The 144,179-nt window shown below is 35.6% G+C and overlaps 2 protein-coding genes across 2 annotated transcripts; both read right to left on the reverse strand.

Moving 5' to 3' along the window:
• Positions 1 to 46,135: 46,135 nt before the first annotated feature.
• LOC149575205 (uncharacterized) lies at positions 46,136 to 106,747 on the reverse strand. The gene is made up of 3 exons (XM_089812185.1): positions 106,623 to 106,747; positions 96,952 to 97,548; positions 46,136 to 46,370 (listed from the first exon to the last, which is right to left on the reverse strand). Exons 2-3 carry the CDS (start codon positions 97,182 to 97,184, stop codon positions 46,139 to 46,141), a joined length of 465 nt encoding a protein of 154 aa, XP_089668311.1. The 5' UTR covers positions 97,185 to 97,548; positions 106,623 to 106,747; the 3' UTR covers positions 46,136 to 46,138.
• LOC149575206 (uncharacterized) lies at positions 75,993 to 76,593 on the reverse strand. The gene is made up of 2 exons (XM_089812184.1): positions 76,435 to 76,593; positions 75,993 to 76,312 (listed from the first exon to the last, which is right to left on the reverse strand). Exons 1-2 carry the CDS (start codon positions 76,575 to 76,577, stop codon positions 76,060 to 76,062), a joined length of 396 nt encoding a protein of 131 aa, XP_089668310.1. The 5' UTR covers positions 76,578 to 76,593; the 3' UTR covers positions 75,993 to 76,059.
• Positions 106,748 to 144,179: the final 37,432 nt, after the last annotated feature.

Here is a 144,179-nt window from a genome sequence, read left to right on the forward strand (position 1 = left end):
TAGATTCCTGGAGGACGGTTTAAGTCAAAAAGAGGAGCAAATCTAGCATCCGTTGTGCTCTATATTAATGAGAATTCAAGGGAATAGTTAATGCTTTGGCATGTTGTAACAGACTATCCTTCATGAGGAAGTCATAAATTTAGGATTTTTTTATTTCCTTCTCTTTAAATAAGACCCTATTTGTATTTGAAAGGTCAAGAGGGAAGATAGGAGAATAATAGAAGGATAGATTGCTAGTTATCTAGTTTTTTTCCAAATCTGTGTACCACTTCATGTTTGAATGAATATATGATTTTACTGAGTTCTTACACTTTTATCTGAGCTTATCTTTCCTTCATTCTTTCATGGGGGCCCACACAAAAGGTGGAGTTTATTTTAGTCATTAGGAGTTATTCAGTTTCAGAAGTTATTTAGCTTCCTAAGTTAAGTGTAAAATTGGTGTTCCTGCAACCACTGGAAATAGAACCAGTTACTATTTTTGCAGCAATGGGTGCATAGATGAATGATTAAGTAGTTAGGATCTCTTTCTAAGCATTTAGTAATTGTCTTTTCTATTGGTAAAATAAATTTTCTCAATAGTATTTTCATTCAAAGTAGTAGTGGCTTTTAGTGGGAATTAGAGCATATACTTTGCAGACATCATCTCAAGTTCACGCTCTCGGATTGACATTTAATGGAGACCAAAATAGTACTTTGGTAGTGAAGGATGTCTAATCTTGTAGCTAAAAGGGTATTATATTGGCTAGACAACTAATGCAAATTGTTTTTTTTGGCCCATCTTGAACTTTGGATGTGTTTTTTGTGCATGCAATATTATGTAATTTGTCTATAATTTTCCTCTTGGGATGAAGGTTGTAGCTGATCATTTAATTCTTGGAAAATGTTGAAATTTCATGAGTAATTAATGTAAATGTCTCTTTTACATAGCACATCAAGCTCATTAATGTTAAAATTATGTGAGGTAGCCATTTGGAATAATAACTCCCATTCATATAACTCTGATTGATGTTGATTATGGAGGTCATCATTGTCACTATCATCTGTTCGCTATGTCATGGACATGTTTTGAGCTTGATTAATGTGCCAAGGTGAGTAATTGGTTGACTTTAGTGATTTCCAATATATTCTATAATGCCAATGTTTATTGTGATATGTCGAAATGCTTTGTATAGTAAGACTTCAATCAAGAAAAATGTTTCAAAGCTATCATTGCTTTTGTCTAGAATGTTTTTGAATAGAGGTTAGACATTGACAATTTTTTTTGTTTTCCTCTATTGTCATTTGATTTTTCATATGTTTTAATGAGTAAATTTGGGATATTTGAATGAGTGACAAAGAATCTAGTTCAAGAGGTTGTTTAGCTTAAGAGTGGATATAAGTAGTGCTCAATTCTTCTTCATTGTTTGAATTTTTGATTCAATGTAGGATTTTTTCCTAACATTCAAAGAGTTAAAGTTTTGACTACGAATTACAAGGGGCAATTTTTGTAGCATATGGCATGTCTCTTGTGCACCAATATCACAATTTGTAATCAATCCCATCATGAAATTTTTGATATGCAATTAAATCATTGTCATTGGATTCATTTGTATAAGCTTTGAAAAAAAAATGATAGCATATATCTCTTATTTTTTATTGATCTTTGATGGAGTTCTTCATTCCCATCACTTTAAATTGATATCTCATTTATGCCAAGGTTGATTAATGAATATCCCTAATTTCTTGTATAATCTGCTCTCAAATGCTTCCATTGAGTACAGGAGAGGAATGCTTCATTCTATTTCATATCATTGTTTAATTAAGCTTTTAGTAGAGATTTTTGTAAGACATATTTCTCTCATGTCCTAAAAGGATCTTTTAGTTTGTAGGATATTTGAGCCATAAATCCAAAATGTTGACGTGTAGGGACAAATTTTAATTAAGGAGACTAACCCTAAGTTCATCAGATAACCACACACACCTCAAAAGGATGGAGTCCAAGGAAATATATTCTTTCATACCAACCCACAAAGATGTCAAATCTAATTAGGTTAATACAATCCAAGGGATAAAATAGAATCAACAAAAGCCAAGATCTAATGATTATGAAGGTAAGAAAAAAAATACCAATCATTCTTGAGATTTAAACTAGTAGCTTCTAGATCTATGCAAGATATACAATGTATGTTGGAAATCTAATAGGGAAAGTAAGATGCTAAGAGAGTGGGTGGGAGGGGGTGAATTAGGATATTTAAAACTTTCACCACTACGAACATGAATCACATTCACACTTAATTCACCACATACATCTTTGCCTTAACTTTAAACTTTAGCATGCAACATCTTATATCAACATGTAATATCAGATCTAACATCTAATACCATGAATAATACGCATAATAAATGATCAACACATGACACCAGATATGGTAATGTAGAAACCCTCCAAGGTGAAGGTAAAACTAGGGTGGGGATGACACCCACAAAATCTTCACTATTACAAAAATAAAGTGTGCCTATTAGGGCTACAAAGTTTGATCACTTATGATGATCTAGCTTGTAAGGGGTTTTTCCTATTAAGAGCTTACATGACTATTAAGTCTACTTTGATTAAAGGATTTTACATCACAATAAAGTGAGTACTTTGTTAGGAGATTTATAATAGGCCTGTTAGGACCACTGTGTGAAGAAATTCACCTGATTCACTAGATCAAATGAAATCAGTAACATGATCTTTCAGTCTGCACTTAATTGTTGATGAAATATCTTCTCTTTTGTTGAGCTATCATTTTGCAGGATGCTTAATGACAGGAATCATTTCGAATGCCTCTCTTGAAAAGTTGATTTGGGATCAACTCCAGGGTTCAGGGTGATTTTGTGACCTACTAGAATTTGCTTGATTGAAGATAAATGTATTTGTTCATAGGGAGGCCTTTGCTGGTTCAAACCAATTTCAGATAAGATAACAATCTACTTGCCATTTCAAAATTAACCACAAAAAGAAATATGTTTTTGGTATTTTCTATTTTTAAATGAATATAATCTAGCAATGCAACTATATGAATTCCTAATTGAACCACAGGTAAGTAAAGAAAATAACAAAGATAAGGTAACAAGAAGTTCAAGAAAATGACTTGAAAAGTAAATCCCTAATAGACATAAGCTACAAAAACAACATATCTGTGAGTTAAGCATTTGAAAAGATCGATAGGTAACCAATGAAAATAGGAAGAATGCTTCCTTAATTCCACTTATGCAATCATTGATGAAAATTTAGTAACCGTAAGATGTTTCCCTTTTCATCATATCACAAGGCCATGGAAAGTGTGCTCATGCGAAACAAAAAGCTACATATGAACAATAGGGTGATCTCTTCTCGAACTAAGTACATCAATAGAATTTGTAAACTCATAGAAAACACCAGAATTAAAAGATCATTCAATCAAAATAATGTAATAAAACTATTGGCTCCATTACATTCCATGAACATACATTCACAAAATATAACACACTCAGGCAAGAATAACTACACTTCGAATGAGAGCACCAATAGCATATATTATTGCATCAAAATAATAGCCTAGAATACATAATACATTCCTAAATTTATAAGAATCTTCTCCTCAATTTGTGTTGAAAATGAGAGATCTATTTATGGAAACATATGATTCTAAACTAATAAAACAAATCTATTTATGTACAAACTAACTCTCTAACTAGTGCTAAGTAGGACACCATCCTTATTTATATCATTAAATAGATACATGAGCCTTTACATGTCTTAAAAAAAATAAAGCATGAGAAAATAAGAAGAAGAAAGGCATTAGATGATCTAGGAGTCTTTGGAGGTGCCAAAAATAGAACCTTAATGTTCACTGGATGTTTGTAGGAGTTAAACTACTGTTAGAATGCATTTTCGGTGCATGAAAAGTTCTAAATTTAGAACTAGTAGTTAACTATCAATGCACATCTAACATCTTCAAAAACTTTTAGTGTATCTCAGAAGAAGTACACCTCAAAAGAGGTACACCTAGCACACCTATGCACCTTGGAAGCTTGCAAGATGGTCAATTTGCCAAAAAATCAAAATTCTCAATTTTGAAAATGATTTTTGGGTTTTTCTCAAATGAAGTCTGGGAGTACTCTAGTGTACTTATTTTTCCCTTTTTTGATGATTTATACCCTCTTTATATCCAAACATTTTCATATATTTGAACTCCTTCTACTTCTTCTACCTGAAATTCCAAGGCACTCATGTTGAATCTTGTCATTAATAGTTGCATAAGATGAGAAACTTATTTTGGTTCATGTGTCCAACCTCTGTATCTTTGATCTTTAGTGCAAATTGCCCAATACTTCTTAGTCAGAGATGGTCAGAGACCAGGTGATCTAGATTATCCAAAATGATCAAATGTTTGAAAATTTTCATATATATTTTTTAACAGGATTTTCTAAGAATTTTTAATTGGCTTTTTTAGAGGCCTTTTGCTCAAAATTTCAAATTGAAACTTTCATCAGTCCCTAAAAATGGGTAGCAAAAGCCCCCCTATTTTAGGGACTGAAATTAGATTTTAATTCTTCTTTCCAATTGTGTAAATGGTTTTGAATTCTGAGCTCTAGGTCAAAAGTTATGACCTTGACAAGTTGAGAATGCCTTTTGATCTACACAAAGAAGGAAACATTACTTATCTCATGTTAGAAGACCCAAACGAGGACTCCCTAGGACTAAAATTGACAAAATTGGGTCAAAACCAATCAAAATAGATATTTTCCCCCAATAAGCTAGTTTTTGCACACCAACACACCTAGCGCACCTTGGAAGGTGCACTAGGGTGTTAATTTGCATCACAAAATTTGACAAAGTGTATAGTCATGCACTAGCGCACATGCCCATCTTGACAAGGTGTGCATGGTGCACATGTGCACAACTGTGTAGATGTTCATCTATGCACTTTGTGCAAGTGAGAAAGGGGCATGGGGGTGCACACCCTTTGGAGGTGCACATCTATGCATGAGCAAGGTGCACATCTCCAAAGGAGTAAAGTGTGCACTTACACATATAGTGCACCGGTGGACCATAGATGGGTGCACATCTACACTAGGTGTGCTAGTGCGCCCTTTAGCACTAAAAATCACCCTTTAGCACTCAAATTCTCTAGTTTTGACCTCTAGGTTTCTTAGTTAGAGGACTAGGGCTTGACCTAGACTCTAGGTGGAGTTCCCAAAATGACCCAGGCCCTAGACTAGGGGTCTGGGAGACAAAAAGTTTACTAGGGTTTTCCCATTTCTAGGGGTAATGGGGTGTGTATTCTAAAACCACAACATATTTCCAATATTCAATCACCTCAACATGACAATTCATTCCTTTTTCTACTTGACCTTTCTATTTTTTTGATTGGCTAATCATATAACATAGGGATCAATGATCTACAATTACAGGTATAATTACCTCTATCATTGACTCCTTGATCATATAAACACACTTCCAACTTGACAAAATGGTTTACATTTGAGTTTGTGCCATTCCAAACTCAAAAACATCAAACTATGTTACTCGGCTCATATAGCTTTTGGCACTTGGCTCTACTTGTTCTAACATGTTGTCCCTCGGCATGAACTACACTCGACTATAGCCAATCTTACCTCTTAGATGATTCGGTGCATGTTGCCTCCTAAATTACTCAACATCTACTGAAATGCCTAGTGATTCTTATATGTGTTCAACAACTATCTATGCCTCAACACCAACTGAAATTCTTCACTTTTCTACTAAATAACTTGGCTTGTATAGTGGCTTAGTTGTAGTGATGACCGTCCAACATTGCCTTGTTAAGGATTAAGTGTTTTGCACTAACTGACGATACTATGATTATATTTAGAGTCAACAATATCTCCCGTTGGCATTAGTGGCAAAAATACTTATGATTATAAAAAATGCTCATAAATTTCAAAAATTCAAAATATAACTCCCCCATTTGGATATAATCCATACCTTGGTTTAGTAACTATATACATGATTTTATTCCTCGGTATACAAAGTTTTGCTCTTCTTCTAATCTGATATCTATATATTTCCCCTTATTCTTGTCCTTATTTCCTTTGTATAGTAAGATGGGGTTTGGGAATTAATCCATAATTAGTCAAAATGGTTTATGCCATTGCAAGATGAGATCTATTGTGGTATCTAAATTATTCTTTATTTTCTCAAGAATATGGCACTCAATTTCTAATCTTATTTCTAAATCTACCATAGTGTTTGCAATGGATAAATTCTAATTGCTTTGAATCAAATCCTTGGTAGTTTTCAGGTGTCTATGTGTGACCTCCAAATGATGTGTCAACAAAGATTGAACTGTTATGATTGTTGCCTTGATTTTTCCTTCTTCCTGTAGCAACTTAGGTTGCTTGCCTTGCAAAAATCTCAATTTAGAAAAATGAATTGAACTTGAACTTGTATTCAACCTCAGTGTGTCTCCACTCTATTGTAAATTAACATCAATCTTATCCATATGATCTCTTATTTCTTTTGTAAATGAAAGAATATAGCATAGTTTCATTAATTATGTATTTACATTTTGTAAAATCTTTTCAAAATCATTTACAAGCGAAGAAAGTTCAACCTGTCTAATTGCAATCTCCATTTCAACTTTCTCCATTACCTTATTCTCAAACTTTATCTCTAACCTTTGCATAAGATTTTCTCTTGTATAAATATCAAGGTCATTCAAGTTTTCCACAATCTAAACCATCTATTCAATGATTAGGGTATATTCATTCAGACTCTCAACATTAATAATTTCAAGAAATATCTCCTTAATCTCATGTAGTACCTAATTTTGCTGATATTTTCTCCTCATTTTCTCTTTTTTGGTCTTCCTTGCAAACAACTTGGTCAATGTTTTCAAGTGATCTGGAGTCAAAATTTATGTATCCCAATTGGGGATCCAAATCACTTTGTTTATCCTCTTCCCCTTTGAATCTAGGGTGTTGGAGCTTTCCATAGTCAACTACATAATTTAGTTTGTATACTTATGCTTTGTCTAGGTGTCTCTATGGTTTTTATATACTCCACAATTATTGCTTGATTTTCAACAATAGTAGTCACTTGCTTCTCAGGTGTATCCTCCTTTTCCTTTTCATCATGTCTAGTGAGCTCACCAATAGAACTTGGTTGTCTAGCCTCCTTTTCTCCCTCAATCTGAGTCCTAAGGAACTTGATCTCTCACTTGTAGTGGACTGGTCCACTTGATCATTCTAGCTCTTTTCATTCTTCTCCTCAATGGTAACATTTCCCTCACTAGTATCATTGTTTTGTTTTGTCATTTGGACATTTGTTTCTTAATTGATTGACACATCTTGTTGCTCAGCCTAACCTTCCCCTTGGCCTTGTTCTTGACTGACTTTGAAAATGGGAACTGTGGGAATAATAGGTATAGTTTGTACTTGTTGTGTGGACTCTTGTGCACCAATCTTTGGATAGTATTTTACTTGCATAATTATAGGATTGGGGCCCAACAACTTATCATGAGCTGGCATTGATACTGACTTGGTCCATATAGGGTCTTTACTTTCCTTCTTTTTCTCAGTTGTGACAATCTTGCACTACCTCTAATATTTTCACATACATCATCAATTTTCTTAGGATTCTTGTGCACAACCACTCTAAATTGGCTTGTATCTTCAAATTATGTTTTGTCCTCCTCATCATCTTCTCTTTCAACTATAAGTCTTCTTCTCGGCTTCTTTACTATTTCACTTGTCTTGAACCCTTCAAAATTAACCTTCCTCTTGTTAGAAATGCTTTTGAATAACTGATTCACCCCCGCCCTCTTAGTTATTCTAAAGAATTTCTAACAATTGTTATCAAAGCCATCTACTGATTTAGTTTCAAAGTACTAGAAGTAGGAAGATCAAGATGTCCAAGAGAGAAGTTCCCAAGCTTAAGAAAGATAATTTTGTTGCATGGTAGAGTCTGATGAAATTGCACCTTGGATCAATAGGTGACTATGCACAAATCTCAATTGGAATAAAGCATGTGAATCTCGTAGGACCTCTTATTGTAGATGATTTGAACAAAAAGAAGGAGCACAATCAAGCAATGTTGGAAATTGCCTCTGCACTCAATTATGCAGAATATGATGACATCAAGGATTGTGACACTATTCAAGATGTGGAAAGCCCTATTAGATATCTATGGAGGAGATCAAAATGTCCAGAGAGAAAAAAGAGAAAGCTTAAGAGGAAAGTTTGATGACATGAAAATGGAGGAAGGTGAAAATATTGCTCAATATGCTTAAAGAATGAAACAAGTGGTAAGTGAAATAAGAAGTCTAGGTGGGCAACTGGAAGAAGAAATTGTCATCAGAAAATACTTAACAACTCTACTCCCTATCTATGCTATTAGACTTTCAACCATACAAAAACTAAGGTGTGTACAAGTAAACACACTAACCTTTAAAGGAATAGTGGGAAGACTTATTGCATTTGAATTGTCCAATTTTGATAACTACATACCTGAGAACCTTGAATCTTCTTTCAAGGCCAAGATGACAATAAAAGACACCGAGGAGGAAACATCAAGAAAAAAAAGAAAAAAATGAAAACATACATCCAGTGATAGCAACACAGATGACGAAGATGTGGAACAGTTACAAGCACTACTGGCTAGGAGATTCCATAGAGGCAAAAGCAAATTCAAAGGTAAGCTCCCTATCATATGTTTCAATTGCAATGAAGTAGGTCATATTATTGCAAGATGTACACAAAAGAAGAACTACAAAGAAGGAAACAAGTATAGGAACAAAAGAGAAGATGATAGCAAAGACTACAAGGAGAAAGGAAAAAGACACTACATTGTTGAAGAAAATTCTAATGAGAATGATGATGAAGTAGTCTATGTAGCCATGAAGGATGAATCAAATGAAGATGAAGATGAAGCAACAACATTGGTTATTTGTGTGAACAAGAATGACAAATGGATGATTGATAGTGGATGCTCACATCACATGACAGGAGATAAAAGTAAGTTCATTACCTTTACTCAATATGATGGGAATAGTGTTAGATTTGGTAATGATGCTCCATGTCAAATCAATGGGAAAGGATCTATTAAGCTCACAAAGAAAATTTAATGTGATAATGCATACTATGTTGAAGGATTGAACTACAACTTGTTGATTTTATCACAGTTAGGCAATGTAGGTTGCAAAGTAGAATTTGGAAACAAAACTACCAAGATCTATGACATTGATGGAAACCTAATAGGAAAAAGTGAACAAACTAGGAGTAATTTGTGTTACTTAGATATGGAAGATGTAACATGTCTTGTTGTTAGACTTGATGATGTGTGCTTGTGGCATAAAAGGTTGTGTCATGTCAACTTTGATAATCTAATCAACATCAACAAAAAGAACAAAGTTAGAGGGTTGCCTAAGTTGAAGAAACCTAAAAACACAATGTGCAAACAATGCCAACTAGGAAAGATGACTAAGTCTAGTTTCAAAAGAAAAGCATACACTTCTAATGAAGTACTAAAGTTAGTCCATATATACTTATGTGGTCCAATAGAAGTGCAAAGCTACCTAGGAGATAGATACATAATGCTATTAGTAGATGACTATTCTAGGATGATGACTACTATGTTTTTAAAGCAAAAATATGATGCATTTCAAATGTTTAAGTGGTATTTTTCCAAAGTTAAGAAGGAAACAAGAAAGAACCTGAAACGTCTAAGGTTAGACAGAGGAGGTGAGTTCACATCAAAAGAATTTGGAATATTTTGCAATGACAAAGGCATCAAAAGGTAGACATTAGCACCAAGAACTCCACCATAGAATGGTATTGCTGAGAGAAGGAATAAGGTAGTGATTGACTGTGCTAGAACCTTGATGATGGAGAAAAATGTTACACTAAAGAATTGGAGAGAAGCTGTAAGTACTACAGTCTACACACTGAATAGAGTTCAAGTCAAGAAAGGTATAAATACAATACCTTTTGAATTGTGGTATGGTCATTCACCTAATGTAAGACATTTCAAGTATTTGGTTGTAAATGCTATATTCTAAAAGATACTAGAAATGGAAAGTTTGATACAAAAAGTGATGAAGGCATATTCTTTGGATACTCCACTAGAAGTAAGGAATATAAGTGTTTGAATACTAACACTAACAAAATTCTAGAGAGTGCAAATGTAAATTTTGATGAGTCCAAGCAATTAGAAGATTATAGATCCTTTGTGTACTTCTATGAAGGAATGAGTGTTGAAGACAATGTTGCAAATCAAGTTGGGAATCAATAACAAATAGTATCTGCCCAATCTTAGCTAGTGAATGCCTAGCTGCATTTAGAAGCCAAGCTACAAAATGTAGCAAATGCACATTCTGATTCTTAAAATAGTATACATGAAAGGAATGATGAAGTTCTAGAGGAGGAAGAACAAAATGACTTTGAAGCTAAAGTATCAAACATGGCAAGAAGGATAGAACCAAGATTAGCCAATTATGTGAGAAAACATCACCCTACAGATCAAATCATAGTGACAAAGATGCCAGACCAATGACAAAGAATAGAATCAAGAATGAATCATGTCTGTTGAGCAAGGTTAAACCCAAAATAGTGAAAGATGCACTACAAGATGATGACTGGTATAAAGCCATGGAAGAAGAGATAGCTCAGATTGTGAAGAACAAAACATGGTCTCTAGTTCTGAGACCAACTGTTAAGAATGTAATTGGTACCAAATGGGTGTTTAGAAACAAACTTGATGAGAATGGTGAGATAACAAGAAACAAAGCCAAACTAGTTTGCAAAGGCTATGCACAAGAAGAAGGACTCGATTATGGGGAAACATTTTCTCCTATTGCAAGAATGGAAGGAGTTAGAACATTACTTGCATATGTTGCATACAAAGGTTTCAAAGTGTACCAAATGGATGTGAAGTCTTCTTTTCTGAATGGTATACTAGAAGAGGAAGTTTACATAGAACAGCTAGAGGGATTTTTTGATGAGAAGAACAAGGATATGGTTTGCAAACTGCACAAAGCACTTTATGGATTGAAGCAAGCACCTAGAGCATGGTATGAGAGGTTGAATAAATATCTTGTGAAGATAGGATTTGAGAGAACAGATGACAACAACAACTTGTACATTAAAGCTAAAGAAGGTAAAGATATTTTAATTTCAAAAATCTTTGTTGATGATATAATATTTGGAGGAAAAGATGTTCTATGCAAAAATTCTGTTGATCAAATGAAGCATGAATTTGAGATGTCAATGTTTGGAGAGATCAAATTTTTTGTTGGATTAATAGTACATCAATTGAAACATGGCATATTTGTGACCCAATCAAAATACATCAAGGAGGTACTCAAAAAATTTGGGTCGGAAGACTCAAAACTAGTGAGCACACCAATTATAACTGGACATAAGTTATCCAAGAATGATGAGTCTGCTGAAGTAAATTAGACATTGTAGAGGTCAATGATTGAAAAGTTGCAATATGTTGTACATAGTAGACCAGAAATTGCATTAGCTGTTGGAATAGTGGCAAGATTTTTTGCAAATGCAAGAGAAAATCACATAATGGCAGTAAAGAGAATACTAAGATACCTAAAAGGAAATGATGACTTTGGTTTGTACTACAAGAGGAGTGAAAAGTTTAAACTAAGAGCCTACACTGATGCAAATTGGGTAGGTAACATTTATTATAGAAAAAGCACCAGTGGAGGAACACTTTTCTTGGGAAAAAGGTTGATTACATGGACCAGCAAAAAGCAAAGTTGCACCTCACAGTCCACTGTTGAAGCTGAATATGTGACATCTACTATAAATTGCACCAATATTGTATGGATCAAACATTTTCTGCAAGGTATGAAGGAAGAGGTAACTAAGCTTGTGGAACCCTATTGTGATAATAAAAGTGCTATTAACATATCAAAGAACCCTGTAATGCATGCAAAAACCAAGCACATTGCAATCAAGTATCACTATGTAAGAGAGTTGGTGGAAAACAAACAAGTGAAGATGGAATATGTTAGCACAAAGGAACAGATTGTTGATATCTTCACAAAAGCACTACCTAAATATTCTTTTGAGTATCTTGGAGGTAAATTAGGGTTGATACCCCTAGCAAAGGCTACTTGAAGCAAAAGCAAGAATACCCTGCATCAAATGAGTTGATTGTTGAATATTTTACATATTGATGCAGAGGATGTTTACCTTGGGATTTATGCCTAAAGTAGTAGAAGTGCTAAAGTTCCAAAACAATCACAAGAAAGGTGATAGAGGGAGAAATTAAATGAACTTGTAAGAGTTGCATTTGCATACCAAGATGCTAATATGTCTTTGGAATTGTTGTCAAAGAGGGAGAAGATGTTTGAAATTGATCAACAAGAGAAGGATCAAGATTGAGAAATAGTAGAAAATTGATCAAATGAAGATAGAGAGAGAAATTGATAGATATAATCAAAGGTTGATTAGAACAATAGAAGATGAGCAATACAAAGGGAGAAAGACAAAGAATAAGGATACAACAACAAAGAGGGAGAAGTAGAAATGAAGCAATCAGAAAGATGTGAAGTTACAGTTTACTTTTTGGCATTTGACTTACTATTCCAACCAAGTTAGTTTGTGGTTGAATAGTTTAGTCTAATGGTTGATCAGTTTTGTTTGCCATCACTGCCAAAGAGGGAGATTGTTGGAAATCTGATTGAAAAGCTCATTGTTGAAGATCAAAGAGGGAGATTGTTGTTAAAAGAATGTTTTCAATCATTGTTTTGTCATTGATGTCAAACCTACTACTTGTAGGAATGACATTTTCTTATAAGATCCAAGTACTATCACTTGGTTGATTGATGCAGAGGATTTGATCAACAAGATGTAATAAGAGCACCTAAGGGAAAAGGTTGAGTTATGATGTTGTAATGAAGTGCAAGGATCAGTTAAGACAATGGTTAAATGATGTATTGATAATAAAATCAAAGATATAAAGGTTGGTCACAATTAGAAACATTAGAGGAAGAAGTTGTAACAAAGTTGACTGCAAAGCTTAAACTAAGATCATTAGTGGGTGTCGAGCAAGTTAGTTGAAGCCGAGAAAATTCTCAATTGGAGCCAAATAATAGAAAACTCTAGTGTGTGCCGAGTGATCTTCATGTGCTGAGTGAAGATTAAGTGTTGAGCATCAAAAAATTCTTATTTGGTGCGGAGTGATCTTCAGGTGTCGAGCATCAAGAAAAATATAGTATGTGTCGAGCACTAGTATTTCAATAGTGCTGAGTTGCTACATTATTTTAAATGATGAAGATTTTCCAAATCTGAGCCACCAAAGTGGTTACCTTGAATTTTTTGAACAAGTTGGAAGATAAGGATGATGACCTATTGGCACAAAAATCTATGCAAACCATTTTTTAGCAAATTCTAAGTGATTATTCAAGAAGTTTCTAGAGTAAATAAAATATGGGTTAGATGCAATGAATCCTACCTAATCCATACGAATTAAAATTAAAGAATGGAAGAATTGAGTAGGAAAAAGAACTCCAAGACTTCTATTTAAGAATTCATAGACCAAGAAGCAAAGAGCTGCTGATACTATTGTTGTTGAAGACCCAAATCTGCAAAGTAGTTAGAAGGGTGTCAAGGAGAAGACATCTAGGAGAAGGAAGAATAGAGCACAGAGATTGTGCTTCGATGAGTGGTCAAGAAGAAATGATTGCACTGGTACATTGAGTAAGGAGACTCAAGGAGACTAAGCTTGAAAGGAGGGCAAGCTGTCAGAGTTGTAGAGATTGAAGGCCAAGCAAGAGTAAGAGCTTAAAAGTGATCTAAGATTTGTAAGATAAGTTGTATGTTGTAGTTAGGTCAAAGATTTTCTAATACTCTTTAGCAATTGTATTAGATCTAAAAATCCTATGGACTTAGGTTGGTTTAATAACCATTTATAAATCCTTTAACAGGGTAGCATTCCAAGTGAATGTACTAAAGTCCTTTAACTAGGCCCACTTCTAACAGGGTGGTTAAATCCTCCAACAAGGTCACATTTAACATTGGGTTGTAAGCCTTTAACAAGAAAGACCTTTCATAGGACATCACTTTAGAAGAGTGAGAATTGAGTAGCATGTTACTGGTGGTTTTTCTCAAATTGAGTTTCCACATAAATCACTATGTTATGTGTTGATTTCTTATGTGTTATGCTTGCATGTTGATTTACAATAACTTGCTGATTAGAAAAGTTAAAGCTTGGATGAATAAATGATTGAATGGGCTCACTATACTTAGTGAAAAGTTTGTATAGGATATTTCGACCTTGAATAACTAATTCACCACCCCCCCCCCCCCCCCATCTCAGTTATTCTAAAGCATTTCTAACACCTCTTTCTTGCACTCCTTCCTTCAAGAGGTTTTATCTCTTTTATTAGTCCCTTCTTTTGTGGCTTGACAACTGTAGTAGAAGTTTTCTTAGTTCATTATCTTGTCACACTCTATGTTTCAGGGGTAGCCTTAGACTCATTCTTCTTGCCTTTTCTTATCTATGGCTTGACCACAACTATCTCTTTTCCTTTTTCCTCACACTCTTCTTATTCTTGACCTCCTTCTTTTACATCTCCTTTTTCTTCTTCTTCATCACTGGACATGTCGTATCCTATTCCTTCAATGATCTATAGGGATGCCTCCTACTCAACACCTTCACCCAAAATTCTTTCTAGATTCTTGATCATCCCTTTTATCTTCCTATTCAACTTAGGAACCTTTGTTTCCATCATGATCTTAGCCTTTGTAGTTTCATATGTTCCAAATGGATTGACTTCTTTATCTATTCGTTCATCTAAAAATGTTGTGATTGCTGCAATTGCTTCATCAATTTTGATTTAATATCCTAGTTTCTATAGCCATGTAATTCTAGGTATGTCCACTTGGATTTAGATATGATCTCTATCTACCAAAAAAAAAATGCTTTCATAGTATTTATCAACCAAAAACTTAGGATCCTAGATGTTTCCTTCATATTATGCTTGGATTCATCGAAGTCTCAAAATCATCTCCCAACCAATTGATAAATTGATTGATTTATTTGGTGAATGACTTCTTCTTACTCCAAGTTACATTTCCTTTAGCAGGGAAATCATTTTGCACGTAGAAAAATATTCAATCAACAAAGAACCAAACATACGCATAGTATTCTTATCCTTCCTGATACTCTTTAAATTTTCTTCCAATTGTTGCAATTGAAGCTCAACTAGGGTGTATAAATGTCCTTTCTTCACAATTTTCAAAGCAACATCAACCAAAATGCATGGAACACTATCTAATCTTCTGGATTGATAGGACTTGTGGGTAAAAGAACAAACATATGTCACTCTTTTGTAAAGGAAAAGGCTAACAAAAGTATAATTGTTCACCTTCAATGACATAAAACTAGTATTATTAGTTAGAATTTAAAAATGAAGTAAACTAATTAAATGTGTAGAAATGGATGTTCAGGATTAAATTTTTTAATTATTGGATAAGTGCAAGAAGTTGGGTCTCACTTTTGGGCAAAAAGTGGAAGTGTTTTTCCTATTTTTGAATTTCCTATAAACTGATGTCAAAATTGATGCATTTAGAGATTGAATATATAAAAACTTTAGAAATGAAAATTGTAGTGTTCAAAATCCACTTTTTGAATATGTAATTAATTTTTGTACCCATATAATAGATTTTTTTTTGGTATGGATCTTTGAAAACCACTTTTTAAAACGTCTATTTTAGGACCATACCATACTTGTGTAGGAACACCACAATTTGATTTAGTCCTATATTTTCTCTTTATAATGATTCAAATTTCATCTCACCTGAAATGAATAGTTCTCATCTCCCACCACATTTTTTAGAACAAATCTATTCTAACAAGAAGAAGAGTTAAACATTCTAAAAGAGGAATTCCTCTTCTAGAATGCCATATAATTTTAATTTTTTTTAATGTGATTTAATATTTTTTTCTTTCTCAAACGTGTCTTAAAATATGTGTTTGTAGAATTTTTTAATTACAATTTACTATATCTAATTAAAACACTATTGACTCTATATAAGAATATTCTTGATTTTGAGCTCTATAAAATTCTTTATATATATTAATAAAAAAAATCATAAAAATGGTAAGACTTATTGCAACATCAGTTTTCTGAAATAATTTTATTTCTTTAGTAATTGGATAGAAACTAGTATAAAACATGCATTTAATAGATATTTCTAATTGGAAAGGTGGCAGATAATATATAACTTAGTTATAATGAATTTATCTAGATCATATGTTTTAAGAAAATATATTTTAAGATAGAAATACTCAAATTCAGACATTTTGATAAGTCATCCTGAAAGGTGACACGACTTTGTACTTTTACCCTTGTGAGCTATTACCCTCATAGCAAAGTTTGTCTCGACGTCTTGAATAGTAGAGATTTTCATACCACACTTATTCCACATGGCCAATGTATTAGCCTCAATCACATATTTTCTTTGGCATCTGATGTTGTTTAATTTATCAATGGTAGGGTAACCAGTCACTTGGTGTATAATCTTCTTTGTGATTTCCACTAGTCCACCCTCAAGCCATAGCTTTATTTCATGTACACAACTTAAGAAAATATTTATTCACTCAAATTTAATTTTTTTTGGGAAATCTAGGGCATGCGTTAGTCTGGCCTCGATAACATGTTTGTTTTCATCCTTTAACTTCCAATCAATGCATAACCTATCATATGAATTCCTTAACTAAAAAATAACCTATCTCACAAATCTTACATGTGTAACATGACCTAACATGATGAATCAATATGAGATGGATAACATGGTACCTAATGCATCACCCTTCAATGTAATATGAGGATAAGCTTTGAACTTTGGTGGTTTTATAGCTTCATTACAAATGTATTGCATATCACAACCTTCAATATCTTTCCCTTCTCGATTGTAGGACTTGATGTAATTTTTGCATTTGGGGTTTCAAAATTGAACTCTACTTCTCTCAGTGATAACTTAGCTTTCAAATCTCTGTAATTATCAATGACACACTATAGAATCCTCACATAAATCACTTAGCTTTGCTCTCAAATTGCTCTAACTCTTCTTTGCACTAGAATCTCAAATGCAAGGTATTCAAAATGTTCAAAAAAGTTCATTATAAGGGTCAAAATTTGATTTTTTATGGCCTCTTAAATGCTTCATACATATAGTGGGTGTATGACATCTATCTTTGCCTTCACTACAAAACTCAAAAAACAAACTTTGCACTTCCTTTAACTCATCTGGTACCACAACTCAATCCATACTAACAATCACACTTGGTCACTTAACACTTTTATCCTTCAATACTAACACTTGGCCATCTCTAACTTATCAATTTAGTTCTACACATTACTTGGTTCTAGCTTCAAATTTTTCCTTATAAAACTAACAATATGTAGATTTGGACTTTTTCACTTACAATGTTAGGAACTAAGGTAAGATTTAGCAAATTAGAATATAGTTCCATATATATCATTTTCCTTAGATTTAGGTGGGGGAATCGCCTAATCCATTGGATTGGGTGATCACAACTTCGTCGTTTCCACTTTTTTCTCTTTTTGTTTTCTTTTTCCATGTTTTATTCATCTGGCTTGTCACTTCTTTACCATTAACCTTTGTCTTTCCATTGTTCTCTTTATTATTTGTTACTGGTGCTTAGTTCATGTAGTTTCTACATAGGTGACTAACATTCTGACAATTAAAATATACTTGAGCAAAATTCCTCCAATTTCCTAATCTTCCTCAAAGATGTATCCTGGCACACTTTTTTGCAATGTTTCCATATTTTCCACAAAATTGACAATTGACTCAAGTATTGTAATCCTAATTTAGAGTATTTCCTTTCCTAGTTTCTTTATATTGACCTTTAGGTGTCAAGTTCTTCTTTTCTTTAGATCTACAGTCTTGTGCCTTATGACCATACTTCTAACATGTGTAACAATAGCCTTCAAATTTAGATGTAGCTTGTCTCTTACTGGTCTTTGATCTACATTCATGTGTTTGATGTCCATGCTTGTTACAATTGAAACAATTACCATTGAATTTAAGCTTAGGATTAGACTTACCAATTTTTTCGTTGCAAATATTTGGTGTATGACCTAGTTTTCCATAGTGATAGTAGGTAGGCTTCTTGTTCTTATCATTTCTTTACTCTTCATAATTTGATGACTCTCCTTGCTTGGTAGATGATATGAACTCAATATAACCTAGCCCAAAAGTGTCATGAGGTCTTCTTTGTAATTTTATCTATTCATCAAGTAGTCTTATGGCCTCCTTGGGTTTGTTCATTCTCTCAATGATTTGATTATCCCCTCTCAGTTCATTTTTTAGTTGATTATTCTCAAATATCATATTTGCAATTTCTTCCACCTTCCTATAGATCTCATGATTGGTACTTAATAATTGATTGACCATGTCAAATTGATTGTGATTTGGCCTATGTACCTCATTAATTCTCTCATCAAGACTTGTAGTCACTTGTCTTTTATCTTCTTCAACCATTACCTTATATTCTTCAACATTTTTCTTTTGTTCAGTAACTTCACATAGTCTTACTAACTATATTTCATGTTCTCTTTTTAGTGCTCTTACCTCTTAATCCAAAATGTTATTCTTATCCAATGGATCTTCTATTGTTACATCAGTTTTACTAAATCTACCTTCATCACTTAGGTCCTCAATGCTTTCTTTTATGTATTATGTGTGATTTTTCTGAATTGTCACCTCCTTCCTTCTCTTTAGAGATTTCTTCAGTTCCTCCTATGTAGCCTTGAGTTTCTCAAATGAAAGCTGAAAATCAATCTTTTGATTCTCAATAACCTTTCCCAACTTGTAGGCTTCCATCTCCAAGATCTTTGACTCTCCAGTAGTTAGAATTTCTTCCTTAGAGAACTTAGCTTTGATACCAATTGTTGGAAATATAATAGGGAAAGTAAGATGCTAAGGAGGGGGGTGGGGGGGAGGAGGTGAATTGGGATCTATAATGCTTTCACCACTACAACATGAATCAAATTCATACTTAATTTACTACATACATCTCTTCCTTAACTTTAAACTTTAACATTCAACATCTTATATCAGCATTTCATATCAGATCTAACATCTAATAACATGAATAACATTTATAAGAAATCACCAACACATGACACTAGATATGGGAATCCAAAAACCCTCCAAGGTAAAGGTAAAACTATAGTGGGGATACACCCATGAAATCTTCACTACTACAGCAATAAAGTGTGCCTATTAGGGTTACAAAGTTTGATCACTTATGATGATCTACCCTATGTGGGGTATGCCATGATAAGACCTTAACAAAATGTTAAGTCTACCTTGATTAAAGGACTTTACATCATAATAAAGTGAGTACTCTATTAGGAGATTTATAGTAGGTCTGCTAGGACTACTCTATTAAGAGATTTATCTGATTCACTGGTTAAAATGAAATTAGTACCATGATCCTTCAGTCTACACTTAATTACTGATGATAGATCCTCTTTCCAATAAGCCATCACCTCAATGTGACAAATATACTTTATCTCCTCTTTGCACCACTCAACCATCTTTGTCCTTCAACCTCTATAATACTTTCAACTATACAATCCTTTCTCTTACAACTTTAACAATACCTCAATAACCTAATAACTCAAAATTAGGTCTTAAACTCTCCTTAAATAGAAATATGATGAAGCTTCTAGATCTTGATCAATGATCACAATTTATTTCTTTTATCGCTTGACCTTTCCATTTTTTGATTGTCTAGTCACATAACAAAGGGATTAATGATCCACAATTATATGTATAATTACATCTATCATTGAATCCTCAATCATATAAACACACTTCCAACTTGAAAAAATGGTTTACATATGAGTTTGTGCCATTCCAAACTCAAATACATCAAATTGTGTTACTTAGTTCATATATCTTTTGACACTCATTTTTTCTTATTCTAACATGTTGTCCCTCAGTATGAACTACACTTGACTATAACTGATTTTACCTTTTGGATTACTCAGCACATCTTTCCTTCTAAATCACTTGATAACTACTGAAATATTCAGCGAAACTTATGTGCACTTGGAAAATATATATACCTTGACACCAACTAAACTTCTTCACTTTAGTACTGAATAGCTTGGCCTGTATAGTGGCTCAATCAAAGTGATGACTGACCAACATTTGCATAGTTGATGATTAAGTGTTTTTCACTAACTAATAATATTACGATTGCCTTTAGTATCAAGAAAGTAAACTAGACCAAATGCTTATGTGAAATGCTAAATTGACAAAGAGAAATAAAGCTACTTATCTTGAGATTTTGAACCTTGATTTTTGTGTGTTATGTTGATATTGAGAGTGAATAGAAAATGATCAGAAGCCTAAAACTATGAGGGAGACAAAACCCATAAATCTTTTAGTGATCTGTTATGCGTGAAATGGATCTTTAGGGTTGAAATGGATCATCAAGGGTGTAGTGTGCCCCTAATGAATGATGTGCAATGTTGGTTCTAATTTCATTATTTTGATAGATGATGAAAAAGATACTATGATCCACAATTGATTTTTCCTTTCAAGATATGATAACATCTAAATTTTGGGATGTTAGATGGCTTTGTAGGGGTCTTCAATAGTCAACCCAATGTTTTGGTGATTCCCACCTCCATGGATAGCTGATTTGAAAATGTAATGTGTGTGATTCTCATGTATGAGCTTTATATGTGCAAATGAAAGGATCCAAATCCTTAGATATGAACCCTAGAATAAAGAAACATGTTTGAATGTGGATGAAATAACTATGCCTAGATCTAAGGATAACCTAGAAAGCATACAAATCCCCTGAGATTTGTATTTGCTACTCTATGATTGAATCTTGATGCTTAAATAGTAGAATGAGAAGAGGAAGATGAAGAACTCTCTTGCTACAAGGAATGTTTCCAAGCCTCTTTGTTTGCACCTTGGAAATTTGCTAAGACAAATTGGGATGTCCACAATGGCTAGTCTACATAAGAAATCCTTGGCAGATCTTTCTTGAACCTAAGTATTCTTGCTTTCTTGATAGTCCACATACATCATCTATATGTTCCAAATGAAGTAATTGATGGTTTTTATATAGAATTTAGATTTAATTTCCTCTTGTAGGCTGACTGGGCTCAAAACCTAACTTTCGACCAAACCTTGAGAAGTAAGTAACTATCAAGACCCAAAATGGGACCATATAAAGGGTACATTGTGCCCCTAATTGTCCCATCATGAGCATACTCCACCCCTACTTGGTCAAGAGTGAGATATTCCCATGATAATTAGGTGTAAAAACCCCTAAGATTGACTTGGAATGCCATAATAGGTCCCAAAATCTAGAAATTAGATCCAGATTCTAAGGAAATCTTATTTCAATGTGGAAAGGAGTTATGTTGATTGAAGTGAAAGGAAAGGGGATGACTTAGATAAATATATTCTACCTCAATTTATGTGTTGCAGAATAGGAATACCAAGGAGGACTTATAAGGTCCTATCTCCCATTTAAGAGGAGGATGGGTCAGAGATTTAAATGCAAATTTATCATTAAATTACATTGGATAGGTGCTAAATGATCATAAATTGAAGTGATTCCAATTTAGGATGGTATAGTTGGCACTAGAGGGTAACCACTCACTCATAAACATAGAGTTTCTAAACCAAAAGTTGAGTCCTCTGCATCTAAACCCTTTAAACTCAAGCCTCTAAGTCCACTTCTAACACCCCTCACTCTAATAATATTCCCCTTTTTGAAAGAATGAAGAGAGCCATAATGAAAAACCCATCTTTTGAAGTTAGAACTTCTAGCCATAAAGGGAAGGATAAAATGTGTAGAGAAACCCCATAAATAAACACTCCCACATCTACCCAAAAAATTGATAAATGAAAGGAGCATAAAATAATTTCTACTCCTATAGCCACTATATAAATAAAGAAGAAATTAACTTCTATCTTTCTAATAAGAAGTACTAGGCTTCAACATTAGCTAAGCCAAGAGTGACCCACTATGCATATAGAGTCCAATCCTTTAGAATCTACTTCATGTAGCCACCCTTCATCAACAATATTTCTTATTCCGTCTATCTCAAGTTAGGAGATTGGAAATCCTTGCCTCACATTCTATTAATTCATTACAAGAGGAAAGAGAGCAACCTGGGAGTGAAGATACCTTTTTAGGGTTAGGACTTGGGATTTGGTAGCTATCACAACACAAGTATAAGATGAACTAATAGGTGAATAATAGAGGGATGAAAGAGATAAATTTTAGGAAGAATTAATGGAACAACTTGAAAATGAAACTACAAAAGGAGTATCAACCATAGTAGAAAAACAATTACCTACTGAGAAACAAATGGTTTTTGGCAAAGAATCAATGAGATAAACACAATAGGCTATAGAGGAAGGAATCTAGGAGATGCCAGAAGTTATAATAATAGAAATTTTTATTGAGATAGAAGTAATAATTTGGAACAAACTCAATAAAAAATGTAGGAAGAAACAATAGAAAAAATATAGGAAGTATTTTAGGGGAAATTTCCAAAAAAGCCTCTATAGGAGGGGGAAGTATTGATTGAAGATGAAAATTTTATGCAAGAGGAGTCGAGAGACACATGAAATGGTCTTGAGAATAATAAAATATTAAATGAGGAACAACCTCTTCTTGTGGTACAAGAACCTTAAGTGCCACTTGATAGATAACCACCTATTGCTAAACTGGTGCATGTGGTCCCTAAACTTCCCAAGGAAGCATGGACTAAATGATAATATTGTTGAGGCTGATATGTGACTTGAGAATGTTGGTGGATTTGAAGCAATTCAGGAAGAAGATGTAGTAGTCTCTGGGGCACAAGTAGAAACACATGGCTAGGAAGAAATATAGGAAGGAGAAAAGAGAGATAATATCATAATCTCTCTTCATGTAACTAGCTTTATTAGTTGTAGGGATGGAGTGTGATACAGAGATGGTTGATCAAAAAAAATCATAAAATATGTAGATTAGGAAACTAAAGAAGGAAAGCAACAATAAAGATGTGGAAATTTCTAATCTCAAAGACAAGCTTGATCAGGTAATCAAGTTAGTTTCATAAATACTTGAATGTATATCACCATCTCTAGTATATGCAATGTACCATAAAGAGTTTTATTTAAATTTTCAAATGATAAGGTTATCGCAACAGAAAAATCCCTCATTGAAAACTCATTATGAGTTTTATGAAACATATTGAGATTCAACTGATCACATTAAACAATTACTTTTTGAATTTTACCTACATAACCTTTTTGTTGCACAAGATACTAAATGGAATCTCCTATGTTATGTAGGTGATGTCCATATTAGTGCTTTGATCTCATGGATCCAAAATGACATCACTAAAGGCAAGGAATTTGATACTTTAAATACGCAAAGGCCACCAATCATCTTCTAGTTAGGAATGAATTATTGAAAGAGTAGAGGATATATTTTAATTGGAAAAAATTATGGGCTAATTAGTCGGCCAAACCACACATAGAACCTCTTAGAAGGCAAGTATTTGATTAGTACCATATGATTGTAAATTTAAACCTTCATTGTTTTTAGTTCAAAGCAAAGCTTAGTGGGAAGACATGAAAATATGTCTACAAAGGAAAGAGTCTCATTCTCCTAGTAACCTTCAAGCTACGACTAGAAGAGTCAAGAGATATATAAGGAACGGTTTGGAAATAAATGAGAATTGGCTTCAACTAGTGATACAACCTGATTTGTACAATGCTAAGGATGATGCTAGTATGAGGTTAGTAGGGTCAGGGATGGGTTAGAATAATGTTTCTACCATAGTTATGCTCTTTGGTGAGGTTTAAGAAGCATTGGGGCTCATTTAGTTAAGTTATCCAAAAACTTGCCAAAAGATTTAAAAGTTGCATTGTGCAACTTTGCAACTTTTAAAAACTGCTTGGACAACATTGTCCAAGTGCTGCAAATAGATGAAAAGGAGCCCTAAGTGGTAATTAAATGCCTAACCACCATACATAAGATAATACTTGATAGATTGTTGGGTTGGACACGCATTGTATGGAGAGAAGTTTTGAATATTTGCATTGTAAGTGATTTTTGAGCATTTTCTGTGTATTTTCCATGATAGTGGGTAGTTAGAGGATTAAAGTTGGTACTATAACACCTGTTGTGAGTAGCTTAGATTTTTTCTTGATTATGTGTGGTATTAGTTAGGAATTTTGTGCATATTTTCTTTCCTTTAGTAAATATTCTTGTTTTGGCCCTGTGACTGGTTCTACCCAGGCAGTTGGGAAAGATGGGGTTCTAACTCACTTTCCCACCATCCATTCTGAATGGCCTCTTGGTAATAGTGACTAGACTCCATGTACATACATTTTAAATAATATTGTGCCCTCAAATGCATGGAATCTATTTTTAATACCTTTCCCTAGGTGAGCATGTGGTGAGTTCAGTTAAGGAAGACCAAATTGCAAGCAACATAACTTGTAGAGGTGAATAGATAGAGTCAAAATTCATTTAGGAAATTAAAAATAGGATTCTTTCCAAGATCTGGTCAACAGAGAGAGGTCATACGAATCCATTTTTTATCCTAAATCTTTCTAACTTGTAGAGAAACTAGTAAGAACCTAAAAACCCTTAATTTCACTCAATTTGAATTGAGGTACTATATGGAAGCCCCAAAAATACTTGAGAGGTTAAAATATGATCCAATAATCCTAATAAAAATTATAGGTTTTTTTTGTAAGGATTGGGATAAAATCCCTATTTTCTCGGAGTAGGAGGCCTAATTGAGGCTAGTAGCCTTTCAGGCCCATTCATAAAGAAATTTGATGAAATGAGATGAAAAGTTGAACCAAGTGGGACTCTTAACACCCCTAGTTGGTTGAATTGAAGTAATTTGAGATACCTCCACACCTTTACAAGGCTAAGTTCAAGATTTGGAGGTTAAAGAGCCTATAAGGAGGTTTAAGGGCTATGGTTAGTGGAGTGAGAATGCATCAAGTTTTGATTTGATTGGTGAGTCTTTCTTGGTAGTTGGGTTGGATAGAAAGACCAAGGGATCCTTAGAAAATAAAGGTCCTATAGGTGACAAGTGGTGTGGTGAAGAAACCCTAGAAGTCTTCCAAGAAGACTAAGAGCATGAACTTGTGATTTGTTCATCCAACCTCCCTGTCAGTCTCATTTTAGTGAAGGGTATCATGTACATGCAATTTTATACCATTAAAGATTTTTTGAGCTTTATTTTTTAATATGTTACATTCATAAGAAACTACCTAAGGGGGCCCAATTAGGGAGTTTCCTTTCTTTCAATTCGACCAACTAGATTAACTGTTCCTCTTTTTTGGTTCTTATTTTATTAGCATATTAATGTGAATGTTCATGTAGTAGACAAACCTATAAAGTTTTTTTGTGTTCCTACAACCACTTGGGGTAGGATTTTCTATCCCTACAACTAAGATTTATTTATATTACAGTAGTAGGATTAGAATTTCTTTCCAAATCATTTTAATTTAGGCAAGATAATCCTTAGGATAGATTCCATGTCCAACTAGGGTGTTTAGTGCATATAAAGTGTTGTTCCATTTCAACTTAGACATCCCTAGGTCAAGATAATAAAACAATATTCTAGAAGAGAATGTAGCTGTCAACACTAATACTAATCCTTGAGTAGAGGAATAATCAGTTCCTAGTCAACATCCTAGTCTACCATGTTGACCCAAAAGACTCTTGTCCATTTATCTTATGTGATCTTCTTCCACTGTGCTCATAGTTCTACTACCTTTAGGGGATTAGGTTGAATTTAATGCAATTATAATTGATATCTAGAAGCTATCAAATTCACATGAGTTACTTAGTGGATCACTTATATTCTCTGTGTTTTTTCATGTGCTCCATCACCCTTGATTTTTTCCTTACTTGAAAGTATAATGTTTTGGTAGCTCATACTTATCTTTTGGATGGTTGTATACTAGCATAAAACTATTTCTCCTAGGAAGTCATATGAAATCCTATTAATGTAGGGCATCCAATATACTATTTGTTACACTTTATGCACACAACACAACAAAATCTTGCGCATAATTTTTTAACTTGCTTGGAAAAATGTATATTTTTCTTGCAATCTCTTCTTGGTAAATTTCATTACAATAATGCTTTGTTTGGTTTTTCTTTGCACCAAACTTTCTACATGGCTCATAGTAAACTTAGTCTTACTAGGCTAGAATAGTCATACTTTCTTCTCCATTTCTATTTACCTATTGCTCCTTTTTCTTGTTAGAAGAATCATAAGATCCTAAGTCATTTGGGGGCTTCTTGATTCTTGTCTCTTTAATACATTGAAAAAAAATGATTCTCCTTTATTGAAAGTATGAATGGAAGTTCATACTCACAGGAAAGAGGGGCTAAATGTAGCATCGTAAATTGTATGCACACACAATTTCATGCTCACCTAGGTCTTAGTTTAGTGTTTTTTCCCTCCCATACAAAATTATCCTTGATTATTCTTACACTGACTCAATTGGAAAACAATCTTATTGAACCAAATCAAATGTCTCACTATTGATATTCTTCTCTTCTATTGATTTCACTATTTATGATCATAGTTTTGCTACCTTTAAATATGAAAAAAATGTATTAAGTTGCAATGTTCGCACTTAAACATGAGTTTGATTTATAACCCTCAAATTGATGCCTAAATTACTAAGCTTTCCATAGGAATAATTACCCTAGTCTTCTATCACTTTAAAATGCACTATCATATACAACTAGTCTATCATATCCATTTACACACATGCTTATATTTTTCTTAATAATTCACTTATTATGACACTTGTCTATGAACCTATATGTGATGAGTTATTTGTCACAGAGATGTTTTTTCATAAACACATCGCTTTACAATTTGAAATTAAGAAAAAAGAGACATATTTTGTTAGAGATAAACAGACATGAGAGATGGGGGTGTGAGACATTAGGTAAATATAGAGGATAATTGGGGGGAAGATGTTATGAGAGAGAGAGAGAGAGAGAGAGAGAGAGAGAGATATATTATAGTTGGAGAGATGTATGTATATATTTAGGAGACTAAGAGACATGAGGCTAAGATATATATGGTAAATCTAGGTAGAAGCAATGGTTAGAAGGGGAGGGAGATGGAATAAATTTAGAAGGGGGAGTAGGGAGATATGATGTAAATGAAGAAAGAGGTTAATTAGGGCCTAATATTTATAAAATAAAGGGTTATTGTGATATTGGTTTGTGTAGTTTTTTCATCAAAATTCATTGATCTATGTTTTATGAATAATGATTTACAAGAACTTCTCTTATAAAAATGAATGAATAGGTGATGCCTACAGAGGTAAAACATTGGGGAAAGAATTTTAGAAGTCATCCATTCCACTAATACTGGCCCATATCAAGTGTGCCTAACCACAAAGTTTGTTTCAAGGTTAAGCCCATTTTTATTTCGATCTAATTTGCAAGAAAGAAAAATGGGTTTATCCTTGGAGAAAACTATATAGTTATACATAGGTTAGCTTGAGTAGCATTAAGATGGGTGACCCAATAATTCCTCGTGCTTCACCTCTGTGAACATCACTTGGATGCAATAAATGCTAAATGTTATATTCATTTTCATGAATAATATATTCTTATAAAATACTACACATGAAACATAGATTATTGAATTTGATTCAAAAACTACACAGTTAAATCTTAATAACAATATTACTATTCACACATTCTAGAAAAAATTTCATACTCGTCTAAAATGCCACTACAAAAGACCCATTCCTCTTTAAAATATTTTAAATTATATATTTAGTTGGAACATGTTGCAGCCCAAAGAAAATTTAATGTAAGTTGAAACACTTCATGTTACCCACATGGTGAAATTTCAAAATAGTGAGATTTACTCACCATTGTACTTCGCATCCACAATACCCATCTTCACAAGTTTAGATGATTTTGTAGGCTGCACCATCTCTGAGAAAGTGTGAGAGTGCAACACAAAATCCATCTGATTGTTTTGTATGAAATCTAAAACCACAACCTTTATTCCTGATTCACAGTAAATCTTAGGGTCAATGCATTTGATCTACACAAGATAATAGTTTAAACAACCTCATCTTCTTCAATGAAGAAGCATTAAAGAAAAAGATATTCCTACTCACTGGTTAGAGATAGTTTATACTTAATCGAATGACTTTAATAATACATACTAATAGTTCATTTTTACATTAAAAATGTGCTTAAATAAAAAAGTTGACTAACTTTTTAAAAAGTTGATTAACCATTTTAAAGCTTAATCTGTTGTATTGTTGAAGGACAGATTATATCTAATGGAATGGTTTAAACAACACAATATAAAAGCTACACCATGTCATGCCTTGAGGTTTCTCAATGGAAGAATCTTTTAATTAGGAATCTTTTTTCTATAAAGAGGATTTCTTTCTTTCTTTCCCTCGACCCAAAGTTAAATTTTGATTGTAAAATTAGGACTTCAAATTCATACAAAAATAATGTTATTGACACTTTTCTACCAAGTATGGTTCACAAGATTGGGATTTTTTCTTTTAGTCCTAATGGAAAGATTGGAAATCATATTACCACACACTAAATTTCACAATTACAACCTTGCTAGGGGTGTTCCTTTTTCTCTTTTTATTTATTTGCACCTTATATTTTAAACCAAAAATAATTGTTAAATTCTTTTTGAGCTATTGGCACTATAGGTTTCAAGCAATTTGGTCCATACTACCTCAGTGAGGGAAGTCTGACATGATCAATTTTGAAGAATTTAGAAGAGATAATATAGAGATTACAATAACTTAGGGGACTTATTTTATCTACATTAATCCACCTTCTGATAACAATCACTGAAATTAACAAAAGTCACATCATTCTTTATAATTTTTAGAACCTTCTCATTAAATCCAATTTTGACGAGAATAGCAAATAGGAAATCATGTCTAACCTTATTATAGGCTTTAGATATATCTAGTTTAAGGGTCATACCTAGTTTTTTAGTTTTATCCATAGAATGTATCACCTTGTGGGTAGTTATGATAATGTCAAGAATCTGTCTCCTAGGAACAAAGCCATTTTGATGAAGACTAATGAATTTGTCCAGGAGGGGTTTGAAGGGATTCACCATAACTTTAGCAAAGATCTTGTAGATAGTGTTACAAAGACTAATAGGTCTAAAGTCCTCCATCCTTCGGGGGTCCTCAGTCTTAGGGATGAGAAAAATGAAGGTTTGATTGAGTTCCTTCAATAGCTTCCCTATTTTGAAAAAGTCCCCAACATCATGAATAACATCATACTTAACAATGTCCTAGAATTCTTGGAAGAAGGTAGGGAGGAACTCATCGAGGCTGGGGCCTTTGTACAATTTCATACTGAAGAGAACCCCTCTAATTTATTCCTCTTTGATGTTAAACATAATCCCCTCATTCATTTAGTTAGTAATCACTAGTTGAAATGTTCATAGGATATCAATCTATAGGTTACTGTCAACTTGAGCCAATGGGGGTTATACATTTCCTAGAAATAGGAGTTGGCTCTTTCTTCTATTTGGTCCATTTCAGTGACCTCCTAGTTATTATCATCCTCTAACATGTTTATAGTGTTTTACTTTTTTCTCCTTGAGGCAGATCTATGGAAGAATGCCATATTTTTGTCTCCCTCCTCTAACCATTGGACCCTAGATCTCTATTTCCAAAAGACTTCCTCCTTATTCAGGAAGGAGTTCCATTTTTATCGACACTCCCTCTCCTCCTATTGTTGCACCACCTAAGTTCCACTTTGTGTGATTTGATTTTGGAACTCAACCAACTTATTTTCTGTATCCTTCTTTTCTTTGGTTAAGCTCCCAAATGATGATTTCTACCAATTCTTAACCTCGTTGTGAATTATCTCTAGTTTTTTGGAAATTTAGAACATGATCGTACCTTCCACTGGGTCATTCTACCAATGTGCAATCCACTCTTTAAAATCATTATGCAAGTGCCACATAATCTCATATCTAAAAGGCCTCCATTTGGTTAAATTTTATGTCTAGGAGAAAAGTAGCATGGAATGGTCTAATATGGTCCTAGGTAAACCTTTAGGTTATTATGTTGAAGAATGTTCCATCTAGCAGAGATGAGGGCACTGTCAAGCCTGACCTGGATCAAGTATTTCCCAAGTCTATTGTTAGACCAGGTGAATGCTAAACCCTAGAGATCAATATCTATCAGATCATTTCTTCTTAGAAAGTCCTCCAGATCCTACATACTATCCAAGGAATCCTCCTGTCCCCCATCTTCTCTAAGGGGCGCAAAGGGGTGTTCAAATCCCCCATAATTAAGATATTTCCTAGTCTTATGGACTCAACCATAGTGGTGGCCTCATCCCAAACATCAAGCCTACCATTATGGGTATTAGGGGCATAAAATTTTAAAATAATCTAGCTAACAATTTGGTTGGTGAATTTGGTGGCAAAAAAAAAGGTGCGGGCAGAGATAACCACTCCTAATGCCTTATCAAGATTCCACATCATGGAAATCCATCTAGAAGCACCATTAGCCTCACAATAAGTGTATTGAGCACTTGGCCAAACCTAACTAGCCACCCCTAAGAAGATAACAATGTGATAGTATGTAATTGTTTTCTTATTTCTAGAATAATGAGCATAAGGGGGTTCTTATTTGGTGAAATGAGAATCCATCCCAATTTGAAGCTCTCACTACCCAAATATAATGTGAAAAATTTTAGCACTAAAATAATTAAATAAAATAAATTTTCTCTTGTTGTGGTGTCCACAACACACACCCCATTCCTCACTAGGAATGGGGACCCCCTACTTTTTTTAACTCCCAAACTCACAATTCGAGAGTTGAGAGAACAAATTAGTATTAGTGTCAGAAATATTAGAGTCAAAAAAAAATTTATAAATTAAAATAAATAAAATATTAAAAATACCCAAAGGGGATTTTCTTTTTCTTATGCTTATTTTAATTTAATAGTTTTTACATTTTATCTTTGAACTAATAACAATTTTTCTTGTGTCGTGCAGGTAATCAAATGGTGTCCACATTTGGAGTAGTACCCAAGCCTATAGTCTTCAAGTTCCAAGGCGTACCATCCAAATCAAAATTTCACAATGATTATGCTGAGATCTGAGATACTGACCTGGGACACACTAACTTAGGGGAATTCTTGAAAACTATAATAAAACAACCAAGAGATCAGATCTAGTTTCGTCCTTGATAAGTTCTAGGTTGGTGAATGTAGCATCACATCCCATATCAGTGCAATCAGCAGAACTAGTAATGACATTGGTGCAACATTTTGTTTCTAAAGAGAGAGTGGTGAAAAGTGTGATAGGAGAAGTGGTCCTTGATTTTTGACCTGACAAGATTGAGAGGGTCTTCCATCTCCCAAGAGTGGATCAATTCATTAGACTCTCCTACGAATCAGCAGAGAGATGGTACAAGGAACATATGAAGCAGGTGATGGATATCATCCAATCATCTTATCTCATTGAGGGGCCTCCTCAAGGAAGGATAACAGGCAAAGTGGATATGACTCGAGGATATGTGAAGGAGGATATTGGTTACTCCATCATCCTTTTGAGTAGAGTCATGGGTTTATCTATAGCAAGCCACCTCCATACCTTCATGATCAACTTCATTGAAACCATCAAAACATCAAAGATACCATTGGACTGGGCCACCACACTTAGTAAAAACTTGTGTGAGCAATTGAGGATGGTAAAGGATAAGAAGAAGTTTTATATGACGTCCTACATAGTATACTTTCTTGTAGAGAGAGCAACAGACTACCTTGGGTTGTATAGAAGAGGTAGTATGTAGGATCCCAATGCCTGGCCTTACATAGTCTACCCTCAACTGGTGAAGAAGAAACTATCTGCTCAAAGCAAGGAATATAGAATCGTGAATGATGTGTTCATTTTTGTGATCATTCAATTCATTGAAGGAGATTATGAAAAGAGGCTATCTAATGAAGCAAAAGCACAGATAACAAATCTCAGGGCCTATTTCATTTAGTTTAAGACATTCACATCCCTGCGGGTAGGTGGTGCCACTATCAATCCCAAGAAGCTCCCCAAATATCTAAGTGACAAACTAGTGCTACTGGAGATTTCTCGGTAAATTGAATCAGCATATGAGAGGGTGAAAAGACATATAAGACCTTGTTGGACATGGCCTCTCATCATTGGACCATACTAGGTAAAGTGGAAGCAAGACATTTTGACTTTTGAGTGGGAATGGGAGAATTATCCCCTTGAGGAGTACAATTCCCCTAGGATACATTTTGATAATGTCAGGAAGGTGGAGAGTATGGCAGGTAAAGAGTTTCATCATGAAGATGCTATTAAAGATCATTGGATGAATGCAACAAATGACTACAATATCCTCATATGAGATTATTGTAGGATGACTTTGTACCTGGAAGAGAAGACCCTCAATCTCAATATTCCAGAGGAAATAAGCCAACAAGATTATAAGGAGCTATTGGACCCCCTATTCAACTTAGACAAAATCAGAGAAAGACCCATTATGAATGCAGAAGTTGACAAGGAGGAGGGTGATGATATCGATCATCAAGCAAGACATGTGATTAGAATGACGAAGGAATGGATCAAGCAGCCTTTTCCACTTGATCCCATACCTGAGATTGTAGTCTTGCATGCTCAAGCAGCCTTTTCCACATGATCCCATACCAGAACAAAGGGCAACCGATGAAGTGTCAAAGGAGGGACAAATAGTCAATTTTTCTCAATCACCTAACCAAGACACTGAGGTGCAGGCTATCGGGTCCATTAAGATCAAGAAAATAGAAGGAGAGCCCTCATAGATAGAAACAACTTCGAGGAAGAGCAATAAGGGGCAAGAAGTTGTAGAACATACTCCCTCATCTTCAATAAGAAGACCTCCAGCTAAACACACTCCAAGGTGGCTACAAAAGGAAGTGATAAGAAGTGCCAGACCTATATTCTAAGCTTCAGAGGATGACATTTATGAGATTGTGGAAATTTTGAATAAACCTGAGTCCCCGTCATGTGAGGCAATACCATTGGCATTTGTTACAGTTGCACAGAATAGCCTAAAATTGTTTGCACAAGCAGTTGTTCCTCCTGGGGATACAAACGTAGAAAGCCTTGGTCCTAAGGATTATGAATTGAAAAATGTTTTGTTGCGAAAACCCACACAAGATGCATCCCAATTAATGGTGACCATGGGAATTAAGGAAATTATGAAGAACATGGGGGAGGATGAGATGGAAATCCAAGCACTTCGAAGGCAGGTTGAGATCCTAAAGGGATATTTGGCCGAAGTCATTGGTCCTCTTGATCCTAAGTGCCCTGAGGAGACCTTGAATATTGTTCTTAGAGAAGGGGGAGTAGTCCACATGGATCCATGTTTGAGCGCCTGTTAGCAATGGTGGGAAAGTTTTGAAGAGAAAGGAGTCATGATTATCACAGAAAACTTGAAGATGTTGCATGTTACTCAAGAAAATGTGAATAAAATGGTGGCAATTTTGAAGTAGGACTTCAGCATTTTTGATGAAGTATAGGCCTAGAGCAAAGATTTACAAACTCTACAAGCCATAAAGGGGCAAAGGTACCGAGTGTTGATTGATGTATATACGGGAGATGAATTAGATATTATTGATGACTAGATAGAAAAGATACTAGATAGCAATAAAGTAATGGAAACATTACATGATGAAATTCATCAACTCAACGATCAAGCTCGAGAGAAAATTTTGGAAGTAGAGAGGCACTATAGTGATGCATGTTTGGATATTTTTGAAGATGAGGAACGCGAGAGATTGCTACCTATAGATGTATTCAAGAATTTTAAGAAGATTTTTGTGGAAGTTGATGATGAGGAGGACATCCGACAGGCCTTCAAAATTGAGGAAGCATTGTTGGAATTGGATACCAAACTTGGGGATTTTGCTGATACTCGAATTAAGGTAGACAATTACAGACAAAAGGTCAAGGACAAATATGAGGCTTTAGATTTTCCGGATGTGGCCAAAATCAATGAGATTATAGAGAAATTCAAGGGCAAACATCCAAATATACCTTCGGGATGAAGAAGAACAAAACCCAGATGCCAGAATTTCAGTTTTGACACTTAGTGAAATTTTGAGATTTTTTCACCCAGTCGAGGTTCGCAGCTCCACAGCTCCATAGCTATCTAGGTCTGCAGGTCTGTAGCTTCACAAATACGCAAGTTAGCAACTTTGCAGCTCTGCAATTCTAGAGCTATACCGATAGTTAACTGTTAGTTCCAAAAATGGAGCTTTCCATGCATCAAAAATGCATTCTGACAGCAATTTAGCTCCAACTAATGCTTTGTGAAGGATCAACTTCTAATTTTGGCATCTCCAGACACTTCCACTTCAACTCGGAGCTTTTGCATGCTTTTCTCTCATAATTTCTTTGGTTTTTAACATGTAATGGCTCATGCATCCAATTAACAAATATAAAATGGATGAAGTCCTACTAAGCACCAGTTAGATAGGTAGTTTGTATATAATTAGTTTGTTTTATTAGTTTAGAAGCATCTTATTGCATGAATATATCTCTCACTCTCAACACAAATTGAGGAGACGATTTCTTATAAATACCCTATTGTAATATGTATTCAAGGCCGCTGTTATTATTGTTAGGAATAAGGTGTCTCAACCTTGTATAATTCCTATTCTTATTATTTGTTTTGTAAAATGTATTTCTTGCAAATAACGTTGATGTGTCGACATCTTGAATTGTGTGTAAGGAGATCATGACTAAAACGGTTCTAAAGGGGTGGGGTTGTTTTACCGAAAGGTTTTTCCCCACCGGCAAATTCTTGTGTTATGTGTTCCTTTTTCTGTCTATTTTCTGTATGCATGGTTGGCTGCAATATTGTTGTTTACATGATATTGAATCTGTAAGTGTAGAAGATTTTAATAGGATTTGCATCATATTTTCCTTATGAGATTAGTGTAGGAAGCTGTTTCCGCACCTAAGTTTCCTTACAATTATGCAATAAAATTATGCTTTTGGTGCTAGCATTCAGAGTGTAGTTATTCTTGCCTGAATGTGTCATTGTTTTGTGGATTTTATTCATGAGATTGTGATTGAGAAAAAGGTTTATTGTGTTTTTTCTAGTTGTGCAATCTTTTAGTTTTGGTGTTTGCTATAGATATATGAATTCTGCTGACATAACGAGTTTGAGAAGAGATCACCCAATTTGTGTCTACATAGCTTTTTGTCTCGCATGAGTGCACTTTTCATGGCCTTGCAATTTGATGAAGAGTGAAACATCATTCAATTTGTTAAAGATTCTCATTGACGATTGCATCAGTGGATTCTAGGAAGCGCTACTCCTGTTTTCATTGGTTTCCTACCGATTTCTTCGAAGGTTTAACTCGCAGCATGTTGTGTTCTTTAGCTTATGTCCATTTATGAATTTCAATTTCAAGTCATTTGATTTCACATTATTTTTATTTCAGTTTCATTATTTTCTTTGCTAACCCCTTGTTACAATAGGACCTCATAGTAGCTGCATTGTTAGAGTTGCATTCATTGAAAAATAGAAAATACAAAAATATTGTTCTTTTGGTGTGATATTTTGAGACAGTAGACAGATTTACTTCGATTCTGAGATAAAAGAGTTTTAGAACCAGCAAAAGCCTCCTTGTGAACACTCACATTTATCTTCTACTAAGTGGATTTTGGTACGTCGCAAGACAAATACTGAACCTTGGAGTGGATCCTTAAAAAGATTTTCTTTTCAAGAGAGGAATTACGCAATGGATTCCTGCCATTGACCTCATGCAAAATGAATGCACAACACCTCTGTCACTATATTCACTTGAAGATGGACCAATGCATGCAATTTGGATGAATTTGAGAACTTGTGTTGGGCCAATGTAGCATCATTATTTTCTAGAGCACTTCTATAGTCCACCAACAATTGTTCATTACAATTAGCATCATGCTAACTTCAAGACTCCCCATCCCCTTGGCTATAGGCATTATACCAAGATATTGATAGTAAGAAAATGACTAAAATGTTAAAAATCATAGAAAATTATACTAGAGAAAGGTACACGTAATATAAAATTCTATTATCAATTTATTTAACATTTTGTGAGTCCTTGATTTTTACAAGAATATTTGACCTTTAGAAATAAAAAATGAATCGCTATCATAAGTATTACATTCAAATTGTATTTTATATTTTGGCCTTTCACTACCTATGTAGTCTAATATGATTTTTTTTTTTTTTTTGCAAAAATGTTTTAATAAAATCAAAGAAGAGGATAAAGTTAAAGTTTTGGGTCCATATGATGGTCATGTTTCTAGTATTGGGATTATTCACTCCTTGTCTATTTTACATGGAGAAAACTTGAATGGAACTGGAGATTCCAATGTAAACATTATAAATGTCACAAGCAATGTACTGCCTACTTATGAAGATAAAATAGGAGTTGTTCATCACAAAGGGAAAGATGGAACATTCACACAGTAGCCACTCAAGTATTTGGGGAAAATGACATAGTTGATCAATGTGTTATTTTTTAGAAAATTTTCCTCATTACTTTATATTGTTGTATTTTGTGTGTTGTTTAAATATTTCAATTATTGAGGTGAACTTGGAAGAGTTGGAAACTCTTAAATAATTTTGACACTTCTTATCATATTTAGTTGTATACTCTTTAGACAATTTTGAAATTTAATAACTTATATATATTTGCATTAATTTTTTTATCCCAAGTTACCTTTTTTTTGATGTTATTAAATCAATCTTTTAATTTTAGTGTTGTTGATGTATAATATTTTATTTTCTTTAATGTTTTAGTTCAACTCTAATATCATATTTTTGGTTGTATTTTAAAAATTATGGTAATGAATAAATTGTTCATTTCATAACTATATTTAGTACTAATTAATGGAAATGAACAAATAAATAACCAAATTAACTATCAAATAAATGACTAGTGAACTACCAAATCAAGTACCACATCAACTACTAAATATACTACCATTTTGACTACTAAGTCAACTACCATGCTACCAAATCAACTACCAATTTGACCACCAAATCAATTACCAAATATACTACCACATCAACTACCAAATATACTACCAAATTAACTGCCAACTATACTACGAAATCAACTACCAAATCAACTACCAAATATACTTCCAAATATAGTACCGAATATAATATCAAATATACCATCAAATATACTACCAAATAAACTAGTATTTAATAATAATAAACTACCAAATAAACCACCAAACAAACTACTATTTAATAAGAACCAACAACCAAATGAATGACCAAGTTAATGATTAAAATAGTTTAGTCATAAATTTGGTTTTGATATTAATGACTGACAATAAACTACCAATTGTCACGTGATCAAAATTGGTCATATATGTACATTTATTAATAGTTTATTTAGTCATATATTGTTGTTATATCTACCTTTCTTTCCAGAACCTAGTTATATTTCCACGAGAATATAAGAAAACTAGGTAGAACTTTGAATTTATTTTCTCTTAAAATACATGTGTCTATAGAAAAAATTTGATTCCTAGAAATTACCGTCAAAGAAAAATACTATAAATTTATCTCCATTAATATTTTAACCCAAGCCATGCTCATAATCACTATGAAACCCCTTGAGAATTCTACACTCCTAGACATGACATAACACATAACAAAAATAAAAACATCAATAATTTCTTGGTGAGCAAAATATTTTCTTATGAAGTGAATAAATCTTTAGGGATCATTTGGCTTTCAAATACATGATATTATTACCAATTGATCTAACCATGTAATAATAGAAAATTATAGGATATGATTCCATCAATCGTCACAAAGAAACTAGACTAAAAACCTTAGATTTTGGTCAAAGCGCTTCAAGAAAATGTAAACTTCATATTTGATGACATGTATTCAAGTAATTCTAGTTAAATCTATCATATGCATCTTATTCCATAAGCCTTATCTTCCTCTTGATATCATAAATAAGTTCTCTTAAAGTCACGAATCATAACTATATTCATAATGCCTTATTTACCTTATGCAAAACCTCCTTACTACTCTATTTGATAGAAAAAGAAGGAGATTTTTTAATCTATTGGATATAGCTAGGTGATTCCACAATAATTATTCCTAAAATTGGGATCACATTTTTTTAATCTTGAATGAAGGTGAAAATTTTATAAACCTTAATTAGGCACATAATTAAGTGCCTTAGTTTAAAGGTTAAAAATTTTGAATGGATGAAATTGAGGTAAAAGTAACGGAAAAAAAAGATTTAAATGGACTTGTACTATTTTCATTTCTTCCATAAAAACTTTCAAAAATGAAAATACATGTTTGTTTTAAAATATATATATTTTTATTCCTTTTACAAGTATTTTCTTAATATGAATCAAAAGGTTTGTCTGAAGGCTTCGTAAATAAATAATTTTGATTACATAAATGAATATTTATTTTTGAGAAAATATTTTTTGGAATCCCAAAATCTTAAGTAAAGTGGATCTCCCCAAGTTTGCTTTTGAATCTCATAAAGGTGTTTTCCTAAGCTCAATCATTGAGCTCTTGGTCCTAAACTCTTAGATTACAAACATAGAATTTTATACTAGATGAAATTCTCCAAGTTGTCCCTTAATTGTAAGGGTGACAATTCTTGATCAAAATCTTGTTAACTCTTTGGACAAGCATCCATACTTGAGCACTTCACCACACCCTAAACCTGTCTCCAAATTGAATCTATACAATTCATGTGCTCTTCAAATTTATCAACATTGACACAATTGTTTTTTTTAAATACATAAAAGAAAAGCCAAAATTCTTCTCATAGAAGTACCATCTCAAAGTGATAATTGATCTTGATAGTAGAATTTCCTCCTTCTAGTGCATACAATGTCCAAGTATGAGGCTCAAAGAGAAAATATGTAATTAAGAGGAGAATGAGAATAATTATTGAATTCTTTATCATAATATGTATCCTCTTCCATAATGAAAAAAAGATTCCTACATCTAGTTCATCAATGAGATTCTATTTAAGATGATCATTGGCCTAAGTTTACAAAACTTTATTATTTCTCCATTTTTTTGATAATAAAGACTTGTATTGTCTCTTTTGTTTTTACCTAACAACTTTTTATTACTTTGTGAATATGGTAAAGGATTTGAGCAATAACAAATCCACAAAACCGGAAGAACACTTGCATGCAAGAACCTGTCACAAAGAAGAAAAAGTAAAGAAGAGGCAAGGGTTTTGCTCTAAAAATATGAGAACTATATTATTAGACTGAAAAGATGATAGATACTTACAAAATATCAATCCTTATAGAAGGAGATCAAAAAACCTAAAAGGGAAACCCTAAGAGGTAAAAGCCATTTAATAATTACTAATTAATTATTAAATGGAAATGCAATGTGCATAAAGGGAAATCTTAAGAATGGGGTAAAGGTAATTTAATAAGTGAAATGAAATGAATCTTTTACTCTAACATGCTAAAAAAATCTCAATTTTTAAGCCAAATTTTTTTGATTTGCATGCCAAAAATTAGAAAATTGCTGCATCAAGAAATGTTCACGATCTAGAAGCAATATTATTTTGCCTCCAATTTCAATTGTGTCCAAGTTTGACAAATTTTATATAAAATTAGGGGTTTTGACGCCTTTTGATTTCAATTCTGAGGTCTATTTGGTTTCAAAGTGCTCTAAAAATGAGAGAACCCCCTATTTTCACATTAAATACCCAAAAAATGTCATATCTATTTAGTCAAAACCTCATTCTTTTTTTCTCCAAATACTGAACAGGTTACAATAGGTTAGACTCTAATACCATGAAGAATTTGAGCAATACAAATCTACAAAACCTTAATCACACTTGCATGCAATAGCTTGTCAAAGAGAAGAAAAAGAAAAGAAAAGGCAAGGGTTTTGCTCTAAAAATATGAGAACTATATTATCAAACTCAAAAGATGATAGATAATTACGAAAGATCAATCCTTATAGAAGGAGATTGAAAAACCTAAAAGGGAAACCCTAAGAGGTAAAATCCATTTAATAATTACTAAATAATTATTAAATGTAAATGCAAGGTGCATAAAGGGAAATATTAAGAAGGGATTAGAGGTAATTTAATAAATGAAATGAAATCAATCTTTTACTCTAACATATAGTTCTTTATCTAATTAAAAATATTCTTTTATATCTTGCTTCATCCTATTTTTCTCTGATGACGAGTTGAAATCATATATTTTAGAGTTTGTGAAGTGATTTGATTGAGTGTAAAAATCATGTATTATTGTATTCTAAAGGTATTTTTTTAACAGGATAACCTTGCCATCATGAAAATTTATTAGAGTGTTAACCTCTACTAGTTACCTAATAATTGATCTCAAATCTATTGTATGATTTGAGATTGTGATTCTATCTATCGTTTAGAACCTAAACAATTGAAGACTTTGCATTGAAAACTTTTTTTCTAAACAATTTATTTAAATTATCCCAAAAAATTGTAGATGATTAACTAAAATCTATATGGTAAACTCTAATTTCTCAAAGATCAATATAAATAATAGAATTTTTATCATCTATGCTATTTTAATCCATCAATTTACTTACATCTAGAAACATAAGTTTTCTTTTCCACATACTGTTTTCCTTGAATTCTTATTCATTTATTATGTTTAGATTTCTAAGTGTAATAATCAAAACAAAAACATTTGTTTAATGAAATGTCAATTTAGAAAATAATATCTATTGCCCCCTACCATATTAATCACTATTGTGTCCATTCTATCCATGAATCTGGTTACTATCCTTTGGTATGCATCATGAATAACATTCAGACAAAGCCAATGATTAATAATTTTTAATTTCATAAGATCCTTCTTTGGTATGCATCAACATTAAACTCAATCTCAAAATGGATAAAAGAACTTGTGTCTAGTAAATCCCAAACAAATATATCATGCACAATCCATGTCTTAACTCCTAATTCCCGATAAATGACTATTTCCTAGTTACAAGAATAAAAGAAATTCAAGGCCTCTTATACCACATGAAAAAGAATGATGAAATATTTATCTATATTCCAAAGTATAGAAAAAAATATATACAAGGAATAAAGAGAAACTATATAAGAGTATATGAAAAATTACATAGGAGATCATTGGAAAATTAAATACATTAGTGTAAGATTAGTCACAAATGAAACCAACAAACCAATATTAATGTATACACCACATAATGATCCTATCCCTAAAATAATCTTTAAATACCATCTTAAATTGGATGCACAACAATTTAATGAAGGTTTAGTTCAACTATTTAATGTGAGATCATCAATCTCCTTACACCTTTCCTTCTTTTTTCCCTTTTCAATCCCTTCTCCTAGGTAGAATTGGGGTATAACCTAATAGATCCTCTTTAAAGCTCCTATTTTCATGGTGTTAATATTTAGGTGTGATCTATCCTCCTATGTCATGCCTTGTCACCTTCTATCCACTTGGAATTTTCTCTCTACACTAAAATGGTTATATCTTAGACTCTATGCCTAATTTTGGGGATTCAAGACCTATTTTGGGATCCCAAAGTGATGCAAGATAATCTTGGGTCTTTGAGAAATTTTGCATCAACCAAAAAATATTTCTTATTTTCCCTAACATTCTTCTATTTGTGGAGTAGTCATTTCTTCTTTTGGTTTCAAGTTGTGCACAGTTGATATCATGTCAAGGATCTATCCTAGATCCTTGTCCTAAGTGTGCATATTCTAATGTTTCATATTTTTCAAAATCTATACCATTCTTTATAGCCTTTTTTCCTTTAGTTTTCTTCTATGCTAATGTGGCATCTTGTGTAGTTGGGAGCCAACTCCTAATCTCTCTTTGGACCTATTTCTAAGAGCACATGATCTTATGTTGTCCTTTGCTTGGGATTTGGTTTACTCTTCCAAGACTAGACCTATAATGTAATTCAAGGCCTAAATTGCAAACTTGTGGCTTAGTTGCATATAAAATAATCTTGGTTAGATGAAGGAGAGGCATACCTTAGAGATCTTAGAAAGAAGAAGATAGAAGATGTGAGCTTAGAAAATGACTTTGTAATTTTATTTCTATAAGGCCAAAATCTGGAAGGCCTCACAACTAGACATGTTTTTCTTGTATATGTGAAGTGAAATGATTACACTTGTTGAAATGCTACTTATGGCCTCTCATTCCTTGTTGATTTTTTGATTAAAGCTTTTGTAGATAACTCTTAGCAAGGGGTGTTAGGAGGTTTAATTTGGATTTTTTCCACCTTATTCAACCTATAAATTGCATAAGGTAGTATCATATAAGAGTTATTTCTTGTGGATTAGATCATCGAGAACCTTGTTTGGATTAGTTTTAGGGTGTTCGATTTGAAATATGACCTATAACTTGTAGAAGGTTATGATCTTGTAGGAACTATTGTCAAGATGGTTTGAGGTAGAGGAAACTCTAATAATGCTATAATGGACATGTTGAGGTAGATTGCAATGAGATTTGAAGTTGTTCAAATAACCAAGAGAAGAGGTGTACATATTGAAGATGTTAGTGATAATGATGAAGCAACACCTAATCTTAATCCTGAACCCAAGGTTGAACAAAATGAAGAAAGGATTTTGAGAGTTTTGTCTAAGGTGAATGCTATACCTAGACCCCTTATTGAATTTTATTTCTATGATGGGAGAATTAAGACTAATACATGCATTGGAATGGATCTTTGAGATGGAAAAGTACTTTTATTATGACGGAACTCTTGATAAAAATAAGGTAAATATAGAAGTCACAAAGTTGAAGGGTCATGCTCTACTTTGCTGCGATCATTTACAAACTGAGAGAAAAAAGAGAGGAAAATAAAATATCAAGACATGGGAAAAATTTGTTGGAAAAATGAAGAAGTCTCTCCTTGGAGATTACCAAGTTAATTTGTTGAGGAAGATGCAAAATTTGAGGCAAAAGGACATGAGTGTGAAAAAAATATACTAAGGAGTTCTACAAATTGGACATTGGATCTAAACATGTGGATGATGAAGTTGAAAAGGTAGCAAATAACTAAATGGTTTGAGGACATCAATTCGAGATGAAGTTTGCTATGTTAAGTTCGCCAGTGTGGAAGAAGCATATCAATAAACCTTGAAAGCTGAAGAAAGTTTGGTGAAGAAACATGAGTAAAGACAATGAGGTAGAGGTGGAAGATTTCAAACAAGTAGAGGCATAACCTATGGAGAAAGTAGATGATATGAAAATGAAATACAAGATAAAGGAAAGATAGAATGGAATGAAGAACCTACTAAAAAAGTGGTAGTTGCACTAGAGGTAGTTACACTGGTTATTCTGGGAATAATAATAGTGGAAAGAGAGGAAATATCTTGGTTTAAGGGCACTTGTTTCAAGTGTGGAGAAGAAGGAAATAGAGCTATTAAATGTACTAATTATAGAAAGAAGATTGGAGATAGTAGCAAAAACACCTTGGCTTGTGAAAAAGTTTCTAAAACACCTAATGAACCTCAAATTGGTGAGAACCTAATGTTAAGAAGGATCTTGTGGAATGAAAAATTTGATGAAGAATATGTTTTGAGAAAGAGTTTATTTAAAACCAAATGTAAGATCATTGGAAAATGTTACAAATTTATAATTGGGAGTGAAAGTTATGATAATTTGGCTTTTGAGGAAATAGTTAACAAGTTGCAGTTATAAAGATTGAGAGATCATAGTTAGAACCTAATGCTGAGACAGATCTTGTGGAATCAAAAATTTGATGAAGAATATGTTTTGAGAAAGAGTTTATTTAAAACAAAATGTAAGATCATTGGAAAATGTTACAAATTAATAATTGGGAGTGGAAGTTCTGATAATTTGGCTTTTGAGGAATTGGTTAACAAGTTGCAATTATAGAGATTGAGATATCATAGACCTTACCATGTTGCTTGCATTCAGAAGGAGCATAGTTTACTTGTAAGTGAGCAATGTCTTGTTAAATCCAAAATTGGGAATTATGATGATGAAGTCTTGTATGATATTATGCCTAAGGATTGTTGTTAGTTCTTTTGGGTAGACCTTATTAGTATGATAGACAAGCTTCACATGATGGTAGATTGAATTAGTATACTATTTGGGTTGATGAAAAGAAACAATTATTGTTGCCTTTGGTTGAAAAACTTAAGGAAAATCATTGTACCACAATCAGAGTATGTTTGGTTGTGTACTATCATAAAATGGATGCACTTTCCTTTCTAGGACATTTTAACTCCCTTTCCATAATGCCTTCTTTACATTATGGATATTATTGTGCCCGATCTCCTTTTCTCCTCTTTTCTTCCATTTTCTAATCTATTTCTCCTGTTTGGTTGTCTACTATCATAAAATGGATGCACTTTCCTTTCTCCTATTTGGTTGTCTACCATGGATATTCCTATACTTAGTCTCCTTTTCTCCTCTTTTCTTCCATTTTATATCATATTTCTCCTAGTATCTACCTCACCTTCATGTGGCTCCCTTACCATAATCTCCAAGACCAGGTCGACCATAGTCAGAGTATGTTTGGTTGTGTACTATCATAAAATGGATGCACTTTCCTTTCTAAGACATTTTAACTCCCTATCCATAATACCTTCTTTATACCACAAACATTCCTATGCTCAGTCTCCTTTTCTCCTCTTTTCTCCCATTTTCTATCATATTTCTCCTGGTATTTACCTCACCTTCTTATTGATCCCTTCACCTAATCTCCAAGACTAGGTTGACCTAATCTAGACTAAATCAACCTACTTGACATAGTCCTCCTAGGTTGACCTAAACCAGGACTAGGTCAACCTAGTTCCCAGTGATTTTGAGGGTCATGGACCAAAAGGCCTCAGAGGCTTAATTTGTTTTATTTTGCTCTCTCGTTGGCTCGTATTATTTTCCTACATAAGAAATCACATATAAGAAGACTTGGAGGATTAATTTTCATATCATGTAACACTCACACATCAAGGTTCATATTTTCAAGCTCTTAATCTCAAGTCCACATTTTTGCCTTTTGCATTCAAGGAGTTCAAGTATTGAAGATTTTCAAGCATTCAACTAACAAGATATCTATCAAGCATTGAAGATTCCTTTGTGAGTATTTCCTCTACAAAGTCTAGCTTATTGTTGGTCATCAAAGGAAGAGATGTACATTGAATCATTCATCTTCTTCATTTATGCACATTTATATCCATGGTACCATGATGGGATTAGTCCATTACAAAGTGTGGAGATGCCCTAAATTCCTAATTCAAGATCTATGATACATTTACATAAAAAAATCCTTATGAACAAGGGTTTCAAGCAAGGTGAAGCCTAATTATATATATTTTTTAGTCATTTATGATTAATTCCTTAACCTTGGGCTTGACCATGACAATCTTTCATAAACCTCTAATTGCAAAACCTTTCTTTTCTATGTTGATTTGCAGGCTGGCAGGGAAAAGCATTAAAGATCTAGAACCTACTTGTTATCTTGTAAGGAAACTTGCAACAAAGAATATAACCAATTCCACATAGCCCATAATAGATCTAAAATAAACATACAATTGAAATCCACATACAAGAGAATAGACAGCATACCCACAAAAATTGTGACACAAGATATACCTTGAGAAACCCCCATTAAGGGAAAAACCTAGCCTCAAAAAGCCTCCATCACAATGTATTATTGAGTAAAAACATCATTGCAATACAACCATGAAAGCCTTCAAAGCCATAGCCACAACTGAGCAATCTATGTGAACAAGCATGAACCCACACATCCCATGCCATGCTTCCAACCTTCACAAATGCTCCCTTGGCTAACCTATCAAGCCTTGTACTACTCGACTCTTTCCCTTTTTGTCTTCTTCTCACTTTCTCACAACAACAACAACTACCCTTGTGGCTGCTTATATAGTAGCAAGTCCCACAAAACCAAGAAGTGGTATTACATAAACCATGTGCTACCTAACCTATTGACCCCACATTTAATATTAGAAATTTAATTCTCTTTCCCAAATATTAAATAATTGTAACATGAAATATTATCACAATGATGCAATACAACTCATCAAGTATATCCCATGGGAATCTTTATATATTGCACGTCCATCAAGGTGCAACATTACATAATAAAATAAAATAATACAATATAACAATATTATGCAATATTGTGCAACACTCATTATATCAACAATCTCCCACTTGTTGTATACATTGCATAGGGTCAATATGTAGCCACATATATGAACATTGCCACTGGACATACATAGAAGCCACCTGAAGAGAGAGCCACCCAACTTGTCACATAAGAAGATCATAAAATCTTGTACCAACTAAAATGGAAAGTACAAAAACCTGATTCAAAGGTAATCACATGTATCCATAGTTTTCACAATATCCATAGTTGAAATAACACCAACAACAAGTGCCAAAACCATCTAACTATCCATAATTCCAAAGGTATACCAAGTGAATCTCACATCATCAATATATTTAATCTATAACTTGCAATCACAAGCCTCAAGAGTAATACCTACCATATATATACTAAGAAGCTTCCACTACAAAAGATAATGTCAAATCTATAACCAATCTACTCACATCTCAAAGAAGTGAATCCATGTAGTCTCAAGGACATCCACAACACATAAAAACCAATAATCTGCAAGTATAACTCTCATAACAAGTCTCCAACATTCTCCCAGCTCTCCATAACCAACAAAGGAAAGAGATAAAGAAATAGCCATGTCATCTCTCACATGACATACATGAGCACAAACTAGTGATAACAATCTCTAACCAATCTAAAATCCAATGTAAGCAAATCCAAACATCTAGGAAGATAACCAAGACGAGAGAAACCATACAAATAATAACCTATATCATGTCCTTCTACACACACCTCTAAATGTAAATTGTGCAAGTATGATCTTCTCCATAAAACCCCAAAAAGAAGCCTCAACAACACCCAACCCATATAGCTAATCATGGATGTAAGCCTCTCACAAGAATATTACACTCATGAACCATTCCTAATCCAAGGTATATGCCCAATATAAAACTATCTCCCAACCTCAACCAGCATAACAACATATGCAAATGGAGATAACCAATGCTAAATCATCTCTCAAATGAACCCTCCATAACTAACTCATGTACCATAGCTCAATATCCATATCCATGAAAGACAAGTATAAACATAATACACCTAAGAAAAACAATGGGCTATACCTCTTAAGTATCAAACCACCAAGTAGACCAACATTGAGGAGTGAGAATGCTCATCAAGATATCCAAGTCTCCAACCAAGACTCATCTAAGAACAATCTCCTTTCAAGTCCATATCAGGCAAATCCCCCTTAGACTTCCTGTTGAAACCAAATAACTGTCCCAACAAATACTTCTCTAATCCAAGAGAAATCAGCATCACCACTGTCTCTAAGTATCCATGAGAACTTGTAACCAATAAATACATGCCAACTCCAAATGCAACATAACAATATCATGAAGTATCTAGCTTATGATCAATGTACTCAATACCAACAAACTAAACCAAGATCAATGTCAAAGTTCAAACCATGGCCTCAAGAACATAAACATGACAACATGATCTAACCATCTCAACCAAAGAGATACCATGCTCCATATGAACATACTATAACATGTCAACACTTTAAACACATATCAAGAGTATACCATGACATAATAACGAAGCCATCCTCACACCAAGGATAACATGCCAAATGAAAGCACAAACCACACCTTACCAAAAATTCCACTAGTCCTTGAGATGCAACCATCTCCACACACCATGAAGAAAACTATCTCCACATACCATAAAGAACCATCTCTACACACCATGAAGATAACCAAGAACCCCATGAGTCCTCAAGATCTAACCATCTTCACACACCATGAAGATAAAAAGTGCACTATGCAAATGTCAAAGATGTTTGTATAGAAATAGGATCTAAGTCAAATCTCCAACATCTAAAAACACTCAACAAATATATCAATGCCAATAACTCCCACTCAACCATGGTACCAAGTCACCTATGGCATCATAAAATCCATCTCCTACATGAAAATTATCTAGGTCTACACTCACACAATCAAATTATTAGCACCAAGTGAAACCAAGATCTCCAAACCAAGAAGATATAAACCAAACTAGGAACTAATCCTACACTGTCACTCCATCACTGCCACAAGCTCCCACTAAACCATGTATTCAAGCTATCCATGAAAAAATGATTAAAAACCATCCTCTATCCATGAGAATTGACCAAGGCATCAAAAAATCAAAGAACTCACAGTGCACATCATCAGCTCCTCAAAAGAAAACCATAGAACCATGATACTCAACCAAGAAAATATATCACCATAACCAAATTAGGAATCCAAACCAATGAAAATCATGGATGTACCTATATATCCAATCATGTCAAGCCAAAATCCATGGCACCATGATCACATAAATGAACTGAGAAATTAACTCTCAAAGTGTCCAACTTGTTAGCATAAAATAGTCAGCCATAATTCTTTACTATGACTATACCTAGTAACAACATCTCATCCCGTCTACATGAAGAAAAATTAGCAAATCATGTGACTTAGGGTATAGACAACTCACCAAAACACTAATTTGAATATGCATCAATAATGAAAGATCAATGAGAAAAAACAACCCATAATCAAGCCATAAATGCAACTTGTAAGCATATACCACTTACAACACTAAACAACTTGTAGACCCAACAAGTCATCATACATATCCAAACCAAATATTGATAACTATACCATCATGAGACTAATCTAAAATATGAACTGAGTATACAATGACATCAAATCTTAAATTTTTAAACATACAATGTCATAAACTCACAATGTTACCATAGTCAATCAATATCATAAACTATTTAGATCAATATATCACCAAATAAACCATACCAAACCTACACCAAATCTAAACCAATGTGTAAAGCTCTCCAAGAGCTTTCTGTTGACTACTCAAAGTCCAAAATTTGAATCCATGTACCGAAATTATGCCCTAATCTGTGCCCAAAATAAATAACATCTAACTTTTGAGCCTTAAAACCAATAAAATTTTCAAAATCACAAAAATCAAACTTACACCAAGTTGTAGTGCTCTAAATTAGCTTTCGAATGCCTATAAGAAGTTTGAAATTTGATATCCTGAGAGAAAGTTATGGTCATTTTACTAAGATAGTCTTTTTACCATTTTCACTTCTATTTTAATCTTTTTTGTGACAAAAAATTCTAATCGGATTAAATTTGATGGCCATCACAGGTTGAAACTAAAAAAACTCTTTTACTTCCTTTTAACATGGCCAAAATACGACATATTATATATCAAAATTTATGAAAACATCGACTCAAATCCAATGGTGAGGTTGTTTTTTACCCAGAAGGTCATTTATGCAAGATCCCCTAAAAACCCTCATTTAAATGAAATATCCGAGAAAAAAAACAAGCAAAAAAACTTTTGTCCAAAAATTTCACATGCCCAAAATCTACCAATATCCCAACATAATAAAAAACTCAAAACACTCAGATCTACAAATAAAATCTCATATATCTTACCCTTTCTTTTATCCTCTCATGCATTCCCATGGATTCAATCTAGGGTTACAATAACACAACCATAACTCTAAATCCACTTGTAAGGAAACTTGCAACAAAGAATATAGCCATTTCTACATAACCCATAATAGATCTGAAATAAATATGCAATTGAAATCCACATGCAAGAGAATAAACAACATACTTACAAAAATTGTGACACAAGATATACCCTGGGAAACCCTCATTGAGGGAAAAACCTAGCCTCCAAAAGCATCCATCACCATGTATTATTTAACAAAAACACTATTGAAATACAACCATGGAAGCGTTCAAAGCCATAGCCACAACTGAACAATCTATGTGAACAAGCATGAATCCACACATCCCATAACATGCTTCCAACCTTCACAAATGCTCCCTTGGCTAACATGTCAAGCCTTGTCCTGCTCGACTCTTTCCCTTTTTGCCTTCTTCTCACTTCCTCACTACAACAACAACTACCCTTGTGGTTGCTTATATAGTAGCAAGTCCCACAAAACCACCAAGTGGTATTACATAAACCATGTGCTAAAACCATATGCTACCTAAACCACTAACCCCACTTTTAATATTGGAAGTTTAATTATTTTTCTCCAATATTAAATAATTACATAAAATATTATCACAATGATACAATACAACTCATCAAGTATATCTCATAAGAATCTTTACATGTGGTACGTCCATCTAGGTGCAACATTACATAATAAAATAAATAATATAATATAACAATATTATGCAATATGTGCAACACCTATTATATCAACAATCTTCCACTTGTTGTATACATTGCATAAGGTCAATATGTAGCCACATAAATGAACAAGGGAATAATCCCCTCCTTGCACATCCACCATCATGGATCAAAGTACATCATGTGCTCCATCCTGGTACCTTCGACAAAATCAAAGTTATCAATTATAGATTACCAAAAAATATCAACCTTGTAGAAAGGAAACTTTCCAAGCCAACCTAGACCTTTAGTGTCTATTTCCAAGGAGATTTATGGGTTATATTCCTTTCGTCATTTTATTTTGAGATCCGCAATTAGAACTTTAGAATTAGTTCAAAACTATGAGTTTTGGATCCAAAATACCTCTTCCTCTACGCATTTCAAGGTGAGTCTTCCATATTTTATTTCCTTTCATATCTTTACCTTGGATCTATATCTTAATCGGGCTAATTTTATACACATAGCATTGAAATTTACATTATTTTAGGAATGGTTCAATTTCACATTTACATCATCCTATCAAGGGCCAAAGAGAGTATTTCCTTGTATTGCATTCTTCTTTATAATTTGAATTTAGTATTAGCACCCTTCTTTCTTTAGGTTCTAGCTAATCTAATTTGGATCATAAGTGCAATCATATTTGCAAATTCTCCTGTTTCTCTCACATATCTATTTGAATGGCTCAATGGACTTTAGAATAGGGAGACCTATAGTCCTATTAAAGTGCCTTCTTTTTCCCCATGAATATTTTGGTGAACTTGACATAAACCCCATTCATTTTGGTTTTAAGTTATTTTACATCTCTTTTTATTTTGGAATTAGATTGAGTAATTTCTTTTCTTTGTGCTCTTTATTACATCTACATGGTTAGATCTCACTACGTTTTCCTTTTGTGATCTCCTCATTTATGAGATTAATCACACGAACTTTAACCTATAGCATTCATGTTAGGTGAAGCCATAGACTCATGGGCTCCTTTGATCATGAATTTCCTTTTAGGACACATGATGATACTCACAAATTTTCTCATGACCTTAATCCTATAATGGAGCATAACTCTTCTCACTAATCCCATGATGAAGATGATGCTTTAAGTGTTCCTCATTTACAAGTTGATAAGCTTTATAATGAATTCGATAAACTAAAAATATGGCTTGCTCAAGAAATCATAATCCCAATAGTGTTGCTTCTATTATAGCTCTTAAGAATCTTATGTCGTATATCTCACCTTTTTAATACACATGATAAGTCTTTGACATAATGTTCCCAAGCATTAGGATATCCTCCTCCTTCCATAACTATTGAACCTTCTATTCTAATTTCTACCACTCTTTATAGAATACCTACATATGCACCACCTCTTATCATTAGTTCTACACAGGTGTCCGCTCCTTTAAGTACTGGTCTTCCTAGCCTTTCACTTCTTGTAAGTCTTCCTTCTACTTCCATTCCTTCATTACATTCATATAATGTGGTTTCTTTTACCTATTCGAACCATTTACCCATTCCTTCTCACCCTCCACTAACATCTTTGCATATGCCTTCCACTTCTTATAACTTTCCCAATTAGTCTAGTATCACTATGCCTACTAGCATTTCTTCTGATCCTACCATTAGTATTCATGTTCAAACCTTCACTACTTTACAAAAAATTTCTCAATTAACTCAATCAAAGCACAAGATTTTTACATGTGATGTTGTCAATCCCCTTTCCTTAGATATCCTTCATGCTATTATCCCACACCATGTTGAGGTACCTCATCTTGAGACTTATAATGGTAAGGGAGATCCCTTAATTCATGTTAAAACTTTCTTGACTACATGTAGTGATTTTGGTCATGACTATAGGCTTATGGCTAAGTTGTTCTCATGTACTTTTAGGGATAGAGCCTTACAATGATATTTCTCTCTACCTTCTTATTCTATTATTTCTTTAAACTCTTGCTAATAATTTCATTTAAAGATTTCATAATAATATTGGTCCACAAATTTCATTAAGTGATTTGATGCACCGCACGAAGAAATTTAAATAGAAAATTACTAAATTTATTGGTAGATTTAAACTTTTATATGCTTAGATTTCTTATCCTGTTTGATCATGATATTCATTGTATTTTTATTTCTAATTTTCAAAAAGACATTAGGGATAATATTCTCTTTACTAAGTATACCTCATTTTTACATCTATGTGCAATGCTTCACCATTACCAGTTACAAGTGAGTCAACTTGATAGCACTACTCTAACAGCTACTATTTCTAGTTATAAGAGTGATGTCGTCAGAAATACAAACAACTCATCTAAACCCAATACTTTTATCAAAATAAAGTGTACAAATACAATTGATGATCAAGTGACTACTACATCTAGAGGTGCAACTATTTCCTTAGTATATCATCCTAATCATTAGTATACTCAATTATCTAGACCTTTGTCTAAGGTGGTGACTAAATTGATCCATGCTCAACTTCTTAACCTTCCTCCTATTTGTCCTATTGATCCTAGTAAGTCGCTACCTATGTCTTTTGACCCAAATGATTTCTTTCAATATCACCATCAACTAGGTCATGATACTCAAAAGTGTTGTGGTTTGAAGAATGCTATTTAGGAACTTATTGATTCTATGGCTATATCTATTGATGCTCAATTTAATAACACAAATAAATCTATTATAGTGCCCAATAAAAATTTGCATATTTACACTAATCCTTTACCTTCCCACTCATCGAATGTTATTAATCAACCTTCTTATTCTGATCACCATATTTATTATGATGAGAAGATGCAAGAATAAAATCAAGTTGATTTGGATCCTCAACCTCTTATTTCTTCTCCACTTGAACCTAAAAAGACACCTATTATTAGCTTTAGTCACTCTAATATGTTTAAAACACCTAATAGTCCTCTTTACATCACTACTAGAGTTTCTTATATTCCTTGTCATGGTAATTTGGTTGATCCTTCTCTACTATGAATGTTATCACTAAAGAAAATATTTTTAACAAAATATTGCATAAAGATACTTATGATTCAACTCCTATGTGGATTCAAACCTTGAATAGTTTTCTTTATCAACCTGGGGTTTCTATCACTTTACATGTTTCTCTTTTAGAGAAAGTTATTTATACTACCTTTGTTATTATTCCTACTTTCAATCAATGTCAAGTTAATCTTGGTATTCCATAGCTTTCTCCCATGCAATTCATAGCTTCTCTTATTCATAAATGCCTTAAAATTCCTCATGATGGAAACATTATTACTATTAACCATTCTCTTTATAAACCATTATGTCCTAGTTATTATGTTGAGGTTGATTTTTTAGTGGCCATCATGTCCCACAAAACAACCTACTTATCCTAATCATCACTATAAAAACTAACAAAAATATAAAATAGACAAGATCATGGAACTTAGTATTCCTAAGAGTTGTTTACATGTGCTTGTCTTGCCTACTAGTTCATATGCTCCTACTTTTGAACCTATTTTATGTTCAATATCTATTCACTTAGCTACTATATCTAAACCTATTGATGTTCCTTCTTTGAAACCTATGGTAGTTAATCTTAATCCTCTTACTATATCTTCTAAGGCTATTCATAATCAAAATTCTTGTCAGCATCAGAAGAATCATCAAGATAAAGCTAAGGCTACAGATCGTTCTCTTTGTTCTCAACCTACATCTTCATCTCAACCTTTACCTTCCTTTGATAAAGCCATGCATGCGTCTCTAGAGGAAGCTAAACAAGGTAATACTATGAATATGGATAAACATGATGATTCTATTGGTATTTTAGATTCTATTGACCTAGATATGGAAGGTATTTTTAATGATGAACATGTTAGTAGTGATGAAGAATTAATTGATATGACGAGTGATTTGCCTAACATTATTTATACATAGCTAACAATCAATTCTAGTAATGAGCATAGTGACTCCCAAATTTCTTACGTAGCACTCATTGTGATTCCTACTATAATGGATATTGTTCCTTTCATGAGTTTCTATCCTTCCCCTAGAATTTTAGACTAAGATGGGGAGGTCACACAGAACGCTTGGTGTTGTGTAAATGTCATTATTCCATACATGTATTATATACATGAACTTGGGTATATTAGAAATACATGAGTGATTTTAAGCCCTCATTCACACCAACTCAAATTTAAAAATTATCACCACTAGAATTGCTCTATAGGCTATTCAATTGGAATGATGCCCTCTTTTACAAGATTTTTGTGGTCTCATTCCCATACCGAATCCAATACAATTAGAGCTAGCTAGTTTATTTTTTGCAATGGTGGATATCTAATCCTAAAGAACAAAATTCTAAGGATTAGAAAATCTCTAGGTGCAATGCATAGTGTTTGAGTGTTTGACTACATTCATTGTTTATTAAGAAATGGTTGACTATAAACTTAATTGTTATGGCTTCAAAATGAATATAGTTTAGTTTGAGATTTGTGGAAGATAATAATAAATTGATTTATAGATGATTTATGTTGTTATATACAACACTAAATGACACAAGAAATGAGGTGCGTGGGTATGTGTAGGATCATGGTCAACCAAACTATGGCCTTAAGTGACCGTGAAAAACTAGCAAATCAGAGTTATGTCAACTTGACACATAATTTTAAAGTAGTTATGGAATTTATATTAAAAAAATTTGTAAGAAAAGATTCTATAGGAAATTGAATTTAGTTTCTAGACTACTAGGCCTTATATGGAGGAAAATTATTTGATTGTTCAAAATTTTGGATTTTAATGCAATAGTACAAAAATTTCAGGGCGAAAATAAAAAGTATGTGTATATATGACCACCTTAATCAAAATCAAATCTTAATATTTTTTAATATTATTATAGATATAAAAAGTAGACTCATGCGCCGATGTGACGCATATTTTTGAGTATTTTTATTTGAGGTAAATAATTAAATCTGAATTTTCTACAATAACTTTTTTCAGAATAAAAAAAATCCAGTGTTTGACCACCTTAATTAAAAAATATACAAAATTACTAATTATTATTTTTTTCCCCTTATACTAGGTAAAGCATAGAATGTGACACAACTGTTGGATTTTAAAAAATTTATACCGTTTGAAAGTTATATTTATTTTTCAATCAATGTGTCAATAAGCAGTTTATACACATCTTAATTAGAAATTAACTAATAAATACTTATTGAACTCATAATTTGATAGCAATTATATCGATGAAATCTTAAGTAACATCTCAAAAATCCCTTTCTCGTTTCATTGAATTTGGATGAAAAATATATTGTTAGATGGCCAGTCAAAGTCTGAATGTCAGGAAAACATGGCTCACACATGGTTTTTGAGTTGACCAAATAGTTTTGGTAAATATAAAGCCTAATCAAGTATTTGATACAAAATCGAGTACCTGAAATGTGGTAGCAAAATACAAAATTTTTAATTTTAAATAATGGGAACCAATTGTACATTTTAAACCAAAAGGCTTAAAAAAATATTTAAATATGTTTTACATTTAAGAAAATGATATTTGAATAATATTATTCTTTACTTTTATTAATGTATATTATATAATAAATTTTATTGTTATAATATTATATATGATATTAAATATGATTAGATAGTATATTAAGATCATAGTACTATATATTATTATATAGTATTCTATATTATCTATATTGTTGGTGTAAATAAGTATTTACTTATTACACTTAAGTTTACTTAGGTTAATGCATTATTTTATTATTTCTTAGGTGAGACACTTAGGAGTTTGCGTACTCTTATGATTTGTCATGTTGACAACATTGAAGTAAGCAACTCTAATTCAGCACATGGTGTCTACAACACTGGAGTTTACATAATTAACTGAGTTGTCATGTAGACAACACAATTATTTGCACTCCTAATTTAGCACATGGTGTCTATAACATTATTTTGCATGCTACACCTTTGTAGGCTTATCCTCTCATCATCGCACTTACTTTTGTGCTTAATGGAGGATAATCCATATTTAGCGGACATGTGTATGGTTGTATGACTTATCATGTTGCTGATTCCTATGCATTCTGAAAGTATTCTAGAGGCCTCTATATACAGGCACTCCTAGTGTACTTACACATTGAATGAATATCATATCGTCATTCTAATCATACTCTTTTGGTCTACTGTTGTGCTTGTGCTTAAGTTCCTTGGTCTTGGGTGAATTTTTTCCTAAGGAAAATTCTTAGATAGTATTAGAGCTCGGGGAGATTCTGCTCACATAGTCATTTGACACCATTCTTGCTTCAACACCTTGACCCAAATCTGAAGAATCCCTAGAAATTGGGAGCATCTAGAGCCAAAGTGAACCTCACCATTGCATTCAGAATGTCAATTCGGTGAAAATAGACTATAAATTCATGTATGCTAGGCTAAAGTCAATTTTGAGGTAATTTTTTTAGCAAACTGGGACCCAAAGGCCTGATTTGCAACTTGGGTTTAATCATTTATTTGATCTACAAATTTTATAATTCTCTATTGTATATACTTGATGTATGCCATAATGGGCGGGTCTTGATTACTCCATCCATCCATGCATCTTATCTTTTCATCTCTCTTTTTGGGGAAGGGTTTTTCCCATAAGGTTTTCCCTCTTTCTCTACTTTATGAGAGATTGCATTTCATTATGTACATGGGTACCTAACATGGCCTAGTAGCTGAGACCCGTCATGCATTTCATTCTAGCTTTCATAAGCTTAAGTGCATTCCCCGAAGTTGTACTTAAGGGGGGGTATTGGTGTAAATAAGTATTTACTTATTACACTTTACTTAAGTTTACTTAGGTTAATACATTATTTTATTATTTTTTAGGGGAGACACTTAAGAGCTTGTGTATTCTTATGAGTTGTCATGCTGACAATACTAGAGTAAGCAACTCTAATTCAGCACATGGTGTCTACAACATTAGAGTTTGTATAATTAACCAATTTTTCATGTAGACAACATAGTTATTTGCACTCTTAATTTAGCACATGGTGTCTACAACATTATTTTGCATGCTACACCTTTGTAGGTTGATCCTCTCATCATCACACTTACTTCTATGCTTAATGGAAGATAACCCATATTTGGTGGACATGTGCCTGGTTGTATGACTTATTGTGTTGCTAATTCCTATGCATTCTAGAAACATTCTAGAGGCCTTTGTATATAGGCACTCCTAGTGTACTTACACATTGAATGAATATCATATCGTCATTCTGATCATACTCTTTTGGTCTACTTATGTGCTTGTGCTTGAGTTCTTTGGTCTTGGGTAAATTTTTCCCTAAGGAAAATTCTTACATATATATTATTATTATATATAATATTAAAATACATTAATAAATATACTACTATTTAATATATATTTTAACATTGTATTATAAATTATTACATAGTAGTATGTATTTTATTAAATTACAATATGTCTCATGGTGTCCTAGGAACCCTAGGGGCATATGTTGTGATGATATGGGTCGAAGGGGGTCGTAGGTTACCTTCAACCCATATGATCGATTACAATATGTCCCTAGGGGTTCTAGAACCCTGAGGGACACATGTCATAATGAAATGGGTTGAAGGGGTTCGTAGGGTATCATATGATCCCTTCAACCCATATTATCAATTAGGATATGTCCCTAGGGTTCCTAGGACCTCCAGGGGCACATGTCATGATGAAATAGGTCAAAAGGGTCATAGGTTAGCCTACAACCCTCTTCAACCCATATGATCAATTATGATATGTCCCTAGGGGTCCTAAGATCCTTAAGGACACATGTTGGGATGAAATGAGTCGAAGAGGGTCATAGGTTATCCTATGACCCTCTTCGACTCATATGATCAATAACGATATGTCCCTAGGGGTTTGAGGACCCCCAAGGACACATGTCATGATGAATTGGGTTGAAGGGGGTTAGAGGTTAGCCTACAGCTCCCTTTGAACCATATGATTGATTGCGATATGTCCCTAAGGGTCTTAAGACCACTAAGAACATATATCGAGATGAAATGGTTTAAAGGGGGTTGTAGGTTATTCTACAACCCCTTTTGATCCATATGATCAATTAGGATATGTCCCTTGGGGTCCTAGGATCCCTAAGGACACATGTCATGATGAAATGGGTTGAAGGTGGTCATAGGTTAACCTATGACACTCTTCCACCCCCTTTTAGCCTAAGTTAAAAGAAGTAATGAGAACTTTCCTAAATCTTGCCTTACCTGAATTCACTCAATCATTCATTCTAGAGTGTGATGCATCCAGAGAGGGCATTGGTGTGGTATTGATACAAGATAGATGCCCTATAGCCTATGAGAGTAAGAAGCTTACACAAGTTGAGTGCCTATATTACATTTATGACAAAGAGATGTTGGCCATTGTGCATGCACTAAGCATTTTCGATAATATTTGGTGGGTGCCAAGTTTGTCATCCATACTGATCATATTATTTTGAGAAATTTTCTAGATAAAAAGGATCTCAAAAAGAGGCAAAAAAATGGGTGAGTAAAATTCATGATTTTGATTTTGACATTGAATATGTGAAGGGAAAGAATAATGTGGTTGCAGATGCTTTGTCAAGAAAACTTGCCATCTACTTACTGTCTCAAGTTTTAGCTGAATAGAAACCACACTTATTGGTAGAAAATTCCAAAAATACATTTTCATGTAAGTTAATGGATGAGGACACTTAGGATGACTAATACAAGGTGGTGGATGACATCATTTACTATAAGGACTAGATATACTTAGTGCTTGAATCCAAACTGAAGTAGAAAATCCTAAGGAAATACATGCCTCGCCCTTGGTCAAACATCCAGGATTTCTCAAAACATATAGATAGCTCAAGGAGAGGTTCTCATGGGGTAAGTGAAAAAATTTGTGGTGCCAGAGGGGGGTATAAGTGGCTACTTTTTTTTTTAAATCAATAATTTATGAACTTCGACAAGAATTTGAAGATAGTTACGCTCAAAATTTTAAGATATAACAAAAGCAAAAGTACTAGTCCTTTGAATCTAGTTTCTAAACTAGTAACTTTTTTTCAAAATGTTTTGGTTTTAGGCCTTCAAAAAAGGGGGCCACAAAAAGTAGTACTATTTTTTCAAAAAAACATAACATAGTGCAAAGTGTGCCCCCTTTAAAATTTTAAGTTTTAAAAAAAATTCTTTAATCGCTTTGGTCAATGTAAGAATTTGGCATAGGCCAGAATTCACCCAAGAACTAAAGAACTCAACACAAGCACATAGTAGACCAAAATAGACAGAGTATGATCAAAATGATGATATTCATTCAATAACTAGATTCAAGAGTACACTAGGAGTGCCTGAATATAAAGGCTTCAGGAGAGCTTCTAGAATGCATAGAAGTTAGCATCATGATATGTCATACAACCAGGCACATGTCCACCAAATATGGGTTATCCTCCATTGAGCACGAGATTAAGTGTGATGATGTGAGGATAAGCCTACAATGGTGTAGCACGCAAATCAGTGGTGTAGACAACATGTGCTAAATGAGGAGTGCAGATAATTGTGTTGTCAATATGACAACTCAGTGAATGATGCATACTCCTGTGTTGTAGACACCATGTGCATAATTAGAGTTGTGTAACTCAATAAGAGTTCACAAACTCCTAAGTGTCTCACTAAAATAATAATAAAATAATGCAAAATAATTAAATAATGCATTAACCTAAGTAAAACTTAAGTGTAATAAGTAAATACTTATTTACACCAACACCCCCCCTTAAGTGCAACTTAGGGGAATGCCCTTAAGCTTACGAAATCTAGGATGATATGCAATATGGGTCCCAACTACTAGGCCATGTTAGGTACCCATGTACATAATGATATGCAATCTCCCATAAAGCGGGGAAAGAGGGAAAACCTCATGGGAAAAACCCTCCCCCAAAAAGAGAGATAAAGAAGGATGCATGGATGGATGGAGTAATCAAGACCCCCCATTATGACATACATCTGGTATATACATAAGAGAATGATGAGAAGAGGTAGAGAGACAGGATAGGCTCCCCCCCCCCCCCAAAGAAGAATACCGAACAGTGACTGCTCCGATGAAGAAGCTGATCCAAGACTGCAGAATGGTGTTCTTCCCCTTAGGAAGAAACAATGCCAAGGGTACAAATGAGATGCCTCCACTGTGCATGGAAAGAGTCCCATGGATAAGTGATGTCTCTGAAACTTGCTCAACTGGTTGAAGAACTTGTTCCAAACAATTGTCTGTCTCTACAACTGATGAAGAACATTGTTGCAACTATTGATCATAAGTATCCACAATCACTTCAACCTATGAGGATCGATCATGTAGAGAATGAACAAGAGAGTCGGATGGAACCCTCGTGACAACTGAAGAAGGTAATTCTGCATCAAGAAGAAAAGGCAAATCATGAACACTGTCCCCCAAATCTGTCACTGAACCTGTATCTGGAAGATTAGATGTACCCTACTATGTTGGACCTATCATTGTGGCAATGTATGCATGCGGATTGAACTGATGAAGTGACCTCTCGTTGTATTTGTCGATAGAACCCCACGCATTTGAATCTGTTGAAGCGTTATCGCTGGAGTCACTATCAGTATCCACACTATATGATCTGCGAAGAGGAGTAGAGGACAAGCTGGGAGAACTTTACTCAAAGTATACATCCTTCTCCACAAAGATCTGATGTGTCTCAGGATCTAGAAGTCTATATGCCTTCACACTGTCTTCATAACCAATGAAGGTACAAGGTCGAGATGACTGTGCCTTACATCTCCTAGAAGATCTGTTTCCCATGCAAGACAACCGAAGACTTTGAAGTGTGTCACAATAGGTTTTCTGCCGCACCATGCCTCAAAAGGATTTTTTCCATCTAAGGCTAGATGAGGAGAACGATTAAGAAAGTGAGTGGCACTTGAGATTGCTTCGACTTCTAATGATTGATCTAGAGACTTGGCATGAATCATGCAACTTGCCATAGACTTAAGAGTTCTAATCCTCAATGCTACAACATCTGTCTTATGCGGACTGAATGCTGGTGGAGTCTAAAGATCAATTCCCTCATGTCTACAAAAGTCCTTAAGTCTTCTGTTCACATCCATGTTTCCATTGTCCATTAGGAGTACTTTGATGGCTTTCCTGGATTTCTGTTCTACATGAGCCTTGAAGTCTAGAAACTTGTCCAACACTTCATTCTTGTTATGAAGAAAATAGACACAAGTGAACCTTGAAAAGTCATCAACAAGAGTGAGTATGTAGTGACCCTGGCTTAATGCAAAAGGACCTGCTAATACCATGTGAACCATTTGTAGAACACCAGTTGCTCTAGAAGACTTCCCTCTTTGTAACTTCCCCTCTGGATGCATATTCACTGAATTTCTTGAACACGCACCCTTAGAAAAGTTGATTTGAGTAGACCTTTCACCATTTGGTATGTACAAAGTTGTTGAAGATAGCAATAGTCAAGATGACCATACCGCTTCTTAGATTGTGGTGACTGATCAGGAAAGTACTGTACATACTTCATAATTAGTGGGGTTTGGGGCATCACCCTAAAAAAAAAATTTGGTACTATTCGCCATTTCTAAAAATTCTTTTGGTACTATTCGCCATTCGTAGATTCGCCACTAAAGTTATGGCTAATTATAGCCAACATGTTATAACCCTAAAGCGGTTTAATACTTGTATAAAAGGGTTTAAGGTTGGGTATTTTTTTCATTATGTTGTGATGTGAAATTGGTTCTTGCGGCAGTATTGAGCTGTAAGGGATTACGAATTGTAATCAAGTTGTAATCACTGGATTGTAATAAGATCGGACTTGCTGTTTGGTGGACATAGCCTAGGGATTGGGTGAACCATGTTAAATCTTGGTGCCTTGTGTTCATTTTTGTGTGATCTATTATTTTCTGTTATCGGTTATATTTGCATGTAGTTTTTATTTTTGTCCTTGGTTTATCCTAACACCGCTCATGCCATAGTTGCATGTTTGAATTGGATTGTGATAACAAGGCCTTTGAAGAAGACTTGGGCACAAAATGAGAGAAATAGTACAACCTCTTGTGATCATTCACTTTTCCCACTGCAACCAAGGAATTATCTTTAAGACTGTGCACCTGAACTAAGTTTGGAAGGAACTCAACTCTATGTCCATCTCCGCAGTGAGTGACTTGGTAGATTGAAAGGAGATTTGAACTTAGGTTTGGAACATAGAGAACCTCTTGAAACTATCCATTTTCCATTTCCACATTTCCTTTTCCTTCAACTTCCATTTTGCTATCATTCCCCATGAAGATGTGTGGTACCTTTGAGTGATTCAATGAAGAAAAATCCTCTCTTGAAGAACCCATGTGATATGAGGCACCTGAGTCAAATATCCATTCCTTTGAAGAGTTTGAATTTTTCATGAATGCTTGTCCTTTGCCCTTTGAGTTTGAAGAAGATCCCTTCTCCTTGTAAGCATTAGGCAATGGAACATTATGTTTCTTCATGATGTTGGTTAACTCATCAATCTTTTTAAGATAACACTCATGCTCTTCATGACCCGATTTCTTGCAATAAGCACACTTCTTCTTCTCCTTATTATTGTCCCCCTTCTTGTTGGAATTCGAGGACTTGCCTTGTTGATTAGATTGTGGTGTTGTCTTTTCTGCATCCTCAAATTTGCTCTTCCATTTCTTCTTACCCTTTCCTTTATTTGAAGATTGTGCAGTTGAATGTTGAGAACCCTCATTGTTGGCCACCAATGCTTTGGACTGAGGTGTTTTGAGAATCCCCATTGATTTCAACTTCTTTTCTTCATCATCCAACACTTTTGCATATTCATCAAAAGTGACTTTCTTGTAGGCAGACCCTAAGGTAGTCTTTGAGGTGTTAAAAGAAGATACAAATGTGGAATATTTAGACGGTAGCTTGTTATGTATGAGATAGACCAGTCTGTCATCTTTGATAGAACTCCCACAATCAGTAAGCTTTGTCATTAATTCATTCACCTTAATGATGAAGTCTTGTATTGAGTCATACGATTTAGGATCTAAGGATACAAGCTCATCTTCAATCTTAAACACATCCTCTTCAGACACTTTACCATAAAGGCTTTCAAGGGTATCCCAAGCTTCCTTGGATGTAGTACATTTCTTGATTTGATACATGATTTTATCATCTACCCCCAAACATATATCACCTAGGGCTTTTCTATCCATGACTACCCAATCTGAAATTTCACTTATTGATACATTATCACCTGCTGGTTTAGAAAGAGTAGCATCTATATATTGTGAAACTCTATTATGCATTAAGTGATACAACATTTTGATTGACCACGAAGCATAGTTATGAAGAGTTAATTTAGGAAACTTAAAGTTGCCCATAATGCATAAAATGAAAGAAAATTACAGAAAAGAGAGAACACAACACCAAGAACACCCCCCTTTTCACTAAATCAACAAATCCCCCCAAAAAAGATGCTTTGGGCACTTTATCAATAGTGCAATTACAATGGGCCACTTGCCAATTTTGGCCTTCATGGAATTCTGATTTTTCTTGTTACAACCTCTTAATGGAGTACAAATTTGAAACTTTACAATGTGCTACAATACTGAAGCATTACAAAACAAAGAAAGGCCCTATTGCTGAAAGTGACAATTTTGTCCACACAAAACTACAATCTGATGCCAGATCTAGAAAGTAGACAAAAAAATATGCACTTTCAAAAAAAATAGAACCTGCTTTCGACTCCAAATGTGCCCATACAAACCGTTTAAAGTTACAAAAAGTAGGATTATCTAGGTACAGACGCCAAAAAATGCAATTTGTGAACAATTCGTGCACCAAAACTAGAAAATAGCTACACCACTGAAAAATTTAGAAAAGTTTACCCAATTTCAAAAAAAAATTGCACCTGAATTGGAGTCCGGATGTGCGAGTTATGGCCTCTTGAAGTCGGACTGCAAAATTGAAAATGAACCTGGTGAGGGGTTGCATCAGCGAAATGTGAGGTGAAATTTGACGGTCATACAGGCATCGCAGCAATTGTAAAATGCCCTATTTTGACGTCCACACGAGCGTCAAATTTAATCTTGAAAATGATGACATCAGCGAAAATATGCCCACTGGATGACGTGGTTGCTGGTGTGGCCTTCCGTACTGTACGGAATTGCACAAAACATTCCTGGGTGTCAAGTGACGTGGCGATCCAGTCGGATGATGATTGTGTTGCCCAGTCACATCTACTGATGCTGACAGGGCATACGTCAGAGGCGGACTGTGTTGCCACCGTGGAATGGTCAGGCTGTTCAAATATTGCCGCGTGGCAGCTTGCACAGGGTGTCGCCGGATTTATTCCCCGAGAAGGCGAGACTCTCTTTGTGTTGTCAGAGCTTTGTTTTCTATTGTTGATGATTTGCAGATTAATCCCACATGGGTGGGGGCGCGGAATAAGCGCTATTTAAATACAGAGTGCTGCAGAGAATAGATGTGAAGTAAGCCCGCCGGAAGTTTGGGCACTGCGCTTGGTAAGTGCTTTGCGGATGCCAGATATTGAGGTCTGGTCCAGATTTGGCTGGCTGGGTCGTAGATTTAATCAGCCCTCAGTATAAAGGGGTCCCCGCGAAGTAAATTAAATAATTTGCGGGCTTGGATGTGATGACACAGTACAGCAAAAATATTTTCTCTGACCAGAGAATAATTTCGAAAAAAATGCTTAGGAAAATAATTCTGATAAATACCTAGATAATAGTAGAGAAATAAAATAATTCAGATCTGAAAATCGAATAAAGTAGCTCCAAAAATAATCATACCCAGTTTGCAAATCCGTGCCTTTGGGTGTCGGTTTGCAAAAAAAAATTGCCTCACGATCAACTTTCACCCAACATAGGCAAGCTTATAGTCAATCTTCACCGAATCGACGCTCCAAATGCAACGGTGAGGTCAGATCTGGCTCTAGACGCTCCCAATTTTGGCGGATCCTCCGAATTTGTGTCGAAGTGCTAAAGCATAAACGGTCTTGAATGGCTATGTGATGAGAATCTCCCTTGGCTCTGATACCATGTAAGAATTTGGCTTAGGCCAGAATTCACCCAAGAACTAAAGAACTCAACACAAGCACATAGTAGACCAAAATAAATAGAGTATGATCAGAATGATGATATTCATTCAATAACTGGATTCAAGAGTACACTAGGAGTGCCTGAATATAAAGGCCTCAGGAGAGCTTCTAGAATGCATAGAAATTAGCATCATGATATGTCATACAACTAGAAACATGTCCACCAGATATGGGTTATCCTCCATTGAGCATGAGATTAAGTGCGATGATGTGAAGATAAGCCTACAATGGTGTAGCACGCAAATCAATGGTGTAGACAACATGTGCTAAATGAGGAGTGCAGATAATTGTATTATCAATATGACAACTCAGTGAATGATGCATACTCATGTGTTGTAGACACCATGTGCATAATTAGAGTTGTGTAACTCAATGAGAGTTCACAAACTCCTAAGTGTCTCACTAAAATAATAATAAAATAATGCAAAATAATTAAATAATGCATTAACCTAAGTAAAACTTAAGTAAGTGTAATAAGTAAATACTTATTTACACCAACGGTCAAAAGTTACCTAACACTGTGTAGCTTATCCTAGATTTCTTGGGTAATTTTATAATGTATAATTTTTTAAATAAATTTATATGTGGGCACATCCCAAAAATGTGAAATACCTGTGTGCCCCCCATAAGGATTATTGAAAACTAATCCAAAATTATTATTTTTTCAAAGTGTGTATAATGGACTCTAGTTTCTAAAAAACCAATTTTTTACAAAATTTGATGAACAAGCTAAAATCTACACCTCAATTAGTACGTGTTGGTTTTTGAGAGAAAAATGGCATATTTTCAAAAGAAAGTATAGTTTAAAGGCTTGAAATAATATGAATTCAATATAAATTATATGGTTATATAGCTAACACAGAGATCTACAATATCATATAACTTGATTTTATCAATAGTCAACCACAAGGAAACTTGAAGGAGAGCACAAAAGAAAAATCAATAATTTTTAGTATGCTTGCTATAAAATATGTCTCAAACCAATCTAGAGCTTCCAAACCTTTGGGTTGGACCCCCAAGAAAAATCCAAGCCTTTGGCTTGGATAGTGAAAGAGCATGGGGTAGGACGTAGAGAGAGAGAGAGAGAGAGAGAGTAAGAGAGAGTAGGGGATGGAGAGGGAGAAAGGGAGGAGAGAGAGAGAGAGAGAGAGAGAGAGAGTAGGGGATGGGGATTCAAAGAGTACATGGGATAGGACACATAGAAAGAGAGAGAAGGACATAGAGTAGGGGATGGGAGAGGGAGGGAGAGAGAGAGAGAGGAATTAGGGGATGGGGTATGAATGAGTACATAGAATAGGTTGTATAGAAAGAGAGAGATTGACATTGAGTAGGTTATAAGAGAGGGAGAGAGAGGAGGGGAGAGAGAGGGAGAGAGAGGGAGAGCGAGTAGGGGGTGGGTGTTCAAAGAGTACATGGGATAGGATGCATAGAAAGAGAGAGAGGGACATAAAGTAGGGGATGGGAGATGGATGGATATGGAGAGAGAGGAGGGGTGAGAGGAGAGAGAGAGGTGTTCAAAGAGTATATGGGATTGGATGCATAGAAAGAGAGAGAGAGAGAGAGAGAGAGAGTAGGGGATGGGAGAAGGATGGATAAGGAGAGACAGGAAGAGAGAGAGAGAGAGTTCCAAAGAGTACATGGGATTGGATGCATAGAAAGAGAGAAAGGGATTTTAGAGTAGGGGATGGGAGAAGGATGGAGAGAGAGAGAGAGAGAGAGAGAGAGAGACAGAAGGGGATGAGGGAAAGTGTATGGGATAGGATGCAACGAGAGAGAGAGAGAGAGGATAGGGTAGGGAGAGAGGGAGGAATAAATAGAGAGTAGGGGTGGTTGTTGTTTTATGTGATTTCTAAAAGCGTATGTACGCGCTATGGCTTGGGCTCCACAAGCCTTGCATGCGCACTATTGGAAATTTTGAAAAAAAAGGTGTCATATTTTTGGCACCACAACTTGGTGCATTCTCCTCATAGAAGAGACTTCAAAATGATGTTCTGTAGTACATGTGGGAATGCATAGTCTTCGAGCAAAACAAATTCGAACACACTTTACCTGTTGAGCTATTGTAACCCTTGTCGATACCAGAACAAAAGTGAGAAAGTATCTCTATGACTTCATCACTAGACTTCCTAAGGTAAATGGAAAGAATTGTATATTTGTTGTGGTTGATAGATTGATGAAGTATACACACTTCTTCACCATCTCCTCAGATTTCTAGGCCGCATAAGCAGCCAACTTATTTTTCAGAGAATTTTTTTGTCTACACGAGTTACCCGAAAACATTGTTAGTGACAAGGATGGTCAGTTTCTCAGTATTTTCTAGACATAAATATTTTGGTTGGTAGGAACAAAATTGTCACCAAGTACTAGCTAACACCCTTAGATTTAGATGGATAGACAAAAATTGTGAAGTGGTTAGAAGGCTACCTCCAAAATTACGTTTCAACACAACAACATACATGGGTCAAATGGATGCATCTAGGGGAATACTGTTGCAATACAACTTATCACATATCTATTGGGATGGCAGCCTTTAAAAGCATTGTATGATTATGAACCCCTTGCATTTATCGACATGGTCCTAGGTGACAACTGCACACCTAGGGAAAGGGACTGGCTTTAGGATGGGAAAGACATTATGAGATTCTTGAAGGAAAAATTACCAAAGGCACAAAATTAAGAAAATATCTATGCAAACAGACACCGAATCGAGAGAATTTTTGAAGTGGGAGACCTAGTCTATCTTAGGTTCCAATTGTATAGGCAATCCTCATTGAAGCAAAAAGGGAAAGAAAAATTGAAGCGACAATTTTATGGTTCTTATCATGTAACTCATTGTATCAGTGAAGTTTCCTATGAACTAGAACTTCCAAAAGGGAGTCACATCCATAATGTCTTTAATGTATCCTACTTGAAGAAAGCCACAGGACAAAACATCATAGTAGCTACAGATCTTCTAACACTCAATGAATGGGAGAAGACTCTTGTGGAACCATACCTTAAAGGAAAACTTGGTACACTGGAAATAGTTGTTGTTGGATGAGCCAACTTGGGTAGGTGAACACATTCTTTAGTATTCGACATTGCATTTTCTTGAGGACAAGCAAATTTTGGGACACGAAGACTATAATGTTTGCATCATAAAATAAATAAATAATTGAAGCATTATAATGTAAACTATAATTATAATTGACATACCTTGTCTTGGCTGGTTTGAGGAACTCTTTCTTAGAGAAGGACCTGAATAAAGCAAGTGAAGTGTGGTGGTTGCAAATAAACATTTGCACTTCTCTAGCTTCTAGCACCGCTTGCTTCACCCATTCAATCTTCCCTATGTCCTTCAATGCATTGTTCAAGGAATGCACACAACAAGAGGTCCAAAATATGTGCCTATAAGCACCCTCTATCATCAAACCTGTTGATTTGCACACAGGTGCAGAATCTGTGATAACTTGTACAACATTAGAGGGCCCAATCTCCTCTATGGCATCTCGCAAAATCGTGAACTGAAAATTTGCATCCTTCTTCTTTCCTGAGCAATCTATGGCTCTCAAAAAATAAGAGCCAGCAAGGGATGTGACAATGATATTGATGAGTGGCCAATGTCTAACATCGGTCCACCCATCCATCACAATAGAGCAGCCTGTCCTAACCCAAGTGCGTCATATCCTCAAATAATAAAGCAACCTTTGAGTACTCTTCATCTAGGATAGTGGTCTGTAGCTTATGCTCACTAGGGGGCACAAATGAGGAATTCATGCTCATAATATCTTTCACCATTTGTTTATAATAAGTGGAACGGGCTGCATTATATGGGATACCATTAGCAACAAAAAATCTACTAATGGATGCCTCACACTTCTCTTTTGCCTGTGCATTAAACATACTTTTCACCGAGCCCTTCTCACTACTACTTATCTTTATCTTCCCTCTAGACCCACTAGGGCTGCCACTAGTACCAATGGCAGATGAAATATGCCTAGATGATTGTGAGGGAATGGATGGTGATGTCACTGTCAAATTTTGCCCCTCCATTTCAGCCTCTAAGTGCAATCTTTGACATTCTAATTTTTGTTCATCGGTTAGGTTAAGACAAGCTTTGACTCCTTGGCATGTAACACCTAAAAAATGTGACTTCACTCTTGTATAGCTGCCCCTAAAATCATCAAGACAAACATGACAATCCCACACCCTAGTCCCTCCTGAATTCTTTTTATCTTTTGGCCTAGGTGTGACATATTGGAGAAGAGGTTTTTTCCTATTGAAAGGACCCTTTGCAAAATTCTTCATAATGTCGGAAGGGCATTTAAACAAATCAGCTTTAGGATTGGGTTTTTGCCTAGTGTCACTACTAACAACATCAACCTCTACATTTTCTTCTTCACTACTACTACTTGTACTCCCATTGTTGCTCATTGTATTTAAATATGCAACTGAATAGATATATGAGCTGAAACAATGAAAAAATTTAAAAAAATCAAACTTTGCAAGCTACAAATTTATTTTAAAAATGATAGATAAAAGCACAAAGAGTTTTATACTTACTTGGTAGACAAAATAGAAGATCAAACCCTTGGTCAAGCTCTTGGAAGCAAAACTATTACCTCCTCTACTTGCAAAATGAAAACTTCAACCGGCTACAATATAAAATGAAAACCAAAGAATGGTTAAAACAATTTAAATGTGTTGAGTTATATACATTTTAGGGTTTTTGGAGGAGTGGGGCCCACTAGCCGACCAAAAACGACACAACAAATGTTTTTTTATGTTTTTTTTTAATGTTTTGAACTTGCAAAAAAGGGGGACAGCCGGCCGTACTCGGTATGGTCGGGAGATGGCTAGACGTCCCCTTTCCCTTTTGTCCCCCCCACGTCCCCAAGTTTTAGGAACGTCCCCTGCAAAAAAAGGGAATTTGGGGACGGCTGGGGGACGTCCCATACCCGTCCCCCCCGTCCCCAAAACGGGGGGTATTAGGCCGAGTACACGTCCCCGGGGAACATAGGTTTCAGTGCATTAGAGTTCGTGTGAAAACTGAAGTTGTTGCTTCAACTGAATGAAGTTGGTGCTTCGAGGAGGTTTGGTGCTCTTTGTGAGTTGGTGCTTACTTATGTAATCTGGGTTGGCGCCCATTTGTTAAATGAAAGCTAGTGATCTACCAAGGTTTTTACCCGACAAAGTTTTCCACGTGAAATTTGGTGTTCTCCTTATTGATGTTTGCTCTCTATTCTATATCTTTGCTTATGTGATTTCAAGTGTTCGAAATACAAATGCATACCTCCCTTTCCACTATTTTATGTGCGCTCTTCAATTGGTATCACAGCAACGTTCCTTTGGAAAAAGAGCATAAATGCTTGGAGGATGATCCTGACTGCACACATGGGTTCTCTTGAACATCATATTGATGAGGCAGGAGAAGTAATTTTTGAAGTGGAGCTAATTAGTGCTCTAAATGAAATCAAGGGACTTAGAAAGAAAAATCAAAACCTGAAGTTGCTGAGGTGGGAAGGGAATCAGATGAAAACCAAGACATCCCAAGCTTCAAAAGAAGAAATTATAAATTAGCTTAAGCTCAGGGAAGAAAACTATGACAGACACACAGCTGAAACTGCTTCACTTGGAAAGTTAGATAAATATTTGCCACATTTGAATCATGAGAAGATAAATCAGAAAAAAATCATGTCCTTGGACAAAGTCATTGACTCATAAAGATCTAATGATAGCACAAATGATTCACTATCAAAAATCAGAAATAGTGCTTTTAAAAGGCCTCCTATTGCAAGACAAGCACATATGACCAGGTTTAACAACTATTTCTTTTATTATTATCATTTCTCTTGCAATCATCTTGGACACAAGGGAATAAACTGTTGATTGTTTGGAAGAAATAATTTTAGACTTATGAGTAGGAACTATTTTGCTTCTTCAAGGAACTGCAATGTAATATGTTATAAATGCAATAACTTTGGTCACACTATAATGGTTTGTAGAAGTGGTGTGTCATGTCCCCCAGTCCAGTTTGAACCATGTTGTTAGAGTAAATAATTAATTATTAATTATTTATTCTATTTACTTAAGCTTATTTAGGTAAATGCATTTACTTAATATTTTGTATTTAATGCATGTAGTGCTTAGTTGTTGACAACACGGGAGTTTGTTCCCTTCTAGCATGTTCCACCTTTTGTGGATGTGTGCTGAGTTGTCATCCTTATCTTCTACCACCTTCCAGCTTATTTTACAAGCTTCCATGAGCTCTTTATATGAGGGCTCTCTCATTGTATTTTCATAAGACATTGTGCATATTGTAAATACATTTCTTCTTGTGTTTGCATATTTGTCTCTCATGTCCGTTTAGGGTTTTTCCCTTGCTCCATGCTCTTCCTCTCCTTGGCTTCTCTTTGACAGGTTTTCGTATGCAGGTGATCTTGGGCGTCTTCGGAGTTGGCTTTCATCAACTCCAACACATGTGAGCATCTCCTAGCCTATCAAACATTTCGATAGGCAATTAGGGAGCAGGTGAAAGGGATGAGTGGTTATGGATATCCATCGTGGGCTCTAGGTTGGCACATGGTGTCTTGCCTAATCTTTGACAATTTCGACAAAGTGTGTTATCATGTTCGGAGTTGGCATATCTGTAACTCTTGCCTGTCCAAAAGACATTACTCTCTCCCTCTCTCTGTGGATTCTTCCTCCTCCATCTTGCATGTCATCCTTGAGTAATGGATCCTTTTTAGTTTGGACGGGAGTGTTATGACGAGGGTGGATGGAGAAAAGATGATATGGAAAATCTGTAAGAAGAAAACAATTTTCATAGCAAAGCAATTGTGATCATAGCGATTCTCAAGACGGAGGATGATACCCCTCCGGTCTCATATACTGGACAGCACCACGAGGCCTAGGAGCACCCACTCGAACCATAGACAGGCCTTTAATGCTAGTTTTGTTGAACATCATGATGAGGCTGAGGTTGTTAATGTTGGAGTTGTACAAGACATTCCAGATGATGTCATGGCTATATATGCTAAATGGGATTTGTTTCCAAACAATGTTAAGGCAATCTTAAGCATTGTTCAGTACATGGGACAATGAAGGGAACTAGTAGAGGACGAAAAGATAGGAGACCAAGGGCCCCAAACAGGGATCTAAAACATGCTATGCAAAAACTCACCATACCAATTTTTAAATGACAGCAATAAAACTACAGCCGAGGCGTAGATACATAAGTTGGATACATTTCTTACTCTCGAACCATTGTCTGAAACTAAAACAATCAAGTTTGCTACTATGCATTTAGATGGGCCCGTTTATGATTGGTGGCATCATGCCTTGGTCTCTCAAGATCATGGCACGATTAATTCTTATGAGTTCAGTAACAAGCTGATAAAAAGATTTGATAGGAAGGATATAGAAGTTTATTATAGGAACTTAGCTCAACTAAAGCATAGAAATGCTTTGGACACCTATATTGATGAATTCCAATGGATATCCATCATGGTCCCCAACATGACTGAAAGCGGGAAGGTGGTGTTGTTTGTGGAAGGTTTGAGTGAGACGTTCAAGGGATTTATCTACTCTACAGGATGCAATCAAGATGGCACTTGATTTGGATGGCTCATTTTCAAAGGTTCAGCATCCAAAAATGCCTTTTAAGCCGTGTTAGACTAGCACAGCAGTGTTGGGGGTCATTGGGACGAGTTTTGGGTGCAAGAAAAATTAGGGCCTCGATTTGGGGACTGCAAGGTGTGGTGGCCAAGGGGGGAGAGGGGGTTGCATAGTATATATCTATGTTCCCCCAAGTTTCCAGTGCGGGGGACAATGGGCGATGGCGGGACGGATTTCTGGAACGGCAAATTTTTTTGGCAATTTTGGGGAGGGGGGGGACGGCAAACAGGGACGGCTATATATATATATATATATATATATATATATATATATATAGAAAAATTTTAAAATATACATTGAAATTTGTAAATATACATGTCATTCATATGAAACTAAGCACAAAGCACGTCATTTAAACATTATAGAACCATAACATACAACATTTGAATGCCATCTACGAAATAATATCTGATTTTACTATTTTAGTACCCAATTGTCAAAATGCATATGCCATGTCCCCAATTTCTACCCTTCCTTAGTGACAACATTTCTAGCAAGGTTGGTCTATTATCTGGTTCCCATAGGCTAGCAGAGCGTAGAGGGAACCAACCTAGGGGCTTTGAGAGTCATGCATGAGCTTCCCAAGTAGTTTGGAGCAGTAGACAACAGTTTCCTACAATTTAGGAGGGATTCCTAATTTGTAGGGATTGACTAGGAGTGTTCTAGGAGGCATTTGGAGACCTCGGCGAACGTTTTGGAGACTTAAAGTGCATCTCCTATTTTTTAGGAGGCATTCCTATTTTTTAGGAGGAACTCCCAGTTCAGTGACAATTCTCTCAGAGGTGCACACAGTAGGGGAGAGTCATTGGGACTCAATTTTGGTTGATTGGGGTTGTCTCCTACTTTTTAGGAGCATCCCTAGATTTTAGGGATGGACTGCCAGTTGACTCATCTTGTCCGGCATCAGTCACAGACAGGTGACAAGGTTAGATTCATGTTTGATTGGTCATTTTGGGCCTTTTGGGACCATTTGGGAAATATTTTAATATATTTAAATATTTCCTAAGTTGGTGATTAAATAAATTAAAATAAGGGTAATAATATAACCATTTTGGAGTAATAAGGGGATTCTGGCTTCAGTTGATCAGGTAAACCTATGTGTTATAGCTCGTTGGAAAGGTCTCGAATTATTATACATGATTTTTACTATTTGTAGACTTTTTGGTGCCTTCAGTTATGGAATTTTAATAAAGTAATGTTTTTCCTATAGCATGGACGACTTTAATTGGGAAAATGTTATTTTATTATATTTTATTTAAAGGGCAAAGTGTAGTTTCCCTTTAGGGTTTGATTTACAGTTGGAAGGGGATATAAGGAGATGAAGACCTAATTTCTTTTTTTTTTTGCATATTGAAAAACTTGTTTTTGTGAATTGGCTCTGAGAGAGTAATTCTTCATCTGGGATGCAAACCCCAAGTTCTGGATTGGCTAGGACGTAGCCCTTAACAGTTATTGGCATTGGATTCTTCAGACAGTGTGTGTTGCTATCAGGGATAGAGTACGCCATTCTTTATTGTGGATTCAGGTTGCAGATTTATGGTTTCAATGTTGCAAATTGATTCTTTCAGCTGGGACGTGATCCTTGCAATCTTAGGGCTGTCATTTGCAACAGGTACACCCCACATGGAATATAGGGAATGCTTGTATTCAACCTTAGATGTATCCTTGATTCATGTTCATTATTCACCATCCAATTTGGCATCATTGTTGGATGTAAGCTCTTTGGAACTGCATTGGATTTATTATTTGGCTTTATAAATCAAAAATCTGCCTAGTACGATTTATAGCAATTCTGATTTGGCTCTATGCTCTTATTTATTTTCAGTCTCCTTTCATGTTTATTGTTCATTATTCATTACTATTGTGAAAACTATCAAAAAACACAAAACAAAAAAAAACCTTCTGCAACTTCTGTCTATTCTCAAAGACCATCAAAGAAATCACAGGAAAATATAGTTTATTAATTTAAAAACTACAGCAGATCGGCAAGAGCATTCATCAGGGATCTTTCAGCATATCAATACAATATTAGAGAACATTGAACAATGAACATTAAGTTATTAACAATTGTCAATATCATAAGACTCATAATGATAAGCATGATAAATTTGAAAATCAAAATCAAAATATGCCCAAAGCTATAGGCCCAAAGGGTAGAGGGTTGTCATAAAGTAATAAGTATCATATTATCAATGTATCATAATCATGTTCATGTTCAAAATAAAAAGCAAAACATAGAAAATGAAGCAGACTGCTGCTCCTATTCTGCCTCTACTGCCATGGCATTAAAATCATAGTCCTCCTCACTGTCATCCTCCATAGGAAGCGTAGTCTCATTTAATGGAACCCCAACCAGTCCTGGTGCTGTGTCATCCTCATCTATTTGGGCCACATCTTCAGGCTCAACATCCCATCGCAAAGCTGGTGTCTGCCTATACTCTAGAGTCTGACGATTGGCAAGTCGAAGAGCATGATGCACTGTCACTAGCTTCTCCGCTCTTTTAGAGGTAAGTCTATTCCTCTTGATAGAGTGGATATATGAATATGTGGACCAATTCCTCTCTGCAACTAAGGAAGTAGCAACCTGCGAAAGGAGGCGACTGGCAAGTATCTTTAACTCAAGTGTATCTCTCCCATGCCAGGTCCACCATCCAATAGGATCCCTCTGTGCCAAAACAACTCTATCCAACCTTGTTTGTGGCTTACCCAAGTTTGGGCCACGAAGGTTGGTGAAGTCAAGTCACTGTGCACGAAGAGTAGAGGCATCTTGAGCTGAATACATCTTATCAATTACTCTTGTGAAGCCATCCAAAACCTCAGGATCATCACATGGGAGGCTCCTTCCACCCAACTATGCATACCATTTGGGATTTAGAGCAAAGGTTGCCATATGAAGCAAGGTATTCATCATGTTCCACCTCCGCGTCACAATAGGCCTAATATGCTCCTCATAAAAGCTCAATGTAGGATCCTTTGCCACAACAATTCTCTTCATCTTACCCAACATGTTGTCAATAGTCTCATAGATCTCTCCCAAACTAGGAGCATCAGTATCAGCATATCTAATGACATCAACAATGGGTGCTATGATAGAGCAAATATATCTGCAAGATCAAGATGCCAACAAAAATAAAAATCAGAATTAGAATTTTAAGAATTTTAAGATTATTAGTAGGAAAATCAGCAAGCAAAAGACTAATAGTAAATTTAAAAATCAACAACTTACTTCATTGTAGACCACCAACTCTCATCAAGGATCTTTTGCCTCACCGCTTTTCCTCTAGAGGACTTAGAATGAGACCATCGTCCCCACTCTGGATTCACCACCATCAATTGAAGGGCCTCATACACCTCAATCATCCTCTCCATCAAGATTAAATATGTGCAATACCTATAGCAACAATTAAAAATTAAAAATTTAAACTTAAACATTAATGATTAAATTTAAAGCTAAAAGCATCACATCTGATGTAAATAAACTTATAAATAATTTTTTTAAATAACTTAAAGTTAAAACAAATTAAAAGTAAACTATAATTAAAATTGACATACCTTGTCTCGGCTGGTTTGAGGAACTCATTCTTAGAGGACCTGAATAGAGCAAGTGAAGTGTGGTGGTGGCTAATAAACATTTGCACTTCTCTAGCTTCTAGCACCGCTTGTTTCACCCATTCAATCTTCTCTATGTCCTTCAATGCATTATTCAAGGAATGAACACAACAAGGGGTCCAAAATATGTGCCTATAAGCACCCTCTATCATCAAACCAGCTAATTTGCACACAGGTGCAAAATCTGTGATAACCTGTACAACATTAGAGGGCTCAATCTCCTCTATGGCATCTCCCAAAATGGTGAATTGAAATTCTACATCCTTCTTCTTTCCTGAGCAATCTATGGCTCTCAAAAAATAAGAGCCAGTAGGGGATGTGACAATGATATTGATGAGTGGCCAATGTCTAACATCGGTCCACCCATCCATCACAATAGAGCAGCCTGTCCTAACCCAACTGCATCTCATATCCTCAAATAACAAAGCAACCTTTGAGTACTCTTCATCTAGGATAGCGGTTCGTAGCTTATGCTCACCGAGGGGTACAAATAAGGAATTCATACTCAAAATATCTTTCACCATTGGCATTTGTTTATAATAAGTGGAGCAGGCTGCATTATATGGGCTCCCATTAGCAACAAAGAATCTACCAATGGATGCCTCACACTTCGCCTTTGCCTGTGCATTAAACATACTTTTCACCGAGCCCTTCTCACCACTACTCATCTTTCTCTTCCCTCTGGACCCACTAGGGTTGCCACTAGTACCAATGGCGGATGAAATATGCCTAGATGATTGTGAGGGAATGGATGGTGATGTCACTGTCAAATTTTGTCCCTCCATTTCAGCCCCTAAGTGCAATCTTTGGCATTCTAATTTTTGTTCATCAGTTATGTTAGGACAAGCTTTGACTCCTTGGCATGAAACACCTAAAAAATGTGACTTCACTCTTGTATAGCTGCCCCTAAAATCATCAAGACAAACATGACAATCCCACACCCTAGTCCCTCTCGAATTCTTTTTATTTTTTGGCCGAGGTGTGACATATTGGTGAAGAGGTTTTTTCCTATTGAAAAGACCCTTTGCAAAATTGTTCATAATGGCGGAAAGACATTTAAACAAATCAGCTTTAGGATCGAGTTTTTGCCTAGTGTCACTACTAGCAACATCAACCTCTACATTTTCTTCTTCACTACTACTACTTGTACTCCCACTGCTGCTCATTGTGTTTAAATATGCAATTGAATAGATATATGAGCTTAAACAATGAAAAAAAAAAAAAAAAATCAGACTTTGCAAGCTGCAAATTTATTAAAAAAATGATAGATGGAAGCACAAAGAGTTTTATACTTACTTAGTGGACAAAATAGAAGATCAAACCCTTATTCAAGCTCTTGGAAGCAAAAAGATTACCTCCTCTACTTGCGAATTGAAAATTCCAGCCAACTGCAACATAAAATGAAAACCAAACAATTGTTAAAACAACTTAAATGTGTGGAATTATATACATTTTAGGGTTTTTGGAGGAGTGGCGCCCACTAGCCAACCAAGAGGGAGGCTTTAAAAGGTTTTTTTATGTTTTTTTTTTAAAGTAATGTGCATACAAAAAAGGGGGATGATTGATCGTACCCGGTACGATCAGGGGACGGCTAGACGTCCCCTTTCCGTTCTGGGTACGGCTGGTCGTCCCCTTTTTGTCCCCCCCGCGTCCCCAAGTTTCCAAAACGTCCCCTGAAAAAAAAGGTCATTTGGGGACGGCTGGGGGACGTCCCATACCTGTCCCCCCGTCCCCGAAACGTCGGGTTTTAGGCCAAGTACGCATCCCCGGGGAACATAGGTGTATATATATGACTGAAATGTTAATTATGAAATGATACTTCAATATAACATACCAAATATAGTTGAATATAGAAAATTAAAATGCGATTCACGAACCAGAAGTTCAAACTTGAAACTTGAAACTTCATAACCATTACCAATGACCATTGAACTTAGTAAAATGCTAAAACTTTTAAACATAATGATAATAATGATAATGATAAATGATAAATATAAACCACACATAGTACCATGTAAGTCAACCATTGACTATCAATTTATCAAATGACAAAGATGAAAGATTCACGATTCATTGTTCAAATATGAATATCAAAAATGAAATAGACCTCATGGGACGCACACCAAATTAGGGTTCCCTTGCTAAAAGAAACAGTTAAAAACAATTGCAAAAAATGTTTTTGTTTATTTTTACTTTTTAGCCAACATGTCGGTCGCACCTCACGCACACGCGAGCGTGCACACCCGCACCTCAAACACACCTACGTCCCCGCGTCCGCCCCGAGTGCTCCAATCAATGCGGCCTCGGTTTTTGCGTGGTGGGGGTAGTCGGGTGCGCAACGTACCCACACCAGAGACGTACGTGCGCCCGGTGCGTTGGGTTTTTGACCCAGGTGCACGCACCCGGGTGACACTACTTTTAAGTGACCCAAGACCATCCTAAAATCTTCAAATTAGAATAAGAGTAACCCACCTAAGAATGATTTTGAGTCAAGAAATGAGCTAAGGAGGAATTTATATTTTACATACAAGGAACCTTGGTCACTAGAGCATAGATGCCTCATAAAGGGTAAGGCTCACTATTCGGATGATGAAAATGATGGTAACAAGTTTGATGACAGTGATGAGGATGGTGTTCATGAGCAGCCCCAATTGGAGGAGGAGAAACAGGTTTCCACCCACAGTTGTTACCCTCTCAGGAGTTTGTACAAGTAGTCTTATTCAACTTAACGGAGTAGTCAAAGGGCACCAAATGTTTGCTTACTGGAGACAGGGGCAACACATAACTTCAATTGCACTAGTATAGCAACAAAACAAAAGTTGCAAATTAATGTTACTCCACATTTTGATGTCAAGGTTGTTGATGGAGATCTTAATTGATCAAGGATTGTTTCTCAGCATGAAGTTCACCTAGGTAGCTACACTCTCACAACAGATATTTATGTGATCGAGTTAGGTGGGATGGATGTTATTTTGGGTATGCAAATTGCTCCAAACACTTGGTAGATACACTATTGACCATGATCAGAAACAGATTGAGTTTGTGACAGGAGATCAGCAAAGTATTCTCAAAGCTATGATTGATAGGGGCCCAAGATCGTTTCAGCTCATAGGATAGAGTCCCTTTCGAGACATGAGAATATAGAGTGGGCAGCACATTGTTTTATCTCCACTAAGTCTGTTTCAAATGTAGGACAGCAGCATCATATCAATATTCAATTAGTGTTAGACAAGCACAAGGGAGTCTTTGGTGATATCCCTCCTGGGATACCTCCCGACCGTGAATTTGACCATCTGATAGAGCTGAAAGAGGGTGCCAAGCCAGTCACTACGACTCCTTATCATCACCTTAAAGACTATAAGGAGGAGATAGAGAGGACCATCCAAGAGGTGCTTGACATGGGGCACATCAGATCGAGCTCAAGCCCATTTGCTTCATCAGTGGTTTTGGTTAAGAAAAGGATGGGACTCTATGGATGTGCTCTAACTCTACAAAGCCATGAATAGGAGGGCTATTAAGAACAGGTATCCTATACCCCGTATTGATGAGTTGTTGGATGAGTTCCATAGGGCTGTCTACTTTTTGAAGATTGATCTTCGTTTCAAGTACCATCAGATTAAGATCCATGAGGAGGATGTACATAAGACTGCATTTAGATGTCACTATGGGCACTACAAGTGTTTGGTGGCGCCCTTGGACTCACCAACGTGCATGCTACATTTGAGTCATGCATGAACCATATATTTAATAAGCATTTGTGCAAGTTTGTGCTAGTATTCTTTGATGACATTCTGATTTTTAGCAGAACCTAAGAGGAGCATTTACAGCTTTTGGATGAGATTTTGAGTATCATCGAGCAGCATTCACTGTTTGCTAAAGGATCCAAATGTGAGTTTGAGTTAACGGACATCCTATAACTCGAACATTTTATTGGAGCTAATGGGTCAAAGTTCACCAAGAAAAGATACAGGCTATACTAGATTTTTCGTCACTAAAGAATGCGTCAAACTTGAGAGAATTCCTTGGATTGTGTTCTTATTATAGGAGATTTGCCAAGGGGTTCTCTCAACTTGTTGCACCACTCACAGACCTCACAAAGGCGAGTGCTTTCATGTGGTCTACAAATTTGGAGATGATATTTAATAGTGTCAAGCAAGTAATAAGTACATGCCCAATCCTAGCATTACCAGATTTCACTAAGCCATTTAATTTGGAGTTTGATGCCTCAAGTGACGGAATAGGGGCAATACTGATACAGGATAGCCATCCTATTGTATATGAGAGCAGGAAATTGAAAGATCGTGAAAAGTTGTATTCCACCTATGACAAGGAGATGCTAGCCATCGTGCTCTAGCTAAAGTCAAACAGTATTGGTGGGTGGACACTTTGTAGTATAGACTGATCATAACAGCTTGCACTCCTTGGCACAAAAGGAGCTAAATGAAAGTCAACAAAAGTGGATCGGCAAAATTCAGGCCTACAATTTTGATATTGAGTACATCAAGGGAAGGAACAACATAGTAGAAAATGCACTTTCCAGGAGACCAACTAGTGCTACTTGTCCGATGTCGTAAATCTCAGCTGAATGGATGTCTAAACTGCTAGTTGAGTACTCCAAGAATACCTTTGCATGTGAGGTAATCGATGGGAAAATTCAGGATGATAGATACAGGGTCATAGATGATATTATCTATTACAAAAACAAGATCTACTTGGTTCCAAGATCCAAACTTAAGGAGCAAATTATGCGAGTCATTCATGATAGTCTAGTAGTTGGTCACCCAAGATGCTTTAAGTCATATAGACAGATTAGGGAGTGTTTCTCACGGAAGGGCCTCAAGGATGATACTCTACAACATGTTAGGGCCTGTGTGACTTCAGAGCAGCCCTTGTCAGTTCCTGAGCATAAATGGGAGAGTATATACATGGAATTTATCACAGGGCTATCGAGGGTACAGGGCAAAGGCAGCATATTTTTGATAGTAGACCATTTGATAGCAAAGTGTGTTATCATGTTCGGGATTGGCATATTTGTAACACCTGCCTTTCCAGAAGACATTACTCTCCCTCTAGAGAATATGGAAGATCTGTAAGAAGAAAACAACTCAGTATACAGCAATTGCTATCTTAGCAATTCCCAAGACGAGGGACGATACCCCTCTAGTATCGCATACTAGACAGCACCCCAGTATGCAATTAGACAAACTCATTTCAAAGCTTGCGTATGCATTTCAGGTTGATTCTTGGCAACATTTATATAGGAGACACAGCAGAACCAGTAAAGGGAACTTCCATTTCACAAGTTAAAGGTAACACTGTCAGGCATTGTAATCTTCTAACATTTGAAGTATCCCTTGCTTGTGTTTGGTCTGAAGACACATAACAGGAAGAAGAGGCGCTGAGTAATCAAAATTGCAACAGAACATACTGGAACTGGCTGGCATTTGTCGAATTAAGGAGAAATTAGTTCTAGACGGCATCATGATTGGAGCAAGCCATCTAGGTGATCAAACTCTGCATGCACAGAGACCATCATTCCTAGAGCAGACCACTAGTAACAGTTCCAATACTGTGGTGGAAATTACTAGAGTTAGATGTTTGCATGGTAATTTGAATCAAAACTAAGAGTGAAGTGTGCTAAGGCAAGCTAACAGAAGGACCTTCAATCCCAATAGGTGCTTTTCCTGTATGATGCTATCCTCTCAGCAGTTCACTCTTGTTGAGTATGATTCATGCTTTTTCCAGATACAATCTTGCATATGAAAGTTTGCATTTGCTTTATAAACTGAATTAAAATAAGTGGAAGTTGTGTATTAATTATATATCCCTCTGTTATTGAAAATTCTAGTCTCAGTTTATAAATTAGAATATAGAATTTGTGCACAATCTAATTCTGCAGGAAAGAAAGAAGTATTTGTAATTGGATATTAAAATCCAAATAGGACCAGGTCAAGGTTATATTGACTGTGACAGCCAATTAGAAGTCTATCCATCTCAGTGATAACAACAGGTCAACATACAATCCATTACATGGTGTGGCAAACTTCTCAAGAAAAACAAGAAGGTTGAGAAATAGGACAAAGTAAAAGACGTTGCTAAGGTTTGGAAAAAGAAGAAAGACGTTTTAGTGGAGTCGTTGATTGAGCAAATAGCCTTTCATTCACAAAATGAAAAAGACAAATGATATACTAATAGTGGATGGTCTAGGCGTATGACTAGAGATAGGAGCAAGTTTCTCACTCCAAAGGACTAATGGAGGTATGGTGAAATTTGGCAATAATGCATCTGCAAAAGTCAAAAGTAAAGGTACACTTATTTTGGATGATGCTGAGAAGTAGGGAATTTTTAATAGGTAGAAGATATGAAACATAATCTATTAAGTGTGAGTCACATGTGTGATCAAGGGCACGGTTTAGTTTTCAATTCGAATTGTTGCGAAATCAGTAAAGAAGGTAAACATACTGCGGATGCAAGTGGGGCTGCTAACAATCTGTACATTCTTGATGATATCAATAACCAAAATTGTTGTTTGATTCAAGTAGATGAAGATTGGCTATGGCATAGGATGTTGGGGGTGATTTCACTTTATCCTTGAATTAAAGTTGACTCAACCGGAGTTTTCATTGTCATAGTTTATGAGCCCCATTTCAGTAATATAGGTTGGTATTAGTCCTTGATGTCAAATGTAATATCCCCATTTTTAACAGGTTCCTGCAGTTGGCCTGGTCAGTTCACCATCGCGACCCTCATGAGGTGACAATGGGATTTGAGGGTCTCAGTTGGGGTGTCATAGGCTTTCCAGCAGCCTATGGTGTGATTTGGCTCCATTTGAGAAACTTACATTTATAGTAAGTCAACTGTTGGTTCAAATGAGCTTAGTTGAGTTAGAGGAGTTGAGTGACGCTCTTAGTTTTTATTTTGGGCTTCTAGTTTGGGCTCCAAGAATCTTGGAGGGAGCATCTATTAATAGTAAGTCACCTTGTTAGATCCATTTATTGTCTTTCTTCATCAGCATCACTCTAGTGTTGTCAGATTTCGATTCTGATGCTTCTAGAAACCTACCATAGAAAATGAGTGGCTAGTGTGTTGCCAACAAAACAAGACCATGCAATTGTATCCTCTTATTCTATAGCCCCCTTAATTGTCTTGGCCTCTTTCGAATATCCACAAAGAGTGGCAAATTTTGTCCATTCAATACAAACAACGTGCATAAATAGACATGTGCAAGAGAGTGTTGAGCTACTCCCACAAGCAGTGAATAAGTCGTTGAATAAATTCAATTTAGAACTGTAATACTAGGTGTTTCTCTTGTATAGTAGTCTTCATTTGGCCAAGTTTATTGTTAATCCACTCATAAATCTCTCCTCTCCAAGGCTAGGCGCTTTTGTATCCCCACATCTAATAATTTTGAAGATTGGAGTGATGAATGCAAAAATGTATCTCACATCAGCCCACAAAATGTCACTCTTCACCACCTCCTCCACCTTTCTCCCATGCCATTTCCACTCTATTATCACGACCATTAATTGCAATTTCTTTTGCAACTCAAGCATCCTCTTCAAAAAGAAATGAAGTATGATACATATCTAGTCCGGAAAGGTTTCGAAAACTCCTTAGGAAGGACCTAAAGAGTGTAAAGAATGGTGGTTATCCATAAACATCTACATATCTCTAACATTGTAAACACCTCTTTGATCCATCTAAATTTGCTCATGTCCTTGAGTGCATTATTCTTTTAATTAACTAGCATTTCAAGTACTATATGTATAGTATATAGTATATAGAGGACCACCACCCTCCTTTTGTCCCCAAACTTAAGCCTCCATCCCCCCGTTATGATGTCTTGTTGTTCCCCTATCCTCAACAGGTGGTGAAACACTTGTAATATCTATCCATCCATCCATGATTATGGTACATCTAAAATAATACTATTGGAATATGATGAACTTGATTTTATTATTTTTTCCATAGCCTGAGTATAACAATAGGAGATAGCCATGTGGAATGGAATGGTATTAGAAAATAAAAAATTTCCATTGGCATCATTTGCCTTGGCCAAATTTTGCACATTATATAATTCTGCCACAATGTTTGCAACATCATTAGTGTTCATTCTATACTTCCCCTTAGACAATATTAGCCTTGAACTAGTTGGAAAAGTAGAGGAAGAATGCACTAGAACTCATTCATGTGAAGTAACCCTAGTACTAGTAGGAATAGAAGCCCCCAATGGCAAAGAAATATGTACATGACATACACCTAAACCTTTTCTTAACATAAAAAGGATGTGCATTAACTCTTGTAAAACTGCCTTGAAATTCAAGTTGTCTAGTCACTAATTGTCTTTAAGGTGAATGCACTAGCACTCATTCATGTGCAGTAACCCTAGTACTAGTATGAATAGGAGCCCCCAATGGGAAAGAAATATGTACATGAAATACACCTAAACCTTTTATTGTAACATGAAAAGGATGTGCATTACCTCTTTTAACACTACCTCGAAATTCAAGTTATCTAGTCACTAATTGTCTTTAAGGAAACTTAAAATGTTCATTGTCATATGAAGTTCCAAACATCCTTCAATCAACAACTACAACAATGTTGTGTAATCTGCTACTTGCACAATCCTAGAGGAAAAATGTTACTTATCTCTCACGACTCGTAAACAGGGGCAGCAAGTAAACCCATACTGAAACTTTTTAAATGATAAGACTGATCGACAAGTATTTTAAGTTTTGCAAATTATGAACACAAGGTATTTATATTGAAAATGAGAAAGGAGCTCTCCAACTTGTACGACAGCCAGACACCTATGTGCCTCGGCTTTTGTACCCTACTATGTGTTCTCTGCAACCTATTTACCTTTTATGCCCTAATTTTCATTGTTTTTACTGTTTTTGGCATATGTTTCCTCATTGTGGGTGTTCTTTGTTGAGTATCCTTTTTTGTGTCTTTGGGTGTCATTTGGGTTTCCCTGTGTGATTTTTTTCTCATACCCCATCCCACCATCATTCTCCCACCCTAGATCACTCGTGAGCAGTTTAGGATCTATAATTATGGAAGATGATGGAGGAGATGCGTCTGGAGATATGATGAAAGTTGATGAGGTCTGCAATATTGAGCATGATAAATCTAATGTCCCATCGAAGGAAGTTTTGGAGAAATTATCATATAAAGTTGTGGTGGAAGAGTCTTCTACTTCTTGCCCGTCAACTGCTTTCTTCTCTAGTAAATTTTACAAGGTTAATCAAGATGGAATTTGAAACGATGGACTCGAAGCCGCAACCAATGGAGATAGACTCGGGGATGGAGGCAAGTCTGACTCTGGTAGCGATGGAGGAAATGAGGAAGGTAAGATCCCACCCCATGAACTAAAGACCCTTTCACTTTCACCGAATGAGGATATGGTAAGAGCCATTAAGTCAGAGCAATCACGATTAAAAAATGTCACAGTTTTTTTTGCATGTTTAGATAAAGGATTCTTACCCTCTCGAAAAAAATTTGATGAATGGATGGTTAGTGTTTGGGATAAAAAACTTGGGATTCATGTGACTTTCAGTAGAATGGTTCAAAGAGAGCTATTTGTTGCTTTTGTCAAGACTCATAGCATACAAGAAAGAATACTTAATGAGAAATTTTGGAATGTGGGTAAATCTATTTTCAAAGCCTTCCCGTGGTCGCCGAATGGGAATGTAGAAGAAGTGTCTGCTAAGGCTTTACCAAATTGGGTAGAAATCGAGAACTTGAATGTGGAATTTTGGCCTTATCCATCAGCTGTTGAAGCCTATTGGCTCGATTCTGCAAATTGAACAATCCAAGACCACCCTCCCACATTTAGGAGCTAGGGTTTTGGTTGCTCTCAAACCTAGAATTATTTTCCTTGATAATATCTCTCTTAATATTGATGCTGAAGCCTTTTCATGGAAAATATCTCGTCTTGGTAATTTAGGTGCTTGTCTTCACTGTAAAAAGAATGGACATGCAAGAAAGGACTATCCAAAATTATTTAACCCCAAACTGCTAACTTTGAGGTTTCAAAAGATAGTGCTAATAAAGCTTCTACTTTTGAATCCGAGAATCCCTCGGCACCTTCCTCAAGGAAGGCTGAAATCTCTTCCAGGATAGAGAAGCCCGTAAATGTTGAGTCTAATAAAGATGTTAATGATAGTCTAGGAGAGGAGTTTGAGACTATTCTTAATCCCTTGTATGACATTGAGCTTACTCCTACTTGTGATCACATTTCTAATTCTAAGATCATCCCAAGTGGTTCTAACCAGTTAAAATCTATTATTTGCCCTAATGATTGTATCCCAGTTGTACCTCTAGTAGAAACCCCCACCAAACTTAATGCTCGGCAACTTGCTCTTAATTCTCTAGCTGAGAGGGCAGAGCTGGTTAAAAATGCCAATCACACTTTGACTAATAAGAGTATGCACTTGAATGGTTTGAAGTCTTCCAGGATGGAAATTTCTCTAGTTCAAATTAATAATGAGCTCCCCTTTGTTGACGTAACGAATAAAAGAAATAAGAAAAGAAAGGGTAATGATAATCGGATCTTAACCAACTCTAGTGGTTACAAAAGTAAATAGGGAGATATAACCAATTGTTTTAATAGATTGTATAACAATGGTAAGAATAACTCTAAAAACCATGAAAATGATCCACATCCATAGCTGCAATGTTAGGGGGTTGGAGATGAATGATAGGAAGTATATTGTCAGAAGATGGTGCAGTAATCTTAAATCAAAAGATTTTATTTATCTACAAGAAATTAAAGTTGTTGGGTTTCAAGCCCATACTATTTTTAAAATGCTATGGGGTCAAGCTACTACATTTTATTCCAATCATGAAAGAGGTAAGGGGGGAATTGCTAATAAATTGTGAATAGAGGTGTCTCTCCCTGTCATAGGGCCCTATGGATTGTATTTTCTAAAGATGCTCAGAGCTTTGGATTGTATAAATTTTATGCACCTAATGATTATAGAGACCGAGCTGAATTGTGGGAACAGGCTTCTGTATATGAGCAATGTTAGTATGCTAATAGAAACCAAATTTAAATAAAAGCTTCTACAAACTAAACAAAATTCATAAACTTCAAGATAGACTAAGATGAGCTCTCAATTGAAAATATGAGCCATTAATGGGCTCTCTCAATGAGAAGCTCTCTTGTTGAGTGGCTTTATCTAAATGGATAGGATGTATGCTCAATATGCTTCCAAAGGCTTCAATGGATGATTGTGGATTTTTGGTGTGGATAGATGGCTTTAGTATGGATTTGGCTCTCAAAATAGCATTATAACTTTACTTCATGGATTGTGTTATTTTGCAAAGGCGAAGGATCCAATTTATAGGCAAGAGGCTTGAGGGATCAAGGGCTAAGATGCAAGGATGGGAAAAAGCTCATGGAAGGCTCAAATTGCATGAGATGAGAGCACATGGATTGTGCTTCCTTATAGCCAATCAAGGAGTGACACATGTCACATGGTGAGAGGATGGAGGAAAGGGGAAGGATGAGTCAACAAAGGAGGCTCAAAGGATAAAATCTTCATAAAGACCCTCATAATGACTTGTAAGAGCAATAAAAGGGCTTGTAAGAGTCATTTATGACCTAGTGGACTTCATAAAATTTTATGGTTGAGATATTTTGAGGGTGATGAGAGCAATTTCGACTTGGACTTGATTAGGAAGGTTTTAAGCTTGTTTAGGCTTGTGCAAATGATTAGAGGATGGATTAGGATAGTTTAGGATTAGCTTAGGGATAGGCAAGTGGATGGCATTTAATGAGGGTGGGTGAAGGAGGAGATATTTGTTAACTTTGGCTTGGGTTAGTAATTCTTAACCCATGTTTAGGGAATGTGACAAGGTTAGGAGGGGATTAGGATTAGGTTTAAAGACATCTTCTAGAAGAGTCTAGACTTTGGATGAGGATAAAAACTTTCTAGAATAGTCTAGAATTTCCTAGGATGAGGATGAAGACTTTCTAGAAGAGTCTAGAACTTCTTAGGATGAGGATAAATTAGATTTTTAGGAAATAAATAAAGTTTTATTTATTTTAAGGGTTTGGGTTGAGGAGATATTTATTAAAACTTTTTTTAATAAACATGAGGATTAATATTTAATCTTAATTAAATATTTTGAGTTGGGATTAGGGGTAGGAAATGATGGGATTAGCCTTTAATCGAAATTAAAGAAGGATTAGAAGATTTTGGAAGAGGTTATTGGTCATAAGGAAATTGGCCAAGTTTTGGGCAAAAAATAAATTTTTTATTTATTTTAGGATTTTTGGTCAATTTATTAATTAAATAATTAATAAATAAGGAAATAATGATTAAATAAGATTTAAACATTTTTGGGAGGGATTCCTTAATTAAATATTTTTAATTAAGATAAAGGGATTTAATGGCATAAAAATTAATTAATTAATTAATTAAATATTTAATTAATAAATGATGATGTCATCAGGACTTTTTCAGAAAATAAAAATACTTTATTTTCTAAAGGTTTTTAGGTGTCTACAGCTTCAAGTAATTTTCCTAGCACCAGGTGGATTTTTATTGGTGATTTTAATATGGTGGAGCATAGGGAGGATTAAGCTGGAGGTAATTCTTTCAGTTGGAAAGGTAATGAACTATTCTTCTGGTACAAATTCAAAAGGAAATTTAATGTTTTAGATCCTCTTGAGGATAGGAAATCAGAATTTCAAGATATTTGGTATACATGGTGTAATAATCAAAAGGGATCTCAAAGGGTCTATTGTAGGTTGGATAGAGTTTATGCAAATTCTTCTCCTTTGTGGTTTGTCTCTGACCCTAGCCATTCACCTATCTCAATTACTCCGGCCTCTCTTTCTGACCATTCTCTTATCTCTGCAAGAATTGGGTTGCATGGTGATGCTCCAGGTGTTAGTGCTAAGATTATCAAGCCTTTTAAACTTAATCTTTCTCTCCTTAAAGATCAGGATACTCTTAATGCTATCAGGCAGGTCACTGAAATGGTTAAATTGGTTAGCGGTGTTATGTTACCTAGAGACATGTGGGAAGGACTAGTTGTTGCATGGCAAAAGATTTTTCAGATTATTGGTAAGAAAAAAAGTATGGATTTAAATGTTGAAGAAAATAGGACTCAGATCAAACTCAATCAGGTTAAGAAAGATTTGCAGGTCAGAATTCAAGGCTTGGATTTAGAAACTGAGTTGATTAAGACTAAGCACTCGTTAAGGAAGATTCAAACCTATAAGATTCAAGGGCAGAGAACCAGATCCAAATTGTATTGGAATATTAAAGGGGATAGGGGATCGAAGTATTTCTTCAACATCATTAAGGCAAATAATAAAAGAGAGCTTATTGAGCACATTAATGTTAATGGTGATAAATCATCGGATCCAAAGCTAATCCAGTCAGCTTTCTTTGATTACTATTCTCAACTCTTTTCATCTGAAATGGAGGATGCTAATTATGTGGCACTTGATAAATGTCTGCAACTGATTCCCAGAAAATTGTCAGAAGAAGATTGTTATAGAAAATTGTCAGAAACTTTTATAAAGCTAATATTGATTGGATTTCCAATGAGTTTTTAGCACTTTATGATGATTCTTTTAATAGAGGATCCCTAGGCAAAAACATTAATAAAGGCATGATCAAAGTGCTACCAAAGGCTGGTGACAGAGCTGAAGTTAAAAACTGGAGGCCAATTACATTGTTGAACATATCTTATAAGATTATTACTAAATTGTTGGCTAAAAGAATTGAGAGTTTGCTCAATAATTTCATTTCAGTTACACAAACAGGTTTCATTGAAGGTAGATATATTTTGGAACATCTAATTACTAGTTGGGAAGCAATGCATTGGGGTAAGGAGAGTAAGCAAAATGTGGCTATAGTTTTGCTTGATTTTGAAAAACTCTATGATAGAATTGAATGGCCTTTTGTTATTGGTATGTTACAGGCTTTTGGATTTCCTAAGTTTTTATGCAGTTGGGTTTAAGTGTTGATCAAAGATTCTTCCACAGCCATAGATGTGAATGGCAATCTCTCCAGCTCTATTCCTCTAGGGAGATCAATTAGACAAGGTTGTCCCATCGCCCCTGCCCTTTTTGTGATTGTTGCTAATGCCTTATTCTATGTGCTCAAAGAGCCCTCCCTTGGTCCTCCTGTGAAAGGTCTCCTTCTTCCTAACAATGATTCTCTGCTCATCTCTCAATTTGCTGATGACACTTCTTTGTTTTTGAAACTTGAGGAACTTAACTTTCATAATACCTTGGATAGAATTGAATTCTTTTGTTTAGCCTTTGGAGCTAAAATTGCTCCTCATAAATCTTCAGTCTTAGGGTGGTCGGACTCTCCTCCCAAGTGGGTTCTGTCGATGTCTTGGCAATGGAAAGAACCTAATGAGATTGTTAGATACCTTGGAATCCCTTTTTCTGTTAGTACTTCGATTAAAGCAATGTGGGAGTGGATCTTTGATAAAATTCAAAAGAAACATGTGAAATGGCAGACTCACTTTCTTTGGCAGGAAAAGTACAAGTTGTGCAGAAAGTTTTGCCTTCGCATAATCTTTATTTTGCTTCTACCTGGTTAATGAATAACCAGCAAATGGATAAAATTGAAAAAAAATTGAAAGATCTTTTGTGGTCTGATGAAAAGGGTAATAAAAAAAGACATTGTGTCAATTGGCAGTGGTGCTTTAAACCCAAACAATATGGTGGACTGGGTTTGAAGGATCTAAAAAGGCATGCCTCTGCTCTTGCTTCTAAATGAATTGTTAAGGCCGTCCATGGAAATGAGCCTTGGAAAGTTTTGATCAGAAATAACATTCAGTGTTCTATAGTTCCCAAAGGAAAAAATTGGAAGAACATTCCATTTTGTGATCTGCTTTCAGGAGAGTTTAAGATCAAGGTTTTTGGTTCCAATGTTTTTAATATTCTTTGGAAGGCTTGGACCCAGTCAAGGATATTCTTACTAGTTAGGAGTGCTGTTGGCTTTTCTCCATCCTTTGTTGTCACAGATAGATCAATTTGGTGGGGGTTATACTTAAATGGTAAACATTTGGCACTCACACAAAGCTGCTCAGCAAAACAATGGAATGTGATGGGAATCTCTTTAATTAGGGACTTAGTGATTGATAATCAGTTGGCTACATGGGATGATTTTAGAGTTAGATATGATATCCCACAAACTCAGAAAAAAACATATACTCTAATTTGCAAGGCACTTGGTTCAAGTAACTTCTCAAAAACTCTTGACTCGGATAGTTTTTTCAATCAATTGCTGTGGAAAGATGGTACAGTTTTTAATGAAATTTCAGTTAAGCAGTTATATTCTATGCTTGTTTCTGATCCTGAGATTTTTCAAAAAGTGATCCAAGGGTGGGGTTTGTGTTCTCCCTTTTCTGAAATGTCTTTCTTTTTCCAGTATTTGTGGCAGGCTAAAGTGGAACCCAAGAAAGTTTGTTTTAAATGGCTTATGTTGCTTAAAAAACTTGCCATAGGACTTAACCTAGAGTCTTTAGGTCTTTCTTCTGGCTGTTTTAAAATTTGTGACTCGGTTGAGTCGTTTGAGCATGTTTTCTTTCAATGTGATTTTGCTGTTATAATATGGTCAATTTTTTTTGGGCAATCCTATTGTTTGGAATTCAAAGCCAAGTCTCTCATGGAATGACATCTTAGCTAGATATGTTGAAGCTTTTGACTCTAAGCCTAACTCTTTTTTGTCTGCTCTTACTTGTGAAATTTTATGGTTCCTTTGGAAAGCAAGAAATGAAGAGGTTTTTCAGCAGAAGGATAGAGGACTTAACTCACACATTTTTTCATTATGTCACAGGTTTCACTATCTTTGGAAATCTCTATGGTTCAGTTCATGACACTGGTCAGGGATGGTATGTTAACTATTCAAAAGGATGTAATCAAGGCTTTCAAATACCTTGATAAATTTAAGGATATGATGAACTCGGAAGACATAAAACAAATTGTTAAGATGATGGAGGATCTACACATTTCTAATAGCACTCACCAATCTGCTGCAAAAGTTTCTATTGGTAAACAGGTTCAGCTGGCTAATGATAGTGATTTTGTTCTAGCAGGATGGAATGATGAGTTGTTTGATGTTTCTTTTCTTCAATCTCTGGCTTCTAATGATGGTTGGGGTCCGAATGTTAATTCTTAGTTTTTCATAGTTTGATATTAGGCAATTTTGATCAGCTTGTTTTATCGGAACAACTTTTCTCTAGTTCTGGTTTATCTGAATATCTCTGATACTGTTTTGAATAGCTGTTATGTGATACATATGGGCTGACTACCCTGTAAGTCATGCTTAGTTTTGATATGACAGTGCTTAAGTGGTTGTTGCTCAGGTAGTTTATGATGAACAGTTCAATATGAACCTGATGTATCCAGTTTTTAATCTATTCTAATATAAAATATAAGTTATTTAAATTTTCTATTTATTGGCAATTACAAGTATCATTGCTCTTATAAATTATTTATATATATACTCGTACTCGTACCCAAGGAAAAAAATTGTCATACCAATATAACGGGTTCAGATTCCCCTGCATGCACCCATACCTGAACTAATAACTAAGTCTCAAACTTGTAATGTTTCTAGTTGTGAGCAAGAGAAGTGTTTTTGAAGCCATTAGCACAAAGAAGCATAGATTGACTCTAAAGCATTTGAATAACCTTGTTTTTGTGTTATACAACCTTCAGTTGCATGAAAAGAAGGTGCAATGGCAGGGTTCACATGAAGTACTTAATCTTGATCACATTATCCATATTCAGATTGGATTGGTGAACTTGATGATGTTGGTGCGGATCCATTGTTAACCGATGATAACTTACCTGAATTGGAAAGGGAGGCAGTTGAATGGAAGCAGAAGTAGTCAACTGTCAGAGGCAAGTTTCTTAAACACACAGCTAAATCCTATCTCTATGGATGAGGCACATGCTAAGGCCCCTATTGAGTATATTGCAACTGTATCATCTACTACAGCAGTAACAAACTCTTTTGAGCTTTAGTTGTAGATTAAATTTATGATTTACAGTTTTCATTGAAACCAAAAAATGCAGTAAGTTCATATGTATTTAGAGTTTGAACTTGTTTTTGGTCTACAATATATATTAAACTGAAATGTTGATTTATATATGATGGAAATCAATAATATGTTTTACAAATTCAGCATGCTCTGCAAATTTAGTATAGATATATGTTTTCTAATAAAAAATTTAAATATATGTATTTTCAAATGTTCTAGTTATTGATGGGTTTTTCCTCAAGTTTTTATAAATTTTGGGCCTGCTGAGAATCTGAGATATTGCTCAAACCGAGTGTTTCTAGTGCAATTCAATCCAAGCAGCTGTCATTTATGTATTATGCTCTAGTGGCTGCCTTTAACTTTTTTCTTCTAGTGGCAGCCCTTAAACATTTGTCTTCGAGCACTTTGGAAAAAGGACTGCAGTGTCTTTTGTGTTTGCTGTTATGGTTGACTACAATTTATCTTTATTCATATCCTCTTACGAATTCCTCAATTATCAACAGTTTTAATCTCCTTTGTCCCGTAGTGGCTGCTCACAACTACATCTCTTTTAACTGCCTTATAAATTATTGATATTTCTGTCATGTTCCCAAATTTTAATGTTATGATTTAATTTAATTAATTAATTAACTGGTCCCAGAATTTAAATAATATAATAAAAGGACCTTTAATTAGTTACTTTAATTAATTAATATGGGGCTCAAGTTAATAATATTTGTATTTGTGGTTCCGATTAATTTAGTATATCTCGAACCCATTTTTATTTTAATTCTTTCCGTAGGTGATGCCGTCGGCTATCTTTGTAAACCCTCGAGAGTTCCTCCGAAGGGTATTTAAGCACAGCGTGCAGATAATAGTTGGCATACGATTTGGATTATTCCTTTGTACTGTGAATTCTTGTTGGAGTTCAGTATTGTTCGTCATTTCGGAAGTGAATGATCTTCCCTATTTGGCTATTCCAGTTTCGGTGGGATTCAACCCTCACCCTATTCCATCTCTATATTACTTGCTTGGATCTGGCAAATCCGCGCACCATCTTTGTTTGCAAATATAATTACTATTTGGGGATTAATTGCATATATACGCAATCTCTCTCTCTCTCTCTCTCTCTCTCTCTCTCTCTCTCTCTCTCTCTCTCTCTCTCATATGTACCAAGTTGTTTGTGTTCAATATATCATATACAATTCACTACGTGTTGGCATCACCAAATTTCATTACATATCTTTCGTCATTGGCAAACTCCCTCAAGCGTGTGAATCGTACAATTCCACTTTCTACACTCACCGTACAAACAACTCTTATCTACCATACGATCGCCATTCCAGCCTTGAAACCGTACGGCTACATCCTCTACATCCACCGCACACCTTCAGCCCCCCACTGTATTGCCTCTTTCCCACCACCGTACAGCCAATCAATCACAACCGTACGGCCCTTCCAATGACCTTCAACCCTCACTGTACGGCCTTTGCTCCACCACAAACCGTGCAATCCCTTTCTCATTGTGCATTGTCTTCTCCCACAATATCGTATGGCCTCCCTATTATACACAACACACTACCATACGGCAAACTTATCTTCCTAGAAGTGACACCAAGAACGGAACATTACAGAGCAATTGCCTTTGGGCCGAGATCCCCTTCGGGAAGTCATTGCCTTCAGGTCGAGATCCCCTTCGAGAAATCATGCCTTCAAGTCAAGATCCCCTTCGGACCGAGTCCCCCTTCAGATCAAGTTCCCCTTCGGGTTGAGATTCCCTTCAAACCGAGTTTCCCTTCGGGTCAAGATTCCTTTCGGACCAAGTTCCCCTTTGGATTGAGTTCCCCTTCAGGTCAAAATTCCCTTTGGACTGAGTTTCCCTTCGGAGTAAGTTCCCCTTCGAACCAAAACTCCCTTCAAATCAAGTTCCCCTTCAAATTGAGGTCCCCTTTGGATTGGGATTGCCTCCAAATAGAGATTCACTTCGGGTGAAGATTGCCACCAAACAAAGATCCCCTTCGGGTTGATATTGCATTCGGGTCATAATCGCCTTCAGGCCAAGTTCGCCTTCGGAACATTACAATTTCTAAATAATTTTAATTTAAGTTTTAATTTAAGGTGGTGGCATTAGATAAGAATTTATGAATCTGTCTCAACTACCAATCCCAAATTAGTCAAATGCTTTCTCTTTCTAATCATAACACTTGCCAAATCTCCATGGCTTATGCCACATTATTACACTACATCCCAAGACCCTCTAGGTACCACAATGATAACAGAGATTGGAGTTTGTAGTCACATATGATGACTTCAACCTGACCTGGGTTACCTTTGCAGGTACTGCAAGGAATCAAAATCCTCTTGCACCCATCCATGTGTTAGAACTAGTTGCTTTGCATTCTGTTTTAACTTTTAACCTTCTTAACCACTCTCTTATTGAGAATAACTGTCAACAGTTATTGCCAACCAGCATTGGATTCAACATCATCAAATGAAGACAGTATAATTTATTTGTTACAGTTGAACCAGATAGCTACTAAACTCACAATGAAGCCACTGACCTTTTTAATGAGACAACCAATGTGAACCAAACATCACAACTCTAACATAAAGAACACAACATGTCTTTTAAACTGGTTAAATATTAACTTATATACAATCCTAACTTAGCCATTAATTAATTTGTGTGTCTCTGGCATTGCTCTCATCCCCATTATAAATTTACACCCAAAATATTAATTGAACAATGAAGTGAATAAATAACTGAATGCAAGTTTACCACTAATTTGTAGAAAGTATCGGAAAGATTAGAAGATATAAACAATGAAACATAGATGAAGCACAGCCAAAATTTAAGTAGATTCAATCAGAGAGAATAATCAAATAAAGCACACAGAATTTGTATTTTATGATAATGATCATTTAATTCATTAAAGGAAAAAAAGAAATATCAGACACAAATCAGATAAAACCTGCTTTAATGCCGATACTGACATTGATGTCAAAATACAAATTTATGAGCAGTGATCAGGATAAGCTCCACAAGCAAAGAAGAATTATTTGAACAATAAAAGAAAAATAAAATAAAAAATTAATGTCTGAGTCCTTGATTGATAGCAAACAGTACCTGAAGTTGGATGAATTGGTTGAACATCCATGTGTTGTTTCCAAGGTAGGATTTGCGCTAAGCTTTTTATGAGGAGTCTGATAATACGCAAGGTTAGTAAAAGGTTGAGGAGGTCGCTTACGTTCAAGAAGAGCTTTTGCAGCCCTGAAATTCGCTGTTATACGAGCCCTCTCCTGATCATTTATCTGCTTATCTGATGAATTTGCTAATGAGGACAAACTGCCTGGAGCCATACTAACACCCACTTCCCTCTTGAAATGTACCACATAAAACTGGAGACGATGATTAGAATTTGGAATGACCACGACGGAATCTTCAGCAGCTGTAACTTACTGTTTATTGTATACTGAGTTCCAAACCTCCTTTGTTGGACAAGATGACCTCTTTATCATAAATTATATACGAACAACTTTAGTACTGTGCTATAAATCAAACTTCTTCCCCCACCGCAGTTTTTTTTATAAAGGATGATGACTCCTTCCTGTATGAAGATATTCAAATTTGAAATGTTTTCAGACATGTTCTGCATCCATCCCAACCAAGCCTAATCATTGTACATGTCTGAGCCTTTAGAAGATAATATAGAAAGTTGCGCACCTGCAAAATAGACAAGAAGAAACACAGAAATTATCTAGATACTGTAAGATAGGTACATTAGCATTCCTGCAGTCATAAGTTTTGATTCTAACACAAAATGAATGAATAAATCATGAATTATACATTATATTCATTTCACAGTAAACCACTTTTGGCTCTCCAGTCTTTCGTATAGAAAGTGACTGATCAAACTGAACCTCCATGTATAAAATATTCATACCATTAACAAGCATAAACATTTGTTTGCCTCGTGCCTGCCTTACTATTTGTGATATTTCAATTTTAATATCACACTCAGAAATGCTATGTATCGATCCTAGGAAAGTCAAACTATTTACATATTTAAAACTGTAGAAGATCTTATAGAAATCTTAGTACCAGCACAATTGGCAGCAAGCCACATAAGAAGCATCAAGACATTGACAAAACAATATTCTATTGTACCTGTTTTCATATATCTTGAATATAACAAAGCAGAAATGATTCTGAAAATTTTAGTCATGTTTTTAACACTCTTTGTCTGCCATACTAGTCACATTAATCATAGCCATCCATGCTTAAGTAGGAACAGTAATAGGTCAAGCTGAATCTTCACAGATAAAATAAACATGTCATTTATAAGCATAATGTTAGGTTTTCTTATACAGGACAGCAATGGATATCTCCTGATCAGACTTACAGAACATGCATATAGCAAAGATGGACATGGATGGTTTATCCCCAAAGCCACTGACAGAATCAAAAGTAATGTTTGGCAGACTTAGTCCTACCAGAGTACACAGAGTTCACAACAAAAAGATTTCTTGGGCCTTGTTCTACTCTTCTAAATCTCATTCCGGCAGTAATTCAGGCTAATGGTTTGACATATAACAGTTAATATAACCATTAAGGGCCCATTTGGTTGCTGGAATAGGAATAGGAAATTAGGAATATGTTTTGCATTCTCTGTTTGGTGCGCCAAATCAGAATAGGGAATAGGAATACATATTCCCATTTTGCCCCTAAAATGAGCCTATGTCCATTCCAAAAAAAACCTGTTATTGGAATAGTTATTCCTATTCCCAATCTCATTTTTCCAAATTGTATAATCTTTTCAGATCCGTGCTTAGGCAGGTTATGGGATAAATTGTAGTGAGGCTCACAAATGGTGTTGTCAGTTACTGTTGTTCTTGCACACCGTGCTTCCTCCACTGGGAAACTAGGAGCCAAGCTGCAGCATACATTGTGGACAATGCCACCATACATATGAACACCAAGGATATGACAATCTTTCCAGAACATAATACAGCCATTTGTAGTGGGATTTATTACCAGTGATAGAAACATTTAATGTATAATGCAGTGTGGAAGGGCTGTGTGAAAACAAGTAGAGGAGGGGGGAGTTTAAATAGGCAGAGATGGCGAAGTCACAGCTATACAGGGAGATCATATCGCTGGCAGTCACAAGCGCCAATCACAAATACAATTTGCAGTGGTGGGTTCCTGGCAAATTCCGCAAGAAAGGTATCATCTAAAAGCCAACTTGTATCTCTCTCAGTTCCATACAAAACTCCTCCCCAAAATACTGCATTTTAACTGTGTCCACCTCATCAAATACTTGACTTGCCACACTTGGTTGATCTCCTTTTATTGCAATGCAAACACCAACCTTGGCAGAGAAGAAGAACCGGCTGTCGGGCTCACCTAATCCTTCCAGTCAGGCATAAGATGGGAAGACGAGAGTCCCAAGCCTTCCCGAGAGTCCCCAGGTGCTCATCTTCAGATTGGCTAAGTATTAGAGCTATAGATCTCCTATTCCATGTTCTAATTCCAGTACAATCAAACACGAAATTACATATTTTAAATCAAATTCTGCATGAACCAAACAGGTTTGGAATTGTAATTTTCCATTCTCATTCTCAACCCCCATTCACAATTCTAAATTTCCAATTCCTATGCCAGCAACCAAACAAGCCCTAAGATTATTATTGGTTGTTGCATTCAAGACTATCACTAAGCCACTGTAGTGCACCAAGGATGTGCCCTTGGCTTTTAGCACATCTCTACTCACTCCATGCACAGACAAGAATCATACTTAAAGAGAATGGAGGTTGAAACCAAATTCATTATGTTTCAAAAACCCTTTGTAGGGGCTAACCTAATGAAGCATTGAATTTGGTCACATTTGAAAGCAAACAATTGACCAATAACAAGAAATTATAATCTATCATGGTCAATACATATTACCATCTATGTAAATCTCTAGAAAAACTCAAGCAATATTTGCTTGAAGAACTCAATTGGGACAAACCAACAAATTTTTATACCATTTTTTACTACATTCAAACATGAGCAAGTAGCAAGCAAAGCGCATAAGCATGGTACAAGGTTTTGAGTTTAAAATTTAATATAAGAAAGGCATAAATAATGTGTCTACAAATTCAAGATTCATTAACTCAAATTTCCTTAGTTACCCTGGTTTGTTGGTATGGCCTTCGAACCAGGTCTAGGTTTGAACCAATACTTGGTTCATGTCCAATTCGTAAAAAACATGACGGGTTCTATTTGAGGCAATCAAGTTCAAACTGGTCCCAAGTAAAAACGAACCCGGGCAAATTGGTTAAAAATAGATCAAATTTGCAGAGAACTGCGTCAAACTAGGCCCCCTGGACAGTGTTTAAGTTGTTGTTTTGGGCATATTTTATTATTTTCTGAGTTCCTAACCCCTAAAAAGTGAATGAAAATGGCTTATGCTGGCTTCAATCACCTATTTATTGTGTGCAAATAGGTTATTTTGCCTTGAGCAAGAGCAAATAGGTGGTTAAGCAAGAGCTTGTTTGTGCAAGGAGTAGTTGGAAGATTGGTTTGTGAGCAATCTTGAAGTGTTTGTGTCTCATTCCTACATCTTTGGAAGCTTACATTGGCAGTAAGAAGCAAGTCCTTGTTTCATTTTCCTTTTGTTTTGTTTAAGCTCTTTATTTTTTTAATTATCGTTCATTGCCAATAAGATCTAGCCATTGTTTTCCCTAAAATTGTATTCTCAATATGTATACAATTTCTTGCTGTAGGAAAAGGAACTTCAATGGGATCTACATCTTGCTCAGTAAGCAATGTCAATACCCAACAAAGAATAGAACTCCAATTTCATTTTCACTTGTGGAAGTATGTGATATTGTACATCCTCTTCCAAGAGGTGGTGGTTTTCGTTGGAAACGTTAGGGTTATGATGTTAGAAAAAAATGGTTCATATTATCGTGTGGTGGGCCATTTGTGTGGATAACCTGGAAGAGGAGTCAAGAAATGTCCTAGAAAAAAATGCACTTGTGCCAAGTTTATTAGTGATAAAATATATTCAAGAGTACGTGGAAGCAGAAGAGAGATAAAATTAGGCAAAACACCATTGATGGTAATAAAACTTTAAAAAAAGTAAAGGAATGAAATCCACCCCAGATGTTGTGATAGAAGATCACCCCTTCTATACTACCTCAGTTGCCCCTAATTCTCAAAATGAAGCACCCCTTCCACACAAAAGAAAGGGACCACTAGAAACTGCATTTCAAAATTAGAGTAGGGAAATTGCCGACATTGATGCCGCAAGATGCTTGTATGCAAATGTGTAATGTCCCTACTATTTGGGTTAGTTTGGGACAAGTAATACTTACAAAATAAACATTAGAACTTGAACAATAATAAATCTAACTATACTATTCTACCCTCTATCTTAAACCCCAACCTCAAAGGCGTCTCCAGATCGGGTCTCATAACCCTTAGTTATTCCACCATCTTCCGTAAAGCGTGACCTTCAAGATTCTTCTTGAACGGGACATCCTCTATCCAAACCCAATCACATATGCATATGTTGACATCATCTAAACATTCTAGCGCATGGAGATTGTCTATTAATCCTAGTCATGGTAATCAAATGGAGACCTTAACACCTCACATACCCCACGATAGAGATTCCCTTAATCTCCATGGTGTCAATCTAATGGGCTGACACAATATTATCCATTTCTCATCTAGCCATGCATACAAGGTTACTCATCTCTCGCACTGGCATAATAGCCATTTATACGAGGATCTCACTTCCTGTACTAGAACTATAAGATTCCACCTTAGTCATTCATATAGATACAATCTCAACCCTACAGTAGCACAAAGCCATTTATATAGAAATGTGCACAATCTCTACACTGGCACTATAAGAATTGGAAATTTCTCATATAATAAATTATTTGAATATCTTGTAACATATTAATTAACTCTTTAATATATCTAATTATTCTTTAAATTCTAAGTTGTCGAATTCACTCCAAAAACCTCAAATTCGACATTCGATTCCTTGGAATTCGTAGTCAGTTTGAAGTCTTATCAAATTTGTTTGTTGCCTGCAAAATTCCCTGCAGATTCGATATTTTGACCCCTAGTCGATTTGGGGGAATCTGTGGCAAATGTGTTAAATGTCAGCCCAACCCGGGCGGAATTTCAACGAATTTATAGCGAATTTGGCAAACGACAATATTTTCTAAGATTTGAGGTGAATCTTCCCAAATTTAATTTTAAAAAACTTCTTAGTACCAAATGAGAAAGACAAAGGAAATGTTTTTCTATTTCAATGCCCCATTTTAATGGGTCATCTTTTAGTGCAACTCTACTATTTTTGTATATTGTAAAGTCTTAAATAAAATTATAACTATTTATTTAGCATTTGTGCCTATATTTTTTTTGAAGTAATGAAAATCTCCTCTAATAACTTCGAAAATTGTGTTAAATATATGTGTATGTGTTTTTCTTAATGTCTCATCTAGCCATATCCATATTGAGTGTCTTAATATCCATACCCAATACCGTACCCATATTTGTGTCCATGCAACTTTGACTATTTATAGTAAATCAATTATGTTGACTTGTTATTCTTGGCAGGGCACTCAAATGTCTAGCCTTGGCAAGATATATCAAGATTCTAATCTAAAGAGGGAGCACGTGGAGAAAACATACATAGGAGCAAATATCAATTGGAAAGCAAAAATGCTCATAGCTCAACATAGAATGGGTTCCCATCACTTGAGGTGTGAAACGGGTAGGTGGACACTACCAAAGGAAGAATAGGAGGAGAGAATATGTTTATTTTGCAACATGGGAGTGGTGGAGACAGAACGACATTTTATCATGAAATGCCCAGCGTACAATAACATCTGCTCCAGCTACAGTGATATCCTAGCAATCGGCAATTTGGATTCTATATTTGAGGAAACACAATTCGACAGGACGGCAAATTTAATGATCAACATTCATTGTAGAAGAATGGACCTAAAGAAGCAGTTTCATAAAACTTAGGGTCCTCCCGTCCTCTCGGGTGGTGTGCTTTTCTAGGTGGTCCCTTAGGCTGCTTTGGCCTCATGGACGTTATTAAAATCATTCATTCAAAGTTGATCATATGAAGGATTTAATAAGTTTTTTATTTGTTTAATAATTATTAATCAAGTTGTAACTAATTAATAGTTAATTTAAAGCTTATTATAAAGTGTGATATGTATCATGAAATGCCCAGCGTACACTAACATCCGCTCCAGCTACAGCGATATCCTAGCAATCGGCAATTTGGATTCTATATTAGAGGAAACACAGTTGGACAGGACAGAAAATTTAATGATCAACATTCATTGTAGAAGAATGGACCTAAAGAAGCAATTTCATAAAACTTGGGGTCCTCTCGGGTTGTGTGCTTTTCTAGGTGGTCCCTTAGGCTGCTTTGGCCTCATGGACGTTATTAAAATCATTCATTCAAAGTTGATCATATGAAGGATTTAATAAGTTTTTTATTTGTTTAATAATTATTAATCAAGTTGTAACTAATTAATAGTTAATTTAAAGCTTATTATAAAGTGTGATATGTGCATTGATGTTTAGTTACTGAAATTAATTTGTCATACTAAAGGCTTGGAGGAAATTAATAATAATTTATTATAATTGAAAATTTGAAATGCATATGGAGTTTAAATCTACATGAAGTGTGAGCTTCAAGCTACAGGTCGATTTGGGTTAACACGGAATAGAGGGAAATATAATAAAATATTATATTCCAAACTTACAACAAAAGCTCATATTATAAGTTATACAAGGTGTAAAGCTTCAACCTTCAAACTTCAAGCTCAACTTGTATTTGGAGATTTATACATAACTTCAAAGGAAGAACTCAGTGTTACCCCAAGTTTATGGGAGGGTAATGGCTATATAATAGGGAAAATATAAAATATATAGGGAAAGTCACATATATAAACATCTATAAAGCTTGTTATTTAAACATCATTGGAACATGTATAAAGCTTATTATTTAAAAATCATTGAACCTTAACATACACCATTTCAATAGTCAAACTCAATGTTCAATATGCGTTAATAATTTGGAACTATTCTCAATGTGCACATAATATTAAAATAATAAGACACCCAATAATATAATTCAGAATTCATTGTGAATAGCAACAAGAACAATAACCCACCTTCCAAATTGAAAACACTACTATCATTTAATTATGAAACTACAGCTCCAACTCATTGTAAGTGGACTGATTTTAATATAAAATGTCTGCTATACAGTTTTGATCATGATACAGGTCTGTTACAGTAAGATGGTACCTTGATGCAACTTCCAATATGCACCATAAAAGGACCCAAATCAGCCCAAATCCAACCCAGCACAGATGTATTGCTACAATATGTCAGACTTTCCCAACATCTTGCAAAGAGTTTGCTATATTATTCGTAGCGTGTAGCATGAATGTAACATTGTAACAACATTCCTAATTTCATGTTTCTTAAAGTAATGTTGTCAAATACTAATTAGAGGACCCCAAATAGCAGGAATTAACTACCAAACAATAATAAGCATGTCAAGATGAACTTGGGAGGGACCCACATTCAAATTTAAAAAGGAAGAGTTTTATTAAAGAAAAAAAATTAATTGTTGGCGTTGCCTATCTCATCAGGAATGCCCATCCATTTTGGGCAACTTCCAAGGCATCCCCGGAAAAAAATCTGAAGCCCCCGAGTTTCCAGGACAATTCCTGTGAATTTTCACAAAAAGGGGATGGGTGGGGATATCCCCTAGCCATCCCCAAGTCCCAGAAACGTTTCTGGTCAGGGATGGGAGGTTTTAGGCTAGGGACGCGTCCCCACGTAACAATGGATTCAATCTATTGTGCATTTTGATTTTGTGAAATTGGTGTTTGAGTTGTACCTAGGGTTTGAGCAATTGGAACTAGAAGAATTGAGAATTGGGAATTCTTCTAAGTATTATGCACTTTGAATCAGTTGATCTCAGCCACTGAATTGTATTGGTGATAATCGCATCCAAAAATTATGAATGTGTTTAATTTGGTAATCAAATTGTGAAGAAGACTCCAAGTTTCATTTCAGATACAGTTTGCAAGTCAAGGAGTGTTAATTTAATGCAGATAGCAACTATATGAAAGGCTTCATTTGGAATTGAAAGCTGCCACTAGAAATTGAGGGACATCAGGCATATTACAGTTTGCAATTAATAAAAGGTCCTGATTTGGAGTAATCTTACAATGGTGATCACTTAATCACAGAGGCTGGAATTTGATCTGCATTCTTGGAGTCCAGCGTTCATAGTGAAGATAGCCGCAGGTTAGTAAGGAAGAAACGGCAGTCCCCTGAAAGGTGCAATTTATATTCCAGGTGCAGCATTTGTGTATGTGATGGACGTTTTTACTAAAGAGTGTCTCCATTTGGGTTTTACATGCTGTGGCGATATTTTATAATTATCTTCAAGGGCTACAATCCCATATTTGGAAGTCTATGATTGCATACAAATCAACTCCAGGTTCCAAAGTTTTCCAATTGAATAAATGTAGCTGCATATCAACTGTCATTATAGTTATTTCATAGATAATTTGCTTTGTAATTTGAATTTCATGCATTGGTATATGTCTGGAATTGTAAAACCTTTCAGATACAAACAAAGCAACACAAAGACTATCAGAAATCAAAATTTAATGCTAACCATTTGATCAAATGTCAAATTGAGTTTTCAGAGTTAGAACTCGGAGGGGTTCCCATAGAAATTATGAATATACCCTATTTAAATGTACATTGATCTAAGGAAAATAGTCTCATATTCAAAACAAAAGGAAAGGGGAGTAGACAGCCACACTTGGGCCTAACCCTGACTGCCATCCCCCTCCCAGAAACTCTGTGGAACATAGATTTCAACTCATAAATACTGAATACAATATCATTGACATATGAACTTATAAAAGGCAGTGTAAAGTGCACATAGTTTTATTATTTTTGAAGTGATAGACTGATCTGCTCTGGCGTCCAATGAGAAACTGCAAGTTTCTAGTAAACGGTCAGTCGTACGGCCTTAATTGTTTCGCTTCCAAAACACAGCCTCTGATGCCCAAATATATGCATACCCACAGTTTTTGAATTTATTGTTTGAATGTTTATTTGCTTCAGATATCTATAATGCATAATTGTGTGAACCTCTAAATATTGACCTTGCAATTGTGATTCCCTATGTTATTCCCGTAGGTCAATTTGAAGAAAGGGACAAAATGGATCAAGCCATACGCCTGTGCTTCAAAACGTCGTGGGCTCTACTTATAAAGGCATAATTATGTTCTTTCCTATGGCCCATCCGGGACTTGAAAATTTGATATCACATTAGCGGGATGCCCTGCCAGTGCGCTACCAGCCCAATCCAGAATGTCTGGATTGTTCTTCCAATAGAATAGGCCCAGGCATCAGCCCCGCAAAGTAATTTGCACTGGCCTTTGCAGTGAATAACGCAGCAATATTTATAAGCCCGAAGTACTTGGTGTAGCATGATAAATCATTCCAAAAACTTGGGCATTGTATTGACATGAGAAGGAATTCGCTTGGGTTGCGTATCTTGCGTGTAACTCTCTGAACTAAATGATATCAGACAATTCATATTGGCTAACTACTTTCTTGCATTGCGTGAATTCTTGGTCTATGAAAAAAATGTTGAATGAATATGCGATAGTCCAGGAAGTAAAACGGATGTTTTATTGCAGGACAAACGGTGTCGAAGAGCGACTTACCAATGCTGATGAATGAAGACAGGGTTGAGACTGAAGAAGAAGAATCTACATTACTGGGCTTTCTTCTGTATTCAAATATATCCCGCGCTCGTATGCAGCACGCTTTCTTTGAATTTTTTCAAAATAACGACAAGCAAATGTTTTATCTTCTGGTACAAGTTATTAAGTAGTCTTTCTCAAATGATCTTCTTCGAACGCTCTACATTTATCTGGTGGGCCTGTTATGAGCTTTTTTCGTTTTTCTTTAAATTTCGAACCAAATTAAATTATCGTTAAAAAGTAATTACAACTCAATAAAAAAGCTCCAAAGCACGGCCTTGCCCTCTGTGCTAAATGGATTATCAGCGCTATTTCTGGAGATGAAGCCTGGAAAATTCTTGTTAGGCATTGCATCTCAGACCGGCGTGGAAGGGGATTGGTTTTCAGACCCTTCTCACTATGCGTGAACCAGTGGTCATACAGGGCTCTTTTGTTATTAAGAGCATCTGGAAAGCCTGGGAAGCTGTTAAACCTTGGCTTCGTTGGGCTAGTGATGAGTTTCGCAATGGGCTGTCCTTAAATCAACAGAACATTTGGTGGTCTCCCTTGTTTGCCTTCCAGGGTACTCCTCTTGCCAAGACTCAAGGTGCCAGTGCTTTGTGTTTCTTTAAATGTGGCATCCGCACTACCAAGGACATTTTTTCAAGAGTCACCATGAATTTCAGGTCATGGGAGGATATGCAAGTTCAATACCGCCTTGTTTGTGCCGGTCGCCAGACCTATGACCTTTTGTTGTCGTCCATCCCTGTGCACTTACTTCATAAAGTGGGGATTCAGTCTGTTTGTCCTTGGTGGTATGATTGGAAGTGGTTTCCTGCCACTCCATTTACCAATTATAAGCCCAATATGGGATACAGATGGCTTTCGCCCCACCTTCCGATGGTGGACATGCTTAATCAACGGGGGCATTTGCATTCTTCGCTTTCTCAATGGAGAAAACGGTTCGACACCATTTGGAGTGCCATTAGAGAACCTAAGATTGCACACTTTGCTTGGTGTCTTGCCTTCCAAGGTCTTCCCCTAGGGCCTCGGCTCAAGCACATTGGGGTTCCTGATCCCAGATGCCCCTTCTGTGGCCAACCTGAGTCCTTTTTGCATATTTTTTGGTTTTGCAAGCGTGCTCAGAATTATTGGCACTAGATTCATGATTTTTCAAGCCTTTTAGGCCCGAATCTTTTTCATGGCACATGATCCTGCTGGGTGATTCCCCCAGATTTCTTCGGAAGTTCTCCCAGATTTGGCATACTTTTAGGATGAAAATTTTGTTTTCTCTATGGAAAGATAGGAATGCAGTTTTATTCACTCACAATTTTTTGGATGTTAACATTGCAATGTACACTAAGGCATGCATTTGTAACAATGTCATTATGCAGATACAAGTGCAAGTTAATAAAGTTGCCCTAGAGGTTGCACACTTACAGGAATTGTTAAATCATTGGGGCAATGCTCCTTGCACCATTGCCAGAGTGCCTTTGGATGCCTCGGCCGATGCCTCCTCGTCTCGCGGTCGCCGTTCCCAACGCCAGTCCTCTAGCCGCCATTCACACACGCCGTGCTCCCAAGGTCCCCGCCATCGCTCTCCCAGTGGTGGTCATGGCGGTTGGAGGCGCCGCTCCGCTTCCCCACCACATGGTGGTTCTGTCTGGTCCCCGGCTCCCCCCCCTGGGCGGGCTTCTGGTTGGTCTTTGGCTCCTCCCCCTAGACGGGCGCACTCTAGCAAATTTTTTCGGCTGGCCTTGGCAATTTCTCCTGTGCGGCCAGACAAGAAGGATGCGGAGACTGCGACTACCCCAAACCCTACTGATGCTGCTAACGGCTGGACTATTCCCAGTCCGCCTCACAATCCCACTGATGTGTGGGGATTTCCTTATAAAGATGATCCTCCTCCCTCTGCTGGTACTGCCTTGGTAGCCTGAGGTTGTTAAAAGTGTTTTTTTTTTTTATGAATAGTTTATAGTTTCTAGCTGAGGCCATGTTGTTTAACCCGGCTTCGGCCGTTTGAACTCATTCGCGAGGTGATCCTGTATCCCCCGGCCCCTTTTTTGTGAATTGTAATCTTAGTAAATTTTATTAATTGAAAATGACTATTCATCAAAAAAAAAAAAAAGCTCATATTGATTAACCCATTATGAATTTTATCGTAAATGTCTTTAAAAAAATATTAGAAACTCGAAGTTTAGACCTTACAATGATTGTGGTGGGCAAATTATGAGTTCACTAATCCTTAGGCTTTGGATCTATGGAATTTTGTTAGCATACATTATTATAGGGTTGGGGAAAGGAGGTTTGGAAAGTTAAGCGTGATGAACAAAAATTATTAATTAATAATAAAAAATTAATAATAGTAAGAAGTAAAAAAAAATTTTAAAAATTATAGTAATAATATGTTAATGTAAATTTAAAAGTTAAAGAAGTTGTCACATGTTATTAGTTTGAAGTTTGAAACAATCTATAAGAAAGTATTATTTTACAAAAGAGATACATTAATCATATCAAGAGGTTATCCTATTGAGGAAGAAAACTTCATTGTAAACATTCAGCCTTGTGCAAAAAAAATTAATGGTTGTTTTATTAAGTCGAGTCATTTCCTAGAAAGGAGCTTCAATGTAAACATTTAGTCTTTTGAAAAAAAAAACATAGTCATTTTTGTGTCTTAAAAAAAATGTATGGCAGAAGAGAATATGAAACATGGGTAGTTACAAATGTGTGGCAAAGGAGAATATAAAACTTAACCAATTACAAATGCATGGAAAAGGAAAACATGAGCAATTAAAAATGCATGATAGTGCAAAAAAAAATTATATGTTCAAAAGCAGTGATTGTGATTTAAGCATTTGGATTCAAAACCGGTGGATGTTTTAGAGTCAAGATGCCCTATTAAGGAGGAATATTTAGATCTAAGTTTATCTTCTTGAAGGTAAAACTAGGTCATAAGTATGCATGAAAACATCTATCAAGGGTCAACAAAGCATATTATTAACATCGATGAATAGCTTGACAACATCTTCTTCAAAAAGGTAACGAATGAGAGGTTCAAATGTTATGCATTTCATGTCCATCTAGTAATGTTTGCTATGAAAAAATGCAATTTTCTACAAAGATAGTTTTGATATAGATGTGAATTTTGTTTCTTGGGCAGGAGCATGGTTTAAGTATCAATAAGAATGCAAATGCCTTAGATTTGTTAACAAAGGAAAAACCCTTTAAGTCTAGGAAAGGATTGCCAATTTAGATGACATTTCTCTTCTTCTTTTCATATATTTTTGGTTTGTGCAACTTATTTTTGTCCCTAAATGATGCCTTTGAAACTTGTAATAGTTCTCTATCATTTCAATGTCTTAGGAAAATTTATTTTCAATATGTTTTCTTAATAAAGCTACATTTTTATATCGTTCAAGCTTTTAGATCTACAATTGAGGAACATGATACTTAGAGACCTGCAAAACTTGCAGTATGTGTCAAGAATTTTAATGCTTTGTTTTATGCGAACTATATGGATTCAAATCATAAAGTCTATGCTCTATTAAAAATGTTATGAATGAGAAAAAAAATACATATTTTACAGAGATGAATTTTATGTTATATGTACAATATGTAATATGATTGTCATTTATTAATATTCAAAGAAATATAATGATAAGTATTTTCAATTAATTTTTTATAATATCATGTATGTTAAAAAACTAACTATCATCGTTGTTTATTAATATGGATGCAAGATCCACTTTATCCTCTCAAATTGTGATGGACAACATTACCAAGAGAGGGCTATAGACATAGAAAATAAATCAATTGAATGTCATTCCAAGTCCAACACAAACAATCACATAGAACATATGTCATTATGGCGTATGTGGTCGAGTCTTCCTTGTTGCATTAGAAGTACCTAGTGTCTTGAATTTTGAGGTATTATCATGAGCCTACGTCAATCTAAATTTCCTTGTAGCCTATTTATAAGCTTTAGTCAAAAGATAAAATAAGGTCTAGAGGTCAATATTCGCAAATTACCTATTGATTAAAGTTGATTCTATTTCTATACCAAATATTTGAATGCGTGGTAGAATGCAAGACATCATTTTTTACCAATGACACACTAAGGATATATAGGATGATGTGGGGATGCTCAAGGAGTTGATGATTATATGCATATTCATTGGACATAGGTTAGATGGGAAGATGATTAGGGCATAGATCTAGAGAGTTGGAAAATGCAAGAGATTGTGAAGTTCCTCTAGAAAGTTTTTTAATTGTTTGTTTTAGCAAATGATATAAAGAATATTGCATTGGGCTCTCTAAACGATGGGATAATATTTTCTCTATATGTGGAAATAGTTTCCTAATTTTAATCCAGTTTAAATAATTCCTTATAATAATATTATTTAGATAAAACTCTACAATCTTCCAATTAAATATCACTTAAAATAGTTTGTTGAAAAAATGATCTATCTCTAGGCACCTTGATGGATGTAAGGGAAGACATCCTAGAAGGAAAGTTGTGCTTATATAGATAATTATAGATCACAATGATTATATAGATTTCAAAGGAAATCAAACTATGTGTAGACGATAATCATTAGATCTAATACATTAAAGTTGAAGAGACAAGGATGTTAATTTCAAATTGTTGTAGAAGGGATAACCAAGAGAATTTGTGCAAAAGGAAATTTAAAATCAAAATAATATGGATCTTAAGGCCTAGATCATGGATAATATGATCTTGACCAATTCAAATTGTGGTTGATTCATGGAGATTGGCTCAATTTTGATTGGTACCAATGTGCATATGATCATTAAATTACCTTTTGCATTAAATTTGAATATGAATTATAGTCAGTTTGAATTGGATGGTGTGAAGGATCTAGAAAAGGATAATTATAAAGATAAGAACTTTGGAAGCAATTTAGAAGTCGATATAGATGTAACTGTTAACCAAAATGCCCTCTCACCAAAAAATCAAATTCAAATAGTAATCCACTTAACGGTTGACGAAGGTTTTAATTTAACATTGGTTATATTTCATCTTATGCCTTAGAATGTATTAAGTCACAACCATGTGATTTGCACAGTCACGGTTGGTTAAGTGCTAACCAGGATCAAGATGGTGAAGGTGCAATTGCCTCATGTTTGCATCGTCGCAGAGTATATTGACTTAACTAAGGTCGGGTTGGCAAAGGCACGCTTGCTTCATTTTTGCCTGATTGCATGGTTATATTAACATGCTATGGTTTAAGTCACGACAATGTGAAAAGGGCAAGTTTTTAGTGTTTTAAAGATACATCCCACATCGTTAGATCTTTAGATCTATAGCCAGAGCACAATCACAGTAGATTAAGAAGTGGTTAAGGTTTGAGTTGGGATCCAGCAATTCCCCTTGTTTTGCTTGTTCTTAAGGATTAGAAAGGAACCTTGGGTTAAGGTGGTGACTATGTGGATGTGGTTAGGTCTCAGCATTTGCAAGGTCGTAGCAATTAATAAAGAACGCTAAGAGCGGGTTGCAAAATAGCAATAACCTATGGGTCACAATTTTAGAAGCAAAAAATGTTATTTAAGAAATGTGGTAGCGAAGTTGCGATCACAGGTAGTCAAAAGTGAACTATAAAGTTGAATTGCTAACAGAATGGTAGAATGGTAGGAAATGTTTGGTCCACATAGCAAGGCTTGATGGATAATTATAGTTGACCAAATAATATGGCTAATTTGGCAAGTTGATGATAATGGAAGAAGCTCCTTGATGACGAATGTGATCTTTCCAATCTCCTACAACCACTTTCATCATTCCCTAAGTCTAATAAATAAAAAGAGATGCTCCACTGCCACCTGTTGATCCATCCATTCAGTCAATAGTAAATGATCGTCGTTCCTGACCTCTCAAAGCTTTATTTGTTGAAGAAGTGATCTTCTTGTGTATGGATTTGTGTTGTGATTAGATCTATCTAGTTTTGCAGTGATTATTCTTTGTAGATTTGATTGTAATGGTTGAATTTTGTCTTATGATAGAAATTATCTAAGTTATGCTTGCACTATAAAAGCAAATGTTGTACTCTTTCTTAGGGTTGGATCTTCTCTATTTCTTTGGTATTGCCTTGGCAGGCTACTATAAATTCCCTCTTTGCCTCTGAATTATATGACATCCTGCCTTATCTCTTTTAGTCATAGATGTATTGTGCAAGCTTTGTAGGCCTCTCTTCAATGTACTGTGAATATCTATAGTCTGCATTTATGTGTCTCTGTTGGCTCGTGAATGATAAGAAGTGAAGCACCTATCCTTGTGTCACTCATGTAGTTGTCTGATTTGTTTGTAATTAATAGATTAAAGTAAGTCTAAATCTGTATATCTTTGGACTATCATTATAATGGTATTGTGCATGTATGGGCAGAGATTGGTCTGAACACCCTATTTTGGTGCATCACCTCTTTATAATAGATTAGGTAGTTGCTTTCATATATTCCTCCTCCCTTTTCTCTCCAAGAATAGTTTAAGTGCATCCTAATAGTAGAGGAAGCCAACCTTCTCCAGAGACTCAACCTCATCGTTCAATTCCCATAGCTTGGAGGTTGTTTCCATGTCTCACAAGGTTGTCCTTAGGTAAAAACTTTGGACAAGGGTGCAAGATTTTGTGATAAAAAAATTTGGCACGCCCAGTGGGACAATATATTTAAATATTTAAAGTTCACTGACGTCAAAAAAGGATTCCATGTTCACGTTGAGGAGATAGTACTACCTTCAGTATAAAGCCTTCAAGAGGCTCATTGTTCAGAAGTACTTGGCGACTCTAAGCTTCAAGCACAATCTGGTTCCCAAACCAAAGTTGTTGTGATTCATGCCTAAGAAACACACGAGGGCATCTTCTAGAGGTAATTTCCAATACCAAGAGCTTTCTCTTTCTAATCTAAGAAGAAAGGCTAGAGTATCTCTATCATTAGTTAGGAGTGCAATAGTAACACATACCCCTCCAAGATCTATCTCCACTCCTCATATTGTTAGGTCTCAACCTAGAATACCATCTGTTCATATCAATAGAATTTTCTTATATGGCTAGAGGTCACACTTTCACCACCTTTAATGGTGCGAGCCCCCTTCTATTAGCCCAAAGGCATGACATGTCAGTATCAACTCTTAAAAGTATACCTAAGTTTACTGGCGAAACCTCCATCTCCCCTATTGAGTATATTCAAGAGGTGTCTAATGTCTGAAATATTCATAGTATCACTAAGGATGATGTAGTAATCAGGCTTTTGGCCTCATCCTTGAAAGGAAAGACACTACAATGGTATAGAGGTTTGTCTCATAACTCTATTACTGATTGGGATGGGTTAGGGGAAGCCCTATGCAAGCATTTTGAAGACAAAAGTGATCATTTGTCACTCTTAGAACAACTAGCAACTATCAAGAGGACCCCCCATGAATGTATAACAAATTTTAATTATATATTTTAGAAGACATGGGACATAATATCTACTCCAATGAAGCCCTCTCCTGGTAATGCATTCTTGTATTATCTCGAAGCCTTCAACAATGATATTGCTACCACTCTGCAATCTATGGGAGGGGACACTCTACCAAATGCTTATGAGGTTGCAATAAGAGCTAAAAATATTTCTATACAGGGAGAGAAGTTAGCTCCAAGACCCCCAATGCCTTTCTTCCCCAACTTGCCCAATCATCAACCCACTGTAGCCCCTATTCATGTTTCCTCTATAAGTTAGCCTCTTGTTGTGGTCCCAATAGCCTCTACATCCTCTAATGGAATTGATAGGATTGAGGCCATGATGCAGACATTGATGTATAATGTAGATGGGAGGATGCTTGATTAAGAAAAGAGGATGGAGGAGAATAGTACAATAGTACAAAAGATGGGAAATGAGTTGGTGACCATGAAGAGGCAACAAGCTCAAAATAAAAAGCCTCCCCAACTCCTAAGTCAAGGTCCCATTCATGGTAGACCTTCAAACCAGAGTCATGTCCCCTATAATCATAATAGACCTATCAACCACCCTCACAATTAGAATAGACCTATCGACCACCCCTAATATTCAAACACCAACCTAAATAGGGCTTTAGTCCCTTAGAACAACCTTTCCCAAGATCAAGATTTTTTCCCTTCTTGTAACTACTCTTATGGATATTGCATGTGTTAGAAGGCAGAATCTTACTTGGCTTTGACTATACTAGAGCAAGCAGTTGCCCAACAACACAATGCTAATCAACCTGTTGATACTTTTCAACAAGGTGATTGTTCTTTCATGAACTGTCTAGTGGAAGAGCATGGTAATGTAAACCAAGATTCCTGCACTTACAATACTAAAAGCAAGAGAAGAGCTATGGAAGAGGTTACTCCTCAACCTCCTAATCAGACTTTGACATCAAGTGTAGTGCCACATGTACAAGCAGTTGCCAGCAACAAAATGCAAATCAGTCTGCTAATCTCCCTTGATAGAAAAGGCAAGGTGAAAGTAGAGATAATGTGGATAACCTGTAGACTATCCCACCTCAAGCTTCTACTCCTAGGGCTTCTACCAGAACATCTAATGCATCTTTTAGTGTGGTAGATAAAATGAGGAAGACCAATTTGAACACTTCTATGTGGGATGTTGTAACTATTGTACCATCACAAAGGAGGTCATTGCAACAAGAGTTGGAAAGCATTGAACTCAAACATCAGCCACCTATCATGGAGAATGTCGTGAGTTTGGTAAAACCATCAAAGGAGATAGAAACAAGAAAAAATATTAGACCTCCTCCATTTTAGGTTTCTCTGATTATAGGAGATAAGCTAGTCCACAACTGCATGATTGATTTAGGGGCTAGTAGTTCAGCAATGCTCAAATGTGTTGCTGATATTTTAGAAGTGAAACATGAACCCATTGTTAAGGATGTATTGCAGTTGGATGGTAGGAATGTCAAGACTATAGGAATCCTTATAAATGTTGAAATGGCCTTACATGCATGCCCAGGTTGTACTACAGTTCAAGATATATCAATTGCTAAGGTTAAACCACACTTTTCCATTTGTCTTTCAAGAGATTTCACTGCTCAAATAGGTGGTTACATATCCTCTGATTGGTCATATATGTTTTTTAGAACTAGATATGGAACCATGGCTTCGATCAGAGAAAAACCATTAGCTATCCATCATATTGAACCCTACATTCCTAATCTCATCAATATGAATTGTATCATCCTAGAAATAGATGATCATGATACAACAAATGAGCTCGCCACTCCTTTAGTTGATACACTTGATTTCCTCTTGGATGAGTGGCTAATGCATATCAATTTGATTCCATATCAAAAACCTTGGAGACGGCTCTGGGCACTTATTGTATATCAAAAAGGAATGCTCCTGTCCCCAACTTAATGAAAACTAAAGAAGATACAAGTGGGATATGGAATATGTATTTTGATGGATCGAGAAATTAAAATGGATCAAGGGCTGGTGTGATATTGTTTTCTCCTACACTAGAAGGGTACTACTTCTCATTTAGGCTTCAATTCAATTGTACTAATAATGTGGCCGAGTATGAGGCATTGATTCAAGGTCTCTTACTTTTCCAAAAATGAGGAATTCAAGCATTAAGTGTATATAGAGATAGTGAGTTGGTGATCTATCAGGTGAGGAATCAAAATGTTACTAAGAATAGTTTTCTCAAGTCTTATAAACATAGAGAATGGGATCTGCTTGAAGGTTTGAATGCATTTAATATTAAAAGCATCCTTAAGAGAGGAAATAGACATGTTGATGGACTAGCCACAGTGGGTGCATCTTATGATGTCTCAAGGAGCCTCGAAGATGAGAAGAAGCAGAAGATTAAAGTAATAGTCAGACCTACTGTCCCTGATAATGATATCAATTGGAATGTATTTGAATTTGATGCCCAAATTGTGAATTTCTTGCAGAATGAAGTAGAGTTGTCAGATAGAAATCAGTCATGATTGCATGACCAATATGGTGATCAAATCATCAACCTCAACTCCAACAAGTTGCCTAAGGGTCTCATTACCTTAGAGAGTGTCTTCAATCCTGATGACCAAGCAAGGGATAGAGGCATGAATCTTGCTACAAACAAAGGAGATCGTATACCAATTACAATTGTTGATGGGAGAACATTAAACATGGGGAAGGTATGTTCTGAAACCGAGCAAGAAATTTTTGTCCATCTATGTCAAGAATTTAATGATATATTTGCTTGGACATATGATGATTCAAAGGGTTTTGACCCTAGTCTGTTTCAACATACTATAGATCTAGTGGATAATGTCAAGCCTGCTAGACAAAAACAAAGACCACTAAATCTCAAGATTGAGCCCCTAATGAGAAATGAGTTGTCCAAATTAATTGAGACCAATATCATCTTTCCTATTTAGCACTCCTCTTGGGTGGAAAACCTTTTCCCTATTACAAAAAAGAATGGAGAGATTAGACTATGTGTAGATTTTAGGGATCTTAACCAAGCTTCCCTTAAAGATCATCAACCTCTTCCTTCTATGGAATAGATATCATCCAAAGTTATTGGTTCAGAGAGATTCTCCTTCTTGGATGGATTCTTGGGTTATAATAAGGTGTCAGTCAAAGAAGCTAATGGATATAAAATTGCTTTCACTACCAAATGGGGCACCTGTGCCTATAGTAAAATGCCTTTTAGACTAACAAATGTAGGTGCCACATTTCAAAAGGCAATGTAGATGGCCTTCAAAAATATGATCGAAAGGTTTGTGTTGGTCTACCTTGATGATATCATAGTATATTCAAAAGATGTAGTAGAACATTTCGGTCATCTCAGACAAGTGTTTATAATATGTAGAGAGTATGGAGTGTCTTTGAATCCAAGAAAATGTGTCTTTTCCACTAATCAAGGGAAATAATTAGGAAATATTGTATCTAAGAATGGTCTAACTATTGATCTAGAGAGAATAAAGGCAATACTTGCCCTTTCTCTTCCTAGTCACAAGAAAGGTCTACAAATTTTTCTTGGTAGAATAAGTTTTGTGAGAAGATTTATTCCTAATCTAGCTACCATGGTGAAACCTCTTACAGCTATACTCAAAAATAATAAGGCCTTCTCGTGGAATAAGGAAGGGAAAGCAAGTTTTGAAGAGATCAAAGTGGCCATAGCTTCAACACCTACTCTTGTCAATCCAAATTTTGATAAAGATTTGATTCTTTACACCTTAGGAGGTGAGTCAAGCATTTATGTTGTTTTGACTCAATTAAATGACAAAAGTGAAGGGCTGAAATAATATTTAAAAAAGTATAGTTATGTGGAGAAGCAAGCCCTTGCAATTATCAGAGCTTTGAAGAAATTTAGACACCTTCTGTCTCATAACAAAATCCATTTGTTGGTCCCTCACGCAAGTATGAAGGATTTCTTGTTGAGCAAAGACATTAGTGAGAAAAGGGTTGGATGGATCACTAAGGTAATGGAGTATGATGTGGACATCCAAATTACCAAATTAGTAAGGGGGAAGGGTTTTTTAAAGAAATGATCTCATCTCATGAGACTGATGAGGAAGTTGTTGTGGTATTGACAGAACAACAAGAAGCAAGAAATGATGATCCAAGGAGTTGGATAGATGAAATGAAGACCTTCTTAGCTTGAAATGGATATCCTTAAGGGTTGGATAAAGCTAAAAGGAGACAATTCAGACTGCAGTCAATTTCTTATGCTATAATTGATGATGTTCTTTTTAGGATGGACTTCAATGGAGCTTTGCTAAGATGTATTGACACAGATCAAGAAAAGAAAATGATTAAGGAGCTTCATGATGGTCCTGATGGTGGCCACTTTTCAAAAATAATTATTGTAATGAAGATCATGAGAGTTAGTTACTACTGGCCATCCTTGTTCCATGACTAACACAGACATGTAAGGAAGTGTGAAAAGTGTGCTTTCTTCTTAGGTAAACAGAGACTTGCAACCCTTCCACTTCACCCCATCAAGGTTGATCAACCTTTTGCTCAGTGGGGATTATATTTCATTGGTCCTATTAATCCACCTTCTAGCTCTGGTCACGGGTGGATTTTGGCTGCAATAGATTATTTTATAAGGTGGACAGAGGCAATAGCTTTGAAGGATTCTACAAAAGCTTCAGTTGTGGAATTCCTTAATAGAATTGTCACAAGGTTTGGTGCACCTTCTACCATAATATCAAATAATGCCAAATCATTTGTAGGAGCTCAGATTTGTGCATGGGCAATTAATCATGGTATTTACTTGAGCACATCTTCTAATTACTACCCTCAAGGCAATGGTTTGGTTGAGTCATCTAATAAAATTTTGATCAGAAACATCAAGAGGACTATTGAAGATAACCAGAGGTGTTGGCATCATAAATTGAAGATTGGCTTGTGGGTTGACAGAATAACACCCAAGAGAGCCATAGGAAATTCTCCATTCATGTTAGTATATGGCAGGGAAGCTAAACTTCCTATCTCATTGGAGTTTCCTACTCTTGAGCTGGCTCATTAGTTAGAACTAATTGAAAATGATGTCATGTCTGTAAGAATGATAGATTTGATGGAGCTAGAGGAGAAAAGAGGTCAAGTGATACAAACCTTAGAAATACATCAGAAATAGATGAAGAGGAGCTTCAATATGAAGGCTAAGGTTAGAAATTTTAGAGAAGGTGATCTTGTGTTGAAGTGGGATGCAAACAAAGCAAAAGTAGGGAGGCACTCAAAATTTGATACCTTATGGAGTGGTCCCTATGTAATCATCAGTTGCAAGCAAGCCAATGCTTTCTAGATGGGTAGGCCTAATGGTGAAATCTTGCCTAATCCAGTCAATAGAATATATCTCAAGCCCTATTTTTGATGGAATTAAATGTTGATCTATATAGTTAATTAGTTTTCTTTTTGTTCTTTCTTGTTTTCCAAGAAGTGCACAGGAACATGTTTTGTTTTGTAACAGAGAGTTTTGGTTCTAGTTTTTTTTCCAAAGTTGGAGGAAGAAAGGCATGTTTTATAGCTTAGAATGTGGCAAAAATAATAAAATTGATGAATTTTGTGGTTTTAGAGACTCCATAGCCCAATGGATCTTTTGATGGTCACTAGTCATATGCCAAGTAGGCTTGCATCCCCATTGATTCACCAAAAATGTTAACCAAAATGCCCTCCCACCAAAAAATTGAATTCAAATAGTAATCTGCTTAACGATCACCTAAGGTTTTAATTTAATATTGGCTATATTTCATCTTATACTTAGAATGTTTTAAGTCGCGACCATGCAATTCGCACATTCACAGTTGGTTAAGTGCTAACTAGGATCAAGATGGCGAAGGTGCGATTACCTTATGTTCGCATCATTGCAGAGTATATTGACTTAACCAAGGTCACTTTGGCAAAGACGCGCTTGTTTTGTTTTCACCTTATCACACTGTTATATTAACACGCTATGGTTTAAGTCGTGACAACGTGAAAAAGGCAAGCTTTTAGTGTTTTAAAGATACATCTTACATTGTTAGATCTTCATATCTACAATCAACGCATGATCACAATAGGTTAAGAAGTAGCTAAGGTTTGAGTTGTGATCTAGCGATTCCATTTGGTTTTCTTGGTTTCAAGGATTAGAAAGGAACCTCAAGTTAAGGTGGTGATGGTGTGGATGTGGTTAGATCTTAGCCTTCGCAAGGTTGTGACATTTAATAAAGAATGCTAAGAGCGGGCTGTGAAACAATGTTAACCTATGGGTCACAATTTTGTAAGAAGAAAATGTTATTTAAGAAAGGTGGTAGTGAAGTTGTGATCACAGGCAGTCAAATTCAAATTTTGGTCCACATGGCAAGGCTTGATGGATAATTCTAGTTGACCAAATAACACAGCTAGTTTGGCAAGTCGATGATAGTGGAAGCAACTCTTTAATGATGAACTCGATCTTTTTGATCTCTTGCAACCACTTTCATCATTCCCTAGGTCTGATAAATGCAAAGAGATGCTTCATCAATGCCTGTTGATCCATCCATTCAATCAGTAGTAAATGAACATCATTCCTGACCTCTCAAAGTTTTTTTTGGTGAAGAAGTGATCTTCTCATGTATGGATTCGTATTGTGATCAGATCTTTTTAGTTTTATAGTGATTATTGTCTGTAGATTTGATTGTAGTGGTTGAATTTTGTCTTATGATGGAAGTTATCTAAGTTATGCTTGCACTATAAAAGAAAATGTTGTACTCTTTCTTAGAGTCAAATCTTCTTTGTTTCTCTAGTATTGCCTTGGCATGCTACTATAAATTCCCTCTTTGCCTCTTAATTATATGACATCTTATCTTATCTCTTTCAGCCATCGATGTACTGTGCAAGCTTTGCCTACCTCTCTTAGATGTACTATGAATATCTATAGTTTGCATTTATGTATCTCTATTGGCTCGTGAATGATAAGAAGTGAAGCATATTTCCTTATGTCACTCGTGTGGTTGTCTGATCTATTTGTGGTTAATAGATTAAAGTAAGTCTAAATTCGTATATCTTTGGACTGTCATTATAATGGTACTGTGCATGTATGGGAAAAGATTGATCTGAACACCCTATTTTGGTGCATCACCTCTTTAGAATAGATTAGGTAGTTCCTTTCATATATTCCTTCTCCATTTTCTCTTTGAGAATAGTTTAAGTGCATCCTAATAGTAAAGGAAGTTGGCCTTCTCCGAAGATTCAACCTCATCGTTCAAGTCCCACAACTTGGAGGTTGTTTCCATGTCTCACAAGGTTGTCCTCAGGTAAAAAATTTGGACAAGGGTGCAAGCTTTTATGACAATAGTAACTTCAAACAAGTAGCCTACAACACAGGTTAGTGAGATTGCCCAAACATGTAAAGGTGGCCATGATCTTAGAATTGGTTGGGAAGAGAATACACGGGTCTCTAATTATAGTGAGGAGGATTTAAAGATGGTTCAACTAATGTAGATTTACTAGGATGGTAGAACCTAAATGCAAGTCAAACAATATCAGGCGGTGGTTGTAATTTTACCCTCATTCTTACTAGGAAAAGTAGCAGGCGGCCTAATTAGACTAATGGGGATAATTTACATTTAGTAATTTAATATATGATATTGTGATGGTGGACCACATTCCTAAATACAAGATTACTTGGACTAATCATAAAGAGGGTTTTACCTAGATATTTAAAAGGTTGGACAAAATTTTCATTGGTTTAGGATGGTTTATCAATGACATTTACATAGAATCTTTCATATTTCCTATCTCTATATCTGATCATTTTCTAGTTATGATGGATTTCAAGACAAACCAAAACCCTCCTAGGGATCTTTACAATTCAAGATCATGGGGTGGCATGATAAGGACATATTGGGAGGAATGGAAATGAGGTATATTTATTCTTGAGGGTGATAAGATACATGTTTACCCCAAAAAATATCACATGTTAAAGATAAGTTAAAAAATAGAATAAGATGTGTTTCAAAAATATATTTTTTTGGAGGAAAAAAGGAGACCAAATTGGATATTTTATATGAGAAAGTAAGTAGGCATGGAATATCATGGAAAATGAGATAAAGATGATTTATAAAAAACTATTGGCTCACAAAGAATCGAACTATTCTAGAAAGATAAAGATAAGAACTAGGCTTGGCAAAATTGCTCAGCAACAAGTGATGCACCCACCAAGTACTTTCACTCATCCATGTGTGAATGTAGAGGAAGGAACTAAGAAAATATAATTAATAGACCCTGCCAAAATGTTGTTAATGATATAAATTCCATCATACCAAAGCTGATCAAGTAATTTTTAGATTTAATAGCATAGAAAACTCATGATTGGTGATTAGGTTTATCCTATATTTGAGAATATTTTCCTTTGCATAAACAATGGGATGGATAGTTTATTGAATGCTCCTTATGCACTCGAAGAATTTAGAGTTGTGACCTTTCAATTAAGCTTTGGCAAAGCTCCTAGACTAGATGAGTGTTTGACCAAATTCTACTCGGTGTATTGGTCCTTCATTAGAATGAATTCAATAAAATATTTTTTAAAAAGTAAGAGGTGTGTCAAAAACATCAAAGAAATGGTGATTGTCTTAGTTTTTAAAAGTTGTCAATGTTATTCTTCCATATATTTTTTTTCAATCTTTCTCTTAATCCAATATATAATTTTATAACCAAAGCCCATGCAAACTAGTTAAAGGAGACATTGAAAGTGATCATTTTATAGGAGTAAAATGAATTCAAACTAGAGAGGGAGATCATATGCAATATATCATAACTTTGAAGACAACCCACACACATAAATCTATTTTATTATGACATATTTCCATTAAGATTGTTTTGAGAAGAGTGTTGGGATTTTTTAATAGTTATAATAATGAAATTTGATTTTAAGAATTCATGGTTGGAAATCATTGAATTTTGTATCTTGTGCCCTCATTATTCATAGCAGTCAATGATTCTTTATGTAGTTTATTTTCTTCCATTATTAGGTTGAGGAAATGAGACTCTTTATCTCCATTCCTATTTGTAATTATGGTTGGAGTTATGGGGGGTGTGTGCCTAAAATGTGAGCACACTTCTATGAGCCATTATATCCAAGATTGCTTAAGAATGAGGTCTCAAATGGCGACTCATAGCTCTCTATTCATGGAGTGCAAGGGTTTGTAATGTAGGCCCTTAGTTTGACCTAGTTTGTGCCCATGCAAGTACACCATAAAACAAGAGATTCAAAGATCAAAATATAAATGCAAATGAAGATGCAAGCTAATCTAAATGATAAGAATGCAAAGCAATGCAAGAAAAGAAATCTAATATATGAAAGGAAATAAGAATGCAATATTAATCTATGAAAGCAAATATGACTCTAAGATAATATGAAAATGCAAGGATGAAGCCTGATGATGGAAGCCATGGATACAAGAGACAATAAGACAAAAAGAGAGAAGTTGCAATGAAGCTCCAATGTCCCTAAGGTTCAAACTCCTTCTCCAAAATCGCTATCTAAACCTATAGCATAACAATACTATAGCAACAAACTATTTTCTCTATCTTTCTCTCTATATCTCTCTCTATCTTTCTCTCTATATTTATCTCTATATGAAAGTGAGAAGGAGAGGGTTCCTTATAAAGGAAAATGTGGAGGTGAGAGGCTTCTCACAACCAATATGGGATAATAGAGTTTGATCCATGCGTGAGACAAAATTCCACCAATGAAAAAAGAGGAGTGTTTGAGAAGAAAGTGGAAAGAGGAAAAAGAGGAATCCCACTTAGAGATATATGCATTTAAGTGTAGAGGAAAAAAGAATTTATTTAATTTTTATTTAACTTATTTACTTTTTTCAAGTGGGATTTTATTTAATTAAAAGGGAGCAATTTATTTTAATTAAATAGGAAATATTTAGTTAAATTAAAAGAGGGGTTTTTCTCTTAATTAATGAAATGTGGATTAATTATTTAGTTAAAAGAGAGGCTTTCTTTTAATTAAATAACAATTACGATAAAATGATCAAACCTTAAGAAATATTGAAATAATTAAATTAATTACAATTTGATCAAAGAAATTGATTTGAATTGATTTAATAAAATATTGCAAACCATTGATTCAAGAACTTTGATAAATTGAATAATGGGGGCCCATAGTCTAGGCAACCATTTTATGGTGCATACATTTGCCCCTCTTTGACTAATGTGTGATCGATTTGGGAACACATGCAGTCAAAGAAAGAAATTGAAGTGTGAGATTGATTTGGGATCACAAAACAACCTAGAGGTGTGGTTGGTTCAGGAACACATCAGGACAAAGAATACAAATAAATTTTGACTTAAAAAAGTTGAGGATAAAATTGATAAAATTGAATCAAGGATTGAAGTTGATAGGTACTACTCTCTCGTTATCAAAATCAAAATGAGATAGAGGAGAAACAACAAATTGATAAATTTGATCAAATCAAGCAAAAGATAAAGTTCTTGATGTAAGATGAAAGATATAAGAATAAAAAAACAAAGGTAGATCAAAAAGCATGAAATATTATGCCCCAAAGTTGAATTAGAAGAAAATAAGTGAGGTGAAAGTGAATGGAAGGTAGAAATTTTGAAGATATAGAAAGAAACAAAAAGAAGAAAAGAAAAGTTTCCGACAGAAATAGAATGCCCCAAAATCAATCAATTATTTAAGATATAAATTTTGATTGAGATCATGAAAGAGGATAAGAAAATGAAAATCAAAACATGACGATAGTTGATTAAAATTCCACAAGAAAGATGAAGAGAAAACCCTCTCAAACTCATAATGCAGCCTAAAAATGCAAACTAACATGAAGTCTAATAATGCAAACTACATGAAAATGAAAAGGTGTACTTGCAATAGAGCAACTGTAACATAGGATTTTGTGTTCATCATTCATTAGAGAATGTAAAAGAACTTATTTTCATCATTGGTCCATTATTAACAAACATCAAAAATCACGCAATCATCACTAATTACAAGTGCAACTATGAAGATATGAATGTGATTTATATCGGATTGGAATGTGAAAAGATTCTAACAAAAGCATCAAAGACATAAAGGTCAAGATGAGCTCGATGTTAGCTTACCCAATTTAATGTAGCAAAACCATGCTTGCATCAAGGCATAGATGCTAGGATTACCATAAGAGCAGTTGTGCAAAAATAGTCAAGAATGATTCCTCAAATCTCCTAAGTGTTTCAAGGGGACAAAAAGAGACACTCTAGAGTTTCAAAACCACACCCACAAGTAGAAAACAAGTAAAAACATGCCCCAAGTCCTCTAGCTATGCATCCTGGAGATACTTATCAGACAAGGACACTCAATGAAAATCAATAACAATCAACACACAAAGAAAAGATCATGACATAATTCAAGCATTAAGCATTTGTGTTTAAAAATTTAAGTATGTTAACTCATATTGAGTTCCAAGGATAAGGATCGAATGCTTGAAAGTAGGTAAGATCACATGATGAAACTGGGTAAGACCAAACCGATAAGTGTTGAAAAACACTCAATTTCAAGGGTTGTATTGAAAATACAATTTGGGTGGTGTTGAAAAAAACCATTTGTGAGGTATCCTAAAGATTAACATAGCCAAGAGACCAAAGCTAACATAGTTATTCCCCCTAGACAAAGACAAAGACCAATTCCATACTAAGGAAACAAGGAAAAGGCATGATGGAGAAAGGCTAGGTGTCGAAGACACGTCCTAAGAAATAGGGGTGCAAGAGATACATCAAAACACTTATTACTAAGATGATCATTTTTTCAGGACATTTTCTATTTTTTTTGGGATCAGTAAATGGCCAAGGCCTTGAGTATATTTATTAATTTAAATGAGTAAGTTACAACAACAATTCTCTGTTCAAACAGGCATTGGTAGGAAAGAACGAAGAAGAAAACCTCCAGTCTAGCCCAGGACGACATTTTCCAATTTTTAGAATTTTGACAATATATCATTTTTTTTGGATTTTTGAAATATATCATTTTAAAAATATTTTTTTAGGATCAACTAATATGTACAAAGATGCCCCTAGACAAAATAGGCTTCATGGATATAACTTATTCAGGCGCAAGACATTGATAGAATCAGGGAGCTGCTCTCCCTCTACTGTAGATAGTAAATAAGCACCAAACCCAAAAGTTGCTGAAATAATGTAAGGTCCAAGCCAAATAGGTTCAAATTTACCCTTTTGATCTCTATTATGTTGATTCTTAGGATTTTCATGTAGGACAAGATCTCCCACCTGGAATTCTCTAGGGTGAACCTTTTTGTTGAATGCTTTTGACATGCACTTTTGATAGACCTTCATATGGTCAAATGATGCTTGGTGCTTCTCATCTAGAAGTTATAACTCTTGAAGTCTCATGGCATAGTAGTCTTCATCTATAACTAGACCTTTGAGGGAAACTTTGAGTGAAGGAATCTCAACCTGTAAAGATAGCACTACTTCAACACCATATGTAAGGACAAAAGGAGTAGCCCTAGTAGGAGTATAAATACTCATTCTATAGGCCTACAAAGCAAGATTTATCTATAAGTTCCAATCTGTACCATTATTATGAACTTTTCTATGTAAGATTTTGAGAATAGTTTTATTTGATGCTTCTGCTTGACCATTTCCTTGTGGGAAGTAAATGGAGAACCAATGCTGTTTTATCTTGAATTTCTTACAAAGTTATTTAAGGTCCTTATTTTTAAACTGGCCTTCATTGTCAGTGATAATCTTAGAAGGAATTCCATATCTACAGATAATATGATTCAAAATAAATAGAAAAACTATCTTGCCCGAGGCAACAAAAAGTGGGACAACTTCTAACCATTTAGTGAAGTAATCAGTAGTAGTGATAATAAACCTGTGTCCACATGATGAGTTGGGATGAATTTTCCCAACAAGATCAAAGGCCCAACACTGAAATGACCAATGAGAGATAGAAGGAATGAGTTCCCTGCTCGTAGCATGTATTAGCTTACCATACTTTTGACACTTTTCACACGACTTTGCAACAGCTATTGCATCAATCTGCATCATGGGCCAATAGTACCCCACCCTAAGCAACTATCGAGCCATGGAAAAACCATTGGAATGTCCCCCACAAATACCCTCATGGTTGTCAACTAACACTTGATCAGATTCTTCCTTTTCTAAGCATCTAAGAAGTGTTCCATCTAGACCCCTACTATACAAATCTCTAGAAATAAGGGAATGGCGAGAGGTGTTTCAAATAAGGTTTATGCATTCAAATCAATTAAAGGTTTTAGGTATAATTTCATCATGAAGGTATGAATAAATGACATCATAACAAGATGACTCGCGACCAACAAGGGTACAAATAACATGAATTTCTTGGGAATCATAGATAGAGTGATGTAGCTCTTCCACCAGGAATTCAAATCTTGATCCATGTTGCTCTAATTGAAGAAGTGAAGCAAGTGTAGCCATAACATCAACTGCTTTGTTTTCTACTCTAGGGATTTTTTGAAATGAGACACATGTGAAGTAGCGTCTCAAGGAATCAACCATTTGCTTGTAAAGTACCAATTTCTCATTTTTTGTTAAATAATTTTCATTGACTTGGTTGATTATCAGCTGTGAATCCCCATAGACGTGTAACTCTGTAACTCTCCATTCTATAGCCATCTTAAGTCAATTTTTTAAAGCTTCATACTAATAAATATTATTTGTACATGGAAATAATAACTTGTAAGATTTAGGAATTGTGTACCCATGAGGAGAAACAAACAACAAACCAACTTCAGAACCATTTTTCATAAAGGATCCATCAAAGAACATCTTCCATGTTCTTTCAATCATATACATGAGGTGTTTGTCTGGGAAATCGACTTGAATAGGTGCATAATCTTGTAGTGGGAAATCAACCAATTGATCTACTATGTCTTTCCCTTTGATTGCTTTACACTCAACATACTCTATGTCAAACTCTAAAAGGATTATCATCCATTTAGCAAGTCTACCCATGAGGATAGCCTTACCTAGTAGATACTTAAGTGAATCATGTTATAATTCTTTAGAATAACTGAGGGGGGGGGGGGGGGGGGGTAAATTAGTTATTCAAGGTTTGAATGCCATGATAAAACTTTTTCTATTTTCTCTACAAATTCTTAATGGTGCATAACTGAACTTATCATGCATGCAATTTAAATATTGAAACAACTAAGAAAAGTAAACATGCATCACACCATAACACTAAGAATTTGATAACCCAGAAACCCTCCAGGAATAAGAAGGTAAAACTGGGGTGGGAATGATGCCCACAAAATAACTGTGCAATTGATTTTAACCACTTTTGATGGTCTACCCTATGAAAAGCCTGCCCTGTTAAAAGCTACAACACATTGTTAGATGTATAAAGGCTACAACACATTGTTAAATGTGACCTTGTTAGAGGATTTCACCAAACTGTTAGGAATGGGCCTAGTTAAAGGACTTTGGAACATTCACTTGGAATGTTACCCTATTAAAGGATTTACAACATGGCTATTAAACCAACCTAAGTCCATAGGTTTTATCTTAACTGTTACAATTGTTAGAAAGTAACAACAATGGCTTTGATCTGATTCAACTTACAACATAACTTGTAGATTACATATCACACTTTAGTTCAATCCTTTGCTTGGCTTTTAATCACTTCAGTTTTGTTAGCTTGTCTTCCTCTCAAGCTTTGTTTCCTTGAGTCTTGTTTACTCATCAAACCAATGCAATAATATTTGTGGTCATCCAGTGAAATAGAGTATTCTTTGTTCTCTTATTCCTTAGCACTTTTCTTTAGCAGCTCATGATTTCATACTTTCTCACCACCACTCTACTGCTTCGTGACCTTATGACTTCTTAAATAGAAATCTGAAATATCTTTCCTACTCAATTCTCCCTCTCCAATTTTAGGGTTTCAATGGATTAGGTAGGATACAATGTATCTACCCCAATTTTCTTCTTCATCTAGAAACCTTGTCTAGCGTCCAGTTGTATTTGCTAAAAATATTTTTACATGGTGTTCTGTGCCACCAGCTCATCACTCTTATCTTCTATTTGGTTTAAAAACTTCTAGGTAACAACCTTGTCGGATCAGATCTAGCGAATCTTCGATTTCAAAATAATGTAGCAACTCGACATTATTGGTTTACTAATACTCGGCTTGTTCTGTGTTACTCAACACTTATATCCTGCTCGACATCTATATCTTTACTCGGCACTTTTTTCATGCTCGACACTTGATGTTTACTCAACACTTTTTTTTTGCTCTGCACTTGATATTTACTCGGCACTTGTTTTCTGTTCGGCACTTGATATTTACTTGGCACTTTTTTTTTGTTCGGCACTTGATATTTACTCGACACTTGTTTTCTGTTTGGCATTTGATATTTACTCGGCACAATCTAAAAGTGAACTTGCTTGGCTTCAACTAAGAATCTGTTCAGCACTGACTTGCTTACTCGGCTCTCTCTCTCTAATGAACTTAGTTAGACTTTACAAATAACTTAGCTAAAACCTTACATCTTTGATATGTTTCAGTGTGCCCATTCTCTGTGTCTTAGAGTATGTCATCAATACACTTTTTCATCAATGGCTTAGCTGATCCTTGTATTTCATTACAACATCATAACTTCAACCTTTCTCTAGGTACTCTAGTTACATCTTATTGATTGCCTCTTCCTTGTCAATCAACCAATTGATAGTATTTGGATCACTAAACTAATTGTCATTCCTACAAGTAGCAAGTTTGACATCAATGACAAAACAATGATTGAGAACATTCTTTACCAATTCCATTACTTTTTATGTATAATCTCTTCAGTCATTTCCAACAATCTCCCTCATGATCTTTTTCAATCATTTCCAATAGATCAATTTTTGCTATGAGGTGTATAGTGTGCGCAAGCATATAATGTTGCAACTTTTGGGAAGAAAACACAATTACAAGGCAAGCTTTCTCAATACTTGTGTAATTAACCTCATATGAAACAAGAGTACAACTAATGTAGTATATTGCTCTTTCTTTCCCATGTTCATCCAATTGAGCTAATAATGCCCCCAAGGAAGACTCTGTTGCTAAAATGTATAGAATAAGTGGTTCCCCCCAAATAGGAGGCATTAAAATAGAAGGATTTGCCAAGTATTTCTTGATTTGATCTATGCTCTTTTGACACTCTTCATTCCATACAAATTTTACTCCTTAATGTAAGTTCTTGTTGAAAGGTTGAGGTCTATCTGCCAACCATGAAATAAACCTCCTTATAGATTGAAGATGCCCTTGAAGACTCATTTGACTAATGTTTTTAGGAGGTGGCATATCCATGAGTGCTTGAGCTTTTTCAGGGTCCACCTCTATTGCTTTTACTAAAATAATGAATCCTAGTAATTTTCCAGAGGTGACTCCAAATGCACACTATTTAAGATTTAACCTTAGTTGAAATTATTCCATGTGATCTAGAATGGCTTCTAAATCATCTAAGTGTGTATCTCTTTTCTTAGACTTAGCCAAGGTGTCATCCACATAATCTTCCATGTTTTTATGGTTCATATAATGAAAAGTAGTTGTCATAGCTGATTGATAGGTGGCTCTTGCATTTTTTAATCCAAAAGGTATAACGTTCCAACAATAGGTGCCCCATTCAAAAATGAATGCAGTCTTTTCTTGATCTTCGGAAGCTATCTTGATCTGATTATATCTGGAAAAACTATCCATTAAGGAATAAATCTCATAACCCACAGTCATATCCATTATCATGTCTATATTAGGAAGTAGAAAATCATCCTTTGGGCATACTCTATTAACATCTCTAAAATCTGTGCAAACTTGATGCAGGAGCATCTTGGATTTACTTGGTGACTACTTTGGAGTTCATGGGAGGAGGCTCAGTAGTTGCTTTGGAGGGTGTTTGGATTAGTACTCAGTCAAAGAAGGGGTGGAACTTGGCATGGTCTATGGAGCTCCGCATGGTCTGAGAGCTTGGCATGGTCTTTGGTTTCTTGATATGGTATATGGGACTCGACATGGTCTTTGGAGCTCGGCATGGTCTAGGGAGCTCAGCATGGTCTTGGGAGCTCGGCATGATCTATGGAGCTCGACATGGTCTAGAGAGCTCGACATGGTCTATGGAGTTTGGCATGGTCTAGGGAGCTTGGCATGGTCTATGCAACTTGGCATGGTCTTAGGAGCTTGGCGTGGTCCTTGGTTTCTCGGTATGGTCTTTGGAACTCAGCATGGTCTATGGAGCTCGGCATGGTCTTTGGTTGCTCGGCATGGTCTGAGAATTTGGTGTCTATTTTAGGCTATATAAATAATTTTCCACAATGAGTTAAAATATGAAACTTTTAGAGATTAAAGAGGGCTTATACTTCTACCTATGGTTCAAATCTTGAGTTCTAATTCATTTAGAGCTAGGAGATATTGCAATTTTACTAAGACATCAATTTTTTGAATTTAATTGTTGTAGGAGGCCGACTTTGGCATTTAATTTATGTATTTGCATTTAATTTGTGTTTTGGGCTGTCTTGTGGTTTAGATTGGTATAAGTAGATGTTGTGGGTAAGTCTTTAGTAATTATTCATTCACTCAGAAGAGGAGTGGGTGTGGGAGTAGCTGAAGAGCAAGTTTTCCTGAGTCTGTGAACAGAGTGCCGAATGTGAGGCAATTTATAGCAGGATTGTGATGGAGTTGTGAATGTGTGAATAGAGCACCGAATGTGAGGTAGTTTACACTTGGATGAAGTTGGAGCAGAGCTAGAAGCTATGGCTTGGAAAATAAGGAGATAGCTTGGTGGGCTTGTGAGCACAAGTTGAGATCTTCCTTGTGGGTTTCTACTAGAGTGTGGATCTAGACTAGCTAGGGTTTGGGATTGGATCTTAAGGGATCTTGCAGAACTATTACTTGCTTTGTATTTGGCCATAACCAAGAAGGCCTTACAACCTAGCACATTGCATGTAATCAGTTATATTTTATGAATATTTTATTGTGATTTGGTATCAGATCTTGTGTTATTGTGTTTTAGTTGTGTGGTTTTATAGTAAGGGGCTAGGACATCTCCTTTGGGGATGCTCCCTTGCCTTGCATTGCATTAGGTGTTATCAAAGAAAAGGTTGTTCCTAAGTGTGTAGACAGATTGCCAAAGTTGAGGCAGTTTACACCAGGACCTTGGAAGGACATGCAAATTGATTGATGGATGCGAAGATGGAAGTTTGATCTTGTTGAGGCATGATCATAGAGAGTTTTTGTGGTCCTAGACTTGTGATGTGGTTCCTGATTGTTTATGCAAGGTGGCAGGTTGTGATATGACTTGCAAAAAATTCAAGGTTGTCACAAGGAGCATGGGAAGGATTTGTTGCAGAGGATTTTCAAAGATCTTAGGCCTGACACAGTGCAAGGCAGGAGAATCCCCAAAGGAGATGTCCTAGCCCCCAGCTATATAACCATGTTGTAGAAAGATAATAACAAGAAGCAACAATGAAAGGAAAAGGAGCAATAATGCAAGATATGATACCAAATCATAATAATATATTCATAAAATATAACTGATTACATGCAATGTGTCAGGCTGTAAGGCCTTCTCGGTTATGGCCAAATACAAAGCAAGTAATAGTTCTGCAAGATCCCTCAAGATCCAATCCCAAACCTTGGCTACTAGCCCTTCTCAAAATTTGCTCTTCCAAGCTCCTCTACTTCTCCTTGCTGAATGATCATCCCTAAAGACTTCCCCACAACCCCTACTTATACCAATCTAAGCCATAGGTTGGCCCAGAACACAAATTAAATACAAATACATAAATTAAATGCCAAAGTCGGCCTCCTACAACAATTAAATTCCCAAAATTGATGTCTTAGTAAAATTGTGATATCTCCTAGCTCCGGATGAATTATAACTCATTCTTCGAACTGTAGATAGAAATCTAGGCTCTCTTCAATTTCTGAAATTTTCATCCTCTAACTCATTATAAAAAAATTAGTTACACGATTTGAAATAGGCACCAAATTTCCAGACCATGCCGAGCAGCAAAAGACCATGCCGAGTAACTAAGACCATGTCGAGCAACCAAGACCATGCCGAGCTCCCAAGACCATTCTGAGAACCAATATTCACCAAGCTCCATAATAATTAACCAAAATCCCTCTCAAACATGCAAGATTGCAAGCGAACCCAAGATGCTCCTACATTAGACACCCCAGGTTCGAAAACATGTTCTAGTAACTGGAAGAACATCTTCTGGGATTCAACACATAAATCCCAAGCTAGTTCTTCTCATACGTATCCTTTGAGTCTTTAACTTGTACACTCTTTCCCTTGTTTTTCTTTTGCACATCCACCACAGGTGTTCCACAGGTCTGATTTCCATGCTGATCCCCGACTTTCTCAAAATTTGCCAATTCAACTCGACTGCCAATACTCAGGTTCCTCCTACTAAGGTCTTCATTCTGCAAAGGAATCAGGGAAAACTTCCTACCACCTTTTTCAATTGTAAACACATTCTTGACACAATCATGCACAGCCCTACAATCACACTGCCAAGGTCTACCAAGAAACACATGACAACTATATAGCTGGGGACTAGAACATCTCCTTTGGGGATTCTCCTACCTTGCACTACGTCAGGTAGTATCAGAGTGAAGGTTGTTCCTGAGTGTGTGGACAGATCGTCAAAGTTGAGGCAGTTTGCACCAAGACTTGGGTTGGAGAAGTAGATCTGAGTTGATCTTGATTTGGTGGTGGATTTTCTTTCTAGAGTCCTAGATCTCTTGGTTGTGAGGTGGTAGATTGTGGTTCTGGCTTGCAATTGCAGAGGGCTTACAGATGGGTCGATGGATGCAAAGATGGATGAATAATCTTGTTGAAGCATGATCATAGAGAAATTTGGATTGCAAATCTGTGGTCCTAGACTTGTGATGTGGTTCCTGATTGTTCATGCAAGGTGGTAGGTTGCGATTTGACTTGCAAACAATTTAAGGTTTTCACAAGGAGTGTGGGAAGGATTTGTTGCAAAGAGTTTTTGAAGATCTTGGGAGATGGCTCTAAGAGGATTGGACCCTGAGATGATTGCAAAACTCCATGATATAGTGGAGAGGAATTTTTCTAAGATGTTTTCTCGGTTGTATGCTAGATTGGCTGATCAAGCTAAGAAGGTCAAGGTGGCAGAGTTTGGTTTTGTTGATCAATTTGTGGAGTCTGATACAGAACCTACAGAACAACTAGAAGTTGTTGCTGAAGATATTCCTAACCTTGTTGATGCTGGGATGGACATTGGTTTTCATGATCAATTGATGAGTCTGACATGGAAATTGCAAAGCACGTGGTCATGGATGATCTAGTTGCTGTTGGTGGTGAGTTGTGTGTTGCAGAGCATCTTGTTGTGAGAAATGAGATGGTTGGTGTTGAGAGTTTGGCATGTGTTGATGGAGATCTTCATGTTGCTACTGATATGGATTTTGTGGCTGATATGGAGTTTTTTGCTACTGGTGTGGATTCACTAGTTGTTGTTGTGGATGAGGATTTGATGTTGAAGCATTATGTTCATTTTGTTCTTGGGAGTGAGCATGTTGATTGGATGGTTGAGATTCTGGTGTTTGACAGAATGATGTGGATGTGGATGATGTGTAGATTGGTTTTCTTATCCCTGTTGGAGTGGAATCCTTTGGTGAAGATGAAGTTGGTTGTTGCTCTTTCTTTGGGCATCAAAGTGTGGGACACACTTTTCTATTTCAAATATGAAATCTTCTTTAATCTTCTCTAAGAGCCTTTCTTCCATAGCATCATCAATCTCCTTAGGGTTTGATCTTTTTGAAGGCATCTTCAAAATTATTAGAAAACCCTAAGCAACAAATCCACGACCAAAATCTACCTCTTCAACCCAAGTCCTAGTGCAAACTGCCTCAACTTCGGCGATCTGTCCACACACTCAGGAACAACCTTCACTCTGATACTACTTGAGATAGTGCAAGGCAGGAGAATCCCCAAAGGAGATGTCCTAGCCCCCAGCTATACAACCATGCAATGGACAATGCAAGGAGAAGGAGCAATAATGCAAGATTTGATACCAAATCATAATAATATATTCATAAAATATAACTGATTACATGCAATGTGCCAAGCTATAAGGCCTTCCCGGTTATGACCAAATACAAAGCAAAAAAGTTCTACAAGATCCCTAAAGATCCAATCCAAACCCTAGCTAGTCCAGATCCATACTCTAGTAGAAACACCCAAGGAAGATCTCAACTTGTTCTTGCAAGCCCACCAAGCAATCTCCTTGTTTTCCAAGCTGCAGCTACTAGCTCTTCTTCAAATTCGCTCTTTAGTTGCTCCCACATTCACTCCTCTTCTGAATGAATGATCATGCCTAAAGACTTCCCCACAACCCCTACTTATACCAATCTAAGCCATAGGTCAGCCTAGAACACAAAATAAATACAAATACATAAATTAAATGCCAAAGTCGGCCTCCTACAACAATTAAATTCCCAAAATTGATGTCTTAGTAAAATTGTGATATCTCCTAGCTCTAGATGAATTAGAACTCATGCTTCGAATTTTACATAGAAATCTAGGCTCTCTTCAATTTGTGAAATTTTCATCCTCGAATTCATTATAAAAAATTAGTTATAGAACTTGCAACAGGCACCAAATTTCCAAACCATGCCGAGCAGCAAAAGACCATGCTGAGTAACCAAGACCATGCCAAGAAACCAAGACCATGTCAAGCTCCCAAGACCATGCCAGGCTCCTAGACCATGCTGAACAACCATAGACCATGTCGAGCTCCCAAGACCATGGCGAATTCACAAACCATGCTGAGCAACCATAGACCATGCTGAGCTCTCAGTGTATGTCGAGCTCCTAGTGTATGTCGAGCTCCCAGAGCATGTCGAGCACCAGTATTCACCAAGCTCCATAAACCTTAACCAAAATCCCTCTCAAACATGTAGGATTGCAAGCGAACCCAAGATGCTCCTACATCAGACACCCCAGGTTCAAAAAGATGTTCTAGTAACTGGAAGAACATCTTCTTGGATTCAACACATAAATCCCAAACTGGTTCTTCACATACATATCCTCTGAGTCTTTAACTTGTACACTCTTTCCCTTGTTTTTCTTTTTCACATCCACCACAGGTGTTCTTACTACCAAGGTCTTCTTCTGGACCACATGTTAGATACTCCACTGGATCTTCTTTCTTTTTTGCTTGGCTGATTGTGTTAAGGATGGGGTAAGGAAGGAATTCTGTAGCTATTTGTGGAGTTGGATTCTATCAATTTGAAAGAGATTTGTTTAGCTAGTTAAGAGACTTTTTTGTGAGAGAAGATGGCATAACAAGGTCGAGGTAGAAGAGTTTGGTTTTTTTGATCAGTTTGTGGAGTCTGATACAGAACCTGTCAAATAGTTGGAAGTTGTTGCTAAAGATATTCCTAACCTTGTTGATACTAGGATAGAGGTTGGTTTTCATGATCAGTTGGTTGAGTCTGACATGGAAATTGCAGAGTGCTTGGTCATGGATGATCTGGTTGTTGTTGGTGGTGAGTTGTGAGTTGCAAAGCATCTTGTTATGAGCAATGAGATGGTTGGTGTTGAGAGTTTGGCATGTGTTGATGGAGATCTTCATATTGTCACTAATGTGGAGTTGGTTGCTAGAGGTATGGATTCACTAGTTGTTGATATGGATGGGGGTTTGTTGATGAAGCATTATGTTCAGTTTGTTCCTAGGAGTGAGCATGATGATTGGTTGGATGAGATTCTAGTGTTTGACAGAATGATGTGGATGTGGATGATGTGAAGATTAGTTTTCTTATCCTTGTTGGAGTGGAAGCCTTTGGTGAAGATGAAGTTGGTTTTTGCTCTTTCTTTGGGCATCAAAGTGTGGGACACACTTTTCTATTTTCCTAGGGAGTCTGATGTAGGAGCATCTTGAATTTACTTGGTGACTACTTTGGAGTTCATGGGAGGAGGCTCATAGTTGCTTTGGAGGGTGTTTGGACTGGTACTTGATCAAACAAAGATTGGAACTTGGCATGGTCTATGGAGCTCTGCATGGTCTGGGAGCTCGACATGGTCTTTGGTTGCTCGGTATGGTCTATGGGACTCGACATGATCTTTAGAGCTCGGCATGGTCTAGGGAGCTCGACATGGTCTTAGGAGCTCGGCATGGTCTATGGAGCTCAGCATGGTCTAGGGAGCTTGGCATGGTCTATGCAGCTTGGCATGGTCTTGGGAGCTTGGCATGGTCCTTGGTTGCTCGGTATGGTCTTTGGAACTCAACATGGTCTATGGAGCTCGACATGGTCTTTGGTTGCTTGGCATGGTCTGAGAATTTGGTGTCTGTTTCAAGCTATATAACTAATTTTCCACAATGAGTTAAAAGATGAAACTTTTAGATATTTAAGAGGGCTTAGACTTCTACCTATGGTTCGAATCTTGAGTTCTAATTCATTCAGAGCTAGGAGATATTGCAATTTTACTAAGACATCAATTTCTTGAATTTAATTGTTGTAGGAGGTTGACTTTGGCATTTAATTTATGTATTTGCATTTAATTTGTGTTTTTGGCTAACTTGTGGTTTATATTGGTATAAGTAGGGGTTGTGGGGAAGTCTTTAGTAATTATTCATTCACTCAGAAGAGGAGTGGGTGTGGGAGTAGTTGAAGAGAAAGTTTTCTTGAGTCTGTGAATAGAGCACCGAATGTGAGGCAGTTTATAGCAGGATTGTGATGGAGTTGTGAATGTATGAACAGAGTGCTAAATGTGAGGCAGTTTACACTTGGATGAAGTTGGAGTAGAGCTAGTAGCTATTTCTTGGAAAATAAGGAGATAGCTTGGTGGGATTGCGAGCACAAGTTGAGATCTTCCTTGTGGGTTTCTACTAGAGTGTGGATCTGGACTAGCTAGAGTTTGGGATTGGATCTTGAGGGATCTTGCATAACTATTACTTGCTTTATATTTGGCCATAACCAAGAAGGCCTTATAGTTTGGCACATTGCATGTAATCAGTTATATTTTATGAATATATTATTGTAATTTGGTATCAGATCTTGTGTTATTGCTTCCTGTTATTGTGTTTCCGTTGCATGGTTTTATAGTAAGGGGCTAGGACATCTCCTTTAGGGATGCTCCCTTGCCTCACACTACATCAAAACTTGAATGGTTTTGTCATGTGTTAAAACTGGTACAATGTTTGATATCCATTTAACATAGTCAATAGGTCTTATGAATTTTGCACCAAGTAGTTTCTCTAATTCTTCCTTGACTAGGAGAGCTATGTGAGGATGCATCTTTCTCAATTTCTACTTAACTATTTTAACACCTGGAGCTATGGATAAGTGATGCATAATAAGATTAGTGTCCAACCCTGGCATATCTGAATAAGTCCATGCAAAATTTATCTTCTTTTCTAGTAAGAACTTAGTGTAGGCTTCTTTTTCTTGGGATGACAAAGACTGAGCCAAATGTACCATTTGTGGAGCTTCATCCGTACCCAAATGATTGTTTGTGTTGGTTCAATAAGAACTAAAGTTCTATCTTGAAAATAACTAGGGATACCATCAAGTACCTCATCCTCAGGTGCCTCAAAGAGGTTTTCACCCTTGGATATGTCCTTTCTTTTTACCTTTTTTGGTTCTAACATCGTCACATAGTGGTTTTCACCATCATAACTCCTATTCTTTTTATTTTATTTTATTTTTATTTTGTGACTAAGGTACTTGATATTTGGCTTTGTCATGTTGGTAGCTGGTTCACTGGTGGAAGAGACTATGGGTTCAATGGCATTCAAATAGCAGGCTATCTCATAATCATTTTAAAACATTAAAAGCTTAGGTTCGTGATTGCGTTGGGACCAATCAATCAAATTGGATGAACAAGGGGTAAATCAATGACTGGTTCAAGTTTATGAATATGAATGATATCTTTGGTGACCAAAGAGTCAGACTCTATCATATAACTTCCTAAACTACCCAAATCATGATTCATCGTAACAAGCGAAAAATCATCCACTAAGGTAACATGTGAGTTCAAATCATCTGATCCTACATGTGAATTTTTGACTAACTTGGGTTGAGAACTATATGTATGAAAAACATCAATATCCATATCAATTGTAGAAGGCTCCGAGAGGAAGTCCCATTCATACTCATTGGAATTTTTTTCTGAATCTCGACTAGGATGCTTACACCATGAAGGCTTGGGACACTTGGATCTGGAATCCTCAATATCATCAAGGGTCACACTCTCTTGTTTTAAATTTGCAATTTTCTTATGAGATACTGGACTATCTGAATCTCCCCAAAGGAGATTAGTAGAAGGGACCCAATCTTACCACATATCTTGTTGATTTTCTAAATTAGGTATGTACTATTGTTCTTTTTCACTATCTAACTTATCAAGGATAGGAGCAACATTATTGTGATTTGCATATCCTAGGCCAAGCGACTACTTAGAATTGCATTTGAAAAGACCATGATCAAGGGGTTCGGCTCTAGCACCCAATCCATTACTAAGAGGGCCATGTCCATAATATCCCATCTTCTTAACAAAAGTATACTCTCTTCCATAAGCTTTAGGAGAGGGAGTGAATTTCTCATTGTGCATATACTTCTCTTCTCTATAAATCCAATCTCTAACAACCACATCTTCTTTCTCATCTTGAATAGGCACTGGCAATTGTATAAATGTGTCAAATAATGTCATAGCTGAAGAGAAAGGTTTCATCTCTTATGAAGGTTTACCATAAGACGTAGGTGAAACTGGTAATGTTGTGAGGGAGTTGAGTTGATATCCACCCATGCTAAGGTCTATGGATTTGAACTTGTCTTTACATTTAGCTAAAGTAGCATCAAAATCATCTACTTCTCTATTGAGGGGAACATGAGTACTTTTTGAAATTGAGTTAATAGACAAAGTATTATCCCTAAGTATACAAATATATGTTCCATTATAAGGGAACTTAACACACTGATGATAGGTAGATGACACATATCATGAATCCAACATCTACCAAGTAAAATATTGTACATAAGGTGTCCAACATCAACTATTTGGGATAAAATATGTTTTTCAACATGACCAATCCTAACAGGAAGGATGGCCTACCCCTTTGAACTTCTCTCTGACTCATCATAAGACTTGATAATAATCTTCCTTCTAGGATCAATAACTTGTTCAAAATAACCTAATCTCTTTAAAAGACTTAAAGAACAAATATTAAGCCCAACACCCCCATCTATCAACACATGCCTAACATGGGTTCTATGGATCATGACTTCAATATGAAGGGCAATATTGTGTGGATGACTCAAAGATTTATCATCTTCCTCCAAAAAGGAAAGGTAACAATGGCTAACCATATGATTAACCATGTTCTAGAATTGATTGACATCTAAACTTTTGGGGACATTTTCCATGCACAAAGTGTACTCGAGGACTTGTTTGTGTCTTGAAGACAACTCTAAAAGCTCAAAGATCAAAATTTGAGTGGGAGTTCTTTACAATTGATCAACAAGATTATAATTTGACCTAGGATTAACCACTAGTTTTGAAGGAACATACTTTGATTGCACTTGTTTTGGCTTACTTGGTTGGTTTAAACTAGGTCCTTTGATGACAAGGGGATCTTGACTTCGCGTAACAACATTAAGACTTTGGGAAGACGCTTAGGTTTACTTGACTGGTTTGAATTGGGTTTTGTAATGAAAAGGGGACCTTGAGATGACTCTCTAGACTGAGCTCCCCTTAGCACCAAAATAGGTTTTTCACCAAGGATAGGAGAACTTAAATTTAAATCATAACCATTGGGATCTTTATCTTCCATCATGTTGACAATTTATTCTACAACCTTAAGCATATTGACAACATTTTCTACATTTGCATAAATGTAATTGATTGCAGCCTTGCCATCCTTAGGTTGGGAAGCTTCCCCTTTATCATACTTGGGCAACGGCTCTTTGAATGATGTGTGATCAACATTGGTATTTAATCCATCTATTTCAAGTTTTCCATTCTCAATAAGATCTCAAACAATATGTTTAAATCTTCCATAATTTTCAATATGGTGTCCAATGCCATTGTGAAGTTTGCAATAGGCCTTCTCATCCCACCACCATGTCTTAACTTCAGGTATGCAAAACTTTGCGGCATCATAAGGGCACACAAGATTACAAGAAAGGAGCTTTGTGAATGTCTCTTCATATGACTCACCCAATTGTGTAAAGTTTTGTTTCTCTCCTTTAGGCCTTTCTTGATATCTTGTCGTGTTCCTTTATTGATTGGAACTAGCCAAATAAAGAACATCTTGGTCTTTAGGCTTAGAGGAATCCACAACTCCATCATTAACCACTTGTTTTTTCTTATTCTAATATGTGTCTTTCCTTTATCCTTGTTATTGTTGTTGTTATTCTGACCATTGTTGTTGTTGTTCCCATTTTTCGTCAAAATACCTTGCTTTCTCAAAACATCATCAATTCTAAATGCGGCTTCAACCATGGTATCAAAGGACTCAAAAACCATCTTCTTAACTTCATATTTCATCTTAGGAACCATGTTACTAATGAGGATTTCAGTCTTTTCTTTCTCAAGAATAGTCCTAGAATAGTGAGAGCACCATCGTCTCCATCTTTGCAAGAAAGTAAGAAAGGATTCTCCTTGATTTTTCTTTGTGTGACATAAGTCCAATAGCGAGACAGATCATGAAAGATTGTACGCAAAGTGTTGAAAAAATCTCTAAATTAACTTAGGGAACGTCTTAACAAGAGGAGTTATATTGGTAAACCATTACATTTCTTGACCCTTAAGACTCCTTGGAAATAATCTCATAAGGTATGAGTCCTCATGATTAAACTCAAAACTCATAGTATAGAACTAATGCACATGATCATTCAGATCCTCATTTCCATCATATTTGTCATATTAGGGGATCTCAATTTTTCTAGGAAAATATTTCATGTCAACACTCTTATCAAAAGGATTAGGAAAAACTAAATCAAGTGAAAAAGAACTCTTGGGTGCTGATATTTGCTTCAGTTGTTTCTTCAATTGGTCAATTGCTTCTTTCATAGAGGGATCATATTTTTGAAACTTTTATCTACATCAAAGTTGTAAGGGACCTTAGCACCCTTTTTGATTAAATGTTGAAAGCATGCATCTTTGTTTTGGGCCATATATGCTTCCATATGTTACTGAAAATGTGGGTCTCGTTGCATAGCCATGAAATCATAATAATTATGGTCAAAGTTTGAGCTACCACCTCCATATTGTTAACCATGATGAGCTTTTTGTGAAGGTTATCTTGAAACTCTAGGAGGTGTTGATCTCCTATAATCATCATGTCTTGAAGCTCTCCTTCCTCTAGGGCTAGGAGATCGTGAAGGTGTTCTTAAGTGTCTTCCACTTTGTGGAGTCTTAGGAGGGGTGGATGGAGGAGAGTTGTTTGCACCACCAATGTGCACATTGTTGAATTTATTGTCAAGTTGTGAAGCCACGAGAAGGTTTGGGGCTTCTTGATGGGCTTTCCTTTCTATCTCAATCATAACTTGCCTTTCTTCCTCTAGGGATCTAAATTGTTCTTCCTTCTTAGCTTGTTCTTCTAGAAGGGCTTTTGTCTCATGATCAAGTACTTTGAGTTTGTCACTCGCATAACCTAAAGGTGTCATGAGTAGTGTACATGGTCTTGACTATCTAAACTAGTTACCAGTAAATGTTACATTCACATGACTGCTAGAAGGCTCACTAATTTGATCATTATATTGGGATTTCTCTTCTTGATAGGTATGATGCTTACCTTTCTTAGCCCTTTGGTGTGCATCCAAATATCTATCCTCAATCCAGGGTGAGGTTGGTCTATTTTCATGAGCGAGATCACCACTCAAAAGGTCAACATAATATTCACCACTTTGATTTTTCTTTTGTGGAGCCATTGTAAAATTTATATCCATATCTGAGTGAGGTGATGCTAAGGGTGTACTCAACTCAATAAGTTCACTACTAGGGTCAAACAAAGCTTTTGGAATATTCTTAGGTGATTGAACAAACATAGGTTCTTTTCCCTTATGTCTTTGACAAGTTTGAACTAAAGGTCATTGTTTAAAGATGACTTGAGGTCACTTTCCTTGATCTACTTGATATCTTGTTGTAATCGACATGAAAGAAAAGGTACTAGGTGATAGGATAACCCTAAGAAACATTGGTACCAAACTAGGATATTAAAAACACTCACTTGTCCAAAAGAGATGTGATAAGATAGAATTTTACAATAGGCATCAACCAACACTACCACAGAGGTGCCCAGAAATTTGGGTGAATACCCTAACACATGGAGTAGGAGGATGATTTACCCAAATTATAAATAATTAAAATTGAATTTTTATGAAAGTGGATGGACAAGAGATTACTAAGACTCTACAAGCATAATATCAAAGAATCCAAAGGTATATATTTCTCAACAAGGATAGTCTCTAAATCACTGACTCCAAACAAGGTCACTTGTGAAATAAAAGATCACTAATTCAAGGGGTCAAAACACAATAACCCAAGGTACAAACAAGCTTCTAACAATAGGGTAAGTAGCCTAATTTGAATTGGATCAACCTAGGGAGACTCGAAATAACAGAATAGCAAAGTAGTTTGATCATGAAGTCTCGACTCAGGAACTCAGATTTTATTTATTTGAAATATCCAATTAGGTGTAATAAATTTTGAATCATAAACCAGGCACACAAGACAACGATAAGGAATTTCAAGCAAACATCTTCAAATAATGAGCAAGGGACAAAGCAACCTTGCACTTGAACATGAATAGTGTCGTAGTATTAGTCTAATCCCTAGAACCACCACTGTGTATGTTCTCAAAATGTTTTCCAATCACACACATGGTCCTAAAAAAGAAAATTTGGCAACACTATCGTTCTTAGTAATGTTCTTGACTCTGCAATTTTTGCAATCTAGAGTGGGCAAAATCCAATCCCAATGCACCAAGGTTTTGACATATTCTAAGAATTTAATCAATTGGAGATACTAAGGAGATTTGGCAACCCAACAAAAGATTACACCCGTGAAGATTTCTCCCACAAGGACATTTATAT

Source organism: Cupressus sempervirens, chromosome 2 (assembly GCF_028749045.1).
Source record: "Cupressus sempervirens isolate cs-2001-9-10 chromosome 2, ASM2874904v1, whole genome shotgun sequence".
Classification (NCBI taxonomy): Eukaryota; Viridiplantae; Streptophyta; class Pinopsida; order Cupressales; family Cupressaceae; genus Cupressus; species Cupressus sempervirens.

Bases quoted from the DNA above. Each gene is read 5' to 3' on its own strand.
- LOC149575206 (XM_089812184.1), bottom strand. From the start codon at position 76,577: ATGGAGAGGATGATTGAGGTGTATGAGGCCCTTCAATTGATGGTGGTG. The intron at 76,313-76,434 runs GTAAGTTGTTGA...TTGATCTTGCAG, and splicing joins AGTTGGTGGTCTACAATGAA to ATATATTTGCTCTATCATAG.
- LOC149575205 (XM_089812185.1), bottom strand. From the start codon at position 97,184: ATGGCTCCAGGCAGTTTGTCCTCATTAGCAAATTCATCAGATAAGCAG. The intron at 46,371-96,951 runs GTACTGTTTGCT...CTCTCTCTTCAG, and splicing joins ACCAATTCATCCAACTTCAG to GTGGCTTCTATGTATGTCCA.